This window comes from Anopheles funestus, chromosome 2RL, assembly GCF_943734845.2.
Source record: "Anopheles funestus chromosome 2RL, idAnoFuneDA-416_04, whole genome shotgun sequence".
Classification (NCBI taxonomy): Eukaryota; Metazoa; Arthropoda; class Insecta; order Diptera; family Culicidae; genus Anopheles; species Anopheles funestus.
This window is the reverse complement of record NC_064598.1, coordinates 59751324-59877086: the sequence shown is the minus strand read 5'-3', so window position 1 is coordinate 59877086 and position 125763 is coordinate 59751324. Positions and strand designations below refer to the sequence as shown.

At 41.5% G+C, this 125763-nt stretch overlaps 2 protein-coding genes across 3 annotated transcripts; both read right to left on the bottom strand.

Annotated features, from left to right (window-relative positions):
- Positions 1-35490: 35490 nt before the first annotated feature.
- Positions 35491-41341, bottom strand: LOC125766631 (uncharacterized protein K02A2.6-like). The gene has a single exon (XM_049432835.1). The coding sequence runs from the start codon at positions 41145-41147 to the stop codon at positions 37290-37292; it is 3858 nt and encodes a 1285-aa protein (XP_049288792.1). The 5' UTR covers positions 41148-41341; the 3' UTR covers positions 35491-37289.
- Positions 41342-48281: 6940 nt separating this feature from the next.
- On the bottom strand, positions 48282-115761 carry LOC125766632 (hemicentin-1-like). 2 transcript variants are annotated; one of them, XM_049432836.1, is made up of 10 exons: positions 115649-115761; positions 114243-114659; positions 68532-68721; positions 68196-68456; positions 67895-68091; positions 52533-54677; positions 52092-52460; positions 51586-51957; positions 50880-51455; positions 48282-50775 (listed from the first exon to the last, which is right to left on the bottom strand). In XM_049432836.1, exons 2-9 carry the CDS (start codon positions 114304-114306, stop codon positions 51265-51267), a joined length of 3789 nt encoding a protein of 1262 aa, XP_049288793.1. In that variant the 5' UTR covers positions 114307-114659; positions 115649-115761; the 3' UTR covers positions 48282-50775; positions 50880-51264. The 2 variants fall into 2 exon arrangements, with proteins under 2 accessions (XP_049288793.1, XP_049288794.1); XM_049432837.1 differs by having other exon boundaries at positions 114243-115761.
- Positions 115762-125763: the final 10002 nt, after the last annotated feature.

Below are 125763 nucleotides of genomic sequence, written 5' to 3'. Positions count from 1 at the left end.
GGCTTCGACAAACAATTACACTTATCCAGGGATAGCAGAAATAGAAAAAAAGGTTCGTAGAATACAAGAAACCCTGAAGAAGGTTTCCGGTTGGACAAAGTGGGAAATCTTCGAAAATAGTTTTCTTGGGTCATCATTCTTATGGTTTGTTGTGTTTGCCTACGGTTACTCCGTTTTCTATATTCCAGTGCTATTTTTTCGTTAATTTATTTGACTTTTCGATCCGCGCTCCGAGCTTAACAGATGTAGAATCGATACATTCGTCCATTGATTGAACTTTATAGCCGTGTTTTAAAGCTATCGTTTTTGTTACTTTAAGAGCGGCACATTTGGTTCGAAAAGAAACGTTTAACCAGTTCTAGGCGTTGTGATTTACTTTTTTTCTTTATTTTATTTACCTGTGAGTAGTTCAAAAATTGTTTAAAATTACATTTGGCTCTATTTATGTAAATTATGCTATGATGATAACATGATGATATGAAAAAGGTTAATTATTAATTTTAAATACTCATGGAATTATGCACCTTGAATTCAAAATTTGATTGTTATTGCTCTATCTGCAATAATTATTTGCATTTTTTATTATACAATTCGAATGATTTGATGCGATCTGTGATATATCTCCCCTCACCTACACAAAACACGCGTTTCATATTTCATTCGCAAGCTTAACGTCTTCATTTCCAACCATGTCCAAAACAATATTCTACTTCGCCCATCTTTCACCAAACATGCACGATGAAGTTGACCATCAAAACCAGTTTCTATTTAGCATTCGCATCGGCGTGTAGATTTCCGGAAAGCACGGTTATCGATACGTCTACAATACATAAATTTAGAATCTTTTAGCAAAGCCGCATGCGTCCGATCGGACATTAGAAGTTTCGGTTCAAATTTCTTTCAAAACTTGTTCCACTGACCGCACACCAAGAATCAGACAAAAAAGTTAGCAGCAGCCAAATGCGAACCATATTTGCATAATTAAGACAGAAAAGACATTCGACATATCCATCGCCCACATGCAGTTTGAATAGTGAGCGTGCTTCCTGTATCTGTGAATGAAGACACTACGGAGCAAAACAAGTAGTTTTGGTATCTATAGATAACTAAGATAATTAATTATGATAAACGAATTAATATTGGGAAAACTTTTTCGATAAGAAAGTTTTGTTGGCTTTTTAAATTGACTAATAACTAAATATTCACGTACATTTTCAACCAATCGAGCTCTTGAGTGTTTCCAGACTTTAATATAGTTTTTTTTTCATCTTACACGTTTCCAGAACGTGTGGCAAACGTGAAACGGTCTGAGTAGGATCAGTGTTTTGAACGCACGTCCTACTTTAATATATCAATTGCGGGTCTATTTCTAAAAAAATATTTTAAAAAAAATATTAAAAAAAAGAACCGAAATAATTTAAAGAATGTGTGTTCTGAAAATTTTGCAATGCTTAAGATAGGGGACTTTTCTTAACAAAAGGTTTTTTTTTTGCTCGGTTAGAACGGCCTGGCCGTATCAAAACTTATTTTACCACGTATCAGGATACACAACCGGGCCGCCCCAACAAAAGGTCTTTGATATTTTCTAATATCTGCATATGAAATTTTGTAGTTGCGTCGATTGTCCACAACATCAATTCCGCAGTAAGGCAGACTTTTTTTAGATTCATACATTTTTGAAAATAAATTAGTATGTATTAGTTAGAAATAAAATCATCTTACTTTTTATGCTTCTGTCCTTTTACTACATTATTCAATCGCGGTCTGCTATGCCTAAAGGCTAGTCCTTTGTAATTTTCATTAGCCATAGCCAAGTGATAATTCCTACACTTCAAGTACACGTTCTGGTGCGATTGAAAATAGTTTCGTACTACAAAATTCATTTTTCAATCGATAATAATAGTTGAAATTCATGCATCTTTGATTTGAACAATTCAAATATTTCTGTCCAGTTAATAAATAGACTAATGTCTAAAGCAATTTTAGATAAAAGGCAGTACAGTTATTACAGTACATAATAAAAGTTTTGAAATATTTTCTCAACACAAAATCTTTTGGTTAGTCAATTCTCTATTAGTTCAATCACGTTCATAAGTCCAGAAAAATAAAAGAAACACCCACAACGGGGAAATACCACAAATGGGACACAAATTAATGGTGGAAATTGTGGAATAATCGCTGCCCAGATTCATACTCAACCGTTAGTCTATATTACATTGCTTCGCATTGTACATCCACTGATAAACATTAACAGCATTTTTACAACCAACCTTTCAGTAAGTTCAAACCAATCCACCGGTTAGTATTGTTGGTCTTGCCGTTCTCGTTCCATTTGCCTACGATTTCCGTTCTTAACTCCATTTCTTTCCTGTTCTCCTTCCAAAAGGACTTTTGAAACCGAACAAACTAAGCTAAACTTTCTATCGGATGCCGGTAAGCGTACCGGTCAGAAAGAATCGAATAAACAGAGCAGGGAAGTAGAAGTCAAGTGCGAGTGAGGACGCACTGCAAAAAGCAAGAAAAGTTAGCTAAGCAATAAAACTCCAGCCGAGTTCGCGTGCATTCCGCCGGTTCGTTTCGCTGTTTTCACCATCGTCACCTCGAACCGAAACTGCTGGAGAAGGAAATTAGGGAGGCGAGTAAAAATATGGCCAGTAAAAATTAAGTCAAAGCTAAGTAAAATAAACTTTAGCTCCAGAAGTGCTATTTCTTCGTGCCTATACTTTCCCCACCTAGTCATCATTCTGGCGCGGGGTTTTCTTGTCGAGTGAAATGCTAAACATGAGTTTTGGTTCACAGCGACAAACTGCACCATTCGGCTAGAGGCCTAGTGGGAAGTAAAGCAAAAGCGGAAAAGATTCTATCCCCAGCCCAAATGACCGACCGACGCAGGGAAGCGTCGGTCTGTCCATCTGCATTTCCAAGAACCCGCACAACCAGACCGAATCGGAACGGTGTTAACGCAACTTTCTGCACGTGATTGCTTCACACAATTCTGTTGCCTTCTGTTTGGCTTTTAGCGCTTTTGATTAGCGTAATTTATGGGACTTAGATAAGAGAGTTTATTGCTGGTCGATTAGTCAATTATGCTAATGTAACATTCGGTTTGGGTGGTGTAGTGTATGAAAAAACGCTCAACCAAGGCGTTACCTGTGCGCTCCACAGTGACTTGCTCTTAAATGTACTTCAGAATTCGGTTTGCTGTTTAGAATTTTATTTCAACCGTTACCACTACAGAAACGAAGGTAGTGGTCATCAGAGCCAACCCGAAAATGGCAATTTAGAAGCTACTTAATGCAGAGATTTGAGTACACGCAAGAATAATACGAATATTTGAAAACGAAAACACACACAGATACATAGTGAACATTGACACCCGATGGATACGGATCTAAAACCGACGAATGAGCATAAATAGCAGCTTAAAATTGCCACAAGTGGTCGACACTCGTCCATTTGCAACGAACCGTGCAAAGCGGCCGCTTGGGGGTCAGATCACAACATCGGGCCCGTAATATCCGCGTTACTGAAGCATGCGAAAAGGTGTTTCACAGCGGATAATAACGATTATTTCTCGATGTCATGGAGTCACTTTTCACCCAGTCGTTTGACCGTCCTAAAATGATGCCCCTGTTTTGTTCAATTTCAATGACTGTAAACGGAAGCTTAATTACCGTACTATCCATCGGTGAGATGTCCTATTAATTTTAATTACTTTTATCCATCACTCTGCATCGACCCCTGCTTGGCATACGGCGGGGGAGATTCCATTTACCGGTTACGCACATTCAATCTCATTTAAATCGCTGGCGCAGGTTTGGTTTAACGACTCCCGGGAAAAAAAGCTGCGTAGGATCATGCAGGATTTATGCAGCCAACCAGTCGAGCGGAATTGGACGCACATATATACTGAGAAAATCCCACTACCCTGCCCGGAGAGATTGAAATAAATCGTGGAAAACGTTGGACTTTAAAAAACTATAAATGCTTCCAATCGTTTGCCAAAGGTAGTCACAGCAATTAGTAACTGTTGCGTAGGAACAGAGCCATCGAATCATTAATTTAAAAAAAGAACAAAATAGATCATGCTAAATGCTACTGTGCCGGTAAATTGTACAGTTATGTTTCGAACATTATTTTACGATATTATTCTAATAAGTATCAATTAATTAGCAACGTAACAATGTACGTCTGGTTTGTATTAACTTCTCTGGGATGGTTAAACTATTAAGTAACGCAAAAATTGTGAGTTTTTGATCACCTCCCACGCTATATTAGTGTATAGTGTACGTTACGTTAATTACAAATTGACGATGCCTTTCCCCATCTTCAATCATAAAAAATAAAGAAAGATATTTGGAATTAAATTTACTTCTTCAATAATCCCTTTAATTGTATTAAAATTATCAAAAATTAAGGATATTGCCATGCCACGGGCACTACCAGACTGGGGTACATCGCACATCGGTAATTTGAATTCTGTTATCATTTACAATGTTTGTCTCATTGGTTTCAGATTCCTCTTCAGAGCAAATTGATCCTCGATAGTTACTTGCGACGATTCTCTCTGAGAAAATAGTGGTCTTGATGTCCTTGATAGGCTACATTCTCGTCAAAACCATAGGAAAAAAAAATTTTTAAAATTTGCTCCAATATTTCTCTTCATACACTATTGCTCGTTCCTTTCAACGCCGAAATTATTGGAGTAGCTCTTCCCACTAATTTTTATGCCAACCGTATTTTACCAATCTTGAGGATTGTGATCTACGGCACCACTTTAAACTAAAACCAACACTTCTCTTCTTAATTTCTTAATATAATTGACGAATTAAATCTAGACTACGTTCTTGATGACGGATTTTCAAGAAGTTTTGTAACTGGAACAGCAAGACTGATGTAACGCTGAGCTTACTTACTCTACACTTTATTCGTACTTCCAATGTCTAGAGGCTAGAACTGGACTTCTGTTTGACCTTTCTCTATACAAAATCTTTTCAATGTTAAAAAAAAATGCTAGATAAGCAAAAGATGATACACAGTGCATTACGATACCTTCGCTTCTCGAAGTGATACTGATTATTCAAAAAATCATATAAGAGTACTTGTTTGTGTAATAATTGTTACAATTTATATGCATTATAAATCAAGAATTTAAGATGTATCTTTTTATATGTTACGTAACACAAATTTGAGCTCCCTTCGTCCTTTGTAACAAATCGTAACGCTGGCAGTAACCTTCACCCACTACTAGCGTTACGTAATAGTTGAATGACCGCTAATGTATAAAGCAGTGATCCCAATTGAAATTATTTACACATTTATTGATGTCGTTATAGAACAGATAGTGTTTTTTACACTATACACTATGCGTACAATATTTATTTTGTTAAGGAAATTTTAAATGCTTTTTTTAAAGGGAATTTTTAAAGACTTATAAGGTAATCAAATATGCAATGAAGGAGAAACAAAATAAAATGTTACCTTAGTTGAAAACGTAACCCACATTAATTAGAATTAGTTTAGGCTAAATCGGTTTTTGCGGCGGGTCGTTGATGTAGATGGTATCAGCATCGGCCTTACGCGACAAGACCGGATATCAAATCCGATCTGGACCTTATTCCAGTACGTAGAACTGACTATTTCGCTGCGTGTAATTAAAGTCTAGGAAGGGCATGAATCGCATGTCAAGATCTCTTAAGATTGTAGATCCACCAAAAAATTGAAAAGTATGAGAATAGTGCTCAATAGTTGACCGTACCAAACTGCAATGTAAAGCTTTAATATACAATTGATTGTCAATTTATTAGTATATTTTTCTGCATTCTTCCTTCTGCATTATTAACTAAGCTTAATATGTTTTCATAGTGTATGAAAGTGATAATTTCGCTTCAAGAATAGCTTCTTAGCCACTAGGTTTCTGAAACCTCTCCAGTTGGCTTTCGTTTATGAACTTATATCTGTAAGCACTTACATGTAAACATTCAATGATCTACACAAGCAGAAAGTGCCTTAAGGTATTTGAAAAAAAAAACACAGCAATTAAAATAAAAGTAAAAAACCTCCATTTTATAAACGTATGTAATTAAAACAGCTTCTTGCTAAAGAACAATTGTGATGTTATCCTCAAATTGCTTGTAGAACTAATTAAAAAAATCTTTTTAAAAGATAAAATAAATACAAATACTTAACAAATGTCCCTCGCTGCCCAAACATCTTTTCACCTGTGATCACCACACCACTTTCACTAAATCTTATAATTTTAATCAAGTTTTAATTATTGTAAGATGAGTTAACTCCATACTTATCCTACAATGCTTGGGGACACGTATCGTGAATGTATCAGCACTTCGTTTGTTTTTGTTATCATATGCAATGAGCCTGTATTACTTAAGCTTGGATTACATTACATTAGTGCTTCAGTTCTGTAACAGCAATCGAATGTACAATACGTTACATATACTTGATGTTCGCTAATCGAAATGCATCTAATATTTCGTTAGCTTTCGATCAGCGCGTCCTTTGAACGTTGGCATTAACACTGTTTACGCTCTGTCAAGACAATGGTGGGACCGCAAAATGAACCGCTCGGCCTCGAACCACCAAACAACGGCGAAGCTGTTGCTGTATTGGGACACAAACTACGCTCGTAATAACAGATAGCAGTCACAAAAATAACATCATTACACCATCAAACCATCATCACAAGACAATTCCATTTCGCTGCCATGGCTCAAGAAGCAGCTCGTGCGCCTCAAGGTTTGGGATCCATTTGCTGATGTTATGCTTCATGTTTATCGTTCAAGCGAAGCCCATTATCATCGTTCTTTTGCGAGTGGCGTTACATGCATTCTGGAACACCGAGCCGTATAGTGTTAAACGACTTTTTGCTAAAGTGATCGGTAAGATAAAAGCTGTATTGTATACTGGATATTCGAGTTATTTTGGGTTTCGGTTTGAAATTCAAACTGGTACAACAATTTACAATTACAAATTATGTTGAATCGTTATAAATATAATTTACCATTCATACATTTCAAATTGCATTTTTTAATTTGTAGATTCATATTTCAAATTCATATATATAAATAATTTCATAAGCAAAAATAAAATAATCAAAATTCGTAGTGTCACAAATTGATAGCCTCACTTAATTTTTTAATAGAATTTCGGGTAAAAAAGTATGAATTGCTGCGCGAAAAAAAAAAACGAATTAACTCTTAAATACCACAGCTGTTTGCGTAAAGTGTTAAAGGAAATAAATTCCATAAATTCCAGATAAAATGTGATGTGATTCAACCTTCTGAATTTATCAGGTTAATTTGCTCAGTGTTAATAAAAACTTGATTTAAAATTTTAAAAACCCTCTTAGGTTAAAATATAATATCATTTGAGCAACCGTATTTGAGCAGTAGAAAAAACTCCATTACCTCAGATTACTCATGAAACAGATGCAAGAAAGCACTTTTAAAAATTACACTATTTTACTTAATGGGAATCTTGATGATAAATATTGTGCAACTATTCGAAAAGCTGTTTCTAGCTTTTGTCCTGTGCGGTGCTATAGCCGCAAGTATGCATACATGCATCCAACCCATAGAAAGCGCAGAGCGTCATTAGCGCGTATTGATTGCATGCTCGGCGAAAGTAAACAGGTTCTCGCTCAACATCGATTGTTGTTCTAAGCGTTACGTGCATTCACACCACCCATAAAGACATTGTGCGATGGGTATGAAATTTTCATCAGCCCTTTCGATAGCTGCTTCCTTCCATCGCGCATGCAGCGGGAAGGGTCAATCGGTTATGCTCGTTCTAACAAAGGACCAAACGATGGAAACGATCAACTGGAAATAGCGTCGCGTTTTTGGTCATTTGATCGGCCATTTGAGGCACGGTGGTGACCAATTTGATTTAGATGCAAAATGTTACCGTGCCCCTGCACTGCTTTACGATGGTGAAGCATGTAAATTATCAACAACCTGCCCAGTTTGTGGCCCGTTAATTGTCCTCCATAATTGCACGCAAGTGTTGCATTTGGCGTCACTTAAAATTAATTACACAAATTAGACTACCGACACACCGATTGGCATGGCATTGGATAACGGTCAGAGACTTCACTGGACAAACGCAACATGGCACACACACAAAAAAAACCTCAAAAACTCACCGTTCAACAAGTTTGTTGTGAGTTTCAGTTCGTTAGGTGTGCACGCTTTATTATGCTGAACAATTTCATCCAATGCAATTTTCTGCATCGTACAAATATGCACAGCCCTTTACATGTAGAGAAAACGATAGCGATGTATTGGACTATCGAGCCTACATAAATATCCAAACGTCCAAATGAAAATCACTTTCAAGCAACTTTTTTGTATCAAATACTTTCCAATCATCATTAGTTTAAGGTTCGCGCACATGATTTAATGATTTTTTCATTCAACTCTAAACTTATCGATAGCTTACAGCTAACAGCAGCTGGAATAGCGCTGAATTTATTATGCATTACCGTTTCCAAAATTAATTGGGTAAAAACATTCACCACCTTCATCGGCAACGCCATTCACTGTCGCTTACAGTGAACAATAACTAGGAAGCAAAACTCGTTATAACTACATTTTGGTGTGTCTTGCCAAAGCTTGATGAGAATTTTGAGCGTCGATTATTTTGCAAACTGCAGCAGGCTGCTCTAGGATGGAATATATTATTAAATTTAATTACAACTTTCATCAATAGTCGCTGCAATGCATTGGATAGCACAGGACGAAAAGTAGGAAACATTAAATAATAGAATAAATAAGAAATTGGACAAGAAGCAGTATATATCTTTATATGTGAAACCCTTGTTAAGTAATTGCATGGAAACATATTTCAATTTATAATTTTAAAAGATTTTTTCAACAAAATTGTTATTTGAAAGTATTTGAATCAGTTTACAACTGCATCAATAAATTCACTCATTAATTCAGGTTTATACACTATGCTGTGCTTTTAAACCAGCAGCAATATCGAGAGAAGGTTGTTGCATAAACAATTACAAACGGTTTGGCAATTATGTTTTTTAACACAATATTTCTCATCCGATTCCACCCGGATCCCAGCCCTGATGTAAAAATGCAGAAGAAAATAATCAGTTATTTTCTGCTCTCAACTCTTCTAGAATGCGATATAAAGATGTAAGTAATTTAATTAAGCTCTAATTAGATCCATATTACGATATATGCATAGGAAAATTGCACGTTATGCACTTCAGCGATTACCATGCACTACCACCATATCGATCTGTTGTTGTCTGTTTCTGACATCTTTTTTTTGACACCACATTTTAGAAATATGAGATATGGTTTGAGTGAACCAATAACCGCTACATATGTAAATTAAAATTAAAGTGAACTCAATAACTATTTTGAAATTCACGAAAAGATTAGCACTATTTGCGAATTGCTTTAGGCGAACTTGTACATTCAGCTTCTGAATTGCAACGGAATCTCTTTATGCTTTACTTGTTTGAGTGGATGTATGATTTTACTATAAAATTCTAGCTTTGAGTTCGTTTACGCATACTTAGTTAAATATTTAGCAAGCACATTTAGGAAAAGACTACGTTTTGTAGAATACGTTGCTATCTGCATTCAATTATTATATGATTAAATGGCTCACAGTGTTGTAAACCAAGTTAAGACTAAACTAAACTGATAAACAATAAAATTATTAATTGCACATTACTACTTTTTCTTTGTCCAGTACGCATAACAGTGTTAAATGATATTGGACGATCATTAATGGCGTTATTACGAGGTCTAGTTTTAGGTACAACCGACCGGCTCCATTATGTATAAACCAACAGGCACCTTCCCTTGTCATGTCCTTACCGATCAGACTATTAAAATCATTTGACTAGTTTGGGTATTGCACACATGTATTCCGTTTCAACTCACGTATTTACTCTTTTTGCAACTCGACTCAGCACGGCGACATGTTTACACTCATGAGTGAGTAAGTGAAAAAAGAGTCGCTAAAACTCCTCGTGGTCGAACGCAACTCGTTTAATGCAACGTTTCAACTCATTATCTCACTCTTATTCACTTTGCACATTTCTAATTTTATTACTACGTGTTAAAATTTTTAACCATTGCGTGAATAGCTGGGCGCCTCCATCATGACATGAGAAATGCACCAAGGCATACAGAACTTACAGAATATAAATTGGTTCATCGTCCGATTGTTTGTGTAATTACTTTCTAGTGGTTAGATTTTTTTCTTAAACATATTTATTTATATTATTTTACAGCGATAAAAAAATTAACAACAACCAGGGATGATAGAAACTTAGTCCGGGTCAGCCTTTTAAAATAAATGACAAAATATTTGTAATAATAAATAGTTTAAAGTAAGTGGCTAAAACTTTTCTACTTTCTTCTCTTGCTCTCCATAGACTAGCTTGTCTTCATTCAGGGAAACGTTCATGTCTGTAACATTTACCAGAACTGTTCATTTTCTTCAAAATTGATAAAACTTTCCCCTTTCCTTTTCTAATAATTCATCTTCTTTGCAATGAATTCATTAAATGAATTAATCAATAATAAATTCCGTTGAAAAACAAACGATCCTTCATAATTGTGTCCTACATTGTATTCCAAATGTCTTACTTTTGCAAATGACATATTGAGTGTTTATTGTGCGCTCTCTCGCTCTGCATGGATGCAATTCAATCTTCACACAACTATGGCGGAATTTTCATACCCGCAACGATTCACTTTTCTCACCCTCCACTTTATTATGCATACAAACTGTGTACCCGTTGCCGTTAATCATAAACGCACTAATTATAATGACTGCCGTTTGTTTATTTTTCAATTCATGCTAATCTAAATTACTAAACCGGGAACATTTCGTGTCGCCCAATTACCTAACGAACGCACTTTGTTCGTTGTGGCCATCCTCTGTACGGATATGCACGGCTATGAATGTGTGTCAGTGATGAACCCATACGGGATGATGCGGGTAATTCACTAGTGTAGTTTGCTAGTGGTGTGATATATTGTAGTGGAAAGGAAGCGCTCCCCCGGAGTGGCTTGGCGACTATAGCTCGTGGTTAGGGAATGTTAGGGGAGGAGATTGAAAATTAATAATTAATTCATATTTCGACAGACTATTTGACGTTGCGGTTGTCCGCTTGCACTAACTGATGAAACACATTATAGCTGAGCGGTGTTCATTTTTGATTCGGCTACCGTGTGAGCATGGATTGCCAAATATGTGGTACACTGCCAGCCTCACTTCTCAGCCACAACGACCGTTCCAGCTGCAAATTCAATTCGTTCCGTTTGTAGACCTAACAAAATGCTACAGAATGCATAAATATTGTCGCCTGAATAGCCTCACTTTCATTCACCAGCCGTTTCTAAATATTTCCAAATGCAGCACTATTCCGATCACACGTTTGTGGTCGCTTTTACACCTTAATGTTGGGATTAAACTTTTGGATTGTTTGGTGGATCGATTGGAAATGAAAACCACACAGTACGGTTTTTGTGAGGTTCGATGTATCCATAACTCTAACAGGGTGGATCAATTATTCATCTAAAAGCTCATCTATTACAGCCATAAACAAACTATTGCAGGGCTTCATAAATCAAATTTTTATTAAGCGACTTCTTCTGTAGGTCTCTTTTAAAACACATTTTATCGCCCGCAAACAACTTCTATGTTGCGATAAGAAAAGAAAAAAAAAAAACAACAAACAAATGAAATTTTATTTTACTGCGGTCATAGAAAAACTTTTACATTATTCCCAGAAATATGAGTGATGAAACAAATGGTATCTTCTGTCTATCAACATGAAAGTTGTTTTTTTGGTGTGCTCCCCTTGCTTCTGCCTCTTCTTATCACCGCAATCACGTAACATACGAAATCGTCCCATAAAAATCTACCATTCGAGCAAAAGGACAAACACACAGAAAAAATCATTAAAGAAAATGCAATTAACTTCTCTCGGTCCCTTACTCGGGTGCTCAGTGCTCCGTTTCCCAAAAGTTCCCATGCCTCGAAAGTCATTCAGCAGCAATTCATTCGTTTAGTCCAGAATATACATGGAAGAAAAAATATATATATGTACCATCGCTTGTGTCCACGCGAAACGTAAAGCTCATCGAGCAATCATTCTTTATTTGGCTGTTTATTGACTAACGGGAGTAGCCTAACTTTTTCCTCACCTGTTTCCATGTCCTAGTTCGCGGTGGGTCGCGAACAGCGATAGAGTTTGACGGCGTGCTGCGGCATGAGTTCATTTTTTCCTCGTACAGTACACACCGCACGCTTCCTTGTAGCCTTGTAACGATGCAATAAAGATTATTTCTACTGATTGTATAATTTTTAAATAAGTTTTAATGATCCCTCAGTGCAGCGGCCCCGTTTTCCGTGGGTGGATAGATGTAACCAGTGATGGTAAGGGAAAAGGTGCGATGAGCAAAAAGGTGATCGTGCGGAGGTGGAGATAGAGAGGACACAGTACACTGTACGACCCACTGTACTGTACTGGAGGCAAAGAAACTAAGAGGAAAAATAAATACCATCAGTCTCATGGGCGAGTAATGTGCTGTGAAATACGTTTCATGCTCGTTAACGAAGTTTAATGTCTATTGCATGATATTTCGTTTGTTTTTTTTCTACAATGTTTTTTTTTTGTTACTTTGAGGCCTACTTTTTTGAAGCAATTGCTAGCACAATGTCACACGAGACCATCGTTGGAGCAATTTTTGCATTGCTTGCAGTTTAAATAGGCCATTAAACATCATTTTGCAACAGTTGAACTTTTCGCCGTTCAATCATCTTGTGGATTGCCAAATCTTGAACTGATTTATAATCATACAGTTGATTACGGCGTTTGAAAACGGGAGCTTTCAGCTGAACAGCTAACTAAAATGATTGTAGATCACTATGTAGTGTACTGAAAAAAATGTATAATTTATCTCTACTGGAACAGTTTCATCAAACAATTGTTGAATAGTGAGAAACATTTGAATGACTATGTGCTCATATACATACATATATGTTTCACCACCTTTAATACCTTTAGATCATAAGTACAACTCTTTCTCTTTCTCCATTCCTATCTCTGGCATTTTCTCTCTCTGATATAAAGAGAAGTAAATCTATAAATAACGATGGATATAAAACAATGCATCGAAGCATTTCTTCATTCATGGGTATGATATTGTTACTGTTCAAAGCAACATCACCATGTTTGCTCTAGTTTGTTGTGCAGCATGAGACAATTTTTCTTCTCGTTATACCAAAATCGTATTCTCTAGAAAACAAATCATTGCACAATGTCCTTTTCAAGCATACAAACACACACACTCACGCCTTTCCGATACTCCGAACGCAACAAGAAGAGAACTCATAATTCGTCCTGTTGCTTCATTTTGGCTTCGTTATTGTAAATATCGATGTCAACAGGACTATAAAAGAATCGTTTAGCGTAACACAAAAAAAAAACGGCGAAGAATGGATACGGATTGTGAGCGAAACACATTTCGCCGTTACCGTTGTCACGTTGTTACCGTCGAAAACGTCTTTGGCGCTTTCCATCCTAGCCTTGGCGGGTGCTGTAGTAGGTGTATCGTACGGTACACAAAAGAAAGACGTTAGGAAATAAAATACAAATTATTATTATCCTGAAAATTTCCTGTCTGACATACAAACAGATCGACACTCGTTTTTCGGGTGACGAAATTCGGTAAAGGGTGCAACATGGGAACAGAGTGACAAATGGTACGACCGCGCTTTGAAGGTGTCGACGAACCGTTACTTGCCACATGTCGCAATGAATGCGAACTTTTCAACCAACCGGCTTGTACCGTATCGTTCTACCGTCGGCTTTGTTCGCTGGTGTATGGAAAATTCTCGCTGCGGCGCTCGTCGCTTACCGCCAAGGCGGTGGTTGTACCAACGAGTTGATGTCTATATAGCACATTCAATTACCATACATTGTGCCGTTGCAATGCTGTCGATTGCGTTACAAGTAGGAAACAAAACGAACAAAAAAAAAGAGGAAACGAAAGGTAAAACCCAATCCCTGTCTCCAATCAGTCACCCACCTGCAAAACCTTACGATGGAGGAAAGTTAGCAGGTCGCCCATCCACATTAACAGTTTATTATGCCTGTTTTGCTTCCTCATAATAATTTTGATAAATATTTTACCAGTTCACTAGCAACGCCACTACACGGTTCCCCTCGTTGAAGTCCTAGCGTGGTTCCTTCGCTGCGACATGCTATACCATTGTTCAATCGACTGAAATGTCTGGATTTCTTTTATACGGTCATTATGGCGAGGTTTTTATGAATTTTCATTACCTTCACCGTATCCGCTGTATCCACCATCGTGAAGAAAGGCAACCTACACTACCACACACACGCTTACGTTACTTGCTTCATGTCTACTGTCCTTACAATCTCTGTGACACACGGAAGGAAGTAGTAGTAATACGGGCCAGTTTTTCTAACATGAACGTGTTACGTTTCATGTTAAAGCGAACAGCATATCATTGTCCTTGGTGATTTTTTTTGCCATCACGTCAATCGCGTATAATATTGAATGGAAGACGCTGGTCGGGCAGGGTATAATTTTGCACGCACTCCAACATGGGAACAACTTGACCAGGCGCGGATTGTCCCATAAAATGTGTAGCATGCCGTTGGTCTAGAAACATGTTGTTCGAAAAGTGTGGCTTCATTATCGTCATTGAGAAAATGAGCCGTATTTATATTGTAACTCGCAATCATTCCGCTTGACTGTTTATGGTCGATCCCTTTCCGTTGGATTCCGGTTACACAACCGCAACACTCAGAAATGGTTGGTAAAGCTAATGAACGGATATATCATTTCATTTATATTGTTTGCAAATAAATAATTTACATTGCATTGCATTGACTAGCGTACACTTGTACGTTGCTATTTGATTAATTATTAGCAACACAATGGAATTGAAAATGTCAACTTAATTCATTTGCTAAAGCGTATTTATTTCATTCACTAAAGTACAATCCAAACTCGGTAAAACCATCATAATGGATTGTTGAAAAAACATATTTACAGCTTACAAACACGACTTTGAAATGCATTATTGCATACCATGCTACTAATATGAAAGCTATTTGTAAACAAAAAATCAACCAGGGGGAGAGTAGAAATTAGCTAGAAATTAATGCATACTCCACCAGCTTTGCGGCGGACATTTGTAAATTGAAACTATTATCACAGATTGCATTTCGCTTTTGGTTTTTTTTCTCTCTCTCTCTCTCTCTCACTTTCTCTAATAGTTGTGTTGAAGCTACAGATTTCATTCGCCGTAATTATATACACATTAGGCTACATTCAACCATTAGTTTCATAAGCCACGCGTAAGACAAGCTTAGCCTTTCGGTTCAAATTCACTAGAAACGATATAAGCACAGCTTTACGGGCATCATTATTCATTTGAGTTATGCAGGCGCATAATGCATAGTTACACATCAGGCAAACAAAACAAGCTCTCGTTATTGAATTAACACATTTTCCCGCTTGAATGCACCAACGGAATTGCAAGGTTCAGAGGAAGGAGAATGAATCAAAAATTAATTTCTACAGTAAATTGGCTGATTTTGAAAACGAAGAAGAAGTGATTTTGAAAACTAGTAAAATATTTACTGGTAATATCAAAGTAATTTCCCAAACTCAATCATCGTTTCCATTATTTTGCTCTACCTAATAGTTTTGTTTCAAATAAAAGTCATTTTAAAAACAATAAAATAAAAACAATCCTTAGATAAATGATCCAAAATTGAGAAGCACATAAAAGTTGCGTTTTGTTACATGATTTAAGTGTGATGTAGGCACATTTACGAATAACTGGGCGTCTCCATTCACACCACTACAGCTTTAAAATGCAACACAATAAACATCCATTTTCAACTGTAGCATAACAATACGGTAACAAATCGTTCGATTTAGCTTCATCAATTCTTGCATTCAATAAAAATCACATATAAAATCTACTAAACCTAAAACATGTGTGAGTATTGTTCTACGGAACAAGGATGTGTGAATGTCTACAGAAGTACAAATTGGTTCCGCCACCTGGAACGCTAACATCGAGATTATACCAAACCAAGGTGGAACGAACAAACTGTAAACAAATAAAGTTCAAAATTATACGATCATCATAAAATTTACCATTTCCTAGTACGCCTTTCCAATGAGCCAAACGAGACGATCAATGTCACCACCATCCTAGACGGTCGGTACCATGTACTGACGACGACGGCAGCCCGACTATCGCCTACTACTGCGAAACGCGCTGAAGGAAGTCATTTGATATAGTAATGGGTGTTATGTGGCAACCCGTCAACAGCGTCAACGATTTTTCACATGGGTGCCCGATTCGCTCGTGGGGTGAAATTTGATGTACCCCCTACCGGTGGTGTACAATTTTCCACCCAGCCACCCGACTTTATGAAGCTGGTGATGTAAGAAAATGCAATAGCACGGTTCGCTATCCATGCACAATTTAACGGTTGAATGACTTGTTCGGTTTTGCCCACGGGAAACCCCCGCTAGCGACGGTTTGACGGTTCATCGTTGCGTTCCGGTTTGGGTTGGCACAGCGCATCGTTGTACTGCAATAAAAACCGTTGTTAAACCCATGAAAAATTGGCATAATTTCGTGTACCTGCTCAATCTAATAGTTCATTGGATAGTCGGCATCGAAAGTGATATTAACCGAAGCAGCCTTCACCCGCAAATGGATGTATCGATTTTGTTTTGGGAGCTTTTGTTTTTTGCGCCGCAAACCAATGTACAAACACGCTGGCGCCAGAGCCCGTGTTTTGTTGTGTTGTTTGCATGTAGCAAGATCATAATTACAGCTTACCCGCCGGGTCACCTCGGGTCCCGAAACAAGCCAAAGAAAAATGTCTCGCCCGTCAACTGGCGGCCCCTGTACACGTGGGTACGTACAAATTAACGATCGACGGTTGGTGGTTGGGCCGCATCACGAGATGCATATTAAGCTTTCTGCCTAGTAACGAGTCCTCTCGTTTTATCCCACCCGACAGGGAATACGCGATGGAAAGGCCTTTCCAAGAAGTTTGGTCACCAAGGCGTCTCCCGTGAGACGTGTGGAGAAAATGTAAAGTTTACGTGACTACAATAATAAACCGGTCCATATTTCATGGTACTTTCAGCCGAACCGATTCCACCTGTGTGCAATGCTTGTGGTTCGTTGGAGTTCGCAAGAAAACTGCACGAATGCAGCGGGAAAACCATTCGATTATAACCATTGACATGTTTTAAAACATTGCAGCACTAAAAGATGGCCGAACGTACTTCAAAGCGCTGGGTACTTCGGGGGTAATATAAATTGTCCATTATTATTCAAAGCAAGGTAGCAACCACCGTGCGCCGCAACGGTCCTACATCGTTCCGCTTAAGCTACATCCGAAAACAATCCCGAACCTGTCACGACATTCAGCCCGTAATGGCCACGGAACGGATGGCCAAATTACGGTACAAGCTAATTCGCAACAGGTAATTTGACCCTTTGTCCATGGGTAGTGCACGCCAAAAGCTATTCCCGAACAAAGAGCGTAATAACATTGACCTCATAAACGGCGTCCGTGTTTTTTTTCCTATTCCTTCACTGCTTCACACACTCACTGACTGAGTTTGTTTTACTCGTTTCTGCCAACACTTAACTCTCTTGGGGTACTTTGGCCATTGTTTTGACGGTGATATTCCTGACGACACATAACGTTTTCGCAGTTTCTATTCAGCTGCAATAGTCTCATAATTTCACCTTCCAGGACATTTTGAGCAGCTTCCTTGAGCACAGTCGACCCAGTCGATGACGGGCCTCACTTTACAGCTTGCACAGCACCTTGCAGAACGGTGCGAACAATCAGACGAACGTGCAAAAACGGTTGAAAATAATTGGAAAAATTCAATTATACACCAACGATAATTTTAATTAATTTTTTCGATCCCATTTTAATTGAACTTAAATCAGCACAACCTCAAAGTTAAATCACCGCGCAACGCTGGTAATCATAAAATTGTCCCCTACCGATTGAATTGGATGGCGAACCGATGAATGGACCTGATGAACCCTTCAGACGTAACGTTTACAGATGTGCATCATCTGAAGCTGGAACTTTCCCTGTTATTCTGAATGAAGTACACTCGCACGAAACAAATAGTGAAAGCTAATTACTTTCCGACTTCAATCGATGCTGTAGTAAAAGCGCCATTTCCAGTTGTTGACAGAAAAATAAACATTTCTTCGACAGTAGAGCAGAGTTGATTTGTTTGCTATTTATTTCAAGCCTTTAATGTTTAGGCCCGTTTCCATTTCATTCGTTTTTTTAATACAGTTCGGAGCTACAATCAGTAGTTTGTCAAGATTTCTCGCATTGAAGAAGTATGAAATGTTTATCGGAAAGTTGCAAAGGATTAACATTTGTAGTATATTATGTACAAACAAATCAATAAACCCTTCGCTTTTGACCTTTGCGAATTATTCATAGAAGACGAACTGTGGCAGACGATTGGGATCCTTGCTTGTTTTGCTTTATTTTCACCTCGGTCTAGTTTGACCTCTCTCATCTCCGATTTTCGACCAGCATCTTGCAAAAGGAGCAAAAAAAAAGTTGATGTAAATGTAATAAAAATAAATGTCTGTTGTAGCTGTGTGGTTTGATTTTTAGTTACTAAGCTTCGGTTTGTGTAACCTGACGTCTGATAAAGAGACACAATAAAAAACATAACTAAAAGTCTAGAGCGAAATAAATTAATATGTTTGCATCAAAACTAAATCTACCAACTCATGGTCAGATAAATTATTGTTTGGTTATCCGATGTATTTGATGAATATAAAGGGAAAATATTAAGATTTGTAGTAGCATTATTTATTTTCAAATAAATCTACTGTAGCACATTAAATTTAGCCAAACAAAACAGAACTAGGTATTTATTTTGTTTGCAAAGTGGTGTTTTGTTATTTACACACTTTAAATGAAAATGTATCTGAACGCAACAAATTTGATTTAATGCATCTGTTCAGCTTAACATAAAAACATTGAGGTTTCTTGTCTAATGCTAACACAATTACTGTCGGTACCCGTAAAGCTTATGTCATGCGGTTTGCCTAAGAAAAGGCGCATATTATAACTCGTTCAATTTCAACCATTTTTTTATAGATTTTTTTACATTTTCAGACATATTAAAAATAACTACCACAAACAGAAACCTATTCGATATGTATAGCAAAATAAATAAATAAAAAACAAACAAATTGGGTTAATAAATCAGCGTTCCATCACACAACGAGGGGATTATTGCAGTCAGGCTCCAATCAAAATCAAATTTAACGAACCAATTGCTTTGACGGTGCACAAGAACACAATATATCGAAAACTAGCTACGATTGTTCAGTAAATGCATCCCGTCGAGCTTATCGGGCAGTATTAACTCGATTAGACCATTTTTATAGTGACAGATTGGTGACAAATTATCGACACTCACCGGTACAGGAAGCAATTGCGTCACGTTTACCACGTCATCCGGAAGATGGCACGCACCGAACGGACAGCTCTTATTTTCCAACCAGCATCCCTCCCTTCGTCCCGCACAAAGTCCATCATTTCCGGTTTTATTTCACCGCAATAACCTACTGCACATCGCGCGATCTAGATGGATGGATGGATGGATGCGTGGAGTGTTCCGAGAATTGCCAATTACAATTGGGCCACCGTTGGGTGGTTGTGTTCGGTGTGTGTCAGCTTTCACGGGCAAGATTCTTAGGCTTCCGGTCCTATCTAATATCGTAAAACACGTCATCGTATGATTAAATCTGATCCATGGGATCATAAATTTACCGTCGGCCCTTACGACGGTTACCCCGGTACGGAGATGCTCCCAACGGCGCACTGAAGGCATTCACGCACGAGCGGGCACTGTTGCCGTTTGCGTGTCCATGCGTGTACGCATTTCGGAACCATCTTGCAGTGGTGCGCCGTCTCCCGGGAACTATGCAGGAAAGAAATCTAATCAACACCGACCCGCAAAAACCCGCTGACAAAAGTGAGATCGTTTCTGCTAGAGAGTGGAAAGTTATTTCTCCTGGGCTATGTGGAAAGTGCGTTACTGTCTCCCGATTGCTCCGGTTTTGCTGCCAGCTATTTTCGCGTCCTTACTCTGCGAACATAAAATCTACTTGCTGCACATTGTTCTGCAGCTCTTTGTTATACGGCTTCTTGAGATTTCTAGAATCAAGAGCAGGAGGAGTGTGCCGTTAGGAATTCTACACAATTACAATCTTCATTCATGCAGTGTAACAGTGGCGAGTTATTGTAAAGGTTTCTTTTCCAGTTTGCTGCACTTATACCATCCTTGCTATCCTCGATTCTACACACTCAATTAGTGCTATTAGCAAATAAGAAATTAGCATATATTTTACAATTTTGTAAAGGATTTATAGTATTGTGGTGTAAAGTTAAAAAAGGACTACACCTTTAGTGGATTGATATCACAAAAATTTAAATACCTTTCGAAATACATTTGCCACACTATTCAAAATTATCCACCAGTTTGGCCATCGTATTTTTTGGAGGAAATGAAGCTCTCTACACCACACTCATTTGTGCCGGAAAACGTGAAAATCAAGCAAACGCTACACAGTGTTGCACATTTCACATTTCGTGCACCGATTTTCCATTCCCTCCGTAGCGCCCCTGAATTACGCCCCGTGTCTTCACGTCACACCGTACAACTTCGAAGTCACCAGCTCTTCAACGTTCCACTTCGATTGCGGTACGAGTGAAGAGGCTCCATGGCTTACCAGTTTGTCCATTGCTCTATCATCAACATGCTGCTAAAATGACGTTTCCATCCGAAAGGCCCGCTGTGAAAGAATGCCACTACTCCTGACGGCACGTTTCCATTCCTGTTTTCCAGTTTTCCACTTTATACGGCAACGGTTAAGCAATTCGCTCGAAGCCATCCAGGAGATGTTGATGCTGGTGCTCTACTACGGGGACACACTGTAATTTACACTCATGCAGCCTTCTGTGCGCAACGCCACCGTGCCTCCCTACGGTATTTGCCTCTTACCGGCTCGTCATCGCTCTTGCACTTTTCCACTTCCGAGTTCACTTCACAGATTCACACGCCACGCTAGATGGACAGCTTTTGCTATTCCTATGTTGTTGTTTTTTTTTTGTTTTTGCAGTTCCTTTGCATCCGATGATGGGACGGAAGCGTAACACCGGGCACCCGTCCTTTTTTTGTGTTGGCCTCCCGGTGTAGTGCAAATTTTTCGTCAAAAACTCTATTGTTTCTGTCCCTGTTTTCATTTCCTGCTACATATTTTCATTATATTTCACATTTCACGTCATTTTCCCATTCCCAGGAGTGGTTGGAATGTTTGGAAAATGGTACACCGAGTGCCGTACGCCGGTCTATATTGTCCGCTCAGGGCGCAACAACGACGTTGGCTGTCAGTGGGGTTCGCTAAAGCGTTGCTGCGTCTTGCTGCTACTATGCCCACCATTTGCAAAGCCTTGCATTCTGTTCGGGCAGGATGCATTCATCGTGGCACAGAGTTTGTTCAAGTGACACCGGAACTCTGATTTTGAGCTAAAGATAGCGTCCCAGCCGTTCCATTATCCATTATGTTTTTAAGTTCCTGAGGCTCTGCGCTGCCTCAAGTGATCCAGCAAAATCTGGTAGGAAGGCAAAAGAGGAGAGTTGGAGAGCAAAAGCACAGTTCTTGAAGAAATTGAAACACATTGGAGGGTATTAACAAACTGTTTTTGAAACATTTTCCAACAATCCTCCATGCAGTGGACTAATCACAAATTTTATGTTAAAAATGAGAAAGAAAAAACTAAGATCTACAAAACTATTATTCAAAATAGTAGTTCCAAATTCTGAATAAATGCATTTGCTGCAAAACCACTGTCGTGCAACGACTTTTGGGCTTTTTCCATTTCATAAACAACGCGCATTAAAACGGTGAAAGCAATTCTCGCAAAGAGACAACTCACCCGAAAAATCAACCAACCGAAACAAGCGTAAATGCAACATGCGAAATTCTTTGCTGGTAAAGATCCCGCTGGTTTCCTGCTGTGTTTCCAACCGGGATTGGCCCGTGTGCATTTTCCCTTTCCTTTTTTCCCATTGCATTCAATGCTAAAGTTGATGCACTCCACAGGTTGTTAAAGGGCGTCTACCGAGCGTCCCGCATTCGCTTTGCCTTGCCAAAAGTTTCCCTCATAGTGCCCTCATTTTAAGCTCTTAGATAAGCACTATCCTTGCCTTCGCGTTCACTCGTTCGTTCATCCGTTTGGCTCCTCCGAAAAGAATCTCGATAAGAGAAGGTGGCATCGTTTTCGGGTGTTTTTGTTCTTGTGATATGTTGAGTGAGATAGGACGGTGGGAGTAACTACGCGATGGAGCTGGTTTTTTTCCTTCAAAGAACATTCTTTCAAGATAGTATTTCGCTTCGTTTCAGGCCTTTCACGTGTAATGCGATGCGATTCTTTGGAAATGCGGTGAATGCATGTATCTTTTTTACAAATTCTGTCAAACAGCTTGCTCGGTTCTTGTTGCATGCGGCAGAATGTAAAGCAGTTCCGAAAGGAGATATTCACCACTCCTACGTAAAACGGTTTACCCGCAGATTGTCGAATGAAGGTACCGTTTCTTCTTCGTTCTAAAGGAACTCACCACCAAAAAACGGATCGCTTCTTATCCTACACGCAACATCAGGGCCAACTAACCGTAAACAGCACTCATGTTGGCTTCGCTACCTCATAAAAGATGATTCGTTGCACCGTATAAAGCTCGGTGCTGCTATTATACGTTTCATAATTTCATTCCTCGACTAAAAGTAGAGCTTTGCGTACCAAAGAGGTTTCATTTCAATCCATTTTTTCATTTTGACTTGCCATTTGTGGCTAAAGCCATTAAAATTTGCTTTCTTACAATTTATGATTCACCTGCAATATGGAATGTTAGCGAGAAGGTTGCAAAACCATGGTTTTCGGATTTATATAAAGCATTTTTTTCTTTTCAATGATGTACACCATTTTAAGAAAATCGGTCAGAAGATCAAAAGCAGTTTATTAATGATTTTTTGCCATAAGAAATATTTATATACTTAGTTGTCGGTGAATTTATACTTTGTGGATCGAACATTTGTGAGACTAGATGCAATAATTTGTGTTACGAAATTAACTTTACATTTTATCCATGGACTAAACTTTTCGAATAGTTTTATCCACAAAACATTATCTAACATCGTTTACATTTGCTCATTTGGCCGTTTAACTTGAGATGGCCCCTTTACATCCAAACCTTCTATACTTACTTAAAATGTAGCTTGGACCATTTACCCATTGTCTTATTGGTCAGCAGGGCTCGAATGATTCGGGAAATGGCAAAACCTGTTGACGATATCTTAATCGACCTAGTGGTATCTTAATCGACCTTATAATCCACTACGGATTGCACATATGTCAAACTATTGGATATTTAGCCTTCCTCAATTAGGTTCCACAACTGTTTTATAGATCGAATGCACACTTAAGCAAGCCTAGATTTAACCTCTGCAAGATTCTCAAGGTTCTCTAGATATTGCTCTTCAGATTCAAAAATTCTCTTTTTATGTTTTAGATACTTGGACCACGAAGAACTACCGGACGAGTGGAAACCGGCTGTATGATACCCAGCGTATAAAAGTGGGACAGGGTGGACTGTGCTAACTTCCGAGTCATCACAGTCCTGAATATTGCCTACAAGAACCTGTCCCGAATACTCTTCTGCAGACTTGCGCCCCTTGCCACAGATTTACACCCGACTGCAACGCGAGGCCGATAGAATTGGATTGAGGATCATTGCGATGAATACATAGTACTTGCTTGCCGGAGGCTCTGACCGTGATAGAGCCCGACTCGGAAACACAGTATTAGTAGACGGTGGCGATCTCGAGGTAGGAGAGGAGTTTTACTACCTAGGTACGACAGTAACTTCGGACAAACAACAAGAGCAGCGGAATTCGGAGGCGCATTGTTCAGGGTAATCGTGCCTACTACAGAGTTCTCCGTAACTCCGTAGGACTCACAAGCTCATGCGATGCAGAAGACTACAGTAATTCACGAAAAGCACGATAAATCGCACACCAATACGTCCGATAGTTCTTTACGAGTACGAGTCCTGGACTATGCTAACGGAGAACGTCAATGCACTCGCTATTTTCGAACGGCGGGTGTTAAGGACTGTCTTTGGCGGTGTGTGTGCGAGCAGGGCGTGTGGAGAACGAGAATGAACTTCGAGTCAAAGCCGGAAGGATATGATGGCTGGGGCACGTGATGAGGATGCCGGACTCATACCCAACACCTTCCTGGTTGGTCGCTCATCAGCGACCCTTTGGACACGAGACGAGATGACCACAGAGAGCTCGTTGGTTGAATGTCAGGTGGAGTTGAACCTGTCGGAGATCGGATACAGCCGTGGATGGATGACTACAGCCGTAGACCGAGTTTCCTAGAAACAGATTGGCGATCTGGCCAGGTTGTTTTCTTCTTCTTCTTCTTCTTCTTCCTCTTTTTTTTTCTTCTTTTTCTTCTTCTTGGCGTAACGACCTTTGAGGTCATACCGGCCATTTCTAGCTTACGAGACTTATTTTACCACGTAGTTGGATAGTCAGTCCTTGCTACGGGGAGACGGTTCCGGATGGGATTTGATCCCCGGTCCTGCCGTGTGGACCGGCGCCGTTTATCATATACACTACTTTGCACCCCACCAACTTTCGTTGTCAAATTTATGTTATGTGTAACAATTGAAATAAACAAAACTAAACCAAGTAAAACCAAACAAATCTTATTTCATTTAACTAGATTTCAACAAGTATTGTCAACCATAACGTCAGCTCGTGTTGTCTTGACCGACCGTCAACGGTCATTCGGAAATATTTTCGATATCGAACACTTACTTGCGTACGATCGAGTAGAAGAGAGAGGGTACGTGAGAGAAACTAGGCAACAAAAGGAGAGGATCGTTGGTTGCATTCACTAAACTAACGCTAAGGTAAAGTATTTTAGTGTTCTCTATAAGTTCGAAAAAAAGAAGAAATTCAACTTTTACATTGTGAACAAGTATGTTTCATGAATATCATTCCCACGTATTTTTAATGTCATTTAGCATATGGGTAATTTGTAAACATGTACATGTAAACTTTCTAATAAATTATTTATACTCGCACTCGGTTGCCAATTGCAATCGGTTAAATCATAACCGTTTACATCATATTAAATTGAATCCAAATTGAAATCGAAACGGCTTCAAACATGAAATATCTATCGTTATTAATTCATCCGTAGTGCAATCATCTTTGCAAATGGTGTAATCCTTGCACACACACCCATAACATGCTGTTATGTGTCTAACATAAAAAGACAACATCCTCACCGCTACGGAATGATTCGAAACGATAGCTTAACTTTCATTTCCATCCTCGAACGACTCGGCTCGAATAATGTGTTGCTGCTTGTAAAGCAATTAAGAACTCTCCGATGAGTTTTCCCAGCATTTCCAAAGTTTCCTAATTGTACAAAGTTTACCTTGCCTTGTGTTGCCGCAAAACATGGCCTAGTAGTACGAGCCAGCGCTGGACAAACGTAACCTCGAAACCAATCTTGACATGACAATGAATAAATCAGCACCGGCACGAACCACAATGGACTTCACCAGTAATGGAAGTCACCGATGTTTTTTGAGGTCCATTGCAGTTTTACTACATCTTCCGGGCATGATCGATGGTTCGAGGACCAGAAAAACCGAGCATGTAAATTCGTTCTAACCAGCATGGGTCGTTGAAGTGCAAAAGAAATTCCCCCCAGATACCTGGCACCCACCCGCTTTGGCAACGATTCCACTCAAGAAACTGTCCATCTATGAGGCGAAATTTCGTCAATCAATTATGCAATGGCCGATCCATCCGGTTGACAACTACAACGAGTGTTTGGCCGTACTGATTTCCTTCAGCACTTTCCGGGCTGCCCAAACAGGGAGGCGTGCAGAATGCAATCACATGTAAAGTGAAGTGAAGCAAGAGTGCTAGTACAATTTGCATATGTGCCATCAAATGTGGACCCCGGTTCAATCTCCTCAAAAGACTGCGCGGTAGTTACAAAGAAGACAAAAGTGGTTTACATAGCTGCAACCCGTCTGGCAAGATGAGCATATCCCGTGTTTCCGAGTTTCAACTGTTAGTGAAAAATAATTTTCTTCCAATGTCCCATACATTGGTTACAGCCTTCCCTCAAAAGAATCAACCCCACAGAATGAACAGATCGCTTACAATGGAGACACATCGGAGAGATCCGTTCGTGGAGGAAAGTATACAAATAAAAAAAAATCTCAATCATAGGTACATCCAATCCAGCACGCCAGAACGATCCGACCATATGGCATGGGAAAGAGCCATGCCGAAAGAAAGTTGGTGACACTGCTTTCGGGCAAACAGAAACTGGCTTACCAGAAAACATGCAAATGGTTTCCGCACACAACTCAGCGTAATTGAAGCAATGTGTTTGACTGCTGAGCAAAATTGAACCCATGGCTTCTTCTTATGTCCGATCAGGTGCCTTTGAGCATGATGGCTACCAACAGTTCACCAGCCACAAGAGACAGATGAACCAATTCCGGCGAGTGTGTGAGAGAGAGAGAGAGAGATGGAGAGAATATTTCAAAGCAACAGCAACAAAAAAAAAATCTAAAAAGTAAGTGTAATGCGTAATGGAGAGCTCTTAAGACTAGGTTTACCTGGGGTGTGTCTCCGGGATCCCTCATGATATGCGCACCAAAACCCCAAAGTGCATCGATCCGACTGCTACACATAGCCCGGAGCTGATTGATTTCCTTGTCGATACGAATGCCTACAGGTGTTCGATACTCAACCCGGACACAGGCCCTTCGTTTCGCTCACTCGGCCACCATCCCCGAAACAGGCAAGCCGCACGACAAGGACACACAAAGTCGTGATTTGATTTCAATTTCCTTCTGGATTTCACCGGACATCATGCTGTCGGAAGCAGACCAGCCAACACTTCCCACCCCAGTCCAGTCTCGAAACCATTTTTACTGCGCTGTGCTATTTTGTGAACTTTCTTTACTACCAGTGTACCAGTGCTTCCACAAGGAGTGGAGCTTACTGGCGAAAAAAAAGGTTAGCCAATATGGAGGCTGCCAGGATGTTGATGCCGTACCAACATGGCAAACCAGTCATACAGACGGCAGAGAACCGGTGCAGCAATACCGCGGGTGGGCGTTGTTTGGAAAACGAATCCATTACAGACACCATCCAGCATCGGAAGCTTTTGGAAGCTGCCTTCTTTCCATTCTGGTGCGAGTACATCATCGGCAGTGTAGAATGCAACATCGATAAATGCTTTTAGACATGTGTACCCGGTCTAGCAAATTGTTCGGCCAACAAAACGAAACGGTCAGAGGGCCGTTTGCATGGGAGAGTACAAGAACATTTTTGAGAGCACAAGCTACAAGCCGACACTAGACCTTCAAGTACCGTCGAGAGGGATTTAATTCAGAACGTACGGAATGGATTGTAAATATGCGTACGGTAATCGTATCTGCAGCGCAAAACAAGTTTTTAATTCACTCCATTCATGGGTGTAGAACAGAGTTTCAATAAACATCAGTTAGATGGATTTTTTTAAAAACAAATTAATGTACTACTTTAACATAGGTACCGCAATGATACTATTATTTGACGTACTTATGCCCCTAACTGTACTCATTATAAAATCTGACGCCACTTGTCGTTTTGCTCAATTGATGTATTTCCGCAGTGATTGCAAGCGAAACATTATTCAATATATCGGCAACGACAACAATGTGTTTAATGAGACAATTAGAGCTCAGTACACAGCTTGAAATGCAAGGACGGATACTCTTCATCCTAAACAAAAGCAACCCTGACAAGCAAACCACTCACAAAGGTCCACTAGCAATACTAAGCATAGCCTCAAAAGGCTGGCCTCTCCTGGCTACTGTTCCACTTCCACAGTACTATACGTCTACTTTTCCAACTAAAGGGACGCATATTATCGGTGCTACAACAGCACAACGAAGCAAATCGAGACAACGAACGGAAAGCACAATCACAGGATGGCGCTCATTGGGCCTCCGTTTTGCTCTTTGCGGTATGGAAAACAACAGTCAGGACATTTGCCAACGACTTTCGCATAATGTCACAGTTTTTCCGATCACGGGTCGTGAGTTATTTGTCGACGGCCTACCCTACCCTCGTGGCAGGCCCATTTGTTAGGTTTGGCCTCTCACTACAACCGTGCTGCAGCGCAAACATCAATCAAAAACCCAAAGCTTTCGCACGGAAAGAAACGGAACGAGCCGACGAGCCGATATGGCGAAGCAACGTCTCTATGGTAGGCAGCACAAGAAACGTTCCGATGCTCGACAGACCATTCCTACACAAACGGTTTACGTGATTAGCTTGATTTGGCTCATGAATTCCTCAATGTCAACGCACAAACTTTCGATTCGGAGCATATTAAATGTATCACTAATGCGTGTCGTATATCATTTTCACCTGACAAAACCATCTCCGTGAGCGTATCAAGCAAATGGAACATTCGAAGCAATATTTGGCCCTTTGGTTGGTGTAGGTTTCGTACGACTCGGTTCAAACAACCTACACAAAATGCCAGCGAAGGTGTTTTTATGTGCGTGTACCAGTGCGGCATGCAAGAAATGGCAACACACGACGGAAACATGTTAATCAATTAGTACTTTCGTCGTTCTTTATTGTTCTTTGAACGCTTTTGTGCATGAAAGCATGTGGGATAGCATGTATGTACAATGGCAAAATAAAGAATACGCATTCTTAGAAGATATTTCGTTTGCTTAAGGAACATTTTTTCAATACCATTCTTTTGAAAGGCATAACAAGAAAAGTTAAAAAGAAAAGTTAAAAGAGCTAAAAAGAAAAGAAAAGAAAAAGAAAAAAAAAATAATACATCATACAACATAACTGTACTCACTGACATGAAATTCAGACATGTTTTATAAACACTGCTACGAACATGATTCATAGAAATAAATTTGACATAGAATAAAACAGATAAAATAGAGATGAACTTGTTACAAAACTCAAACTAATTGTTAAAAGAAACTATTTATTCTCAATTCTCTTTGAAGTCTTCATTTTCTGACATCTCTGGGGTGAGATCGTATGTTCATTCGAATGACTTAGGTCTCACCGAGTGACCATATCCAGCGTGTAAAACAAGTGCCATCGACTGTTTCTACTATTTGTAACATCTTAAATGATCCTGCTGGAAGTATAGGAAGTTCTCATAACACTTCGAGTCTCAAACTGTTAGAGGATTCTGATACAGCCTACCTCCGGGTGATCAGGTGCCTACTAACAAATAAAACTGCCAAGATTGACCCAACAGGACGACACACAGCCTAACAACATTATCGATTGGAACAATAGCTAGAAAAAAGAACTCTCTGTTGAATGATACATTAAACCGCGGCAAGTCGACCTAATTGACGGCCGTGGCCAAGTACACCAGTGGTATGGTTTGGCGAAGCGAATGTTTCTCAACTAATGTGAATTGCACAATGATCAATAAATGATCTTAAGATGAATACGTGAACTTAAGAGCGGACCGGTGGTTCCATACAACAGGACCAGGTATCAAATCCCATCCGAACCGTACCCCCGGACTCTTCAGGTACGTCGTAAAAATATGTCTAGTAAGCCAGAATTGTAAAGGTCGTTAAGTAAAGAAAATAGATATATATATATATATATAGAGAGAGAGAGAGAGAGAGAGAGAGAAAGAAAGAGAATTTTAAATCATAAAGCCAAACTGATTTTGATAAAATTAAACACAAAATTATAAAGATTTTTAGCACAAAAAACTATTAATTCGCACTCCCTTAGACACCGATTTCAACTTTAGCTCCAATTTTTAAAGATTTGATTTTGGGTTCGGTCTCCTCCTGTTCGATATGTCTGGATTTGTGCTCATACAAGAGAATTGTCCAATTTCTGTCAATCAACTGCATTAGGAAATTTGAAATTAGTGTTTTTACTATCTTCTGTTAATATATTTTCCGATAATTTCAAAATCTCAACGATATCCAATAACTTTCATTCGTCTCTCCACTTAGCACTATCGCCTTCAACTTGCTGTCAATCTCGAATAGTGTGCCATTTATTAAACGCGTTTCATCAACCGCTCCTCTTGCTTGCTATGGATGGCTTGCCTAACTGCAATAGTAATCCCTCTTATCGCTGAGCGTCCTTTTCTCGTGTAGAAGAAAGCAGCCCCTTCATGGCCATATGGCCAGTTTGCTATGTCACACCCAACGAGAAAGAAGTATCGCTTTTAAAGTCACTCCACACTGTGTGTCGCTTGGGTAATGTTTGAACCTGTTCCCGTTATCAATCAAAGCCAATATTGAATGAAAAACACCTCCTCGATGACACGTGCACGGCACACGTCCGTATCTGCGGCTGGTGATAGTGTCATTGGGCAATCTGTGTGCCATTACCCAGTACCGGGTCGATCCCTCGGGCGTCGAACGAACGTCGCACCGACGAAGCTGGTTGAGATTGTGTTGCCGAGCTGCGACCGAAAAAGGAACCGGTATGTTTGTCTGTTTGTTTTCGGTGGCCACCCCTACGTCAAGCGCGTTCGGTCAGCGATAAATCAGTGAGCGATCTGTTGCCTTCTTGAGCAACCAGAAAGAAGCCAGCATGGATATCGCCTGCAGCACCACAATCACCACAGTGCCACTATACGGACTTTTCGACTACAGACAGCGGATCAACAAAGTCACACTTCTCCAAGTCAGTGGACGCGGTCACGTCGACGCTTGATGACATTAGGCATTGGCTTTTAGGCTGCGTTTGCTCAATTTCGCGGATTAGCATGCTGTTCCGGTGCCCGGTTCCCGGCCGGTGTGCGACACATTCGAACCGCACGCCGGGAAGGGATTTATCGAATAAATTACCATTATTGACGGCATTCGCAAACAGAGGCGGAACTAAAGTGCGCCCGGTGGCCAAACAAACAGCGCACAAGCGCACAATAAAAATATTGATACCAAACATTACTCACCTTAATTAGCTTGTTTTTCATGCGAAGGGTACCCAACCCCATATTCGAGCAATTCGATTGTGTGAGGAAGAAAACGCTGCTTTAACTAAAGCCAGGGACACGTGCACGAAGATAATGCATTCGCATTACGGTTTTTCTACAAATATCAACACAAGAAACTGCCGCACTACTATTTTCTTAACCTCGATTTCAAAGCATTAGGGATAACGAAACACGGTCAACCCTGCTGCCTTGGCTTTTGTTGTTACACTTGATCAAAATTGAAGCATTAACCAAACTGATTTTCTGTGAAACAATCCTAACCTGGGGCGATAAGCAGCAGAACATTATGGAGAAACCTCTTTTGCTATTTTTCGGTCCATGAGGAGGGCGTCCCACTCGCCTACAGCCGGACAATCGTATAATTTTATTTATGCTGCCAAACTGCGTCAACAATCCGTTCAATTCGCGATTATGAAAGGATGAAAAAATATTTGCACAACGCTCCTGTGCAATGCAGACACTTTTTGGGAATATGAACATGTTGTTTTTTTTTTCAAACCTTATTCCTTCCATCATCGGAACGACCGTAAAAAGGGTTTGCATCCGATTGGCTCGAGGGGTGGTTACATACGTCCCTTGCTTATTGACTCAGCTTTTAGCAGCACAAAAATTGTTCGTTTTGAACATTACTTAACTAGTCCTGCATGTACAACCTTCGGTCCAATCAATAGTTCAACCGGAATGCTTTAAAATGAAGTTCCGATTATGGACCTTTACAAACAGCCAGCAATGAGCAATGTTGTATGATATAAGGAAGAAAATGGGAAAAATAGATATTTTAAATATATAATAAATAATAAATGGATTCTATTTTCGACCTATTAGTGGAATTACTTTAACAACTTTTGCATTTTTTACATTTTTTATAACTGGACTACAAAGTAAGGTAAGGTTCAAATGTTCAAACAAATGTAATGACGGATATTAACAGAAATGGTGAAGCTAAGTAAATTTTAGAAAATTGAGAATGTCGACCAGAGAGTTGTAATTTCAAATATTACCTGAATTAAAATGATCTTAATTCTAAAAATACGGCTGTTGCTTGTCTTAGATGTATGATTTTGTAGTATGCAGGTTGCGCACTTATTTGGACTTATTTCAATCAAAAATGGAAGGAAACAGATGCTTCACGATCAATGAAATTAACATAAGAAAAATGTGCAGAAAACTTTTATTAGCTATACATCTTAACTTTAAAAAAGACTTCGAAAAAGACCATAACCATGAAAGGAAACCTTACAATTCGTTTAACCAATATTATTGTTGTTAAAATCAATTAAATTATCTACCATTTTTTTCTTTTCTAATCAATTCCATGCAAACAATCAAATATTCTTCTTCTTCATTTTTGACACTAAAACCTCATGAGGCAGGCCAAGGCTGGCTTTCTTTGACTTTATTTACCCGTATCATGGTAGTCTGTTCTGTGTACGGGTTTTCTGGCACGGGTGGGACTTGAATCCTGGTCCTGTCGTGTTGAGACCAGCGCTGCTACCATTTCTACCACCGCCTTAATATACGGAAAAGTATTTTTGGATCTTTTTTGGAATCTATAAACCATTCAAATCTTTGATCTCCTGGATCTAAAAGTAAATAGGTGTACTAATATTTAACCTTGAACTAGAAGTGTTGTTGAGTATACTATTACCAACCAAAATAATTTGTCAATTGTTATCGATATTTTCCTAATTTTTTGGTATTTACTACCATTATAAAATAATTTCTGCTGTTTTTATACCAATAAAGTGTTTCTTGGGGGCGGCCCGGTGGTACATGTGAAAAACGGCGCCCGTCCACACGGCAGGGACCGGGTTCAAATCCCATCCGGACCGTCTCCCCGTAACATGGACTGACTATCCTGCTACGTGGTAAAATAAGTCTTGATACGGTCAGGCCGTTCTAACCGAGCAAAAAAAAAAGTATTTCTTAAGCGAACATAGACAAACAACGGTCTTTAAGACAAACATTTTAAAATTTTATATCAACAAACATGTAACAGTTCCCGGGATACAAAAATTCCCCTTATTAGTACAGTTTCATTCATTCAGTTGCTTCTTTTTAAGATCAACCCCGAAAAAAAGACAGTTGTACATTAAATTTTAAAACTCCTCTCAATTGCCGACTTGTAACAGAGCACGCATCCATGACATGACTCCACTTCTAACTGAGTAATGAATAATGCATGGTATGAACTTCATCCTACCCGACCGCTTTAATGAATTGCTTCTACACTTTACGCACACACACACACAAACAGTTGCCAATACGGTTTGCTTATATTTCCTTCATTTTAAAATCCTTCTCCAACACCACAACTACTCCACGGTACAAACATTTTCTTCCTCCGTCCATCGTACCTTAGTTACCTACGGTAATCCCAATGATCACGAAAAGATTTTCCCGGATAATGCTATCCACCTTGCATTATCCGTTTCATCGTTTGGCAAACGTGATCCGTGGCTAGTAAACCACCAACCCGTTGAAATAATGAAACACCACCAGGCACTCGTAAGCTCGAACACAGCTTCCAGTTCAGTCCGGCTACGGAGGCTTACGGGTCAACTGTTTGAAATGCTTCTACAACCTTCCGGCGGCTGGTCCGGTGGTAAGGATAATCATTAGAACTATCCCGCCCTATCCCTAGTACGCCTGCCGACGAACAGGCGAAAGGAGTAAAATCAACTCGAAACCAATGGCAAATGCTACAATTTTTATTTCTACTCTTGAAATAGGCCCCAACCCTGGACTTTATCTCCAATTTGCCCTTTTTTTTGCTTTCACCGCATTGTCCTAACGTCTTTCGTTGGAGTTATTTTTTATACCCGCGGCATTCTTATTCCTCCCGGATCTGGTACAAGCCAGAAGTAATCAAATTGAATTTGTACCAAGGAAGAATATTCTCCATGTTCCTCCTCCTGGTTATTCGTGTTCTCCGCGCCCCCACCACCATCCGCCTTAAACCTTAAACACAACCATTCCATTTGACCAATCTTTCCAACAACGGTACGAACTTGTTGAAGATATTTAATTAGTTTCCACCCAGCAAGCAAAAAAGGAAACAATAGAAAATGTGCTGACCAAAAGCCAAAAGCAGCGCTCAACAGCACTGCTGGAAAGAGAAATAAAAAAAAATATCATTAATTATTGGTTTGCTGCAAATCTCGCTGTTTCTCTAGCATCCCATTTCTCATCTACGTCTGAACTAATTTGCCTTCTTTTATTCAATCTGTGACCAACCGAGCGATGGTTTCACTAAAAAAAGTGTCCATAAGCATTCTACGAATATACACGCCTATTAAACATTTCCTCCCATGGCATGGCCATGGTCAGAATGGTCAAGTGAGCAGTTTTTATGCATCCATGCGCACCGAACGACTATGTGCTCAAGCATTTCTCTTATTAAAATCGATAAATGTAAAATAATAGTCCTGTTTTTTTTTTCTTCACACCAATTGTTACACGTGTTTGGAAAATAGTTTCAATTAAATAAAATGTCACTTCTCGTTTCTGCGCTTTTCATAGTCAATTATAAATGGGAATATGGGCACTGTAAAACGTATGTAAAAAAAAAAACGGCAACAGCTAGCTTATTTCAGCGTTTCACAAGGATTGCCTTTGCCGTACGTGGTGAAGTGTAGCAATTATGGAACAGCTAGGTTTAATTAAAATATCGGGAACAATCATCTATTTCGAACTTGTTAGGTCAACATAAAAATGGTAAACCATTTTCAGCAAAATGGCCGTTCACTACCGCACTGTTCCGACAACTAAACAAAAGCATATTTTTACCCACGATCACTTTGTCATACTTCAATTAAATTTAATTACTTTATCAAAAAATGAAAGGTTGGAAAATAGTTTTTTACTGTACAGTTTACTTAATCAATAGTGCAATTTTATCCTACATTAGATAGCATGTTACGTTGTATTCCTTCATAAGCAGTTTAGATTACCATGTCGATGCAAAACCTTCCATTAGCTCGTTCATTAAAATGCAAAACTGCATCACCTTTGCGATGGAAATGACAGGTTCTCTGTGTGTCAAATGTGTACCCCCTATGCGGGATGTAGGAGTGTGTTTTCCGATGACAATCAATTTTTCTCCCTTCGCACTGCAGCGCCTTAACTCGATTGACGCTAATGATAAGCTCGCTATCACCGACGTCACTCGTTTCCATTTTAACCCCTATTGCCACTCAATCAAACGTACCATTCCCCCCCCCCCCCCCCCCCCCCCCAATTGACCGGCAGACCATTAGCTCCGGAAAGATGTAATGGGATACAGTTTCCTGTTACATTTTTTTTTGCTTTGGTTTTTGGCCTATTCCACACCGACTGGCACGAAGAACATCAACGCACGAAAATCTGTAGCTATTACACTTTTTTTTCTCTTACTCCTGTCTAACCTGCCTGTGACCTTAGTAACGACAATGAAGAGCCTGTGCACAGTTGTGCCTTTATACTGTCCCACTGCAATCTTTCCCTGGTATATGGTTCATGCTAAGTGTTCAACGAGCAACATACCCGACTGCCTGGTTGGTCAATAGATTAATAGCGCACGATAAGGATGAGTCCCTTACGAGCGACAGCCCGATTTTGGTAGGATTAAGTAATTTTCCCCCGAAACACCCCGAGCAACACACGGCCATCGATTCGGACATGACAATGTGCCATGGGTCATTGTTGAGCTCAAGCCACAAGTTAACTTCCATCGCACGGTGCGTCTTTCACGCTGGATGTATTGGTAAGAAAAATCTGTCCCATTTCACCCCAGGATCGTAGCGAAACGTCAATCCATTTTTGGTACGATTATCCGATAACATTATCGAGAGCAACGTGAGGAATTATTGACGCATTAATTTCCCTGCTGGAAATGATACCAACTGCTTGATGCATTAGGCGGTGAAGTTTTTATCACGGGCAAAGAAGCTTGGGCGATAATATGTTTTTTTCTTTCTTTGCCTTTAAATACATTGTATGGAGGGCTCAAATTACAGCTTGTCTGTAATATTCCGTGCATGGATGTTTAGTTTATACGGGGAAGAAATTATCTCGCTGCGGAATGTAAACGGAAACTATTATTCGATCTTTAGATTCTGGACATTTGTTATAAGGTTATCCGATTGTAAGCTAATGTAGGTTATAAAAAGCTAATGCGCTACAAACAATTCGATACAAAACAGTTAATATATGATAGCAGTAAGTTCTATTTGCGCACTTATTCCACTAAGAATACTGAATAATACTTCAGTAAATATTTTTTTCGTAAGAGACGCAATGTCCTCCTCGCTAGAGTGTCCAAGTATGCTACCCGTCAATCTAAATCTCAACTATGCTGACAGAGCTTTAATTTTCCTGCAATTACGATATGGTGAACTTTTGATAATTTCCGCAGTATAAAGAGACCAAAATATCAGTCCTGTAAGATTCCTGTAAGGGGTGGCTGGATGTCCTGCCATCCTACAGGACTTTAAACAGCTAGAGTGCGTAGAGCCTCCGTCGAGGCCTTGTAAGCCACCCCCAATACAACCGCAACGGAAAGTAACCATCGATAACGAGTTTACCATACAACTAGATATATCTCCCAATGTCCATGGCTCAGAGTGCTCTTACTGAGACTATACAAGTTTTATACAATCTCTGCTTTAACAATCGCAACAGCTACTGCTAGTGGAGAAGGTTTATTAGGCTGCAGAAACATTTATTAACAACCGGCACCTGTACATCTATTTCAACATCGTTACTGACTTTTGTACAAAAGTAGATGCCGTTTAGGAGAACTACAAAGGTATCTTTCTCTTATGAGTGCTTCACTATTAATAAGTGTTGTGTTCTTGATTAACGGTGTTAACTGCTTGACTACTCTTATGCGACTGTTTATTACAATTACAACATTACAACAAATACTTACATCTACCTATGATACATATACTCTTATAACTACTTATTCACTAATACTATTTACAACTCTACATTCTCCCCCTTAAACGAAGTTTCTATATATTCTATACACTTCTCCCCCTTAAGCAACATTTGCTTACTTTGGGTATTTAAAACGCGGTTGTCCTTCTAATCTTTTTGATCTTCTCATGGGTGGTGGACTAGACTCGCTTCTTTTTCTTTTATACGACCAGTTCTTTGCTATCGGTAGTCTACTTACTATATACTTATCATGTATTGGTTTTCTTCTTAATTGATTTTTGTGTACCATACGAATTATCCCGTTTATGCTTATTAGATACACTAATTCACTTATTCGTTTCTTTACTACCGCTGGAATCCATCTAATTATTTCCTTGAAATGATTCCTGTAATATACCTCTTCCCCTTCAAGTATTGATTCTTCCACATTTTTGTTTGTACTATTCTTTCTCTGTTCCTTGCATTCATTTTGCATATCTGTTTTGTGTGCTGCGGTAGGGTTAAGTTTTGTGATTAAAGTATGTGGTACAAAACAGAACACTCTTTCGTTTGGTGTAACTTTCGTTACTGTACATGGGTTATTCCTATAGCTTATCAAAAATTGGTTGATCTTTCTCTGCAGATTTAATACTTTGAATCTTGCTTCTAACAAATACTTTCTTAAGGAATCTTTAACGGTTCTCACCGCCCTTTCTGCTAATCCATTAGATTGTGGATGATATGGTGGTGATTTACTGACCTTAATGCCTTTTGACTTTAAAAAAAGGATAAATTTTTCTGATTTGAAAGGAGGCCCATTGTCTGACACTATTTCTTCTGGCACTCCGAAACAAGCGAAAAATGTTTCTAAAACTTCTACCACACACTCTGCTCTTATACTTTTCATGATTTTCACTTCTATGAATTTCGAGAAACTATCTACAATTATCATCAACGTGTTATTTTCAAAATAACAAAAATCTATGTGTATTCTCTCAAATGGGCGTAAACTTTTTGGCCATTTTGTTGTAACTACTTCTTTCGGTATGATCTGTCTCGACTGACAGATTTGACAAAACGTAATAAACTTGTAAAAATCCTTATCCATGTTCTTCCACCATACTAATTTCCTTGCTGCCATTTTCATCCTTACTAGACCATCATGATTTCCATGAAACAATTTGACTATTTCCTCTTTCAGTTTCTCTGGTACTATCACTCTATCATTGAATAGCAGTGTTCCATTTTCGATTCCCAAATTACTTTTGACTTTAGCATAATCTTTTAACTGACTTGATTCCTTTTTTGACCATCCATTTTTTACGTTTTTGTAGACTTGTTGCAATATTATATCGTTCTTCTGATATTTCCTTATCATTCCAATATCTATAATTTCATTTGAAGATAGTGTGTTCAATGAAACTTCCGCTTCTTCTATAATCGACTCTTCTGCCAATGGTAACCTGCTCATTGCATCTACGTGCCCCATATTTTTTCCAGGTCTATGTTCAATAACATACTCGTAATTAGCTAATATTAATGCCCAACGGCTTAATCTAGCCACCGCGATTGAAGATGTTGCTCTTGATGGCTTAAAAATTTCCTTTACTCCTGCATTGTCCGTTACTAGTTTAAACTTCACACCGTAAATATATTTGTGGAATTTTTGTACTCCGTAAATTACCGCTAGTGCTTCCTTTTGGACTTGTGCATAGTTTTTTTGTGCTTGTGTTAGAGTCGCTGACGCAAAATAAATTGGTTTCTCTTGTCCTCTTATTTCATGCGATAATACCGCACCCACCCCATAAGGGCTAGCATCTACCGTTAATATTATCGGTTTTTTTGAATCGTAAGGTTCTAACATGTGATTTGCCTTTAGCAGTGATTTCGTCTTTTCGAAAGAAGCCTGACATTCTTTTGACCACATAAATTTAACATCTTTTCGTAACAATTTGTGTAATGGGCTTAATACATTTGCTAAATCTGGCAGGAACCTTCCATAATAATTTAACATTCCCAAATATGCTTGTAGTTGCATTACGTTTTCTGGTGCTGGTGCATTATCTATAGCTTTAACTTTATCTACGTTTGGCGTGATTCCGTTTTCCGTTATAACGTAACCAAGGTATTCTATTTTTGTTTTGAAAAATTCTGATTTCTTTTCGTTTATCTTTACTTTGTGTTTTTCAAGCCTCTTCAACACTTCCATCAGATTCTCCCTGCATTCTTTTTCCGTTTTTCCTCCTACCAAAATATCAACCATGTATGCAATACCTGGTGTTCGTATAAGTATTTGATCTATTATTGATTGGAATATGGCTGGTGCTGATTGCACTCCGAATGGCATCCTAGTATACCTATACAACCCTTTATGTGTGTTTATCGTACAAATCTCTTGCGCATTTTTTGATAATTTCACTTGTAAATATGCTCCGGTAAGATCTACCTTACAAAATATTTTCCAGTTTGCAATCTTAGCCAATATATCATCTATTTTTGGCAATGGATAATGTTCAACAGAAAGGTATCGGTTTATTGTCGCTTTCCCATCAATACAAATACGCACTGAACCATCACTCTTTTCCACCACTACTATCGGACTTGCCCAAGCTGATGATCTGGTTGGTATCAATATTCCATCTTCCACTAATTTTTCTATGTTTTGTTCTACTTTTGCCACAAGTGCATACGGCACCGAATATGCTTTATGAAATATTGGACTATAGTTTGGTTTTAGTATCAAATTAGCTTCAAAATCTTCAATCGTTTCTTTATGATTCCCATCGATTAAACTAGGAAATTTCTCTCTTATTTCATCATCCCAATTGGTTTCAATTTGGTTTAACTTAAACGTTTTTCTCCATTCTGGGAACAACACATCCAATCCATCTCGACCTAATAACGCACTTCCTTTCTCTCCGTTTGGAATTATGACGATTTGTAACTTAAACGTTTTATTTTTTCGTGTCGCATCTACGAACATTTTACCCAAAGGTATTAACCTTTGCCCTGACGCCGTTATGAAACGTAATTGTGTTGGTTCCAACTTGACACTACTGAATTTTTTAAGGTAAATGTTCTCTGGTAATACTGTATTACACGCTCCGCAATCAATTTCGAATTTTACATCTATACCGTTAACCTTTAACACACACTCTTCTGGTTCACTTAAACTATTCTCGTTCGATATGTGTGCAAGAGATAGTTCTCTCTCTTCCGTTTTCAAGGTTTGCACTCTCATATTTCTGCAACACGACGACACATGTCCGATCATCTTACATGTAAAACACTGCCACGATCGTGCTGGACATGTTTGTGGATTGTGTAGTCTCCCACACCGGTAACACTTTCTCTCGTTTGCATGCTCGTTCCTCTGCTTGTGTGGGTGGTAACTACTCCCTCCCTGGTTGTAGTGCTGCTTACTGACGCTACTCTTTGGCGCGTTTTTAATTGCCGCCATTTCTCTAGGCTTCACTTTTCCCACGAAAGCCTCGTTCTGCTCATCCGCAGCTTCCCACGTTCTCGCGATGCTTTCGGCTTGCTCGAACGTTAGCTCTGACTCTCTTAACAGGCGCTTCCTCAGACCCTCGTCCCGTACACCGGTCACCAATTGATCCCGTAACATTTCCGATAGAAACGATTGGAATTTACACGTTTGTGCGATAGACTTCAATTCCATAATGTATTCGGTTATGGAATGCTCCTTCTGCATACAGTGACGGAAATTGTATCGCTCTGCCACCACATTCACCTTTTGCTCCAACTGGTCTTTTAGTTTCACACACAGCTTTTCATAATTGCACAGTTTGGGCTCTTCCGGTGATACCATCTTCGATACAAAACTGTACAGTGATGCTCCTCCTAGCGTTAGCAACATCACAGTCTTTTTAGCCGCCTCGATTTCATTCACTTGAAAGAATATGTCCATTCTTTCCAAGTATTCACGAATACTTTCCCCCATGACGAAGGGTTCAATTTCACCAATTAATGACATCCTGGACTATTTTATTTTCTGACACACGGACCGAATTTCCTCGTGGCCAACTGTTGTGTTCTTGATTAACGGTGTTAACTGCTTGACTACTCTTATGCGACTGTTTATTACAATTACAACATTACAACAAATACTTACATCTACCTATGATACATATACTCTTATAACTACTTATTCACTAATACTATTTACAACTCTACAATAAGCATCAGCTAACCAGTGCAGTTGGTGATGTCCACCTACGCCATCTAGATATATGACAGGAACTGGATAAACGATACAAAGTGTAATCGTAGTCTGAGAAATAAAATAAACTAATCAAGAACGGAAAGTTACTGTATGAAACATTTATCAAAGTAAATTAGTAGTTGTGCGCGAATGTCAGATGTCCACAGCACTGGAATGTACTGAATTCCATAAAAGCCTTACTACCGTTAGCATTCCAAACTACGTTATCGACATCCCACATCTCGCCGCGGTAGAATGTAAATGTCAAACGTAACGGCCAGGTCATAAGCAATCGTTCCCCGCACGAACCGTGTCAAACTGCATTAGATTCATCCAAATGCATTAAGCATAGATAGGAAACGAACAGCTAAAACCTTAAATGTTTTCATTAGGCATGCCACAAGTTGTAAGGGTAGGAACTCTAGCGAAAAATTCAACGCTACTGTTATTGCAATTCAAACCACTTAGGCCAACATAAGTGAAGTTCTTGAGCACTGCAAATATCCAAGCCAACAGTGTAGTGCCGCATAAAATCGACGCTGGTTTGATGTAGTTCTTCCCTGTTGTTTGTCTTTAATACTCCATGACAAAGGCTTTTAGGCACACACCCAATGAGCGGCGAAGTTAAAATAGCTTCATCGTCAGTGACCCGTATACACTCACTCCACTGTTAGTGGACATTCCAATGACTCAATTTTATTGCAACGAACTATTTTCCTTCCATCGATCTTAGGGTTAACTTTCCTTTTCTCCTTCCAGTGCGTGCACCATTTATTATCGTCCTGCTTTCTATAGCGACGCGTAACGGGGCATATAGTTACACCTTAAAAATGTGGCTCCCTTTCAAGAATGGTCAACGGTGCAAACTTTCACAGGACAATTCAAGATGCGTTCCGACGAATGGCAAATGGCTGACCCTTCTCAGACCAGCACACGGAGGAAATTGCTTTAATGGCAATTTTATTGACGCACACAAGAGCATCCCTCCACTAATGGTACCGTGCGCGGCATGATTTGTAACCACCACCGACCTTAACAGTTCCTGCTGTTCCATGAATTGGATGTTGTTTTCAGCAAAATTTCATCATATCCATGAATCATTTGTTTAGTCAACCACTTTAGGCCGGGTGCACTTATTTCGGCAAAGCTGGGCAGAACGTCGCCAGTCGGTGCTGTACCGTGCTCTGGTACCACACGTCCTGTACCATGTTGTAAATGTGCATGAATTGAGATTAATAGCAGCATAACGTGTCCCTTCAGGCGCCGAAATTCCACACGCATACGAAATGAAGAAGAGATCTGTTAACGCTCACCCGCTCGGCCCGGCAAACAAACGGATCACGATGCCATTATTTCCGTCAAGATTCTCTCTGCTCACCCTCATGCTATTAGCAAACTGCCTAAAGTTACTTATCAATTAAATTACATCCCCTTCCTCTCGCACTTTCTAGGAATTCCGGGTACTACGGTGCTATCGCACACCCATCCCAAAAGCAAACCCCGTGGACGGTCGAAACCGAGCGAAATCTTTCCAATACCATGGGAAACTTCTTGTGCGGTTTGTATGTTTGCTATGCTTTTCAGGAGTCCGTACCTTGCGCGCGGACAACGCTCTTAGCCACTCGAACACATCATCAACAACAACGAAATTCCAACTATTCGCTGTGCGCGATCTGCATTAATGCAGTGGCTGATGCTTGGAAAGCCCTCAGTTAGCGTTAATTAAACCAAAACCATCCATCAGGCCCTGTTCTGGCCTTTAACATGTGAAGTAAATTCGTCGTTAGTATCCTGCGTGGCAACGTGGCTACCGAAATGCAATTAAACTTTCCCACTCCGGAACTCTGATGTTGAATACCAAAAAGCAACGAAATGTTTGCTCTACAACCTGCCGAAATGGTCGTTTAGTTTAAGTAAACTCCTATCTTTTTTTTTATTCAAACAAAAATGTTTACCTCAATTGCTGAAATGTGTACGAAAAGGTTGTAAAAATTATTCATTATCGAATGAAGTACTTTTGATTATTGCTTGGAGTTGGAAAAACTTATGATAAGAAATAACGAAATTAATATAATTGTAAACCAAAACACGAAATTCATGTTGCAAAAAAAAATTGCCAATATTCCACTTTCAATGGCAACATTGATCCTGCCATACGGCAGTAAGATCTAATGCACAACTTTTGAACTTCATTGCCTTTGTATTATTTGGCCTGCAACGAAGGGAAACGAATTTTCCTTAGTAAATGCGGCTCGTTCCCTTTCATCTAGTCAGTACAACATCCTTCCTTCAATCACCACTCTTAAATTGGATAGATAGTGCACGGCGAAAGGCCAAATTCTTTCGTTGGCTGTGTTTTCAATTCAATGCAGAATATTCACTCAAGACCAGAACCCCGAGGCAATCCGGCAAATGTATCAAGCAAAGGAAGGCAACATATTTATCTGTCTGTCGTTGTTCCCGTGCAGAACATACACACGCCCGCAGAACGATGCACGGCCAACCTCATAGGGCTCAAACTGAAAAGGAATATATAAAATATGTTCCCCTTGCGGCGATGCAACGAGTCAGTTTTCCATAGTACTGGAGAAAAATGCGACCACTTCTCCTTCATCATCACGCGGGTCCTGGTGGTAGCGTGGATGAAGATTTACTGGAAGCTATCCGAACGGGAAAGCAACCGGCTGACGTGTCCTCGCGGAACGTTTCCCCTCCTCGGGCTATTAGGGAAAAGGAGCAGAAAACCGTTGACTGATTCGTTGCCTTTAACATTATAATAACTGAATTAGATTTCCCTTAGCATACGCGACCAAACCATTCCGTGGTGCTGCAAAACATTAATCCGACTGTGAAAAATGAACCACATCACATTGTACCACCGTAAACGCGGACTGGCAAACGGTGGGGTCTTGTGCACAAAGATAGTGTGTTGATGGCTATTTATCAATTTCATGCCAGTTTACGTTTTGAGTTGAAGTTGTTGTCTTACTTCGTTGCTTTTGGTTTAAGAGCATACGATCACTTATACTTCAATACATCTTAAAGGTTCGGAGTAAAACACTAAACCATTTCGAAAAAAGGCACAGCAACAATATTAATATATAATGCTTCAACGCCTTTCATTTGATGTAAAGGATGATTGCAATATGTACGGCTCTTCTAGGGTTGGCTTTTAGATGGCTAGTAACTGTTTACGGTACAACAGGTAAAGATAAGATTCAGCTTTAATTTAAGTATATAATTGTAAAGGTCTATGCATTATCATAGCTGTGATTTGTGTAAATAAATATTTAAGTAATGTAAGGGATTGTTTCTCAATATATTCACAATTGTTTTCGTGCCAGAGACATTACAAAAATAATAAAAAAAAATATTCAAGAACGTGTTAAACCAACCTTTCGAATATACAGTCTCCTGGGGGGATAATTCTATAGTTTTTATGTGGGAACAAACACCATTGAATATTCGAATCAAATTCGTTAGTAGATGGAGAGACATGATCGAACAAAATGGAGGATTGAAGTTTTTGCACTTTTGGGGAGACACCAGGCGCTTAATTCTGCTGTCACTATGCCCTTCAGATGCAATTTTATCCTTAACAAATAAAAAAAAATATCATTAAAACATAATCTCCAATAATAATCAATAAGTTTATATTATTAATAACTGATTTAAATTGAAACCTATTTGATTTTTTTGTGATCTTCTTGTCCTTCTCCAGAAATATCAGACCGGGTATAATCGGTGGACACAAAGTACCTCACAACAGAGAGGGAACATGGAGGGTTATAAACTCATGGCTGTCAGGAACTGACCTATCAATTGCTTCTAGTAAAAATCGTACTCCCGATATTGCTGATTGAATGTGGTTAACTTACCCCGGGTGAACTTAATGCGGAAGACAATACTGCTTCTTCGCGGCCCCTTTGCTTTTACACATTGGCATTTTTCTTTCACTTACACATTTCAGTGCGCTTTGGCACATTTAAATCACCACGCTCGCCTATAATGGCAACATTTTTTAATACACGAATTCATGCACAAATAATACAAAACTCGTTTGCACTGCACAATACAAATGCAAATCAGTTGCAAGCTTCTGCGCGTCGTACACGCACCAATTGCAAATTTCCTTAGTACACGTACCTTCTGGCGTTAGTAAGGACAGCAAAAAGCGCTGACCAGAATGATGACTTCAATGCTGATGATTTAACGTATGCACGAGATATAAAAAAAAATTCATCGGTTAAACACGACGGTGATATGTAGTTAAACACTTTAAAGGAGCATTGGTTTGATCATGCCGCAATACATAACTAAGAAAAGGGACCCCATACCATCGTGTTGGCGATCCTACTCCGTCTGCCTTTAGATCCACTACTGCCTGAAGGTCACATGGGATCTTCTAAATAACTTATATTTCGCCAGAGTTGTGCAGAGTGCAGTTCAGGTAACTAGCCTACCTATCAGAGGGAATTCTGAAACGGAAATTCAACTACTGACTAGATGGGCAGAATGCGGCAAATCTTGGAAAAGATTTCGGAGTAACAGTTCCACTCATTCCATTTCACCCCGGTTTAGCCAGGGTTTAACTCTACAACGCAATGAGCAATTACCTGTAGGAATGACAATGACGAACGTAAGATGCCAGGTGATGGTGAATGGAAAACTCTTCGGATCCTTTGCTACCACCAAGGGTCTTCGCCAAGGCGATGGACTAGCTGGTGTGCTCTTCAACCTGGCGCTAGAGAGGGCCACCCGCAACTCAGAGAAGGGAACTTCGGGGACCATCTTCTATACGTCTTCTAAGTCAATCCAGATTCTGGTATACGCTAATGACATAGACATAATTGGTTCAAGGGTCCCGTGCTTAACAGGCGCCTACCATAGCTTCGAGCAGGCGGGAGAAATCCTCGGGTTGGATGTTGACGAGGCAAAAAACCAAATTGATCATGGCACCACCAGAAATCGTGTAAAACTTCACCTATCTAGGGTCAAAGATCAGGCCATGGACTCTGCCCATAACTGACGCAACCCTTTTTCGAGAGGAAGGTGCTCGGAAGGTTTTTGGACCTGTTCTTGCCAGGATGGACGATGGAGGAGCCACTACAATGGTGAGTTCTATGAGTTGTACAATGAACTCACTATACATTTGTATTATTGAAATCCGAACTATTCCGATATAAATAAATCATGTCACATTCTTAATATGGCCTGGCCGTTCAAACCAAGCAAAAAAAATATCTTGCCACATACAACAGGACATTAGCAGGACAATGTTCTACAATTGAACCATAGTTTTTAGACAGTTAAATTTAGTGCTAAACAAACACAACTATGGAAATAACAAAAATTAATGTAAAAAATACCTAACGAAATAGCGTCATCACTCGTCCAAAACCTTTGAAAATAGAGCGTTTCAAATTCTACAACAATTAACCAAATTTCTATAAAATGGCATGTTATATTACGCGTCTATCCTATCATACTATTTTTCTTCCCTTCGCCCAACAATCGTCCACTGTCGTAACATGACCGCAGGCTACTCAACTACCCCTCCGACAGGCTAAAATCGACTAACCATGACCACCGAAATCGAAAACAGTCGCCTGTGCAGGGGAATCGTCTGTTAAATTTTTCTTTCAAACTCTAGTCTGGATTTACAATAGGGGGATTTCACCCAACGATTTCATCTTTTTGCTCTTACCGAGAATAAATTAACAAAATTTATTTTTACATTTTGCCAACGGCTAACACACGTACCGTCGTCTTGCAGTAACACTAGCAGCGCCTTCTAATACAAACGGCTATCGGGATGATTCCTTACCCCGGATGTTTGTAGCGCACCGGAAAACAGGAAAATTCCCTTCCGGAAAATGACGTACCGAAAGTTTAAGATCGTTGGAATGCAAATATTTTTCAATCGTCCTTCTCCTCCCTCTCATGTAAAGCGAGCGGTAACCGGACCTAGACACGCAGATTGGAACGCGCACCGACGTGCAACCATACGGAAACGACACTCGTGGCTCACTTGCGCTCTAGTATCGCACCCCAGGACCGTTTTCCTACCCATGGCCCTCATTTCCACAGGACTGTGAGACTGTTTCTCGCTGGAGCGATACAAAAATCCTTCACCATTTCTGCTTGTGTTTGATCGGTACAGTATTGGATGATAGGCAATTTGCCCAAACTGGAAGCACGTTGCTCTCGCAGCGTGAGTCTAATTTGAATTATTAATTAAATTTATAGAAGTAGATAAATGCTCAACGGCACGCGGGAAGGCAGTACCAGGCAGCCCCGCCTGGTTTAAAATCGATTGCGATTTACGCTCAAAGTCGGTTCAAATAGCCTCTTTTTTCAGGACACTTGACTTAGCGTCCACCCATTCGATGCTAATGGATTGAAAAACCGTTTTAATACCAGGGCTTTTCCGCGGTGGCAGAGCAACGGGAAACCGGCGAGACACCCAAAAGACACAGGAATTAGGCATTGAAATTACTTCCGAAACAGATTTTCATTTTATTTGAAATCTCTTCCATTCGGCCATAAATTTCAATAAGCGAAGCAATTTGATTTCCCAGACTAACAAACATTACCAAACACACCAGGCAAGGTAAGCAATAAAGGACGATCTGTGCGATTTTGTGTGTGTTTTTGCTCCGAGTGGTGATACGATCCGTGTCCTATCATTTAGAGTTCGTGCCTACATTAGGCATGATTAAACGACTGCCGTTGAAACAGATGAATAAAATCATCAAGCACCGAGCAGCTCTTAAATCATGGAAAATTTATTAACTAACCTAGAGCCAACTAATTCCATACCTTAAAGGCACACCGAACACGTAAGCGCCCAATTTAATGTGATATTCACCTCTCGGTTGCTATATTTGCTGTGTTGCGACCTGGTTAAAATATAAAATAAAATATTTATTTTTCGTCATGAAAGAAGCTTACACGCTAGCTAACCTGTAACAAAACTACGAAGAATTGCTTCTCGGGCTTACACGTAAAAAAAATTACACGTTACTTTAGAAAAGTCCCTCAATCGTGTAAATACTTCTACAATTTCTCAGTCAATATTTACAACAATTTTGAAACTCTCGGTGGACGGAACAAGCATGCAAAATACGCTATCGATTATTATTTGCCATAGAGTATCGACAAAAAAGGATGAAGGAAGGCCCGGACCAAAGCAAACCGGACACTTACGATGGCCAAAAGAGAAAAATCCTTAACTGCTCACACTCTTTCACTCTATTGCTTTATATCTCGTCTCGTCTTTTAGCTGCCACTAACAACACGGGGGCGGTCCCGGTCGAGAGCCAGGAGTGGACTTTCATTTTCCTCCTCCTGCTCTCATCTTGTGCGCATTGTTCGCAAGTGTCGTTGCTGTTTGTAACACGAAAACAAATTTCCTCATCACTTAACACTAATGTCGTAGCGCTTCAACACGACAGTCAAACTTGTAAACGCCAAACTGTTGCCGCGGATAAAAAAAAGAAAAGTGTGGAAAAGCGGAAAAGCATATTTATCGTCAATCACTGCTTCGAATGCGATTTTTTATCCTAATCGCAAGACGTTGGTAGTCGGTAAAACTGTTGTGTCCTACTCGTTCTCATCATGCAATAAGCTGTACACTAGAGCACGTGCTTTGTCACTTACGGAAAGCAGTTTTTTGTGTGTTTTGCTTTAAACGTTTTTGCAATGTACTATAATGTTTTCTGCTTCTCAGCTTATGCTTTTGCCGATAAATTCAGTCTCTTTTTCTTCATCCGTTATCATCTGCCTCAAGCAAATGCGACCATCTCACTATGCTAAGCAAAAGGATACTCTCTCCTTCTTCTGTTATATGAGCTGGCGATCGCTGAAAGCTCCGTTAGAGCGTTTCATTCGAAGAAAGGCTAGCGTAAATTAAGAAACTTCATCCATTTTGATGCAGCTTTCCCTGTGTTGTCTAACTACTTTTTGTTTACGTTTAAGTTGACGGTGTGATTTATCCTCACGTTTTAACCACTGCTGCCGGCGGGGACTGCCAGGGGTAAATAAAAACGATCTGATGCTTATTAAATCCGCTCGCTAGCAGGTTGTTGCAGTTTCTTTACAATAATAAACACACTTCCGAACAACTTCCTAGCGCATACATATTTTAATACATAATTTCTGCTTACGTACGATTGCTGTTTTTTTTTTCTTTCGCTTGTTCTTAAACAACCGAATCAGGACTTTTAACTTCTTTGTGCTTAAACAATGTGCACTTTTCGTATCTTTTTGCACGCATACTACTATGTACACTGTTGAGGAGCATGGCCGGTCCGATTATTATTTTACTGTTCTGTTGCTTCAGTGCTCATTGTCCATTTGTGTTTCACGTTAAGCATTGTAAACCACAACTTTTAGGCCGGAACAAACCAAAAAAAGAAGTCGTTCAAACGAAAGCTTTGTCCAATGTGTCACCGAAAGAAGTAAAATGGACGGCCAAGGCACGGCACAACTCGGCCCTCGATTAATTATACTTTAAACACCATATTCCCAAAACCTTCGCTGCTCTACCATCAACCAAGGTTTGCACCACACCACGTCGGTATGGCGTAGTGTTTCCTCCATTATTGTATGTGTGCAGCTTTTTTTTTGTTGGCATTAGTACGTTTCTTTAAAACACCACATGGAATGCATCATTTGCTTCTTGCACTGCTACTCTAGAAGGAAGACTTGGCACGAAACGATCTAACAATGGCACCGCCAGACGGACACACTAAAAGATATATAGTTCCGTGTTGAGATGATGAAGTCACTCGAACTCCCTTGTAGGGTCAATCCCATTTTTCGAGCCTCACGAAACCAACGCACGACGCACGAGGAGTAGCAAATTGTTGCGGCTCTTCCTAGCTAATTGTGCAGCCGTTTGTTTTTGGGGAGGTCCACTGCTGACACAACGTCACGGCGAATCGGGCTTGCTGGAAAAGAACTATTGGCAGGAATACCTACTATAAGCTAATGGCACATTCGGTTCTTAACCTCCGATTCAGTGACGCGGCTGCTGCATAGGCGCCATTCATTACAGAGTGGTCATGTTTCGTGATAACTTAATCCAAGCGCTTACTGTAATAAGTTTTGCTTAATTTCTAATGCCGCTGTACGTATACAGCTCGCCACTTGTTTAAAGAGGAGCATTACGTTAGCCGATTAAGATTCTGTTTCGAGGATCAATTCCGAAATACGAAATTCGATTGTTGCATATACTACACTATCTAGAAACAAATGCACATTCGTTCGAATTGTGCTTACCGACAATTATATGCTTTTTGTCATAGCACTATCTCGCTCGACGTATTACAGTTATCTATATATACAATCACAGTTTTAAGTTGCAACAGCATCATCCTACGGAAACTTTTCTCGTCTGAAAATAGGAAAAGGGAAGAAAATGGAAAAACGTTATTATTTGGGGGATTTATGATATTTATGATTTAATTTTACTAAAACAGCGTGAATTAATGTACATACCAATACACCAAGGAGCTATATTTTGAGATCAACATATTTCACTCCTTGCAGTTATGACACAGTGTTACAATCCGTTCCTGTATCCGTCGATGGTCGTTGTGCAACAATTTGAATGTTTTGATTAAAACAAATAATTTAGAAGAGAAGGTAAATTAATTTGAACTACGGTGTGACCAGCGCATCTAGCATTGCATCATTTTTAGCTTCTTTGCTATTGTCGTCCGTTTTACGTATGCTTTCGCGGAGATGGCTGTGTCCCGTGGTTTTGATTCGTTCGATTCCGTCTGGTTGTAGCTTTTTTTCCATCATGTCGATTCGTTGTCGTTGTTCTAGACTCGTTGTTTCGATGCACCGAAGGCAGATTGGGCTAACGCGCCTAAGTTGCCTACACCACAATCTCGTGAATGACACGACGATTGCGGGAGTTTGGTGTCGAGTAACCGCTTTCCATGGCTAGCGCATCATCGTAGCTCATCGAGAGATGCTGATTCTGCACGGGAGACTTTGCTTCCTCCTGCTCCATATACGGATCCGGCAGCCCACTCACATCGTGGTACGGCGATTCAGCGACAAAGTCTACACGATACGCGGTTGTTTGAGGAGAGAAAATCGGATTAAAATCGGAACAAGCATCACCAACAAAACTAGCCTAGCGGATAGAATATGATGGTGAGCGAAGCACCATCATTCGGTTACAGCCACTCACCCATATGCTGATCCATGCGTTTCTTGGGCTTGTGAACGGACGCGTACGGATCGCTGCAGTAGTCCTGACGCGATGGATTCTGGCTGTTGCGCATGTTGTGGTGATAGTCATCACCACCGTGCTGACTGGCAGTAGTCATCAGATGTGGGTAGGGAGCGTAATCGTCAACGGCACCGTATCCCCCGTGGGTCATTGGGTCATATCCATAGTTTTGTTGCATCTGCTGCTCCATGTAGTTGTGCTGCGGGATCATGTTGGCCGAGTTTGAAGCTGCGGCTGACATTTTTAACTGCCAGATAGAGTCCTGCGAGTTGACACTTCCCCCGTTGTTGGAGTTGGAGTACGAGTTCTCTACGTAGCCCATGTTTGACCCTGATTCATGGGAAGGTAATAAAATGATACAAAACAAACATTTTCGGTTAGATACCAATTTCAAAACGTAACCCAAGTAAATGCAAACCCATCATACAGCTGCGTACAACGGGAGCATACTTTCGGAAACTTACAATCATTTTGCGGTACTTGCGGAATCATTGCATTCTGTTGGTGGTAACCGTACGTTGGCTGCTGGCTTGCATACAAGGCCGTATTTTGATCCATGGCCAAATCCATCGAATGCTCGAGGGCTTTGTTTTCTAAGCTACTGGCGGAATAGTATGGTGGCGGGGCCTGGTTTTGTTGAGCCACAATCGAAGGATGGATCGAATCGATATCATACTCCTTTGACTTTACCGATTCTTTCATTTGATTCCGCTTGCAGCGACAGAACATAATCACCAGCACGGCGAATAGACCAGCAACGACACACGACACCACTATCGCTATCAATGTCGGTAGCTCTACAAAAGAGGCCTCCTGTATGAGAGATTGTCCAACTGAAAAATGAAGAGAACGTTTCATTACTTATTCGAACAATCTGCACCTAATCGTCCATTTACGATACTCACTATCAGCCTCTAGGTATTCTCCGCAGTACTCATGATTGATTTTAAGACACAGCTTCACGCGTACCCTTGGATTCAGCTCGTCCTCGATCGGGATAGGAATGTCATCCAGTGTGTTGCCCAGCGAACGGCCATTGTTGCGACGATTCGCTACAAAGTGCTTAATTTCATGCTCGCGGTACGTCGGATCGTGTCCGTTCACCTGCAAATCTACTTTCTCGATAATGTGCCACGCTGCCATCGGTGTATCGCCGTACATGACCGATTCAACGATCGCCACCATCGACAGACAGGTTGCACCGATGTTTAAACCCAGTATTTTCGTTTCCGGATCGAAATTGGCTAGCAGTGGAATGGGAATCTTTTCCACCTTAGTCGTCGCCGTGATTTCATTCGAATGCTCCGAAACGCCCTTCGTGTTTAGTGCCTTTACCTTAAACACATAACTCTGATGATGGTCCAGTGGGCTGATGGTGCAAGGAACTTCACGCTGACAGTCAAACTCCATCCACTCAGCACCGCTAGCCGCCACAGCAGCACACTCCTCCGTCATAAGACTCTCGTTCGGGATCACTATTTTTCGGTAAAATACAAAATACTTGGTGCTGGCAAGACCTCCATCAAATCCTGGATTCCACGAAAGAATCACATAGTTCGAGCCAAGTTCAACCGCCTTCAGTTTGTTCGGTTTCTCTGGCGGACCCTTCGGTTGCAATCGAATCGGCACCTGAATGTGATTCAACGAATTGGACACTCGGCAATGATAGTCACCATAATCCTGGTGGCGCACGTTGCTGATCTTCAGAATACTGGTGTACACGTCATTACCGTCCGAGTTAGTGATGATTTCGTAATGCCCACCCGTATTCAACAATGTCGTCCCAAAGTGCCACAGGAACTCTGGTTTCGGGTAAGACTGGACTTTGCACAACACCTCCGCTGTTTCCTTGATATCGTTTGCCACCTTGTTGTACTGATGCAGTACGATCGGCTCGTGTTCGATCTTCAGATGCATCGTTGAGTTTGCGTTATTTACTGCGTTTTCGTACAAACATGTGTACTGACCACGATCGGTAGAGATCAGATCATTTCCATTCGGACGCGCTTTTCCGGTAAACTTGAGCATGCTCTGTACCGTCACCATACCGTTAGGTCCCTTGTCCACGTTCGTCTTCACCTCATACCGATGCAGTTCCGGAGTGATTTCCACATCGTCCTTCAGCCAGGTGATCGATGGTTCCGGTTTTCCTTTCGCGCTACAGGTTACGAAAAAATCAAGCTCTCCAGCGCGTTTGATCATGTTTGATTGCAGTTTGGCCAAAAATTGTGGTGGCTGATGAATTTCAAGCGTTGCGCTTGCCATTCCACCATTGCCGAGTTCGTTGCTTGCATGACAGTGATATTTTCCTTCGCTCGAAAGTCCCGCCTTCGGTATCAGATATTGTGCACCTTGGGCGATCACCGTGGTGGAGATCTCACCGCCCACATCCCGGTACCAACGGTACTGTGGATCCGGATAGCCCGGAGGATCGGCTTTGCACATCAAGCTGACACTATTGCCAACGTGTACGACCGGTTTTTCCGGCGTAATTACAGCCTGCCCGGGGCGGTGTCGCACCAGCAACGCTACCGAGGCGTTACCTTCACGCTCCAGCGTCTTACCACCGTACGGCTTCATCATATTAATACCTCGACAAATGTACGTACCGGCATCTTCCGCCCGTACGTCTCGCAGCACAAGCGTATCCCCATTCCGCCGGAAATCAATATCACCTTCCTTCAGCCACTCGATGGTAACTGGCGGTGGGTTAGCCGTAACGTTGCACTTAATGTGAACCGTTTCCTTCTCCTCTGCCGTCTTGGCCTTGGATTCGATTTGCACAATCGGTGGGTAGAGGACGTTCAGTGTGATTTCCTGTTCGCCAATCTTACCCAACCCGTTATCAGCCGAGCAGGTGTAACGGCCGGCATCCTGTAGTGACACACGATGGATTGTGTGTGTTGGGTGCGACGAAATGAAACGTCCATTGCGGGTCCACTTCACCTGTTCGGCTTTCGGTTTGGCATCGATATTACACTCCAGCTTTGCTGTCTGATCGCGCTCTACACTCAGCGGATTTTCTGGTCCAATTTCCACGCGTGGATAATCTGTAAAAAGGTACAATTTTTTTTATTAATGTTGAGAGTATAGTTTACGTCAAAAAATGTAAAGCTAATAACAACAGCTGGCCGATAAGCTAGAGGAGTTAACAAAACGATCATATTCGTTCAATCGAAACTAAATACATTGCTTTACATCATGTGGCATTCGGCGATCAGAAATACTACTTCTTGGGTGGCAATAACAAAAAAGACTTTTTCTCAAAATGTCCCAAATCTGAAGATGAAACTGTTTCCACATGTTTTATACCTTTACGATCAATTTTCAAATTCGACTATTGGCAAGGTTTTGGTTTTATGTTTCTCATTTTTTTACTTCTTCACAACAACACGCGACAAAAAAAACCTCAGCAGAGAACACACAAGAACAGCAAACAAGAGTGTCAACCGTGTATAGCAAAGCAAACATTTCCATCCATCCCAGATGGTTATTAAAGATTGTTACTTAATTCCGGACCTTATTTGGTAGATGGAAAAAGGACACAGCTGAAATTTTATAGCAGCTCATTTGCCAGTTAGTTTCCAGCTTCAACCGGTGGCTAATTTTTTTCCGTACCAAAAAAAACACACAAAAGCTTAAACACGATACTTTCCCGAAACTTGATCAGGAAATCTAATCTAAACTAACCATTTTTTCTTGGTAGCACTAGCAGAGAAACATTTATCCAAAGCTACGATCATACAGCAACAGCGCTATCGATAATGGTGTTGAATATTATCATTTACTTCATCTTTTACCATCATTATAAACTGCACAGATGATGCCATGGAGTGTTTATTTTCTTTCCAACTGTCATAAGCATCCAATCGTTTCATGACACGACAGACACCGGGCATGTTGCAAACCGGGCAGAGGCAGATACTTTTTTAAAGGACAAATCTGTCTTCTACATGGCAACGCAGAAAAGGATTGTACATCAGATTGAGGAAGGTGCGGCAGAGCTCTACGGTACTTTATCAACCGCTAGAGAAGGCGATAGAATGAAAGAAAATACAACAGTCCACACTCTCCGCACTGTGACTGACAAACAAGATGGAACCGTCCGCACCTTGGGCCACACAAACTACACAACCAAAAAGGGGGAATACGAACGAATCTGACACACCTGTAGCCTTGGTTCGCTGACGGCAGCAAGCTGCAGGCAGCTTTGTCCGCGTGTTACTTTTCGTAACGTATTTTTTTTTTCCCTGTGTATGTGTGTATTTTGTCTGCGATCGTTTGCTTTCGTCCCTTTTCGTCGCACGGTACGAATAAAGTTTGCGTTGTGACCGGGTCCGGTGGTCGGGGAGATGACTACGGTTTCCAAAATGATAATGAACATCTGCCGCGAGAGAGTGTGCACCGTCGGACGATCCCGGGACAGGTTTTTCAAGTTCGAAACAAACATGGAAAATAATAAGCAAAAAAGCATCACCATAGCGAACAAAATAACAACCTGCTGCTGCTTGCTGGCAAGAAGGAAAGCGATTGCCTAAGATTCAAGAAGGTACACCGGAGCAGCGACAGAAACCAGCTTCCAAAGTACTGAAAAATTCGTTGGTCCATCGTCGTCATCGTCGCCAACGTGGCGCACAGCGGTCAATCGAACCGTCATCATCATCTTCTTGACTTTAACAGCAGCATGAATTTTAAATCACCCTTTTTCGTTTTTCGGACCAAAACAACCACCCAGAGGTAGAAGCTAACGATGGTGGTGATGCTGCTGACGTCGTATCTTATGAATGTAGCAAAATTCATGCTGATGATAGCACTCGAACGAAAACAGGGTCAGGGGGGATTGTTTCCTATCCGTTCCATTTCACTCCATCGTAGGCAACGGCAAGTTTCCAAGGTGCCGGATACTGGAACATATCCTCACCTTTCCATAGGTTTCGATCGGCTCCACTCAAGAACACAATCGTAATTTCGAATAATCTATCCCTGTATAATTAATTGAAATCAATGAAGATCGGATTTCCTCATTAAATTGAAAAGAAGGGGTTCTTAGGTAAATGAAACGTATCTCATAATGCGATGCTGAGCACCAGACATTCTTCTTTGGCATAGCGTGTTTGGCGGCGTGTTGGTTGGAGTAGAGAGAAGAAAAGCACGGGAGAACCAAAAAATAGAGATCAAGTTGCAGTCTTCTACATTTGGATTACATTTTCAATAATAAAAAAAAACCCCTTCGACATTTCTAGCTACCTAGAACCGTCCATTATTATTTTCTTTGTTCTGTTCTAAATATCCCAATTTTTATCCCTTTTTCTGTTGAAGAACATCATCATTTAAAATACAAGTGTTTGATATTCGTGTCGGGCATCAAATTGATGCTGAATATTTCATAATGCATTCGACACTGAATAATCATACAGCAACCGGCCAATTGGCTGAACGGATGATAAGCGATCGCTTATAAAAAGCTGAACTCGCTCTCACAGCATTTATCGATTGGACAGTGGACACGGTCAAGTTCAGCTGTCAGAGTACCGTGCTATTATTTCAAAGGACATATTTGTCCCCTCCGCGAGGTGCAAGGTTTAATGTGTATTGTTTCGACAGCAGGAGTGAAAAAAAACAACATTACATTTAACTTTTCCATTTCACTAATGGGACAACAGCAATCCCTTTCGGCAGCAATCCCCTGCCAGTAAATGGACAGATGAATGCGTAACGACACTACTCCACACAAGCCGCACTGCTGCACCTGCCATCGTAATGATGTTGCACTTTCCACCGGTTTTTACCAATGCCCGGAGTATTGGCCACGGTTTTCGTTGACTCATTGTTTCTCTATTTTCCTTATTTCACATCGAAGGGACAAAAAAACATAATGCTCGTGTCGATACGATTGCTGGTCAAGCTTCATGTTCGGTATGCACCACGAACAGAACAGCCAGGAGGAGTGCCATAATGCAACGATGTCATCGTCGGACATCAATTGGAAAATAACACATGCTCCCATCATGTTTTTATGCTCCATTCATTGTTAACCGATAACGACCATTTCCATCTCATCCGTCCCCAGAGACAATCGAGTTCGGTCGTTAAACTGCTTAATGAAATGGCAACACTTACGAACGACAGCAGTCAACAATTATGGAAACATGTGAAATTAATAAAGGTAAATATGATCCAAACGAATCTGGATGGTACATCTACGGGATTTCTGGTTTTGCTTTGTTTCATTCAATACATACAGCGTAGTAAAACTTGAGTTCAAAACTACTTAAATATAAGGATAATAAAATCATCAAAGTTCTCGAACAACATTCACACTCCCGAACATAGTAAAGCGTTGTGAAGCTTTTTAACCGAAGAAAGAAAAGTTTTTAGATCAATTTCAACACATTCGTTACATTTTTGCCGCATTATCTCGGAACTATGCTTTTGAAAAGAATTGCTTTTCGATCGAACTCAAAATAAGCCTTCAACTAAAGTCAATACTACTTTCGCAGACGGGGAAAGCTTCAACAAGGACGGAACTTTTCGCACCTTAGCATCTTCCCATGCACCGTGTTTCAGTGCATCCGCGCATCGCCATCGACACTTCCTCGCCTTACTTCCGGCGTGCGGCAGAACGAATAAAACGGAGTGTATTATGCTTGGACGGTTAGCATGAATTTTATAACTTCTGCAAAAATAACTTTCTTCATCGCGAACGATGAAAACACTAAGGATTCACGGCGTTTAGCCACATCTGCGCCATTCGATGAGGCGCGCCACAAGGCACAAGTTGGGACAAAAACAAGTTGGGCACGAGCTCTACAGTACAAGGATGCAAGATTGCGCGATAGATTTGAGCATGAACAAAAAAAAACTACCCCAAAGATTCTTTGCTGTCCTGGCCCCCGGGGGCGGGAAAAGTGGCAGCACCGAGTGTTTTTCTTGCTTTTCCGAAACTCACCAACCCCCAAACACCGAATCGCATCTCAAGTTTCTCTACCGGTTACGGGCACGGTACGTACTGCATTCTTCCTGCAAACCGCAAATGTGCACGATAAAAACTCGCGGATAAAAACTTTCCTCCACACCACATCAAGCGAACCCACCAGTACAACAACTCGCAGGGTCTTAGTTTACTCTAGGTACTGGTACTCTCTTTCCTGTAAGCATCCGTATGCCATTGCATGTCCGCGCATTCTCTCTGTCTGTGTGTGTGTATGTGTGTGTGTGTGTGTGTGTGTGTGTGTGTGTGTGCTTCATTTTTTCCACTTTCTTAAATTTGCCTCAACGGTCTGCATAAGAGGGACGAGAAAAAAATGTTTAAAACTAACGAGGAAGAACAGGAATTTCCCTACAGCAATTGCAGCGACAACGGTTCCTTGTCCATCGACCAAGGGATAAGGAGCCGGGAGCATATTGGAGCGACCCGGGTGAAAAAGAAAAACAACAAAGATACGAAACGTACTTTTATTTCACCAGTTGTTTCGCAGAAACTTGCCACGACGACTAACCACCATCAGGCATGGGGGGGGGCAGGATGGAAAAAAATGGCATTTTTCCTTCTCGAGCCCCTCGGGAGGATCCAGGCCATCAATTTTTCTTCTCGGAGTCTTTCCCCGGTGTGCTGTCACCATCACTATCTTCCATCCTTTCCATACCCGTGTTTCAATCCCTCTTCACTTCCGATTGTACAAGCACTATAACGTTTGGAACGGTTGTCAAAAATCTTGAACAGGCCATTCATTTTTACTTCCTCCAAACTAAAGTGATCCAGAAAAAACGAACGGATCCTTCTTTCTTACTACTGCTATCAGTTCTTTTCGTTCCTTACTTCTACCCTTATAGATTGGTATCGCTTTTCTCCCCTACACACACAGACACACTGAACAGACGTTGAAACGGGTCAACGTAAATGGACGGAAAGCAAACGGTCGCACAACAGCGCGGAAGATCCGCCAATTCAAACCCCAACCGTGGTTCAAACTTCCGGCCCAGCATACTACGGAACTGACCGGGAAGAAACAAAACACTACCGCCTACAAAAGAACTTTTCTGGAGCAAACAAAAAAAAACCACTACGAACCATCGGCAACCACAATCACACCAGAACAAGTCACACGGCTAGTGTGTGTTGTCCAGCGGTCCTGGAATGTTGACCAATAAATTTCCATCGAACCACTAACGAGGTAAACATTTTATTGTGTGCCCCAAAAACAGAAAAGGTCCTTTCGGTAAGATTGCTGTCACCCGCGTCTTTGGAACTTGGTAGAAATTTGCCACTTTAAACTAACAATGTTCATGTTCAGAGTACTGTACGACGCAAGAGTTGGTTCGATTTTTTTATAATAATGGTGGAGGTAGATAAAATTAAATAAAAATCATTAATTTGCTTATGGTATCACACAGGGCAATCTTTTTGTGCATGCCCGAACACTGTCTCTACTAAAGAAAATTAATTCAAGGAAATCCTAAAAGAACAGACACCCCGAGGTTATGAAGGATCAAGAGGACCATTACAACTCAACTCATCAGTCTTTTTAAGTGTTGCGATTAAAAGAAAAACTCAATTTTTTCTGCAAGATGATACACATTTCGTAACACCTTATCTAGCTCTAAGGACTAGAAATGGAAAACCTCAAACGATTGCATTATCAAAACGAACAAATCTCAAACTGCCCGCGCCTTGATGTGTTCGTAACGATAAACCTAGTCTTGGACATGTACTACTTGCGTTGGGTTAGCTTGTTATTCTTCATCCACAAATTCTGCATACCTCTCGCGGTTTATTTATAGACTGAATTGGACAAACAGACTAACCAACACAATCGGACCAAACTGCTGGGGTGGTCTCGTTCAACAACTGAAACTGCAAACGGTAAGAAAGAACCTAAAATGTACGCATTCTTAAGTCTCCACAGCATGAAGCGGATAGGATGTAACGTGGCAACTGAAGTTATAAGCGAATAAAAAAAATCCCAGATCAAGATTTGTTCGTTAAGCCACCTGCTAAAAGTGAAGTTGCTGGTCGAAGAATTGCGCCCAAAGCAAAAGCGCAAATAAAAAGAAATGCACCACTTGCATCGTATCACCAACATTCTGCTGCTTTTGCAACACAAAAACCGGCAGACTTTCTTGCAATATACGGAACAGTATCAATGTGGCTAGTTCTGCAATTGCCTCACGTTGCAATGCACTAGCTGCAAGTCTGAGTACGAGGCAAGATATACATAAATTAGAGCTCCGCACTAACTCGTACCTACGACTAGTTTTTCACCTGACGATTTTCAACCTCGCAACAAAATGGGCAACGAAATTCAATAAATTATCTTTATCTTTACCATCGGAGGAAAGACCGGTTGTAACGCCGTTACTGTTAGCATTTCTCTTCGGTTGAGTTTAGGACAATTAATTTAGCTTCATGCAAGTAACCTGACGATAGCAGTGAGGTAGGTTTCTTCTCCAACAACCCGTGGAACCAGAACAAGTCTATTCGTTTGATCGTTTTCCGCGAACGCTGTGACGCTAATGTGTAGTACCCGGTTGGATGGTGCAGCGAATCGGATCGGGTTCTGATTTCACCGCTATTAGAGCTTTTATGTGGTCTAGTTCTTTTTCAACCGCCTTCCAAGCGGAATCATAACATCAAACTGTAGGTTCCATTTCAACGCAACATCTAACGCAAAAAAGCACACATACACAGCTGGCCATCCTTCAGGCGCTTTGATACAGAATTAATTGCCATTGCTGGCGGAAAAGGCAGTCGAAAGCAAGCAATTCTATCACACAGGCCCCAAACTGTAACTATCAAGAACACCCGTGGCAAACACGGCCAGCATAATTTATGCCAATGCGGGCAAATTTTTCACTGTCTTCAAACTATTTTTCTAACCCCGCACCAATCTTGTATCGTCGGTTCATGCATCCGTCGCAGGAAACATGATCCTTAAGATACTTCGGCGTACGAACAACACTGTCCTGTGCCGGTTCCCGAAGGCCAGGAAACACTACCCACCCCTATCGTCTTCAACGTTTTGCACTTTCTTCCTTGTCCCACATTAGGATTCCTTCACCGATCAGGACACCCACACTGTGTCTGTTCGCGCCACCGGTAAAGGTAAATTAAATGAGCAACATATTTTACGACTCTGACGCAACGCTCACCAGACATCACCTCGCTTCCTTTATCACGATAGTAAATGTTTTGCTGATGACCAACAGGGTCCAACAGGGAATAAATCTTGTTCAAAGCAAAAAAAATGTCCAGCACTAACTTACATAACAACGGATCGTAGAAAATGTCACCTTTTATCACTGACTTATCACACGTTAAATGTGTCTCCATAAGTCACTCAGTGTGTTGGAAAAAAAACGTTGAACGGATGACAAAGTCAACCTTTTCAACTGCAGTCCAGATAAAATGAAGTCAGTATTTTTATAACGCCAGCACATCATGCCACAATTTGCGATGTACACTTAATTTATCGCATTATTGTTTTTAATTGTCTAATAAAGTGTTCCCAATTTTTCTTCGTCTATACGTTAAAGTTTGTGCTACCATTACTTTATCCTTAAAATGCCACGAAAATTGTACATAAATTAACGCTTTGTTAATGTTTATTGCCAATAGTTCCATTGGGACACGACTGTCCCAGTTGCTTTAAAATGGTCGTCGTTGCCGCATGTACAATAATAGCCTCCAAAGAGTCTACGAATCCGATCTTCCATTAGATTAGTTTCCAAGGAACAAAACACCAAGCATTCAGAGCTGTTATACGCGAAACGACCGCCAAACAAAATTCGAGCCAGAAGAAACACGCACCGGTTACCGTTGGTGATGTCTTGAGTGAGACACCTTGTACGATCATTTAAAGCATCATTTTTCATTCGTAATGACAGCAAATTGCCCCCTTCAAAATTACGGCAACGGAAAGGAAAATCCAACGAGCAAGAATCGCTCAGTTCAAATTCTTGTTGTCATTCACGAGACACTACCAACCAAATATTACAATATAACGCTTTTTCAGCCCATTTGTTCCATCCACCTTACAATGAAGAACGTTGTCAATCTTGTTGTCCCTTGTTGCTCCCCAGCATCCTGGGTCGTTAATGTAAAATCCATTTACAAATTCTTCATTCCAGCTTCCGGAGGACATAATTTCATCGACTGATGGTGATTATTTTAGCTCCATGCCGTGCTGATGATGACACTTAGAGAGTAAGTAATGTAGTGCTCGAGAAACTGTGTAAGATCTTGCCAACCCGAGCTTTAAAGAACCCTGCGGATCGCTGCTTCCAAACGGAGATTAAATGACTCACGGAAATGCTACACGAACAACTAAACCCATGGTGCGTAACGTTTAAGACCCTGAAAAGAACCTCTCCGCGTGCTCTACATTACTTCGTTCGTATACTGCTGAAAACCCTCCACAATTCATTAATCTCTCGCACGCCCTCGTCTACACGCAGCAACAAATCCTCAAACGCAACCGGTACCGGCAGCGAAAGCGAAACAGTATGTATGAGATCACCATATCGAGGGAAAGAGAAACAAACCCGTCACTGGCAGCTGCCAAATTCCAATGGAATGATTTTTCATCTTCAGGGCATTCAGAGCATAGCCCAGCTACCGAAGGGCATTCCGTCAATCAACACGCGGCAATTTTTCCTAACGCTCCTAGTGCGGAAGGTTATCAACCCGTGAAACGTATTTTGGAATCGTTTCCTAAACCGTAACGGTTAACTTTGCCCATGCACGGATTTTCCTCTTTCTTGCAACCAACTGTCGTCGGTTAGAAACTACAATCTACAATTAGGACTCGAGATATGACCAGGGCAACCGGGCCACACTGCTTCCTAATCTTTTGACTCCATTTTTAACCAACTGTTGGAAGTTGGCCAACTGGCCAACTGGCGTAATGCTGCTTCCACATTCCGGCATTCTTATCACTGATTTCGTTTCATCACGAGCAAACCTTAAGATAGTAACGTTGCTTCGCGTGATGGTAACTAAGTGGGATTGCCTCATACGAATGTTGTCCACTAATCTACTCGCTATAAAAAAAAAAAAAAAACAAAACAAAACCTTTTCGTTTATATCGCACAATGTTGACAGGGAAAGGAATGAGAGTAGCCCTAATTAAGCAAGCTTAACTAATCAATTTTACGAGCACTAATTGTCCAACCAAAGCGTGCGTATATATTGCTAGCGATGTGCGGAATCCAAAAAGAAAACTCTACCGACACCACTCCTACAATGTGTGTTGGATGAAAGTGAAAAAATGAATCCCATTTATCACTATTGTACAGCTGGGTGATGGACCAAGTTTTTAACTGGGAGGAGAGAAATCCAGTCGGCAGAGTTACGATACTTCAAAAGTTATTACGATTGGAACAATAACGAGCAACTTGATTACGTGCGCTATAGTATAGCAGTTCAGCTTCGTCTCTATAGTTTATCCACTATAGCAAAGCATCCCATGTCCACCTGGAAGTCCACCTCTCACTTCTGCACGTTTTAGTATGAAGCAAACTTCTAATAATCGCTTCAGTCTACTTAGAGTTGGCGGCAAATTTTCACGTATTGAACTTCTTGCTCAAGATGAAACATTCAAGTGTACAGAGGAAACGCACAACTGCTTCTCATCCGACATGGATCGTTTTACTGTTATGCTTTCTGACTGACGTTGCGGAAGCTTTCGCGACATCATACGACTTTTGTCCATCCTTGACTTTCTTTGGCATTTCTTATCAATGAGTTCGGCTGAAAGTAGGAAGGAAACTTGAAGATGTACTCGTAGCCGTTGCAAAACGATCTTGTTGCGCTGTTCTATAAACGTTTGCAATCAGCAGCTGATACGGATGCATCCCGATGGTAACCAACAACTACGGCCAAGACAACGACGACAACGGCTACGTACAAAATTGGCAAACTTTCTAAATTACGAAAATTCCGGCATTCATGGCTGGGTAATTTATTTAAATACATTAAACATTCGTCGGAAGCGAGTCTCCTCTTCGAAGGCCATGAATGCGCCTTTTGCTTCTAAACCCGTGCACGAGTAAAGTGGAATCCGCATCCCGTATGAGGAATGAGACTCGGCTACCAATAGCAACTTTTTAATATATTGTACCATTCTGTAAACTACAAAACTATTTACGTTCCTGTCAGCAGCACTGGCAACAGCTTGGTGATAGTGCCCAAGTTTCACTTTAATACTAACCATTTGTTTGAACGGAGCCAAAATAGTTTATGTTTTGTTGTGGCTAAGGCAATACACGTACGTCCCGGAGAAGCTTTTCGATATAGTAATCGCTTTTAAATCATGCTTTAGCCAATTCTTATAGCCAGAGAAGATAAGTTTAAAGAGAAGCCAACAAAGTAAAACATGCTATTCACTTTAATGTAGGTGTATACTTGTGCTTTAAAGTAAAAATGTCAAATTTCATCCATTGACTCTAATTAATCAAACCAAAACAATCTTCCTTGGTGATCACCTAAAGTGTAATCATATCCAAAAAAAAAAATGTCTGAACGACCCCATGATAAGGGTTTGACATTTCTACCCACTTCGATACGAATAACGACGAAGATGGCGATAAAATCAGATTTCACAATTGCCCACCGTAACCAGGCCGTACCACAAACAAGCATTAAATCAGATGAAAAATAATTAGCATACCCTTCCAAGAGCGGACAAAAGCGAGAACAGTTAAAAAAGAACGCAAGCATAAAACAAGCACGAAACGTACTGCAGGACAGTTTCTACTCGGCTCGATGTTGCATTACGCGCCAAAGAAAACATCTGTGCTCTTCGGTGTTACCTCTGTAGGCTCTTTTCCTTCGAGTCCAAAGTCCAATTTCACCAGTCCTTGAGCAAATCCAAACAACGCACAAATCGTAATTTCAATTTTCGCTACGAAACACCAAGAACGTTCCGCTAGAAGTGCTCACGGAAAAACAAAGCACAGTAAATGAGCGGCCAAGCTACATTGGAGAAAAAAACCCCAAAAAAACAGAAATAAGAGAAAACATACAGCAGAATGGCAAGTAAAACAACAACAGACCACTCCCCGTTCGGTGTGCTCCTGAACCCACGACCCACGGCGGGTGCAAATGAAGAACTTGGAGGCTAATTAACGGAAAACAAAATTTCACTGCCACCAACACCGGCAGCAGCTACGACAGGGCACCGGCGTTCGTCGTTGTTCTTGCAATGCCAAACCATCCACACCATCCTCACCCTCGCCGACCGAAACCTTACTTATCAACGACTTTCTAAAGGTTCTGCCTCCCACTGTGGAGCACACAGAGCGCTATGGCGCTAATGATGCCCATTAACTTTTTTTTCTCCCTCACGATTTGATTCGGTTATTAAGAGCGGTCAGTGAGCCTGGTTGTCCGGTCGAGAAGAACCTAACCGTACGCCTCGGGGACAAAACAACCAAAAGAGAAGCATTGATACAACGCACACCTCCCCCAGCGTAGTACTACCACAAACTTCCCGCTGATTTGCAAATGACACAAATGACAGAAACCGGCCCAAGAATTATCTCACTCTAAATGGTCCATCCCAAAATAATCAGAAAAAGTTGACCGAAAACCAGGAAATATAGTAAAAACCATGAAGAAGTGCAATGTTAATGAAACTGTAGCAACAGTTTTTACTTGAAATTATATCCCTACTTTCCCTCTCTTTCTTGTACCACTACTTGACTGTTATTTGTAGTAAATAAGTCAGAGGACTATAGAGCGTGATCAAGAATGCAGTCACATGGAGGCGCTTAGTGTATGTATTGTATTCCTCATGTCATCGTGGTATATAACATCGTCCGAAAGCAGATTTTCTTTGTATATTTTTTCTATTAAAAAGTAGAAAAATATCTTAGTACTTACAACTGCAAATAAAAAATAACTCTATAGTGTCACAGTTTATCCACCAACTGAGTAAAATCGTACCGGCAAAGCAAATGTGTTCATTCGTACCAATCACTTCCAAACCAGTGGTACTGACAACTGACAACAAGTTCACTTCTAGCAGAATATGACAACGTTGCCTTCGTTGTTGTACGCATTTCGCACCGGAACACATAAAAAATGCATTGAAAATCTTGCAAAACCAACGAATAATATCTCACTACCCACGAAAAACAGAAAATCTGGCGATGGCTTTAACAGAAACAAATCAAAATAATAATCAAACAACGGAACCTTTAACAGCGTACGCAGTTGTGCTGCCCTTCTAACATAAATCCTACCGACTGGATTCTTCCCCGAAAGATGCAACAGTTTGTACTTCGATTATCTTCCACCTTGAAGTTTCTTATTCGCCCAAAATCGCATCATCCTTGTCAGTGTTGCCATTGCTTGAGGGGAGGATTGGCAGAGAGCTGTGAATAACTCTGGGCGCCATATTCAAATCATTTCCTGGAACACAGTCCAATGGATCTTATGGCTGAAGATAGCTGCCATAGCGTAAAGCAATGCCTGGATGTTGAAGGTCGAAAAGAAACAGCCCGAAATGGGTGAGGTGAGCGGAGACAAAAAAAAGAAAGCAGAATCCAACGGACCATCAAACGGCACACGGAATTGAACCGAAGGAAGCGGAATAAAACAAAACAAAAAAAGGAAAGTTTGCCACTCAGCCGGAAAGAGCCTTGACTATGCCAAAGCACACGTGCACAGTGGCACGCGAATTTGTCTGATTAATATTTTACGTGTCGCACTTCCAGCAAAGATGAAGAATGATGGGCTGCACGCGTTTTTTAACATAACCCTATTCTTCCATTTTTGATACCTATCCAAACGAAAACGGAATTTTGTCATGGACAACTAGCTAGGCGTTGGATGAAGAATGAATCAACTCAGCTACGACAAAAAATGAGGTCAACCAGATTCACTGATGTATGATGAGATGCTGATTTGCGTACGCACCCGTTACGAGATCGAGGGATTTTCCCCACAAAGCAAAGGTACACAATCCATACTTGTCTGAGGCTGTGTCCGTATCTGAAGGTGTAGTTGAATCATCTCGTGTCTCATGCACGATTGAGACGAAATGAAGCAAACGAGTGAATGTGTGACTGACTAATGTCCCACTTCCTGGAAGTGTTCGATTAGATGTCCCAAACGTAGCTCGTCGATCATCTTCACTGATCACGGATGCTGGTGTGTGCAATATTTAGGTTTAATTGCAGGAAGGCGAACAGAGCGCAACAAACGAAACGATTGGGAAAAATACATTTAATATTAAACTGTAGGGAACTCTGGCCTTGTACTTACAGTTCACCGACAGAGTCGTAACCGTTTCCAGTCGCTGACTCTCCGGCATAGCCCGGTTCCACACGACGCACGTAAACTTTGCGCCATCATCTTCTCGGCGTGGGATAATGGTCAGTGTGCTGGTCGTCTGCATGTCACGCGATCCACCGTAGATCAGATTGGCTGCCAGAGGTGTTGTACTTCCTTCGCGATACCAGCTACAAATCGTTCGCGGATCGACAATTTGGGAAGGAAAGCAACCATTGTGTTATCATCATTAGTGACGCACGCAGCTAGATTGGTTTCTTGTTCGAATACTTACGAAATAGTTGGATCGGGTGAACCACCCACACTGCTACACGTGAGTTCCTGTTTTTTATCCTCCGTGGCTGTTGTTTCGCTTCCGGGGAAAATCAGCGGTGGCTGGGGTGGCGTTAGAACTGTCAGGTTGTAGTAATCCTCATAGATCGCATTATCGCTACCGATCTGCTTAATGCGACACTCAAACCGTCCATTGTCGCGGGCATACGATACGTTAAAGATTTGCAAATCGTATATTCCTTGGTTGGGTCGGTAGTCAATCCTTGAAATAGCAACAAACGATTACGATTTTTAACATGCTCGTCGATATTTACGCGTAACATTGTGCAATACTCACTTGTAGTTAGGGTTGAAGGTATCCCCCTTGATCGCAACATTATCGTACTTGTTCGGTGACTGTTGGGCCCAATAGTAGGAGTACTCCCGGTCGGAATAGTGCTCGTTGAAGCGGCACTTCAGTATGACATCTTCACCTTCCCGCGTGTCCATCGTTTTGTTAGCCATCGCCAAACCGATCAGCAGTAAAACTGTAGAATAGAAAAACAAACATTACATTAGCATGCGAATGGGAACAGAAGGCAACAACGACCAAAAACAGCTACAGACGGTAAACATTTTAAGCAACACGCTAAATATTGATCATCAGCCGGATTGTTTGGATTTCGGGCCCTGCTCAAAAGGATATATATCTTGCATGTTTCGCATGTTTCGGAATCTTCGCATAAGATCGCAGTGCACCGTTTCGTATCAAATGTTCACCTGCAAGAAGGGAACGTCGTCATAATGCAAAACCTTCACACAGAGAGGCAAACAGTTGTGAAAGGTAAATATTGTCGCTTCAATAAATGGTCCATTTGAAAAATATTTACATTAAGGTAACTTACGCTTGGTTTGATGAATTTCTCCTCTAGTTGTAGGTCAAACAAATGAGAAAAACGGTGTCTGAATAAAACGTTCGACAAATTGCCATCATATTGATTATTGTGCTGACTCAAACTGTTAACTGACTAAACGATTAGTACATCAATACTGAACATTAAATTAACCTAGCGGTATTAACAGCGAAACTTGTGAAAAGCTTTGCAACTACATTCTCATCGACTTGTTCCACTTGTTGTCGCCTTCCCAAGTCTGTGCTAAGGCACTGCTTACTTCTCAGCACATCCGATCATGTGGACTGGATCTCCCACAGCTCCTACAGCTTTGTTTGCAATAAAACAATTACATTTCCACACTGTAAGACATTCTCAGGCCACTTTTTCTGCTTGTCCCAAAACTCAGGTGCACGACACCTTGCAGAGGATGCTCTATTGTCTACACACTCTGAAGACTACGATCAAACTTGATGTTGGTGCTACTGTTGCTACTGCCTTTGCTGCTATTGTTATCAAGCCATATATCGGCCAACAGTCGGTCGGTGACTTTTCACCCACGATTTTTCCATCCTATATGTCTCACGCACGACATCACACGCGTGATGTGAAGTACAGTGTCCACGGAATCGAAAACATGCTCCGGGTGTATGGGTGTATGGGTTATTCATTTTCTTAACCTGTTGTTCTTTGCCCCAGTAGTGCCGGTGATTTACCTCCCTTCTTCCCACCCACCTAGCGTTGCCTATTGTTAGAAGGCCACAACCCACAGTTAGTTTACTTGGCCATGTTTGCTTTATTGTCCGGATTTTTTGTTTCTTCGCTCTCTCAGCGTTCCACCTTTCATTTGATCTATACACACTACGGTCACAACGCCATTGCTTTGTAGGGGCTCTGCTCGGCACATTCATAAAGTATGAAACAGTTAAGAATCGTGTGATCATTATCAAACATAATTACATTATGCTGCATTGTTTATAAGACTCTTTCATACCATTCTTCGGAAACGGTTTCCTGCTTCTCAACACAAACACAGACACACGGTGGGTAACGGAAACCGTGGAGGTAGATACGTTGGCATACAGGGAGGTCGGGTTCAATCTGTACGATGAACAGTCCCACGGGCGTCGTCAGCGAACGAACCAATCAGTCAACCGTATTACACAAGGCACAAGTCACAAGTCAACACGGCCCAACTCCTTCAACTCCTTACAAATCAAACCTAATTCGCTAATGACGGTGCAGGAAAAATATCTTGCGAAACGCCATCCGCAAATTTGTGACTTCCGATGAAAGCTTTTCTCGCCACCCATCATCATCAACATCATCCACCGGTTGCTGTATTTCGCACAGTAATACAAGCTGATGAAAAAGCATTCCATCATATCAACAAAACATTCCTACACTTCATAATAACTGGAAGCTATTGATACAAGAAAACCCCCTCAATGATTACTATTGGTTTAACCATTTCGAAATTGGCCTCCCGCACAGGTACCGCACATGTGATGCAAAACAATTTGATTTAAATAAAGTAATTATATGAACCTTGCTGCACTACTTGCTGAACCACGCCATACCGTACATTTAGCCTGCAAGAGTCAGAGCCCGCTTACTAAGGAATTCACTTCATTTGCCTTTGGCATCCGGCCTTTCACACAAATTCACTCTACTTTACTGAACGGAGGAGCATACAGCATCTTCGCATGACAGCAAAAACATGCGTAGCTAAGACTTTCATTTTCTTCAAGATTGCCTGTCAATGCCACTCTCGGGGAATGGAATTTTACAGCAATTAATATTTTACTCAACCAAACAAAACCCACCACCACCGACATAACACATATCCAGGCATCGTGCAATGTGAAATTCTTGAAAATCAATCAACTAATCGGAAAAAAGAGCACTGTTCGTATGCATTAGTAATGCTCTTCCTTAACACCTTTGCTTCTTACCAGCTTTGGCTTTGGGTGCAAAAACAAGATATATCAGCAGCAGCAACAATAACAACGAAAAGTTAAGCCGATTAACTGAAAACTGGCTCGTGTATTTCTATCGAATTTGCTTGGTTTTACTTTTTTTACATTATCCTGTTCGGTACAGAAGAGCATCGAAAATCGTACATTGAATCCCAGTCGGTTGGAAGGCATCCATCATCAGCACACGCGAGCAACGTATGATTCAGTAGATGTCTAGCTATTCGGTTTCAGTTCCACTTTCAACGTTTCCCCTCTTTCTCATCATTGAGATATTCAGATTTATGCCTCTCTTTTTTTTTGCTTGCGCTTATGAAGCTTTAATTTCCATCACCAAACGCTTGCAGCAATTCGGTTTGGTTTCTCTCCCACACTCACCTACAGAGAGATTGCTACAGAGATTGCTCAAAGCTTTAGGCGCGGTAAAGGTTTGAATGAAGATGCGCGTTCGGCATGGTTATGAATTTCAGTTCTCTTTTAACACAGGTTGGCATAACTAATTCACACCTAAAAGTGAAAATCATGAATTAAACAGCGATGCAATCGAACAATATTGTTTATCGGATTTAAAGTATGCATGGTATTTTAGTAACAATAGCACAATCTGCATTGTTTGCTAACTACAACAATCAACAAACAGTTTATAATTGTTCCCACAGCTACTGTCAGAGAACAGAATTAGGTGAAGCTGCATGCTTCAGCAAACTATAAAATTCCAATCGATTTAATGGTACGATCCTTTCGGAAAAATTGCACCGCTTTAGGAACTGAGAACATTTGCCGATCCATCACAGCTAAGTAACGAGAGAAACTGGGATGAGAAATAAATTTTCCATTTCTATATTTCGATCCCAATCATTCACGGTACAAAACCCTGCAGTCTATTTCGACACAGATTCCTTTCCTTTTTATCAAACATAAATAGTAATATCCTCTGCACCTCCAACAGTGAATTGAACGCTCGTGAAAACCCTGGAATTCATCGCCTGAAGTGTTATTAAGCTACGATCGAAAACATATCTTCCGTTTTCGTCCGCTATCACTCACTCGCCGCCAATGCCTTCTATTTATTTCGCCAAAAAAAAACTCGCCAGCGGGAACATTCATGTTCACACATTTTTAACATTTTCAACCAAATTCTAGCCATCTCTTCGTTCAATCGTTCGTGTCCATTTTTATTAGTGGCTTGATTTGTTGTTCTCTTCGGCTGGAAATTTTGCTTCAATGGTTTTGCATTTCTAACTCTCTTTCTAAAGCTTGACCAAAGCTGGTGGAGAATGATTTTGGCAGCAAAAAAGCACACGAATACGACCAGCCACATCTAGTATTCTAGCCATTTAGTTTTTCTGCCATCTCTTGCGTGTGCTGTTGCTTTGAACACATTTGCCTCGTTTCTTTCCTACACAACATCGCTCCTGTTTCTTAGGGCCGGAGTCTTTCCAGGGATGGTTTCCCGTAGCTCGAGGATAAAATTAATTAAATCGTCTCGAAGTTGAAAATTAATCTGCGAAATCGGAAACTTTCCTGCAGTCCGTCCCGTCAAACATGCCAAACAGTGTGATGCCGGTCACCCGGGCGTTAGGCTAAGATGAACGATCGTCAGCATATTGAAATGATAGCCTCGATTAAAGGGCGCGAAACGTGAGAGGTGGTGCTGTGAGTTGAGGTGAAGGTAAGAAGCTTCTTTTCACCCGAAATGTTCCTACTAATCGTGATCGGAATATTCGCCGACTCCGCCAGCGGCATTGGTAAATGCGTACTTTTGCACCGAAAACACCGAAACGGGAATGGCCGCGATGTAATTGATTGTGTAATTAGTTGAACGTTTCTCTCCACCAAAACTTCAAAGCCTACGGACATGTGGCTGCAAAACGGAAGACCTGCGGAAGCGTTGTGTGCGCTGCTGTCGATACCGTCCTAACTAAATATTCAACACTAGGATTTCTGTGCACCTGAGTCTTGGCGAACCCCGCGCTTATCCAAGGGACGTGCAATGCATAGCTTTCTCCATGCTTCTTAAAGCACCATTGCTAAACCCAATCAATCAAACACCCCCTGCTGACCGACATTAAAGTGGTACTAAATTTCAAATTGGCACAACCAAGGAACTGGGGCCTTCCAATGGCCGGAAATTATGCCGACCAACGTGCGGCGGGACAACTTGCCGGACTCGGTGGGTTCGCTTAGGGTGCAATTTTTCAAATTCCGGGTACCATGTCCCCATACCAACCTATACTCAAACAATAAGATAAATGATGCTTATGTCAAGTGTACTGCAAGTGTACCCAATGGCTCACTCTTTCGCTCCCATTTTTCGTGATCGGTTCCTTTCAGTTTTGAAAGTAGCAAGTGTTGCGTTCAAGAAAACCACCAGTTGAACAACTTCTCGTCATTCATCATAAAACGTAAATGATTTCGAAATGATCTATAGCGGAAATCGTTTTATGTTGTTATACGAGTGACAGCAAAGATTTAAAAAAAAAGTTTTGTTGAAGTAGTAATAATTATTATACCATATTCAACAACAAATTTAAAATTTTATATTTTAATTTTATTATTTTTTTTAAAGTTATGGAAGTTTTAAAAATTTGCAAACAAAAAGCAATTAATTATCATAAGTTGTACTTTAAACTACAAATAAAACAAAAGTACTTCAAAGTACAAATAAAACAAAACGTTTGAGAAAAAATGAACCACGAACAAATTCCTATTTCTGCATGCATTGCTCTCAATTAGATCAATGGTATGATTCTACTTGCTTCAAACAAGCTTTTTACGCTTGATCGCGCTTAGAACTTGAGTGAATAAGCTGCTAATTAATTACCTTTCAATTTCACGGTTGTGATTGAGAAATTTTACGAAGGCATAAAAGGATAAGCTCAAAAGCATTATTTTCAAGCAACGCAATAATAGAAGCAGAAGACGTTCGTGTGCACATATTCACACAGCCACTAAACAAACACAACATCGACCGTGGGGCCGAGGTGAAGAAAAATAGCCATGCTTTCAAGATCCGGTGTCTGATTGGATAGAGTGGTTGGTTTTCCACTATTGCGCTACCCATCATAAACACACACAGCCGGACGCGAAGAGAACGTAAACGAACTGCCACCATCAACCGCGGCACACGAGCACAAGGACAAGTAAGCCATCAATTATCCTCACACGAAAAATAACCGCTAATAATCGTAATGGTTTTGACCACTCAAAGCACTTCTTCCTGCATCCCGAAAGTGAACCGCAGGGTTCAAGCTGGTCGAAAGACGCGAAAGACCATTTGCCTGCCGGCATCAAAACGGTACCATATCGGTTGGGCTGAGCTGAAGTGCAGGTTCGCTTGATATTGATTATGCTAATCAACTTTGATTAATCAGCTGTCGATGGAACCAGCCGTCAGCCAACCAAATGGACCACGCACACTATTTTCCATACGAAAAACGAGGTACAAAGACACGCAACTTGGGCGCTCACATCGATGTCCTTCTAAATCCGTCAAAAAAGGAAAAAAAAACCTGTCCCGTAAGAGCCGGATGGAAAGCGAGAGAACCGTTGGTTTTTGTTTTGCTGCTGCTGATAGAGAAAGCATTTATGGTATACCATTCTTCCTATTCGTCACATTCAGCACCCGTAGTGGAGTGTTGCTGATGCACTTTTATGAACGAGTTTGTGAAGCGTATCATTAGTGTTCGGTTTGCGGCAATCAAATCACCACATTATTCATTGCGCATCGTTCACCTTTTAAAAAAAATATTAGTTTTTCATACAGTTTTTGCACCATGAATTGATAGCAAATACTAATTCTAGACACGTTTTAGATTGTAGAAAACAAAGTGATCGTTTTTCTACACTTTTTTTTGCTGATAATAATATTATTATTGCGGCAATCCTATCTCCGTCCGTATAACGCGATCATAAAACATTGTTGCATGACACAGCCATTTCATTGAAAGCAACAACAAAACTAAATGTAATTAAATCACTCCAAATGCATTATGAAAGTTCAGAAGTGTTAATCTAACACGTTTCACTCGTTAATTTAATCGTTCTTTATTACCCGAAACAATAAAATCACTCCACAACAGGCCATTCATTATCGATTTGCTCCGGTGACGGTATATTCGCGGGTCACAGCCCAAAATGTGTCACTTGATCTTTTAAAATACACAAACAAAATCCCTGCGAGTTAGCAGCACGACAATGACATCATGCAACAGTGACGAATGAATTGCTCTTTGTCTCAAGTATTGCGTGAAGCGGTTGGCCGTTAAATATCCTCAGCCTCAGCTTAGGCTTCCCCACAGTACCGATGCATTAATTTGCCGTATGCTGGTTGCAAGGGATTTCTCGACTCCACACCGACATAATCCACCGCCCCCTTGTTCATGTCATTTAGCTTCAACTGCAATGATTTTGAGCGAAACAAATCTCTTAACTAAGCGTATTTATGAAGTGTACCCGCCCAAGGGTTGAAAAATCCGAAAGGAGTTGCCCAACCGGCATTTTAGTTCATTTTCCATCAATAGACTTTAGCGAAAGAGAGAAGGAGAGACCGAGAAACAGAAAAAATGCGCTATGCTATGCGACGTAAATGTGCGTCTCTTGCGTTCGTGCAGCGGCGTGCGGTGCGCGCAATCCAATCCGATCCAATTTTCTTCGCTCCAGGCCACCCATTTTTGTTTCACGACGACGTTTTTTTTTCTTCTCCCGCATACATTCGATCCGAGCACGATCTCTTGTGCCGGCGGACACGTCCGTCCGCGTTCTCCGTTCAAAATGGGCCATTTGTGGTGTTCCACGATCGTGTGCATTGGAAGCAAATAGAGTAACCGCAACATAACACGATTTAATCACCGAGCCACACCTCGAAATACGTCCTTGGAATTGGAACCGTTTTCTAGTGCGAGAAGCATAAGGGACCGGGCAAAAAAACGCCTCAACCCAACTAATCTCAATTGGTGGACAACCATTCTAGAGCACACGTCTAACGAGAGGCTCCACAAACCGAGTGTCGGGTCTGTATGGTTGCCTGCTAAAAGAGAATCAACCGGGATACAGTTAGATGTCCTTCTTGTTGCACCCCGACAAATTTTCTTTCCTTTTCCAGGGCTGGTTTATGTGAAAACGTTGCTAACTTGTGGGTGAAATGGAAGAAAACCCGCATGACCCACCGACAGATAGGAAACTTTGGACCACGCTTCGTAGATTCGTTATACTTATTCAAAACGAGCATTCACTGTGCATCAGAAATGAAAACCACCGCATTGAAAAAAGATGCATCAAAAAGAAAGCATGAACTAAAGACGCGAGAGAGAGGCAGAGAGAAAAAGAGAGGCACAAACGAAATCGGTCTAGAGAGTGATCGTGACGTCGCATTTCGTGAAGAATGGTGACACGCGGAACAGGAAATAAACTGATGAGGTAGAAGAAAAAAATGTTCCAACTATTCAGCTCGAAGGGCAGATGGAACGAATGACACGGTACTGTCGGACGAAGGCGAGATTAAACCCCATCCCCAAAGGTCCGGTGTGCACACCACTCTGCCCCATCCACGAGCGACGTATTTTCCTCATTTCTACATCAGTTAAAACACGGAGAAAAATGCGAAGGCACAAAAAAAGGGAAATAGACATGAAACCGAACCAAATACGCCACCGAGCATTAAAAAAAGTCCACTCTCGCGTGGTCGCGATTCCTCTGCCATTGAGCGGTCTCTGGCCTAACATTGGAGAAAACAAGTCACGCGCAAGCAACCACCGTCTACTGACACTAGCGCAGCTGCCCGAGTAGCAACCGCGAGGAGAAAGTATGAAATCGAAATTAATTTTGAACGGAAGCTTCAAATCCGATTCAAATCCAGCTCCAGAGCTTTAACCATGCACTGCTGCACAGTTAAAAGCGCTTCCGCCGAGACTTCGAACAAGGGATAAGATCCAGCGAGGTCACATAGTGTGACAAAAAGGGTTGTTCGTCCGGCTGCTCGCACATATACCAATGTCTGCGTATCAAACGTCTTGCTTCTCGTCGAGGTCACGCGCCCGAAAGCTCTGCTGGTGGAGTTCCAATTATCCGAAAGGTTGTACGGAATAATCAGATTTATTCGTCTCTTGCTTCGTACATGGTTGTCCTACTACCAGCCATATACCGGCAACAGCACTCAACTTTAAGTGGCACTAGTGACAAAACGAAAACGAGAACAAAACTGTAACTCTAGCAGGATGCTTTCTCGATTGCGCGAGACGGGCAAGGTACATTGAGCATGGCATGGATTGACATGAGCACGCGGATGCCAAATCCGTTCCCAGCAATCTGTCACCGGTTATGAACCGATGAAACTGTGCCATTTGTTCCATTCTGTCACTTTCTCTCTCTCTTTGCCTCTCTGATAGTCTTTCTATGTCCATATTGGAACGTGTCTAAGCACAATGCACAAGCTATACATGTCCAGGGAATATGCCTTCGAACGAAGAGAAAAGAGCTGGATTTTCTTTAAGTATAATCGATGATTTAAATCACCATTCGGGAAGCTGTCATACTAAGACGCATCGCAGACGAGAGCTACTTACTGTGCAACATCCTCATCAAACGAGTGCCTCACAACATGCATTTGACAAATATGGAGCGTATTCCATCGATAAGGTACATACGCGGCAAACGGTGGTACGGGAGTGATTTGTGGAATGTCTATTCGTACGCAGCACATACAAACGACAATGACAAACATTCCCGACATCACGGTTTGTTCAAGTTCTGCCTTCACAGGCTCCGGCATCCTGATTGAGCCATAATTTATGCATTGCCTCGAAGAGCCTCGGAAAATAAGGACTCTGCACGGCATGGCACAAACAGGAGCAGGATGAGCAAGACATTGATCTTTCAGGCGCCCTCTATCGTCGCCGTGATGGATAGCCTGATCTCCTGACGATGTTTAATTGTTCCCATTTCCCCGGAAGTACCCAAGGCACAGGAGGAAAACAAATTTCACTATCCGAAAATTCTAACTAATCCCCGTACTGCTCTTCTCCACCGGTACATACATAGAATACTTTTGCCGCAGGCAGGCCGGTTCTGTGCATGAATTTGCTACAACAAAAACACACATTTGACCGAACAGCCTAGGTGAGAGATTGGATTAGTACGATAACATGAATCCTCTATCAAATTTGGGCAAATTTTCCTAGCAAAAAGTACTACAAACAAAGGTACAGAATCATCCAGGAGCATTTATTGGGATTGAAACACCTACACTATTCGGTTTCGTTTATTTGGTTTCATCTAGAAAAAAAACTACACAGCACAGTTCCAAGAATTTGGATACAGAAACATCCCGAAAGTTCATTAACTAATCCACCAGAGCATGAAGTAACTGGTTAAGAAAATTGTGCAGCATTTGTTATTTTTCTTGCTCCACTGCATTCTGTTCCAATCCTGTCAAATAAACCAGTTCTTTACTTTTCACTGCTCTCAGTACCTTCAACGAGCGGTTCTGTTTAAAACTGAACAGCTACAAGTAATCTCATGCCAGAACAAACAGGTGATCAACAGTGCCCATAGTCCGACAGATAGCATCGCACCACACGGTCACAATCCTTTTCTCTTGCAGCTTCGAAAACGAGTTCTCGTTGGCACATGCCAAAACACGGCACACAACAGAACCACCAACACCGTCGAGCTTGGAAAAAACACTACTCCGCTACGGAAGAACTAAATTGATTGCTTAAGATTATAATCAATCTATCTCGGGAGCTCTCATCTCGGCTGCATCTCGATGCCACCAAGGGAGCCTGTATCCATGTTTGGATGCTTGCCCGTCGCAGCCTCCAACCATTGCCAATGCCTTCGGCATTGCCCCGGAACGCTAGAATGCCTTCTAGATTCTCGACACGAATAGTCAAACTACTCGTGCATGTTGGTATTTGCATGTTTGCTTGTTATGGCACGATCGAACCCACCCCAAACTGTTCGTGGTTGTTTCGAGATAAAATAGAAAAAAGCGTAAGCAGATTGAACGTTCCACCCCTTCACGGCAGAGCCTCATCTTTTCGAAACCAGGGTGCCCCCTTCAATCGCAAACGAAAGACGAATTTCGGTTCGGAGAATGCATGATGCAGAGTATTTATGTCGATACTTTTCACTTCCACTTCAACGCGGCCAAACTCATGCTAGTACTCAAGCTCAAGCCGAGGGTTTTTTTTTTGTTTTTTTTTTTTTGGCAGCCCGCAACACATAGTAAATACACACAGGGACCCATGTGTGGGCTCGTTCGCGCTCGAAAGGAAGCGATGGAAACCAATATGTTCCGTAAAAGACATAAATGTACTCTTGGGATTTAATGCCAAACGAAAGCCGACAACGACGTCGACTTCGACGACGACAACTGCATCGATATACCATGACCCGGAAAAACGATTTTCGCTGATGCCCGGCTTGAACGCCCTCGAGAAGGTGGTAACGACACATCTGTAATTAATCATGATTTGAATGCTACTACTTCAACTCAATTCCCGAGCGTGTATGAAGTTTATTCCTCTCCACTGAGAGAAGAAACCGTTGAAGGACGGTTTGAGATTTTGAGTGGAGAAATTCTTTCTTTCTCCGTATCGTATTCCTTTTTTCGCCCTTTTTGTTTTCCCCCTCGTTACTCGACGATTAGTAGCAAAAGGAAAGAAAACCACATGACAGTAGCTGTTTACGAAACCGCTTAACAGAAAAACGCGAAACATAACTCCTGTACTTACAGATACCTTTGTAGCCCTGTTACCTGTACTTTGGAATTTATGTGCTGCTATCTTCACATTCTTCCCTCTGGGCGGGCGCATCCATTATCCAGTGCCAAGGAATTGTATGCTTACTTCTTGAGGGGCACAGTCTACCCTTCACAGAGCGGTAGATGAAAGCTACAAGCAGTCACACCACAAACACCACAAGATATTATGATACCATGTTTTTGTTTGAAATAGTTCAACACCTTCCATCACACTGCTGTAGCCACGGAGATCAAAACCATTTTGCCAGCGCCGCTAGCCCGATAAGAGTTTGGCATTGAAGAGCACCGATCATCCGATGGATTTAATTATTAGCCTGAAGCGAAATTCCACTACAAGACAATTCCCAAAAAGCCGAACGTTTGGCCATCGTCTTTCACACCCATCATCACACCGTTGCGTTCCCATGCGATGGCGATCATCATGATTGATTGTCTCTGCGACCTTCTGCTGGTGCGGGCGTTTGCCAAAAACGCGCTCATCATTAGAGCGACGCAAAATTCGATCCATAGCCCGTGGCCTTTGAGCAAACGCTCAATCCCTTTGGCACCGAGCTGACGCGATAAACTCCACCATTAGCAGTGTCTATTTATCCGTACTGCAAAATAAACCTGTGATGGATTTTCTAATCAAACCCGCCCTTTCCGTCCCTTTCGCAGTGCGAAACATTTCCATACGCAACGAAGATCCGGTACAACGGTAACTCCGATCCTTCAGGGTGCATGCAGCACAAAAGGGCACAGCCGAAAACGGCCGGCGCGAATTTTGAAACTTTCTCATACCCCATCCTTTCACCCTTGTCCAACCGAACAGCTACGTGGGAATGGAAGGGCTGGCCCAGCACATGTTGTGAGCTGTTGAGCGGTTTTGATCAGTCAACTGCAAAAATAGCTTATTTAAGAAACGAAACATTAATTAGAATTCGCACGAACTACGCAACATTAGCAGTGTGGTCGGGGTGAACGAAGCTCCATTCGTCGTCGCTTAGGCACTGTCTACGGGAAAGAATAATCTTTCGTTCGCAGGCATCAGGAGGCTTCCAGCGTCGTTAAGCCGATACAATCCTACTTCAGATACGAGAAAAGGACTTTCGTTTGGTTCGCTGGTGCGTTGACTGCTGGAAGGATTTGGCCGGGCAACGATAAGATGCGCTCCCGGATCGAATAATCTTCCACTCCCGGAATGGTGTTGTCGATTATTACGCCACGATTCACCCACTTACCGATTTTGTTCATTCATGCCGTGCTTCAACAAAACGACATTATTTCTACTACCGGTTCGGTTTGCTATTGGAAAATGATAGAATTACACAAAGCTGCCTTTACACTGAACGGTGCTTCAAAAAATTGCCACCGATTGCCGGCATTGTGCGCGTGTTGCACTTGACCCAAGCAGCATCCAACTCTAAATATGATCCCTTCGCCAATGGCCTTTTGCCCTGCCCCTTACTCGCTCATCTTTTCACCCATACTCTGGGGCTATTTTGATTGTGGCTTACTTTTCCAGTAGTGCAAGAAAATGGCCAAGAAACTACGATTCCCGAGATCCACCATACATTTCCCCACTTTGTCCAATCACGCAACCAACACTTCTCGTAACTCGGTGCAACGGAATAGTGCATCTGCTACCCAGCAATACGCCGCCCTGGGGAATCGACGATGCGATCGTATACATGTTTGGGTGTGTCGGTGTGTGTTTCCGGTTCGAAACGGAAAGCGTGCAAGTAGTTGAAAGTACGAAACTGTAACAAATTTTCTCGAGCGTCAAGTGCTTCACGAACAATTGAAAACTTGTTTTCGTATGTGAAGGAAGCACTTGAGCTATCTTTTGCTCCATCCGATGTGCGACGAGTCGGAAGGACGGAAGGACCAAATTCGATCACACTATGGTCGCCTCGGGCCAGAACACAAGACTCCACACCATTTCGTTCGGGAAGCGTTTGGAGTGTTCAGCGGAATCAAACCGTTGTCAGTGTGACCCAAGAAAACACCGAAACCGAAGAAATATCACCACCAACACCTTCACATGACGGGAATCGGTTCACAACACGTCCGTTCCATGCGAACGAATCACATAAGTGCAAATAGATGGATAAATAGATATGCTCGTCGTCGGTACGAGACCAACGTCCACCTGCATCGCCGTGTTGGGACAAATGTTTCTCTACGCCACACACTATCAGCACGTTATTTTTGCCTTACTTTAATTTAATTTTGCAACCCTTGCTTGCATTACTTTCCATCTCGCTCCACCAACAAGCGCACTCCACAGCATTTTCCCACAAGCGACAAACACTTGGTAGTACAGTACACAGTGGCGAATCAAATATCTTGAAATGCTTCGGTGGTAACACAACCTGCAGCAAAGGTACCCGGGACCGAGATATCGCCTCATTGCCGATCAACGATAACGGTGATGATAATGGTGCAGAAGTAGTTATAGAATGGAGAACAACTAACTGATTCAAGCAAAACGACGCAATGAAGATGTTCACTGCAAACGATTCAAATAGAAGCTAAACCATCAAAATCAGACTGAATGATGTACTAATTTTGTAAAACTTTACTTTTTGTTTAGTTCGAATAAAGGAGTTATAGAAAGAATTTTCCCTTATTACAAGTTCCAGCAGTTAATCAAACTTCACCGAAAAATTGGGGTAAAAATAAATGAAAATTTGTAACTGAAATACTAATTAATTCAAAAACCAATGTTTCTTTGCCCTTTTAAAACATCCTGTGTGTGTAGGTGCATATGTATCTTTTCCAACTTTCACGCTTCTGTGCCCTTTGGTATGGGCTCAGCCTGATGTAAGTACGTGCGTTTTGGGTGTGCGCACTTGTGTGTGTACGACGGAAGGGCAACTTTATCGATGAGTTGATTCTCCTTCAGCCTGGCCTGAGTCTGCCGCATATACCAGCCATTTTCATTTGGGGACCAGAGTGCGTAAACATAAAGCGGAAATTGAATGCAAACAGGTAGTCACGGTTGAGAAGTGAAGAAAATGCTGACGTCACCTGGAGAAGGAAGAAACGGCTGAAATCGCTCAACCGTAGGACCGTTAAAGACGAAGACAAAGGCAAACATGTGCATGGTGCCTGCATACTCACCACAGCATGCAGATATACACACACACGCACCAACACAACGATCCGGGGTCGGAAAGCTTTAAACTCCACCACCCGCAATCAGCCAGAACGAACGAACGAACGAGATCTTCGCGCACCCAAAGGAAAAGTGTAAGGGAAAATAAAATTAAAATGTTAATTTTTATTTTAACACAAACGAGGTGTTTGCTGAGCGTGAGAATTTTCTTCGCTCGTTTCCCAGCATTCTCGGGGCCGGGTCGGGAAGCTTTTCCAGGCGAGGGATGTTTTTTTTCTTTTTTGGATGGACCTCTGCACAAGAACAGATCTGCTTGAGGTGAGGGTGAAACATCCGTCCTCGTTCGGGGTGTCTTTTTTGTGTCCTTCGAGTTTTATTTCGACTTTAGTACCGCCGGCCGCTCGACTGCAGGTTAGCCTTTTGTCTTAGGTGGGTAATTTTTCACCAGGTTTTTTTTTTTCTTTTTAATGTTATGTTTTTGCTTCCCTTTGGTGAGAAAAAGGCATCGCCATAAAAACTGCACCTTCAAAGAGTTTCCACCCAAGGCACGAGAAGGAACAAAAAAAATGTATCCATCAAATCTACCATCGTCTATGGTCCGGTCAGGATAGGGTAACCCGTCCGAATCAGGGGCACCGCGTAGAAACCGCGAAACAATGGACCCTTTGCGTCTAGATTGAATGACGCAGATTAGCTCCCACTGCCACCCTTTTTACCCACCACCACTACCACCAAGACCCAATCGGGTGGGGATGATGCCAGGTGATAGCAAAAGCGTGGTGGTTTTGCCTTTGGGGAGTGATAAAATTAATTCACTTTTATTGTTCTAACTGTCTTCCGCCAGCGGGTGGATTTCTTTCGCTTTGGTTTTGTCTTTGCCGGCCAGGTTGTTAGTAATTTGGCAGCTCACAATTCTTTTTTCCCGGGTCGTTTCCGGATACCGTGTGGGAGAGAGGAGCTAGTGCCACGATGGATGCTTATTATGCGATGGGAGAAGTTTGCTGAAACCCACTTGTGCACTGGTCTCATACGAAATAATGATTGAATAATTTATTTGTTTCAATTAACGAAACGGAACTGGAGGTGAGTGATGAATCTTAAGAAACGGCAAGACAAAACCATCTAAGAAGTTTGTCATAAAAAAAAACTGCACAACCACACAAACACATATACTTAAGGTCCATTGTATGGTTTTGTGAACCGGCAAGATTGATTGTGGAGTCGTAAAATAAGCAACAAGCAATAAGTATGACATTAGAATGAATTCTACGTATCTTACAGTTTGCTTAAGACAGATTTATCGCTGTTCTTTTGAATATTCATTTCAACTCTGTGTAGATTAAGTTCTTGTCTCAAAATGGGTACCATTGTAACGAACGTACCAACGACCGAAAATAGTTTATTGGTTTGACTTAATTCTGGTACACACTCCATCATAGACATAACTGAAACTGTCAATCAGCCCGTGAGACTGCATCTAATTATTCGTTCTTATGTTGCCTTATAGAATTTTCTATTCGTGTTAAAGCAAATATCCCCAATATGTATATGTATGTGCTGATAACGGGTAATCACACGACAGTGAACATTTCTTAATGCAACGATATCTTATTACCTTGATATTGTTACTATCTGCGTAAAGCTCTTCACGATTGTGACAACCGTACGGTAGCTGTTAATCCTTTCCAACAATTTCCTTACAGAAATAATCGTTGAGAAAGAGAAGAAAGTCAAACACCGGCAAATTATCTAAGCCTGACCAGACAGCCCAAGAGCAGTTGCTTGTTGCTTTTCACTATAAGCCCATCGCATCCGACAATCTTGAATGTTGGAAAAATAATCAGAGAAAAAAATCGACCACCGAAACGTCGGGATTCGTTGCCTGCAACGAAGCTGTGGGTCTAAGCCGCTTACATCTCGGTTTTATCTAATCTTCCAGTAGAACTAATAAATTTGTTGCGCTGTTGCGTCTGCAGCGGCTGATCGGCTTCCTTCTTTACTAATCTGCTGGCAATGAGCCCTGGCCGCAGAGAATGCCAAGGAAGGGGTGAATCACGTATTGGAGATGTATTAACATTCTCTAAATGTGAACAGACTTCTCTCGTTCGTGCAACGCGATCTTCGGAAGCTTCACTTTCGGGGTTGAGAAAAGCGTGCCTAGCGTGCCTAAACAAACCTTCCAATTTTCGGTGATTACAGCCAAACCCACGTATGCCTGTGTGTCTAAAGCGGCTTAATTACACGCGGTTCCCAGCACCGAAACGTTAGCACATGAAACTGTTAGTGCAGTTTCTTGGTCAGATTTAAGATGAAACATTCGAAACGAATTTTTGATGGAATTCAATTTGTCCTCAGCACGACCGCCTGCAGATATAAAATTGTTCCCCGTTTTTAAAACGTTGGAACAATTCTTGATCAAGCTTTAGCCCTACGGGCCACCAAATTGTTCCGGTGCTTTCCACTCTCACGTATGAGTGTGCGTCTGACTATGACCTCGTTCATGCAATTTCTCACCCTGACGTGATGACCGTGGAAACCCACGACGAAGGAAACGCCATCATGCTTGGCGAAAAATTGTCGGCAAATTATCGCACACGCATCAAAACATTATTAAAGCTTTAATAACGTTCCATGCACTTGCGATGCTGCGCCCAACGAGCATATAACCGTTGCTGGCTGTGATCAACGATTGACCGTAATCGTTTCTTTCCGAAAGTGTTCAACAAATACCCTCACAAATACACACACAGACACACAAACGTTGATCAGAAATTGTCCAAGACAAAGGTACCCCGTTTAAAGCCCTGCCAGCAATATGTCACCACCAACTGCACATAGCATTCAGGTGCAGGCATCGCTGTGGTTGTCCAGCACAATTCCATCGCATGAATAGTTGTCGTTTCCTTCGCGTTCCGAAACGGACAAACATTTCGCATACAGACTTTTCAGCTACGTTACACAAACATGTACGGGTACCGGCGCTCACCATGCAAGGGAAAATTGTTCAACCTGACTGACTGCACACAATTATGATTATTATTTTCATTTATTATTGTCATTGCAAACACATTGTGGTGTGTTGGTGACTATCACTGCCGCCAGGGTGGAACATTTTCCCACAGCTTAGTAGCGCCCCCGTGTGCAGAGTGCGTTCGGATATTCAACCCGCATCTCGTTACCCCCCGGCAGAACTGACGCAGTTCTCACCAGCGGCGAACATGAAGAGACATTCATTCATTCTTCAAGCCCACTTCGGTTTGGCATACCGAACTGACCAGGTATTCTAGAGAGCAAACTTCTTGCAGACTACGATGACACACTGGAGGGAAGGTTAATATATCTCCTTTTCGTTGCCAGAAACAAACGTTCGAATACTTCGAATGTTTTGCACAAATCCCAATGCACACATACGAGAAACACAACAGAAAATATTTTCCATTCCACTGTAATGGAGTTTTTAATAGCTCATGAAGAGATAGAAGCTTAAGGAAAGATTTCTATCATGAGTTGCATTCTTTTCATATTCTCAAGGATTGATGCTGATGCTAAACTTCAAGCGTTCCACTAGCTGTATTTATTTTTAATTGTAGGTTCTACTACATACGCCATGATTCTTCGCCAGATCTTAGCCATGTTTATCACAATAATTACTGCATGATGGACGATTCGCACAAATCGATGCACCGAGAAGAAAGTGGATTTTCCCTTCCACATTAGTGCAACCTAAATAATATCACAACATTCATGCGACATGCGGACATGTTGACTACGATGGCCTACTTCAACTACAACGCATTGAGGGAAACCTTTAAATGCGAGGGGACATCTATAATGGCAATAATTGCAGCAATTAAAACCAACCCCAACACGGACACGAAACACCAAAAAGACCCCATCGAGCGTAATTTGATTTGGCTTGATTTGTTTTGATTTAATTATGACTGAACATTTTGCTCACCCTAATTCACTCATTATCGATGGCTTATTATTTTAAAGACTGCATAAACACACTACCACCCAACCAGCTGATGCGCAATTAGCATAAACACAGTCCAATACACCTGGATTGGGAAACGAGAAAGAAAAATATATTTCCTATCTGGAGGCATCGTTTAAGACACGATTTAATTCATGCTCCGTTTTCAATCGAACGTAACAGATCGTACACACGTCCAATGGTCATTTGTCGCAGACATGCTCGCGGCCACGCCAAACCTTCAACACACAAAACCACACATAGTTGTTGCTCATTTCTTCTTCCGCTTGCAAATAGCCGCAAGCCAGACCTTTGATAATGAACCGTTACTTTCGCTGCCTTTCTCTGCCACATCTCGGATGGTCACGCATGGAGAATGGGGCGATACGACCCCCCTCCCTCCTCCCCACCCAAACACACACATACACATTATTGATAAAAGGGAGAGAAAGAAAAAACTACTTGTTTCAGTCTTTCAGTTCATGAAAGGGGATAAAGCAGAAAAAAGCCCCTCCATTCGCGGGATGGGAGAAAATTAAAAAGTGTCAGCTCAACTTCATCAACACTAACACACTGGCATCGTACGCATATTGGTGTCACGTTGAGACCTCGTCGAACGCATGATAACGTCGCATCGTGGAATCACCGCGGGAAATCACAGCCACCTCGCGGGAGAAGGGAAACTTTCTTTTTGCAACCGAACTAACGAACGACACTGTCAATGCGTCGCATCGTATCGACCGAAACCGATGAATCCGTCAAATACCAAAACGGTGAAGCTGTGACAGTGATAGTGGTGTCGATCGAACAGCATCATCACGAACAGCATGATCACCAGTCAAAAGTTCCCCCGGTAGGAATAGACGAAGCCAAAGAAATGTGGACATCACATTAGACGAACTATTGGAGGGTTACGGAAAACATGTCTACGTAGTTCCGCCCATCTATGCACACATAAATAACATTGATAATTATGGCCGAGAAGGGGGGAAAGCTGGCTATCCGACGCCAGCAGGATGATTCCGGGAATGGACGAATGAATGATCGGAGAAAGGTCCCAAATTTAAAGGGTTAAAAATTTATTCAAAACTCTGCACTCTGTGCCGCCGTTTGTATGTCCGCCCCGGGCCAGCCATAGCCACCGGGCAAATTGGATGGAAGTAGCGCTTTATGCATTGCACGAGGACTTCATTTCCTCCAAAAACGGGAAGAGCCCAGGCAGCCTCATTTCCAACGGGGACACAGGTCCACAACAACCCGTGGAGAAGAACGCCATGGTTGTCGATAAATTATGATCGTGAGGCTCGTGCTATCCTCTCGCGTTTCTTCAGCAACAGCATGTTCTCTTGCTTTCTCCAATCGTTTTTCTCTTTCCAATGGCTATCGATTGATTCGCTGTTGAATATCTGGTCCGCTCCAAACGAGCATCTTAACCCCATGTGTTGCCACGACATCTCGAAGCAACGTCACCATTTCGAGGGTGACTATATTTTTTCCATTTTTTCCGTGATTCCTTTTTTTCTCGCTGCTTTGTCTCTTCTATGGCTGCTGACACTTTTTTTTGCTTCTCTTCATCGTCCATGTTTCGAAGACTTTTTTCTGTATCTTCGTGTACATAATGGCCTACATGATGACCAACCATTGCCAACATCATTAGCGTCCTCAAACACGGAACTCGAAGCGAGTGAAGCGGACAAGACAAGAACAACCTCTACAGAACCGTATGAGGGAAAAAAGGGTTGCCGTCGCCGTGGCACTTCATCTCGAACCCGTCCGCCATGGCACTCTACTCACAACATCATCGATGGTTATTTTTACGGTCTTGACCGGGAATATGTATGTCAACCACTTCCCGCCCGCCATACTTCGAGGACCAGTTTCACTGGCGGCAAACACAGGAATCGACTACAAGAAGCAATGGAATGGGTTCCTTTTTTTATGGAGCTTTTATCCAAATGAAAAGTCGCAGAAGTGCCTACGGCAGAAAACGGAATGATCGACGAACTCCGATGACCGCAAGGGCTACGGACACACACCTGGGTGCTGCGTGTTCCTTTCTTCCCCACACATACACATACATGGGATTTGACGACTTCTTGCTTCTTCGACTCGGCTTCCTTGTTGTCAATCTCATCAATGCGGGATAATAAAATTCGATTAGCTCGAGACGAATGCGTTTTTCTACTAGATCGCGGTACCATTATTCCTGGAAGGGCCATCACCAATGGGGAGTTGGCTTGGAGAGCAGATCATTTTCATCGGGTTTCTTTCGAATGACTCGACCATCCAGAGGCATCCGGCATTGTTGGGCATCAAACAAGTGACAAAAAAGGGTGCTGGTAGGAAGAACAATCGACCTTGATTTTGCGTTGACTTGCCCGCTAACCGATCCTGCCGAATGGAGGAAATTTGTGAAAGTCCCACTATAGCACTACGGCTCTGCGACATGGAAGGGCCTAAAGTAGCCCACACCTCCAACGCCTATTCGTTGCGACGGTGAGACACGCCTTAGATTACGCGTACGGAACAACTATCCCTCCGATCGAGACTCACGAGCCTTGCGTGGAGGCAAAACTGACTGAAACACTCCTAATACCGCCCTGCTATGATCGATTGATGGGTCACACCTTGTTGGAATCGGCTAGAAAGAAACTTAGGGGCGCACCCAACTTGACGGGTTCAAAAGGGCAACCCCAAAGAAAGCAATTAACGCACTTATTTTCCAAACCAACCTCAACCAAACATTCCGCATCCGCTGAGCATACGAGACGCACCCTCTTATCTGCCCGTGCAACAGCCAATCGTCCAAAGCAAATGAAGCACGTGAGCCTGAAACATTCTTCCAGCCAGAACTCAATCACGGATCAAAGAGGATCATTAATTTTGATCATCACTGGCGCGACGAGTGTTTGCGTATCTTTTTCTCTCTGCTATCGTTCGCCCGTCATCATCATCTCAACTCTGGTCTATGCTGTAAAGCGATAGGGTATACAACAAAAAATAATGATCCCTTTCCTCATCTTGCGTTCTTTACGTACGGCTTCTTTGCGTGAAGTGCGAAAGAACACCGAAAAAACTCACCATTTTTCTTGATACGTTTCTCAAATAAAAATAATGAGGCAATAAAGGAATCACGAGCCAGGTGAAACCCTAACTTTACATTATTGTCGGCTGTCTTAGAATCACAGTGTAGTAGTTTGAATAATTACTATCCTGTTGCATGATGAGCATTGATTGTTCTTGCTTAACGTTTGCTCATACGCTTCACTTGCACGTTAGGACAAAAGTTACAGCGCTTCCCTTGCACTCGATAATAGAAAATCAAACAATATAAAGAAAATAAAGGACGGGGTGATCAAAGCTTTCTATGCTGCATGATCATTCAAATCTCTGTTCGCTTGTAAGCGTGAAAGCATATCCTTAAGACAGCCACCAATTATCAACTAAACCTATAAAGCTACTTGAATGCGCCTACCGCCACAACCTAAGAAATACTTAAACAAACACTTGTTTTAATGATTTCTAAATAGTGTCCAGATTCAAACAAGTTTCGAAGCATTTATTAATTATTATTCAAACAAAACATCTTGTTGCTTTCGTTGCGTATGACGATCTTTGGGAAAACACATGAAATACATGATACAAAGAAGTTGGGGGCGGCCCGGTGGTGCATGTGATAAACGGCGCCAGTCCACACGGCCGGAGCGGGTTCAAATCCCATCCGGACCGTCCCCCCGTAGCAAGGACTGACTATCCGGCTACGTGGTAAAAATAAGTCTAGTAAGCCAGAAATGGCCGGAGTGACCTGTAAGGTCGTTAAAAGCCAAGAAGAAGAAAGAAGTTCAAATATGACTGGTTGACTAACGAATATCAAATCCCATCTGTACAGTACCATCATATGCATGACTGACTATCCTGCTAGCGGTAAATAAAGTCAAGGAATGCTACAAATGTTTAACCCAAACCTCTCTTGAGCTTGTATTGTCATATAGGAATAATTTCCCTGCTTCAATTATGCATTTTTCGGGATTTGGATAAAATCAATATTTTTCTCCAGTAAAGACGCTTCTTATGTATTACATCTATCATATAACATACAAACCCGGTCTGGTACTAAATCAACTCAATTTTTTAAGTTTACTGCGTATTGCACGCGTTCCAAACCACATATGGTATATGCCGGGAAAGAAATTTTTCCATGAATCCTTACCTGAAAGTGTAAAAGGAAAGAAAAGAGATTAAAAAATACGATCATAAATCATTCTTCTTGGTGATTATAACCACCCGATACAAAGAAAACAAAATCAGACCGAACGATCACATATTTCCAGCAACACTTCATGTAAACATAGCTTTCATCTTCAGATTTCTTCAAGAACAGATGATAAGAAAACCCATATAACACAAAAACCCTTGTACACATGTTTGATCGCTCGATCGGTCGTTGTAGATAGTGCGCATAGGGTTCATCTTCAAACTATTTGGACTAAATTTCATCTTAAGATAAACTTACCAGTTACTGTGCCTGTATAAAAAGCAGCATTTTTTGTTAACCTATGCACAAAAGCATGTAAAAGGTTCATGCTTTTTGCCATTTCTTAATTTGAAAAAAGTTCTGCTACGCCTCTGAACATCACTACTCTGTATTTCGTGATACTAAACATTCCAATCCGGAATATGCGTGAGTCCCGAATCAAACTTCGATTCTTTGTTTCCTTTTCAAAAAAAAGGTTGTCTTTACAAACTTAACATAGTTTGGAAAATTGTCACAAAATAATGTTCATTATTCTAAAGATTTATTATTCATTCAAAAATATTACGTGACAATTCGATGCATAGCATTCCTTAAAACCTGGAGCCTCTCAAAAGAGCGAAGATCGTAGGGAAAAGATCTAAAACCGAAACATACACGGGACAGGATACTGCTCAGGTAGAAAATATTTCTTTTTGTTACCTTACCATTCGTACCGTAGAAAACACTCGTGCAAACATACCACACTTCAAGTATTTTACGAATGGAATGCCTTGAAACACATACGTCTACGGGGGAAAACTTTATTACAAACCGTCTTAGCTTAAATAAAGAACGCACACCATACAAAAAAGAATATCCTTTTTTTCAATATCTTTTCAAAAAAACTTCCTGGAATCAATAGGTAACTCTAAAAACGATAGCAAATAACGAATCAAATGTAAAGGAAACACTCCGAACTATTGAAACACATTTTTACCTCCAGCTGACCTTAGTCACATCGGTGAGAACCAAACCATCAATCGTCCCCGTAGGGATCATTTCGTGCTCTAAGGAACTGTTTCTACCTACCTGCAGGGGTTAAAACAAATGACACCCTTGCAAAGGTTTACTCGTGGTTTCCAAACCATGCTAAGGAGGTGTTTCCAACGTGAGGTGAAAAGAAACCTAGGTTATGTTTCATCCCAGACAAAGTTCACCATATCATTTCCGTTCGTACATCCTTCAAGCAGCCCCGCTTTTCTTCGTAGAACAGACGGCACCTACGTGCACGGTGAGAACAGAGATGTCCACCGGAAGATGCCATTTATGCCGTAAGTTTCCTTCTCGCATTGGAATTGTAATATCCGATTCAGTTTCGCATAACTGTTATGACCGCTACCTCGTTGCCCCGTAGCGTAAAATACAGAGTGCGTGGTTTTGTTCGGTTCCCATACTAGTCTGCAAAATCGAAGACTGAAACTTGTAACTATCCATGATACCTCTAACCAGCACCCAGCATCGTTTGTTTGTGCGGAAGGGCTTCTATCCAGCACGCCCATAAGGATAAGTATTCAATTACATGCAGAAATGTGATCCTACCTCGATCGAACGGATCAATTCGCTCTGAACCGAAAACCACCCATACCCCTTCCGGTTTTGGTTAAAACTAAATGAACAATCTATGGGAAAGTTCTTCAAACGATATGATTTGCACACATTTAGAAGAATTGCTTATATGTCCCCCTTTACTTTCCAGTGCCATAGTCCTTGGTTTATCCTTTTAGAGTTAACACTACAAGGCATCAAGTAATCAAGCGATGCATTTCTTTCATCAATCATTGAGCTATAAACGGAACCAAAACCTTTAATGGCATTGGACCTTGCTGAAAGCCACACAACCGTTGATAACAATTTTACGATTGACAAGAAGACAAGAAAATATCTGTGCAGTATCGTATGCACAAAGGTCGATTGCATCATCACTCGACCATCGGCAGCGAAGCGAAACCCCCACTGTCATTGATAGAAAAGGGATTCCACCACCACCACCACCATTCATGTAAAAATGTAATTACTCCGTACTGAACCCATGACGGAGTTACCGTGAAGCAGGAAAGAAAACCTTTGCGCAACATTCCACATTCCTCAGCATTCTACGAATGGAGCAAATGTCTTGGACAGTGAGCTGCTGATTTAAGTCATGAATAACCATAAAATCCAATGACACAAAGGTTTCTCCCAACAACCGGACAACCATCATTAACCAACGCATTCACACGCGTTTCAACAGCTATGTGTGGCGTAGAGTGTGGTAGTGATTTCTTGAAAAGGGAATATTATGGCAACCTTATGTATGTTATCGTTATTGCCATTTTGTACGAGATTAATAACAACCTTTAAACTTATTTCTATATTACATTTCACTACCTTTTACATTCTTCTTGGTATTTTCTTTGGAGTTTGGTAAAACAATTAATTTTTATCAAGCTGAGAATGTTCCTTACTCACAATTCTTGCTGTATAGCTTTTCCATTGCTAGTTGAGTTGCGAAGAAAATAATAAGTTCATCTACAAACGCTAAATATCAAACTGAAATCAACTACTTCCCACAATATTGCTGTGGAATAAGAAAAACCTTAAAGCATCTCTTTCAACTCTTCCCACCGTTTAGTATTCTAGCTCTGGCTACTTCTCCCCGTTGGTGGCTACGAGACTATGGTGGCTGAACTTTATTCGCCGACGGTCTGTCCTCACCGCAGTTACATAAAAGTGGTAACAATTTGCATCTTCTTGAGATAACAAGGCAACAGCAACAAAACCGGGAAACAGATGCTGCTGCTATCGTTGCACACTCACACACACACACAGGATGAATCAACTTAGAAAGATAAATCCAACGTTCAACCACAGACGTACCCAGCCCAGAAGGCGGGGATGAGTTCTGCCGCGGGGATAATAAAGCGAATCTGTATGAAATACACGCTTTACACAACTGCAAAGATAAAAGTGATTAGCAAACTACAGTAAAGCTCCACCGACACAACAGTGTCCCGTCGGCTGACCAGTACAGGTACTGACCGATCCTGGCGATTGTGCACCGCAACTTTTCTGCCCACTTCCAACCGGGGGCCATTTCACTACTGGCTGGTGGCCGAATGTTCCGAAGATTCCAACCGAAACATGGACAGTCGGTTGCCAGCAGCAGCACCAGCACCAGCAACACGATGCTGGGTTTGGGGCTTCGAAGCCAGTGGCTGTGCTTGGTTTGGGGCTTGTCGGTACTGACCAAAGTTCATTCGGTTGGCTAAGAAAACGTTCTGCCATACACGCACCGAATATAATTTATAGAACAACACACCGTTGAACAAGTGCAGTCAAACACTCACAAACACGAATCGATGGAAAGAGCCAGCACACTGACCGGCACATCGAGTTGGTGCACAACTTTTCTTCTACATAAGATATGATCCTGGGTATGATTGCAAAAACGCCGAATAACTAGCTGAAGGTTTTAGCTCAAGCATCCGGTTACAAGCCGGGCACAAATGTATGCACAATTTCCGTGCGCAACAACCGGCTGTAGATACGTGCCGTTTTATATCTCATCTAGCTGCTATCTTTTCCATTACTATTTCTCTGAAAACTTAGACACAAAACAATCTTGGCTTTTAGTTGCAAACATTATAGAGAATACTTTTTGTCCATCAAGCTGTTTAATGAATAAAGCCAATCAGCACAGTTAATGATTGAAAACATACAAAACATCATCTTCGATATCCTTAACTTAAGATACTAGAGATAACTTAAGACTGCACTCTGGAGCATTTGATAAGTTTAAACGTTGATCCTTCGTAGCTAAATCAAAGATATAACACTTTCGCCAGTAATTCAATACCTCTTTCCCATACAACTTTTCGAAGTGTTTTGCATTGACAACCTTTCAACACACACTCACCCAGTGCCACACGATGCTAGAGAGAAGGGACAATTTCCAACCGTAACTGGAACCATTCATTACCCTCTTGAGAAGACACCCAGAACACTGTCTGTGTCGGCTGCTACACACCGATTGTTCTTCATACTCAGTGGTAGTTTGCACACCGCAAAGAGACTAAATGGCGTGTTCGGTACCAAACCATTGATAAAAGACAAACATGCATGAGCAATAATATTTATGTATTTATCTTTCCATTTCGATAGTCACCCCTAAACCCCAACGACTGACACTTCTTCGCATCCACCGAGTGCATTATGAGCATGCTCTAAACCCACGTGCGGGAAACGAACTTGTCGTCGAACGGAGTGCCACTCTGCATTTGACACCTCGTCTTCTATTCTACCCTTCTTCTTTCAACGCCACACACTAAGTCGGTAGCGGATGAAAATGAAACCAGCCAAGCCTTCGAGCAATTCCAACACATGGGGACTCATGTACTCATCCATCCAGCATCCAGCACACAAGACAAACCAGAGAAGAGATTTGATTTCAAGCCTGAAGTGTAAGACATCGATAATGGTTATATAATTGTGTTGCGCCAAGAAACATCATCATTCAAGATCGTCTAGCATGAGCATGGATGCAGTTCATCCTTTACTTTAGTCTGTGAGTACAATGCTTCATGTATGGTTCCATACCACAAACAGTAGACCTCCCAGTATGCCTATATCGTACTGTTGAGCTCTCGAATATTTTGTATTGTTGTTTCCGTGCGAAAGAAAAATGTAAATAATTTCTCCACCAACACTGCAACTGTCGGGTGTTGAGCAAAACATAATGAATAGACCTCTCGTCCAATTCCATTCCTCGATGCAAATGTTTTACAGAACGGCAACAAATACATTGACCCCTAACACTATGGTCTGATTCTTGACCAGTTCCAACCGTACACATTTCGTTCGGGCAACCCGTTACACCCACCCGACACTTCACTTTCTCGAGCGATATTTCTTTTGCTTTGGAATGAAAATTATTGTGTAGTACCTCTTCTAGTTCCCTCCTGCACGAAAACGACTTCACGCACAGTTGATCAGAGGAATTCACAAGACAGCGTATACACACGTGTATGACCCATGGTCCAACGTGTAAAGTCGAGCGCTTGTCTTGTCTAACCTCCTTCTCGCTGGCCGCTAAAATGGACTCAAAAGCAAAATAAAGGAAAATTATAAATTTATAGACCTTCTTTGCGTGTATGGCGAAATTAGAAATGAAACAGCTATCCCCGTTATATGCTGGCACCTTTCGAACTAGCACCTCTCGATCGTTTCCCGTTCGCCACCCTGTGGTCCCTATGAGTGTTTTTTTATTGTGCTAGACAAGAAGGAGAGGAAACTAAAAATCAATGAGCACTCTGAGGCCGCGCATAAGATAAGAAACTAGTTGGGTAACACAAATCAGAACCATTAAATCGAATGACACGCTGAAGCCAACGTAGAAGCGCTCAAAGAAGCAACCCATTCACATCCGCCCGAATTGGTCTGATTAAGAATTTATGCTGTTTTTCGAACTCGATAATAGTTGTCACGATTAAAAAGAGATTTGTATTTGCTGTTGGTTGACGAAGAAGATGAATATTTTTTTTGCTACTTAAGAATGGCGAGGCCGTTTCAAGACTTATTTTACCACGTCTGATTAAGAATTTATGCTGTTTTTCGAACTCGATAATAGTTGTCACGATTAAAAAGAGATTTGTATTTGCTGTTGGTTGACGAAGAAGATGAATATTTTTTTTGCTACTTAAGAATGGCGAGGCCGTTTCAAGACTTATTTTACCACGTTGCAGGATTGTCAGTCATTACTATGGGGGTACGGTCCGGATGGTATTTGATACTCGGTCCTGTCGTGTGGAACTGGTTCCGTTTATCACATACACCACCGTGCCTCACCCCTGGTGCACACTTCTTATCCAATCAAAATTGCATAAAAATTTATATGGCATGCAAGGTTTCGACAACTGCGACAACCAACAATGAGTGTACCACTTGTACAACGAAATACAAAAGGATCTTAAGCAACAGCAGCTTGTACTTTCCTCTAGCTACTAGTTTAACACACAACAAGTAGCTATGATGTGGGACAGCAAAAAGGGCAAACCGGTGCTGCTTATCGCCATCAGGAACGGGCATCGAAAGGGTTCTCCCTCAAGATGGTGCTCATAAAAATATGCACCATCGTACAACACAAAACAAAAGAAGCTCGCAAAATGGCCATCTTGCCCTCCCATTGCGTCTTATGGGCTCTCTGCTTTCTCCACATATGAACCCCACCATTTACATCCGTACGTTCTTTTCGTTGCCCTTTTCATTTGGGCTCACGCAAGCAGACAACCATAAGATAGCTTGCGCAGCCATCCATCGACCAGTGAAGCGTCCATAATAGCAATGATGATTACACCAACGATAATAATACCTTTGCTAACCTCCACCCCGATTGTTCAACGAATCCAAGAGATGGTGGAGCCGGGGGGGGGGGGGGGGGGTGGGGGAGAGAAAACGAAACTGGCCAAAAAACCAGAATCATTTTTGTTTTGTTTTTCTGTTCCCTATTCCCTCTTCTTCAGCATTCAAGGTGGCTCAAGTTCTGACCGCTCAGCTTGGAGAGGATGGCTTCCAATTACGCCTTCGTCCTATCGAAAACCTTTCTGCAGCATAAAAAAAACGCGATTCATCAGGCGAAGAGACGAGAGGTTTTACAAAAAACTGCTGCTACTCCTTCTACTTTCTTGCAATGATGATCACTTATCATTCCACCACTTCTTGCCAATCCCGAAAGCAGCTGAATGTCCGCATTTCGGAGATAAGTAAGGGCAAGAAGCCGTTTACCTTTTTGTCTTTGGTCCTTCTTGGCGAAAGCTTTGCAGTGCGATGCCCGAGAGTGAACGAATCAGAATATTCATCAAACTGCATGGACTGAGGTGCATACAGTGAACATGACAACTCCTTTTGCACACGCTAAGAAGGCAGACCGAAACGTAGAGAACAAGAAGCAGTGTTTAGTAACAGCACGAGTAGCTTCCTACGATAGTCAACACGACTTTTTCGTTTCTACTACTCTCACTCAACTCAACAAACACAAACTCCTCAGCATCTTCGTACGCTTCAGGTTTTGGGTTGGACAAACGCGCCAAAACTATGCTGGAATCGGACAAAAGAGCGGGTCTGCACTGAGCAACCCCGTTATCGGCTATAGTTGTAGTTCGCTCCTTTCCCGATCTCTCTGTGCCTTCCTGCAAACCAGTTTGACCTGTCGAACACCCTTTCCTGATATGCTCGATACCCTCAGCACAATGTTCTCCCCAGCAAAACCCCGTAGAAACCGGTTTTTAACTGCCGTCTATCCCGCTCTACCGGCCGGCTGTTTCAAACGTGGCTGTTTCGTTGTTCTGACACGGCCAACACCAACATGGCCGCCATGATGCAGCCTCCGGCCTGCGTTTGTTGTGCTGGCGTTTGAACTGGCGAACATGACGATGAACCTCCACCTGGTACCCCTTGCTCCCCACTAAACCTCTGCTACGATGTTTTGTCTTGTTGTCCTGAATTTACGGCTTTAAAGGCAAAATAAGAAAATGGAATGGTAGCGACCGTTCGGTTAGTATAGAAGTACACCGATGGAGAAGCCAACGATCCAAAGTGAAAGAAATGAATAAAAATTAACTTTTGTACACCTTTCAACCGTAAATTTTACATCACAAGCACTTCAAAACACACCTGCACACATACGGAGCATACACGTTTTGGAAGTAGTGGTCAGCACTGAGCAGTTAACTGCATCGTATACATTCAATCATATTCAAGGAAGACAGCAGTCAATTCTGACCATACATAACCACACATACAAGCTGCCGTTCTCCTGCTTTTAAACTATGCTTCAATATACATTCAACGAACAGCTTTTCAACCTTCAAATTGTTCCTCTGTCCTTAACCCGTCCCTAAATGATACAATCTACCACCACTAGCAGACCGTGCAGCAATTGCAGCTTGACAACCCGAAACCCGAAAATATGATGATATGTGGGGAGATAATTTATGTGCGCAGTGTAGTGTCTGCGGTCACCATGCGGACACCCTGCAGCTCCGTACCCTAGTGATCACAATCGGTGTATCAATCTACGCGCCATACGTTTGAGGAGCATGTGGATAACAAAATGAACAGCTGCACCGAGAGGTGCACACGCGTGTGTCACACTACAGGCTACATATTTGTGCAACTGTTTGTACCAGCCATCCTTTTTCAACCTCGATACGTCTACCAGCTTCTGTTTCTTTTCTATATACTCCAACCGAAGCAAGATGGAACACCTTTTGTCACGAGTGTTGATTCCTGCCACTACCAGAGCATAAACGGGAGGCGCGAACTAGCTGCACGATTTGAGGTCACGATGAATGGGCAAACACCTTCGAAGAACACCTACTGAATAACTTTATACACACATATCAATGTAAAATCTTGGATAAATATTCAGGTTTCTGATGTGTCATTGTTTTAGGGACATCTCCATATTTTTCAGTTTAAAGTACAGCTTACCAACATTTTGGTACGTTTAAGAGAATGTTGAAACTCCATAATAGTTCCAACAAAAAATACGACAAAATATATCAATTAAAAGACTGATCTTTCGTACTAGCAATTGGACTTTTTGATCAATGAATCTGATTATCTCCCGGTACAGCGAGTTTCTTAAACAACCATCATCAAATCTTAGTCGTTTGTCTCTGTTTTACATCGCTAGATCAGCCATTGAAGAATCTACATTTCTGCTAAGCTGACATTACCATAAAACTTAAAACGAATTGATTTTATCTCATGACGAATCTATCGAATTCCCAGAATCGCTTTCCAGGCACCACGCAGCTAAGAGTAAAACCTTTTATCGTTACATTTAACCAGAGGGCCTGCGGAAGGTTAAGCCCAAAACTTTGGGACATATTCTTCTATTCATCCTACCGTTAAAAGAAAGGTGATAACCAAATCAAACCAATAAAAAACCAATCAATCCTAAATCGATCCATCAGCACGCTTTGTGGTAGGCTTTAGACGGCGAAGTTCTTTAAAAACTTCAATAACTGCCGCAGTACTTAAAGCAAACACTTCTCCGCGCTACCGATAAGGTTTAATTGGTTGGCGTTTTTCCAAGGAATCAACCGTCCGTCCTGATCACTGTCAGCTTGACTGGTGCACGAAAACCGGCAAGACAAATTGATGCCGGCTTTGTAACGCTGCAATTGTAGATTCTATTAAAACTACTTCTCCACGCATGGCTATCAGAAATTGTTTGTCTTCAAGTGGGTTCCTCCAGTTTAGCGCATAACAAAAACTTTGTCCCTCGCCGCTTTTGCTGGGTAACCAGCCGATTCTCTGTAAAGGAGCTAGTCGGGCCTCGGAACCGAAAGGAAGCTGCAAACGAAAAACCGGCTTTCGATTGCCAATCTTTCCGCTTTCTTTATTGCTTTCTCCGGGAATTCGTTCTGCGTTATACCTTTCCCTTACAGTCAATAGTGATTTTCGTTTTACCCATTTTATTTCTCTGACATTCACACACGCACGCACACCGTAAAAATGTTTCTTTCTTTCTTTGGTAAACGAGGACATCAGCATATACAAACACTGCGCCACGGACGGATCTCCACTACCGCTCTGTTGCCAGATTGCAGTATAGTGTCACCATGTCACCAAACTGGGGAAAAAAAAACTTCTTCCTCATTGCTGTCGTTTCTCGGCACCAACGCTGACTATCTGCTTACGGTCATCTGAAAGAAGGCACCCATACGGACAGTGGACCCGCGTTGTGGGATGACTCTCGAACCAAACGCCCGACAATCTGAAGAACACCTCAAAATCAAGTTGTCGTACATACGTGGCGAGGCCAGTTCTACCAATCCTACGTAGATCGCGCGGAGCTCGTTATCCGGCAACCATTATAGTCAGCGGGAGGGTGAAGATAGAAGCGTTCAGATTTTGGACTCCAGTGCTCCGAAAGGGATCATTTTATAATATGTTTTATCCATCCATCCCCGCTTTACTTCGTTAATCTGCGTTGTATCGAAACTCGCAGCATTTGCTCGTTAGCCGAACCGAATGTCTATTCCTGATAATCAATTTTATTGTTATTTTAGGCAAATTAGTTAGCTTTATGGCTTTGTCTTGGTATTTGGGAAATCGAAAAAAACTTCGGGAACGAAAAAATAGACAGAGGATTTCATAGACCGAAAAATAACCCGCAATAGCATTACTAAGAAGGTGCTACTTTTGTGATTAATCGAAACACATCAAGGAAAAGTTTAAAGAAATGCATAAGTTTTATTTTGAGAAAAATTAGTGGCGAATGTCACACATTACTCAAGGGCTAGAGTTTAGCATCATAATATCCATTCAACGGATAAAAGGGATAAAAATGTTCAAACATGAAGACGGTAGAATATAAGAACCGATTCTACAATAAAGGAAATTCTATTTAAATAGTCATCAGCACAAAAGGGACTACCAACAATGCAATGCACGATCACGAACATACGTTTCACTTTTCTTCCAAATTGCCTTTTAATAGTAGCATCTTGAAGATTACCTCAAAGCAGCAACCATCATCGGCATTTTCCTTCAAAACTCTCTGCCGCACAGCACAATTCAACCAATAATTGCTCCACAACCCTTCATTATTGGAGCTTCTTTTCTTGTGCGCTGAAACTATACGCGGTAGCGCGCATCTGCACTTTCTGTTTCGAACTCCCGAACACGGAACGATCTTCCCTTACAGTAAAAAAGCATCACCTGACAAGCGCTTGGGATTGCACCTTCGCAAACCTCCGTATAATTAAGAGCACGATGGAGTGCGGTGAAAAGGAAGGAGGCGCTCGACATGCTTTTGCACCTTTCATTCCCCCCAAACAGGTCAACCCTAGAAAAAGGTTCTTTTCACTACCGCATGTTAACACAAAATGGCCAAAGCTTCGAGTGGAGACGGTAGACAACAGGTGTGATTTGAAATCCGTGTATGACTGTTCGTAGTGCGATTGGCGATCGAAAACAAAACGAAACAGCAAACGTTTAAATTAAACCAGACCAAACCAACACCACAAAACCACTAAAACTTCTTTTCAGAAAACGATACTCATCACCATATGGCGATCAGCAAATGGACTGATTCTTATCAAGGATCCAAAATGAAAACAAAACAAAATTAACGAGCAGCAACTTCGGAGAATCGTTTCATCCCTGAAGTATGCCGTCATTTGGGGATCTCCTTCAGGATGCTACAGGGTGGAGTTTTGCACGGTTTCAACAAACAACCTATAGTAATAAGAAGATTGTTTGCACAAAAAAAACATTCCAAGGACAGGCACTTCCTGCCGTCAGCTGCTATTCAGGTTCCAATTTAACACTCTAAACTGCTTCCTATATTGCTACACAAATCTGGAACAGAAAGAATCATTCTGCCAAACCTCGACACCCATTTCAAGGCTCGTGTGTTTGATGATTATTTTCAAAATCATCAACATCATTATTCGACAGACAAAGCTTCGTTGACTGGTACGATGATAGACGTTCAAACCACTATTCACTTCCGAACCGCTGAACGTTCGCAACACGATCATATCTTTTACAAAATATACACTGTGCAAAACAAAAATCCCCTCAGCCCTTGTTGCACGTAAGTTCTGCTTCAGAAGGCTGCTTCAACGACCGAAAGGGGAGTTTCCTGGGACATATAATTTTCGTTCCTATCTTTCCGTATTTGGTCAGCTCTTAGTTGGGTTCTTTTTTGGGTTACCTTTTCGTCAGTTAGTAAATGCACTGTGATCACTAGCAACATATTGCATTCCGCAAAATGTTACACAGACACACTATAAGGCACCAATTAATTGTATCGAGTAGAAAAAAATTAAAAAAATAATTCCAGTACACAATTTTCGACACAATTGGTACAACAGAACAACATAACCTCCAACCATTACCTGAAAGTATATTTTGACAAATCTTGCCCTATACGAGGGTTATATAAAACACACTGGAGCGCAGAAAATTTTGGTTTACATTTTTAAATTTCAACAAACGCATACGTATCCACTATGCTGACGATGTAGTTTCAAATCCAAATATAAATCCTTTTTTATATACGTCCGTAAAGCGATGAAGGTGATGTTGAACAACTCATTCATAACGATTCCCACGTTGACGTTGTCAACAACAATGTTCCAATCATTTTCGAAGCTGATGCATAAACCTTCTCACGTAAATCTACCAACCACCTTCCTTTATACGGTTATTGAAGTTGATGAATGAAATTAATAGATGTTGAATGGGCAGTTTTATTTGAATGTTTAAATATTTTTATTTACAGACTGATTTTTAGGAATGGAAAACAGCAAACAACAAACATGCCATTTCATTCATGGCGTATCAGAATTAGTATGATTGGAATGTTATATTGGTTGACTGGTGCTACTTAAACGTAGCCATTTAATCCACTGAACACATAGGTTTTTGCAAATAACTCAAAATTCCATCGTTCAGTTCAACCAACAACCAGAGAAACCGAAAAATGGATCGAAATTTCTTTCGTCGCGTTCCAATTGAACTTGGCAAAATTGTCGCTAAAGTCAACCCCAAACTGCATGCAATCTTTGTATTCCTAATTTAAGGCCTTACATGACTACCGGTTGACTAATTCGTGTAATAGCTTCATCATACGACGCTAAAAACGAAAGCTAGTTCTTCTCACAAGCTCCTCAACGTTGCCGCTTTCCCTTGAAATTTTCCACTTCAGTCGCAGTGAGTACAAAAAAACCCATATGCACTGACATGTAGCTACCGGTATCATATAAAAGACACTTTCACCACACAAAGAGTACTGTCTCGCCCCGTGTGTAGCTCTCCGTACGGTTGTACGACCGTGAATAAAAACTTCTGGAACGGAAAAACTTTTTCCATCATCCAAACCACACATCCGACCAGTTATAGGCAGACAGGCCAACCGTGATTGATCAGTTATGACGCTGCTGATGATGATGATCGCGCAGTCGATGTGACGAGTTTTGCCGCTGGAGACACATTTTTTGGATACTTTCCGTGTTCCTCTTCCGTTCCGAGTACATGCTTACATGCGAAACATCCGACGACGGGTTAGTGTTCCGACGAGGAAAGGTTCATAAATCCTACACCCAACCGTCGATTATTGGTGTTTCAACTTTCACCCAGCCATTATGAAGGTAGCCATTTTTGCTTTAACTTTTTGTTCATCACACCTAGTAAGAGCTCAGAAACCAAAAAACATCAAACCCGACCAAGCTTTCATCAGCTTGCGATCAACTATGGGACAAGGTGAAGTTGCGTTTATGAACAATCATAATTAAACGTCCACAACGAACTCCCAACCGAGTGCCGATAAGCGAAGCAGGGAGTCGCTCTGGGTACTTCGCTAAAAGACGCAGGGAGATGACAAAATATCATTTTCAGCTATCATTAAGCACTTGAAAAAGCGTGGGACCGGGAAGATAGAATTTTCCATTCATTATTTATAAGAGTGCCCGGCCGAATTAATGCGCCTCGACAAAGCCATTTTAAATCATCTTCACGAATCGCATCCTTTTGATCCTGCCTCCATATTTACCCGGACAAGGGAAGACAGTTCACTTATAAGAACTTTGCGACTTCCACATCATAACTTCCATCCCTGCTGCAGAAGCTTTCGCCGTAGAACAGCGAGCTTGAGGACAAACAAACTCGAGAAGCACTCAAACGTATAAATGAAATTCATCCCCAAAAATGTCACCCAACTCCGCATTTGACCCAGTCACCTTCCAACGATTACTATGGGCACCGAGAGTTTAGGAAGCAAAGAGCCACAAATCCTCGCTGGTACATAACCCTTGAGTGAAATTTCTCACAATCCGCTCCACGAACACCAGTAAACCTTCCGCCATAATGTCGGTTCGGCGGCTATGGGTACATTGATACTCGCTGCTCCTACGACTTTAGTCATAAAACGTCGAGAAATATGTTTCCAGCAGAAAGGATTGGCTAACCGGTAAAATGTACTTATAAGCCGCTTTCAATATCCAGCTTAGGATGCAGCCGTGCACTCACCCAAATGAACGAACACGAGATATGCGCGCCAAGCAATGCCAACCGTCATTGGGGCAAGACGACATTCGCTAAATGACACTTCAAACCCTCCCGCTCGGTACCACATTCCAAGTGCGTCGCATAAACCCCAAGCTGATGGTGCAAATCCGATTCTCTCTTCCCTTCCTGCAATTGCACTGGGACAAAGCGCAGTCACCATGCAAACCGCACTGGTCGTGGAGTCAGGAGTCTGCGAGCTGAAACCGGTTGTCCCACCCAGCGTCCCTGGTACATTCGAATGCGAGACCGTCATATTTAATACTGCTGTGTGTATGCGTGTGCAAGTACGTACTACCAGCGAATGTCTCGTTTCTTGGACGAGAAGAAAAACGGTCCCTGAGGGAAAATCAGTCTCAATGCACTGACGACTGCAGCTCTAATCTCTACACCAACGAAAGAACTGGAGAGAAAGAGGAATCCGACTTACGAGATGAATACGACAAGACAGCTCACCATCAGCTACATTTGCATTAGTATTAAAATCCGTTTATTAATAAATTTGCAATATGCAAATGGTTGCACCCTTCCGTTTTTGCCGCACTCTTCATTACACAAGCCCAAACCCAAACTGAGGAGCGGAAACGATGGCATAGAAAAGCCCAATCAGGGCTTTTACAAATATGAAAATTTATTGATCACCATATCACTTCCAATTCTTGCCATACGATGCGATGCGCCCGTCCACATACACTATCAGTACCATATCACACACTTCGAAATGGATCATATTGTAGAGGGTGTTGTTGTGCTTCCCTATGCTCGCGCGCAATCCTGCATTGCTGGCGCCCCCGAATCCAACACTGAGCTAATAATAATGCTAAAAGCAAGCACACTGGTAAGGGGATTGATTGTTCACTTGCTGTGTCCACAAATGGGGCCCACATCAACAACGTCGACGACGACGACGACGGCGAAACGAGAACCGTTCCGTTCTCCTTCGATTGATTTAGTCGAACACTGCACGAAAGAGAGCGGGATCACCGTTTGCAGACCACTGTTCTGCACAGTCGGTTTGAAGGCGGGAGTTGTGATGGCATTGATCTAAAAATTCAATAGAGAATTAGCGCGATGCTTTGAAAACAAGAGCCACACAGAGATTGTGCTCATTATTAATGCTGTGCAGCGTCGCCGTTTCTGTGTGGAGAAGAAGAACCAACCGAGGATGGAGATGGGCATTCGGGAGGGTTTTTAATTAGGAACAATGACAATCATTTTACCCTTTCGTACGTGTTTTTATTTTTGCAAAGAGTAGCGTGTCTTTCTACTTTTCAGATAAAATCAATACATTTATTTCATTTTACATATTGCGGTATGCAAAATAGTTAATTCACTATATCGTCTGAAATTTGATCAATTTGTTACGTTTATCTCACACGTTCGTAACGTTCATGGGTATTCATGGATGTATAGCAATAAGCCAAACAATACTTCCTTCGTGATTGCTCATCGGTTTCGCTGTTTAACTGAAGCACACTTACCAAACCACACACACACGCATGCACATACATAACCGGTCTACCAACCGCGTTCATTATTCCAATGATGGTGTTGCAATTTCAAAAGCCACAAACAGCTGCGCATTGAAGCAAAACAGGCGCAGCAGTAAATGCCTATCGTTTCGGTTTGGAGCAATACAAACAAGCCCATCGATTGGCATGATCATCAACATAAACCACAGCACAGACACATACACACACACATCGATTGCACATTATTGACAATCAGGCAAACGATCGCGACTCGAATGGCAACATCGTTTGCTAATTGTCTGGCAAAGGAAACTGTTTTCCTGGAGCAGAGGAATCGAGTGCAAGTTTGCCTTCTATCAGCCCATCCATCATCAGAGCCGTTCATCGATATGTCACCCCAGTACGGTACACCATTTGACCCGAACTCGAAGGTAAAGCTCATGTGAGTCATTTGATAGCAATGCCAACAGAACGCGTACATACGCGACAAGGAATTCTAGGCGAATTCACGCAAACAGTTCAATTCAATGCTAGTTGCTGGACTGGAACACAAATCAACCGCTAGCTTCGGGTGTTTGGCAGTAACTGCAAGTTTAAAGACGGTTTGTGTTTACACGAGTCATGAAGATATGCTCACAACGCTAATGGGCAGCATCCTTGCTTGCGTGTAGCTTTTCTAAGGACCGAAATGGAATCTTGAGCTGGGAATAATCACCAGTTTTCTCGGAACGATGCAATTCAAAAGTATGTCTAGGTACTGTCAACCATATTCTTGTTAGTTTCGAGTTTAATTTCGATGCTTTTGAGAATTGTCCAGAAACCCCAATGAGAAGTATCAGTACAAGTTGACTCATTTTTTTAACATTGTCGTCTACCATGCATCAATCTCTTTGCTTCACTCACTTCAGTAAGATGTCGTTCAAACGAAAACTAAGATCCCTAGACTATACACATACAAAGAACTGGAGGAGGCTTAGAGATAGCAAGTAGTAAACGATAATGATCCACTTCAAACCAAGAAGCTATAAGGATGATATTGAGTGATTCGAACCGCCTTATTTATTGTTTAAAGTATTCGAGCCTACAAGAAAAATTGTTTGAACTTTCCTCTGATATTTCTACAGACAACAATTCTCAACTTTTGGTGAAGAACTCCTTTCAATTCTCCATTCTCAAATTAGTCCAAAACATTGAATAATATGGTACAGGAACAGAGGTGGTGATGACTTTATTAATTAATTCCTCATTTGTATCTTCTCGAACATAATTATAAAATAGTATTCTAAAATCAAATAAGGACTTCACATCAACATATTAAGTTATAAAAAAGGAAATGTTTAGCCATCGACCATTGTAAACCATCTTGCTGAAAGAGTATGTACACAAATATCATTGTCTGATAAGTACACAACTCATCGCATAACAGACTTCCATTGCAGGATTTAAAAAAAAGATAAATTTTCAATATTCTCACGTAGTGTAGCAGCACCACCCTTGTGGCTGGATGTATATGAATGCTACTTACAATAATCAACAGTTGTAGCTCGTGCGCACAGAATGAAACGATGTGTTTCATGTAGAGTCATTATTTTCCCAAAAAGTATGAAATGGGGACTGAACCAATTTTACTCCATTATTAAATGTTATTATGAGTTTTTTTACAGCTCTGCGTAGGTACCTAGTATCTACTACATATTACCGCTCCACACTCTTATGCTTTTCGTGCCTTTGAAAACCTTCATCAAAGAAACATATTTGCAATGTTTGTCTGTATTATTTTATGCATTATCATTCCTTCGCTCGGATCACAAGCAGCAGAAGCATTCAAACAAAACAAAAGGTACGGCAGAAACGATAATTACCTTCGCCAGCCACCGACCAAGAATGGTTTCTCAAAGATCGAACCGAAGCGCACTAAAAGCCATTTGAAAGACAGTTCGGGTCAGGTCAGTGGGCATCATTCCTCTCCATTTTTACCTGACTGATTTTGTGTCTTTTCTCGCACCGCACATACATACATTCCATCCTATCTTCCAGTCCGAGCGGATCCCCGGTAAGTGTGTTTGATTCATCATATCATCTTCGAAAACGTGCACTTTTTCCCATTTTCTGTTGCAGTGAAGCACATGCATCGTTTTGTTATGAACTTGCTTTTTTGCCCGATTCACTGTCTACGTCCTGCGTATTCGAATTACCGAAGAAAATCCCATTTTTGCACCTTTTCCGGTAGGATCCGGAGCCTGGAACGAATATCGACAGCTATAATCGTTGTGAGTGAAGCGAACGCATTTAAAAAAGAAGGAGCAGGAAGATACATGCATACAAACCTCCGAAACCGAAAACAACAGTTGTTGAATGCGCTTTTGTTCCATGTTCGTGCACAGAACTGTCTGAGAAGAAGGTGTGCATGTTTCGAATCATTCCAATTCCGATACAGTGCAATGATGCCTGGGAAGAACGCCATCCCGTTAGAGGTAGCAACAACAAAAAACCCCAACCACCTCTACCACACTTTCGACGGGATGCAGCGGATGCGCTTTACAATTCCTTCGTTAGCTATACGAAGGGAAACTGAAGACCGAACCGTTTAATTTTCCAATCTCGAATCCGGGAGAGTAAACCTCGGAGCAGAGCCCTGCAACATCAATTACACCAAAGCCATTTACGGAGCGAACACCGTAGGACAGAACGTTGCTGCAAGTGCTTCCTTCGGAACGCGCGATTATACTACTCGAGCAACAAAGGATACTTTAAAATTTAATTACAAACATTTTGTTTCATTTCATTCCGTGCCAACCGGCTGTCATCGTAAACTGTAGCTGCAGTCAGCAGTCTCATAAATCACAACACAAGTGTAAGTTGTATGAACCTCAACTCGAATACACCTTTTTTGAGCCTTTTCTATAGGAATCTGTTCAATCCAAAAGATGTGCACTTTACTCAATATTACGAGCAAACTGTGGGATATCACAAAACGCAAGCAGAGTTTCTGGTTCTTCTCAAACGTTAAAACTATGCTGCAACATCTACCTTGTTTCCGTGTTTCAGCGATCCTTGGGCCTCTCCATTACACGTCCTTTACTTTTAAATTTAATTAAATAAAGAAGGAAACTTCACACGATCGCACTACCTTTGCGCTGCGGAGCCGTGTGCATGCATGCCAATTTAATTGCTCTCGAGAGGACACCGAGATGCAACAAAGAGCGAACTGAAAGCGAACTCAAATTTATGAACACGCTGGCTTTACGAACGTGCACACTCTATTGTGATGAGCCCTTTTGACCCCCGGTGCGGCAGGACAAAAGCTGAACCGACGAGTGGGAAGGTAAGCGTTATTTCTCTAGTATCAAATTTCTTACCCACATTGAATGTTTGAATAAATACAAGGGAAAAAAAATCCCCATCTCTGCTATTGTGCCTTGAAGAGTTAGCAACAAGCGTCATCGAAGCATTTCTTAGTTTATTTGAACAGCTTTTTTTCCTTTGTTCCTGTTGGTGTCTTCCCTCTCTACATACATCAATCCTACAGACATCGGGCGGTTATCATCACAAAGAAGTATGTTAGCAAAAAGTGCGTTATTCTGAATGATTTTAAGCGATATCATGAAGGAAGTTCTCCAAGGTTTGCCAATTTTGTCTATTCTTTAACATATTTTCAAACGCCAACTTCTCCGCCCAGCAAATCATTGCCTCGACAGGGCAGCAGCACGTGAACCTGTAGCTTCACGGACATCCACGCTTAACAAAAATTCAACGAAATAAAAAATATACCTTTACCACCGTAAAACTCGTGAAATATCGCACCGATCGGTTGAAAAATGCGTGAACAACTCGATCAATTGACCGATCACCAGTTAGTGTGAAGAGAGTTGCTTCAAGATTTCAAACCTCCACAACATCCTACTACACTGCTATAGCCTGCGCCATCTTTATTTTCCATTCCTGTCTTTTGCATGCTGCCTCGTGTGTGTGTTTAGTTGCCTTTAAGATTCTGCTCATTAGAGTACGCCTCAATGGCAACCCGGTGTGCGAGTAGTCCAACGGTGGTGAAGCCGATCAAACCGGTTACACGACGCAAGGAATGCGTAAAATTAATGTCTTGGCACGATAGGATCGTGAAACCGGTCCTCCCTTTCCCTGTCTCTCAAGCTTTGTACGGTTGCGAAGATCAAGTTCCATCGACTGCCTACTCATTCTTCTTCATTTAACCCTAGCCAGAGTACTACGGGCTATGACACAGGCTAGCGGATAGCGAAAATTATCATACTAATGACCGGACAATATTTTGGAGCTTCAACGAGTTACAGTCGAAACGGACTTAAACCAACCAGTCAAAGGAATTCGAATGTTGTTCAGCTAATTATACGCTTCTTCTTCGACGATCATCCTCCAACGCCTAGGTCAGGATGTTAGGGATTTTCTAATTTCAGCACCCAATTGTCAATGATCGACGCCACATAAACATGGCTCTCGGGTCGAAAACAATCAATGGTTCGAAGAAGCTAGAAAAGGTGGGACTGTATTTTATGTGGGCTATAACAGCTGGTAAGCCGATTCTAATGGGGATTTATTTTGCGGAGGATACAAAAAAATGTACGAAAATAAACGTAAGACATACACAGCCAGGCGAAGAGATGACATCGTAAATAGACAGCTTTACATATTGCTGTCCAGAACATTAGTAGACAAATCGTATTATACACGCATCTTCTTCTAGTGGCAATATTTCGATTTACTCCACCACAGGCCCCATTTTGGAGCCTTGTCTCGGAGTCTGTTTAAAAAATATCCTTCGCATAAATCAACAATTTTAGGTAATTTACAGTAGTACTGCAACATTGGATAATGCTTAATATGTTTTCCAATTTTAACTTTCAACACCATCGCAGGTAAAGCTTGCCAATTGTGACTTCTATCCTCAAAATGGTTGTTAGTGCCAGTGGAACAACTGTTATACCGGGCACCATCAAGGTAGCAGAAACTTTCCCCACATCAAACAAACGGCACACGGCAAGGTTCCGTCGTCGTGTTACGACCTTCACAAAACACCCTGCCCTGACCCTGCCTGATGGATGGTATGTTGGTGCACAAGAAACCATTTTCTACCACCAGGTAAACGAACATTAGTGCAACACATATGTCACATTCCCCTGGCAAGGTACCATCATCTATGAAACCTGCAGAAGCAGCGCACTGCTTCTTACATAAACATATCTTGTGCTAATCATTCGCTATGCATTTATTTATAAGTTATTGACAATTTCCCTTGTTGCTGTTGTGGGTGGGTGGGTTTTACCCGTCCTGAGGAACGCATTATCGAAACGGACCGACAGCCCAATCGCCCAACCCCGTTGGCAAGTGAATATCCGTGGGTTGAAGATTCGTTTACAGTTTACGCTTTGATGAACCGTCCACCGGGCACCGGTCCGCCTAATGTTTTCGACCCACAGATATCACTCCGACCCCGCGCAGACCATTAAATAATGCTTGATAACTTGCGGCTATAGTACAAATTTTTATACTGCAAGCAAGCTACATTTATCCATCATGATGAACTCGGGGGTTTAATATTTATAAGGTAGCTCACCCGCCCGTCCGGTGGAACTTGTTGCAACGGACGAAGCTGCGCTCTCGCAACAACACACCAACATGGGGCCAAACCCTTCTGTGTAACACAGAGATTGTACAGCCGTGTCATGGAGTTCTGCTTGTGTCGACGATTTATATCTAGGTTTTGTGGTCAGCCAGTGGGTATTTTTGTTACACATGTTCTGTTCGTAGTATTACTTGGTGCTTCTTTTCGTTGATGCATCTGTCCTTTTTGGGTTGGTTTTTAGTTAGCGTATTTTTCCACCGCCTTTCTGCCTAATATCGGACGATATAACATGTCTTACGATAATGTTTAGTTTTTATTCTATCTGCAGAGATAGCATTCCTTTTCTTGCGGCAACAAATGTACATCCATAAGAATGTTATTAACGATCATAAATACCATTTATGTCACCCTTTAGGTATTATTAACGTAAATAAAAATTAGCTTTTGGTCAATAAAATCAAATAGCTGTCGAGAGCTGCGCAATTCCATCGTCATACGTCTTGCAAACTGGATTTTTCGTCATAAAATAAACTCATTAGGCATCAGCTACCAAATTGAGCTACCAAAATGGATCCGTTCGGAAGCAATCACTGCACTTAAGCCGACGTAACCGACCAGTACCAGGTTCAAAAACGAAATAATACTCCTACCATTTTAGAGTGTTCTTTTCCTTCAACTTAACTACGATTGAAAGGCACTTTAGGCACAATAAAAATAGCCATTGCCACTCTTGACCACCCTATAACTAGCTCAACAAGTTTCGCTATGTGAGCAAGTTTCCATACCGCAAGCCAGCACCACGCAGCCGAGTTTTAAACGAAACATAAAAAGCACCCAAACAAATACGAACCACCGAAACCGCTTTCCGACCCCAACTGTACAACCACCCTACCCGTGGGGTATGTTTCACCCTTTCTGGTCGGTTTTTTTGCATTGCTAGCATACGATGGTGCGTTCCAAAATCGGTCGACATCCACCGGTGGAAGAAATGTGGGGAACTAACATCGTAGGAAATGGAGTAACGCGATCACCGCAAGATCTTGGATCGTGCCACCACACGAAGCAAAGCGCGCACGGTAACGAAACAAAGGCTACTATGTTCCAAACCATGCGCTCGCGTGTTTGGATTGTATGTGTCTGTATCGCTGTAGGTATAGTTTTCGACTCAGCAAGTAAAATAAACCGTTTGGCAAAATCAGCTGTTGGAGGGGTTGTTTTCATCTTTTTTTTTTCTTTTCTTTACGCCATTCATATTCAACCCCCTCCAACCCCCCCGAAAAGGCGTTTTCTACTGACCGTTAAAACTCGTGACCATGGGGCATTGTTGCGGGCACGAAATACCATTTTTGTCCCTTTTCTAAGTAATAGTTCCTATACAGGTTCATTAGATTGAGCAATAGTATTTTCAGTCACGAGCATGAATCATGTGTTTTATCTGAAGTTCGTTATTTGAGCTGTGCTTATATTTTTTGTATTTATACAAAGTTAAATAATTATAAATATTCGTTTTTTGTTCTTCTGAAACACGCACAACGAACGAACAACATGAATTAAACATATTCCTATGGGTTGGTCATGTCATAAGAATGCTACCAGACAACCTAACCTAGCAAGGCCATAAATATAATAAATAAAAAATGAAATGATTTTGGAATGATTTTAACGAATGATCCTCAACGGCGAACGTTTAGCAGCAGTAAGCAGTAGATATAATTCTTCTTCTTGGCTTAACGACCTTAGAGGTCATGACGATCATTTCTGGCTTATTAGACATATTTTTACCAAAATGGAGGATAGTCAGTCCATAGTATGGGGGGACGGTCCGGCCGGGATTTGATACCCGGTGCTGTCATGTGGAACCGGCGGTGTTTCTCACGTAGACCACTAGGCCACCCCTCAAACCACTATATCTAGAACATTTGACAACGAGTTTTACATACCTGTAAGCGTTCTGTAGACATTCATCGTTCGCTTTGTTCCTGGTAAATCCATCCTTGGAGCCATTTCTCAAAAACGGCTCAACGTTCGAGCCGTGTGTCAATCAGCAGCAGGGTTCAATTCAAACAAACGGAATAATCGATCTCCAATTGAAACGTTTCTGAGTCAGCAACTTATATCACACCGTATCGTAAACACCTTCGCCTAAAACACCTTCAGTGCTGACGCAGTAATAGCGTCATGATTGCGCACCGTTCGAACACACACAGTAAAGCTTTTCTGTCTCGCTAACGTTTTGCACTAAACGATACACCTCAACAGCAATTCGATCTTGGACCGGCAGCAGTGTCGTTGCACAATATCATCACCACACACAACCAAACGGCTAAAACTTGAGAACCACCACCTGTTTTGGGAAGCTGTTGGGAGTAGTAATTGAACACTTTTAACCACGAAAAAGAGCTAGATACAAACCGTTACCTCACACACTGACGCATTGAATCAAACGATCGTGCTCGGCACATGGATTTTACTTTTCAATTGAACAAACAAAACACTTTGCATGTTTCTTTTCTTTTTTCTTTCGCTGTATTTCTTCTGTCGTGTTGTTTGTATTTCGTTTCACACATTTAACATACCTCGGTAGATAAAAGATATGTTTTGGTTTTTAGCTTTGCGTTTAAAAACGAACGATCATATGACCATCACCACACGAAATCGTCGATCTTTAGCGGATCACCAGGATCGTGGATAATCTTTTACCACCTTACGTATGCCATCTTGGCATATGGGCGATGAAGCTGCTTCATTCAAGCCTAACCATTTTGCATCAACTCTCGTGCTCGATGGGGCCGTTTGCTCGTTGCCGTACTGCCTTGAATCACTTCACTGCCACCAAAGATTTGATCACCGCTTTTTTTCTATTCCTCTGCACGCTTCATCCAGTGCTCGCATCGCATATGATGCCGCGAGTGCCGATGTAGTTTGTTGTGTTTTTCACTGATTAATTACCACCGGTGCAGATAATTAAATAACCGTGCATCGACCAATTAGCATACACAACTCTTTCCATTTCCCGCTACCGTCGGTAAGATTGTGAGTTGGTTTTATCTTCACTTTATACCTCGTTTGCTTGCCTTTTCGATACACTTAATTCGTTGTTTTCACTGCTCTAGTAACCCGGAAAGTAATCAAAATTGTTTCACTCTGTTCCACCGATCGGCACAGCACCACCACACATCGCACACATTCGCACAACGCGATAACGGAATTAGCCAGAAATCTGATCACTCATCCCCGGGGGCGATGGATATTCGCTTTTTCGATCAAATAAATGGCTAATCCTAGAAGCTACAGCGTCCCATACGCTGCGAATCACTTGAATTTCTGCTTGGGTTTTTACACACACCTTTATCCCAGGTTGCTAGGGTAACACACGTCTATGGCAAAAACTGTTGAGCAGCAGCGACACACAGGCGACGTCGTTTCTCCGAAGCCCACTCTTGCAAACAACACGCGCGTTCCAGCAAACCCAACGCATCTGCCGCCGTCGTAAGTCGCTTTCCGTTGATTCGCTCACGCACACTCTTGCAATGTCATAGTTACCCGGTTGGAGAAAAAGAGGTAGATAGAGAAATACGAACCTGTGCTACACTGTTCACGCATCCGCGACGGTGTGTTCGATATATCCAGGGGAGATCAAACACATACCCGCACACACACAACAACAGTCTGTGCGAAGTAAATGCGGCAACAGTGCAACCGGTACGCTAGCACGATCCTGCAACCGATTTATCTTAAACGTTCACGCACACCAGCATAGGCCCGAGAACGCGCACCTTTAAGGTGCGCATCGATTAGGCAAAGGTGCAACATGCTGCAGCAGCCGTCAATTGAACACCTTTTACGCACACTACCAAGCAAAACGACGCTGTACACCGAACTATTGAAATCTTTCGTTGGATCAAATAGGAATTACGATCGGTAAAATGAGGAAAAGGTATCGCCTTCAGCACGCAGATATGTGCTACTGTGCGAGGGTTCTTCAATTTCTTTTTCCTTGACGTTGAGTGAGGTCGTTTAATATGCGATGCAAACATTTCTTAAACTGTTGATTTAATGTTTAAACAGAACCTATTATTAAAACATTGCGCCGTACATAGTAGGTTGTTTAAAATTCATAAAATAAAATTATTAATAAAATCGTTATATTTTATAATTTATTATTATCAGCGATGAAATTGTAATTTGTTCGTTGCGAAATTGTAAATAATTTATGTGTGTGTTTAAATAACATTTTCATACTTTTGTGAGCACAATAGATTAGTTTGCCTTGTAAACTTCAATATTTCAGTTCATCGATATCATTTGTATTACTATTTTTGCACTACTAAAATATTAGATACGGATTATGTGATGAGACATTTCAACTCTTTTCACTCATTTTAGTTCATATAGGAAAAATTTGATCGATTCTACCTACTCGGCATATGAAATAATAATTTGGGAAATTTTTTGTTAAAATGTCATCTGCTTCAAGCAACTTTTTGTTAAACACGATCTTTGAAGCAATAAAACAAAAATGTGTGAATTTAGTAAAGTATTGCAAATTAATGCTTGATTCAGTCATAAGCTAATTTCAGTTCGTTTCAAATTAACAACTTTTGCCAAATACGTATTTTGAACAAAGACTCCTCTGTGCCAATAAGCCAATAACAACAATCGACACACGGTTTAATGCGCATTGCCGTAGAAGCAAAAGTAGCACAGGATCTTTCGCAAAACGGGAATTTTATTTCAACGTCAAGGGAAGAGATAGTTGCAAAACTCGAAATGGCCACTCTGCAGAAAATCCTGTTTTTTTTTGCTATGCGTATGCATACACCAACGCCAATGACGGTGATCGATCGAGAGTGTGCATGTGTGAGCGTCAACATCACGAATGACCGCGAGAGCAATGAACGGGAAAATGCAATCACCTTCCTGTCCACGAGCACTACCATTAGTGGTTCGTAGCGTTTACCGTCGAAAGCTAAGCTGCATGCGCATGTGTGACATTCTCCGCACACATTCCACACTTCCCTTCGCCTGCTCTGTCGACGATCTCGATCGTCGAATGTTCTTTTCTCTTCAGTTCGCAAAGTATCCAAAGAGTCTGCATGAAGAAAGCTTGCTTAATGCAACGATTGCAGCGCTGTAAACACAGCCCAAGAAGCTTTAAACCGGTATAAGAACGGCCGGCTGGTCGTACACATCGAATTGGAACGGGGGAAAGAGTCGGATCGGACTTTAGCGTAAGATCGGACTTGATTACCGTTTTCTGACCACCCTAGCTAGTTCTGCTGTAGTACGGGAAAGTGAAGAACCCGTTTCCAGTAGCCTCCCGTTCTACCCCATTTCGGTCGTCACCATTTCATCCGGTAGGCCCAGCCGTAGCATATCTGTCTAGCTGTCGCGTTGCACCACGGATGTCGAAAAGGATGGGACTCATGGTTGAACCGTCATTCTTCCTGCCAACCCAATTTCCACGGCATTCTTTGCACAATGCGGCCACCAACCCGATACAACCACATAAGCGTACCGTAATTAGAATGTTCATCGCACATGCTATTAGCATGAAATTAAGACAAGTCTCGGCTGCCAGTTCAGGTTCAGGTAGCGTAGGTAGGTGTGCATTGGCCCAGCAAAGATTACCTTACGACATTAGCCACCCGGCTGCGCTTGACTGATGCGCAAATGATAGCAACTTACACGTTCGTGCTACATTCTTCGGCTGTCCGGATGCAAATTCTCATACCATCAACGGCTTCTTGCATTCGGCTTCTGGTTGCTGTTACATTGACGAACGGCATTAATCAACCCTGCACATTGATTGTACCGGTACGTGCTGCCGCTGCGGAAGTGCAACTGAGCGGAAACTAGGACCTGACTGTGTACGCATTTCATACGCAGCATAATAACCTCCGCTGATCATCATTGGTCTGATATGAGGAGTTAATCTAGGTGATGCAGTTATCAATTATTGCACCCCGAGCTAACATCGAACGGGAATTTTTATGGTTCCCAAACTATTATTCTTGGTATAAATAGTATTTTTATCATTATTCAGCATCATAATATGTTGCAAGCAAAAGAACTGCGATCCACCAATTACTCTTTTTTTGTAATATAAAAAAAGTCATTTGTTTAAATCAACAATTAATTATATAGCTTTTATAGTATTCGAATTACTATATACCATTGCATAAAATATTCGATTATAACTTACTGTATTAAAGAAACAGTATCAAACATTATTCTTTGAACTATTGTAAATTTTAACGCTCCTATAAATTCTTTACTTTTATAATTAAACATGAACTATCAGATTGCAATTTTCTATATATTTTCTCATCAAGTTCCTAATTAGTCAATTTGTTTAATTATTCTTTTGTTCATTTATTTATTTATTTATATATTGATTTACATGTTCATTATTTTGATTATTATTTTAATATTGATCTATGAATAGCAAAAGTCATGGAAAAATGAGCATTTGTTACTTTAGTTTGGGATGACACTGTTTTAAACTTCAATCTGACTTTTAGAATTCTCATCTATCGCAAGCAAACTAAAATCGTGTTGAGAAACGATTTAATTTTGTAAATCGACAGTTGGGTCGTATTTTTTTCCTGCCAACTTTGACATGCTGTGAACGGATCTCTATCAGTCGACTCCAAATTAAACAGTTGATAAACTAATTATCGATAGTGCGGCAGTCTTCAGTCCTTCAGTTCAACATATTCCGCTCTACGCATGCAAACCCACGGGTGCCAAGTGAGAATGCTGTGATGAAAAAATGAAAGAAAAAAAACTGAACCGAAAAAAAGTCACCACCGACCGTAAATGGGAGCAACATTAACACCAGCTGATAAACGTACCATCGCGCTTCGTTTATTCTAGCGATAGTTGTTTTTCTTTTCGTGCTTCTCCCACCCACTACACGTGTGCTCCTCTTATTTTGGCCATGTCGTACAGCCCTCCTGTTTCAAGACAAATTGGAGGTCGTATGCTGCAGTGCGTCGTTTTCACGTTAGCTATGTTCCAGTCTGCGCACCCACAAGCACCCTGGGATGTCCATGTTTCCCGTAGGTTGTAGAAAAAGTATCATTTTTCTAGCTGACATCGTTTTGAAGTCGTCCATACGACGGCGCGCTACGGGATCCGGCCCCGGATCGGAAGTATCGCTCGCACGCAACATAACGATTCTTCTGCTCGCGATGGTATTTTTTTTTCGGTTAGCATTGTTTTGTTTTTGGGACCTATGATTAACGATGCGCCGAAGTCGCTCAACAAACCTTAGTGGCAACGAAGGAACGGATGCGGCAATGGGACGGACATATTAATTCTACCGATAAAAATAGCTGTAAATTATGATACTGGCTGCCCAATATTGAATTTCCTCCGAAATCGTACAAAATTTATTCGAGTATCGCCGCTAATCGCTTCGGTAAAGGGATGGGATTAATGAAAAGGCGCACCATTTGGGGATTTTGGAAGATGCGCTGGCAGGATGATAGCAACGGCAGCGGATGGCAAGCGTGTAGATAAACAGCCGGGTCAGATTGCCGAACAGGTAGAAATGGAACCCTATTCCATTCCTTCATTACTCATATGGACGTGATCAGCCAAAGATTATAGCCGGTCGTATCGAAGAAAGTGGCCGATATGCTTCGAATCCCTTTTCTAGCACTCGAAGGGAAAGCGTGAACGAGGCGTTGAATAAATGGCTTCATTTGGGACGATAACATGGCCAATGGGGGTACAGGGATGTGTGGTTTTTTGAAGAAACTACTGATGAACCGTGTTGGACAACTATTTGACCTATAAATTGTTGGTTTTATTGGTATCATCATTTTTGTACGTTAATCCACATCCATTGACTGGCATTTTTTAAAAGCTGCAAAAAAAGGGGAAAATTTTACAAATCAAATTAGGTACATCATTCTGTGTGCTTTTGTATTTAAAATAGATTTTGAGGGAAAATGATTAGCAAATCTAGTCACCTTCAAGTCATCGAGTGTAAATTCATAGCGTCGAGCAATGCATTCGTAAAGAAGTATTGAATTATGATAAAAATCTTCCTGTAAAATTATATTTCATCGTCAAAGAACAAACAAACAAATACTCGAAACGTACATTTCAGCTGCAATTCATTTCCACCGTCGTGTCTCCAGCCTCCCGCATTTAAGTCAATCGAATGTATAAGCACTCGATCATTGGCGCAAAAAGACGCAGGCCCAAGAACACCGCGTAAGAAACGACAACGAATGTTACTGAAACGGGTTGTTGTGTTCTACGATACTCAATCGTAAAGCGCAGAAGAAGTATGATCATTTGCCAGAGGGTGTCGAGAGGAAGCAAAACCCGCAATACAGCCAAGCCCGTATTTGCTTTAAAAACATAAAACGAAGACTAATGGACCTGTGTACCGAAGAAGGGAACGAACATGGTAAGGAAGGGGGAGAGCGGAAAATAATAAGACACTTCGAAAGACACCGTGACGCAAAGGAGACGGATTGACGGAAGACAAAAGGCAACGAGACAAACAACACGAAAGATAGAAAATGAAAAGCTCACAAACGATCAACAAGCTTCTTGTGTCGCGAACGAGCAAGCGAAAGAAAAGACACAAAACGGGCTGCAGCATAAGCTCGCGCTACTAAACAACAGTCTTTCATCAACACCACCGAAACGGAGACCGGGGATCGTGTGTGCGTACGCACACAGCTACATCGTGACCGAGCGCAGGTATAGGGGTGGAATGCCAGGTAAGCGGCAAGCACGCGATCGTGCGCCAACTGCCTAAGTGATCAAGATGGCTGACGGTTCTTGGAGTTGGGCTTTTAAATTTTTACATAAATGAATATTTATCGGGCTCTCCCTTTGCGCGCTGTTGCCAAGTTCAGTGGTCCAGCATCTTCGCGATCTGCTCCAAAGGGGCAGAAACGAATTGAACGAAGAACGAACTGAGAAAGAGCAGGAAAACGATCTGAGTTTAAGGGTCCCGAAAAAAAGCGCGCGATTACGGAGAAAGCGATGGGCGCTGGGGGATGTAGGTGGGGTGAAGTGGCTTCTGGAAATGGTTCTGAGACTTTTCCCCTCTTCTTCGAAGACCTTCCAACTGGTGGTAAAGATGAGGATGATGATGTGCCAAAACGCGATGACGAGCATGATCGTAACGGTTGGAACATTGACGGAAACGCTCCGGGAGATGGGTTTCACCTCTTTTGCCAAGCTCATTATCACCCGTTCCGACACGGGGCCCTTAGTATGGCCGTGCGCGCGTGCTTCTCTTCACCCTTCAAATAGGCTTACTAGCCGGAACAGGTACGGGCAGCAAACTCCCCGGAGATGGTCGGTTTCCGACAAATTACTAGCACCATTGCTCTTCCACCATAAAACTTTTGTTCGATTCGTTCTAAATCAGACTGTCACTGCCAGCAAATTGCTTGCATTTGTACGTTTAATTTCTTTTTCCGGACCCCGGATCAGATACATCCGACGTAACATGCAGCTACCATGTGAAGGAGGCGAGGATTGGACAGAAGTGTCATTGTAAAAGCTAACAGATCACAGCGAGTAGCCAGTAGCGTAAGGTTGATAATACAGATTCTGTTCTAGCATCTCAATAAAACTCATTTCCTCAAGTATATTAACAATACGAGCATTTCAAACACGGATCAAATCGGTAACGTCGTCCAGAAATAGCTTGTCACAGTAATTATACACATTATGGCTACCATAAAAATGATCCTCCATAGCAACGTGGCATTTTAATACTGAAATCCATAAACAGACGATCTTCATCTTTAACAACCGGATAATGATCGAGATTTAAATTAAATGTCGTTATGCATTGCTCAAACGAAGAAGCATTGGGTCATAATTTGCAACACTGTCATTTTAGAATGTGCTGTTCAATCCATTGTAAAGAAAAAAACAATATAAACTTATATTAAAACGTTTAACACTACACGTGAACTCCTAACATTCTCAAACAAAAGTATTGAACAACGGAGCACCTGACGTTATGGACCTAGTTTTGTCATATTAATTATTTCAAATTGATTCTGTGCAATTTAACTTCAGTGTTTGTTCATTAGATACTTCGAGGATTTAATTACTAAATTTCACAATAGATGTGCTCGTTGTAGGATCCAAAGGACGTTTTAAAAAGAACGTAAAATATTGCTTTCCTATAGAATTATAAAGTTGTTCGTGATACTTTCTTTCATTGTAATTAAAGTCCAGAAGATAAGATACGAAGTCGTTGAAAAAATAAAATAATAAATATTACAAAAACTCACTGTACACTGTTTTTTTACTTTTCTCAATAAATTTGAGGAAATAAGAAACCATTCAATTGAACCCAACAAAATATGTTTTGAAAGTTGACGGATAGATGGCGTTGCTGTTGTCTACCAGTACGGAGTTTCGTTTGCGTTAGGAAGCATGCGTGATCTTCGGTTAATAGTGAAATAAAACCAATGCTAACAACAAATGTTCGTCTATTTTAACTTAGCATACTTAATCCTAAGGCTGTGGGTAATAAATTCGTTTTAGTAAAAAAAAATCAAAGATGTCCGCCTAAAGTTAAGTATATTTAATTTTTGGTAAGCATTCTAATCCCAGAATCAATGTAATTTATAAGTGAAAAACAAGTTCAAATAATAAGTAAAGAACTAACTTTCCGCATGTATGTATTTCACAAATTAAAATATTATAGCGCAAATGGACATTGTACAACATTCAAGCTCGCTCGTCACAGTACGCATACAGTTTATGGTGTTCCTCGAAAACAGCGTTCATGAGACGAAAACGGAAAGACCACTTGCCTAATAAAGTACATGCCAACAAACGACATTACAGTGGTTCATTGGTTGTTGGTTTGTATTTTTTCGACAAAATCAATTATCAAGCCACAGATTTTTGTTTTTCGTGCACCATAGGATAAAACTCCAAAAACGCAATTTGACATGAGGTACGTGCTCCCAAGGGTATGGTGCAAAAAACCAAAAACGGCGCATTCGTTCAAGAACTCTTGAGCTATGCAACGCGCTGGGTAAATGCGTTTTCTCTTTTCTTAGCGCATTATTAGGATGAAAACATCCACCAGACACTGAACGGAACATCCATCATAACTGAAACTAAAAGCTGCTGGCTAAAGTACTTCCGTAATAAGACGATTCAAAGTCAAGAAGTTTTTCTCGTCATTTTCCTCTCGAGCGCTTCGAGGGCTCGTCTTCTTGAAAAATTGAAAACCAAATTATGCGACTCCAAAGAGCGAGCCCCAATCCGCAACCAGACGGGAGAAGCGGAAATGGAAGTGATAGAAAAACTGCATCCAACTACTTTTTGGAGAAGTTAGGTTTCACCGTGATTCGTTGATTGGTTCATACCATCCATCCGTGACCCGGTAGAGGCACTGGTGCAATCGACTCAGAATGCTCCGAATATGATCATTCTTTCACGCCGGATGCTCATGTGCCAATGGCATGCAATCGCCCCAAAGTCAACCCGCTCTGATCACGCTGATGACGGCAGCTTGTCCTTCTCGGTGGTAACGACTTGAACTGGAACTTTTTGGACGAAAACTTTCGACCAGATAACGGTTTAGCTGTTTTGCTTCTATTTTATGAAGTTTACTCACGAAACTTACCGGACAACCGGCCCCAAAACCTGCTCTGACCGTCATCAATTTCCACGTCTCCCTTATATGCAATGCCCTTTACCACACTCGTGTGTACAAGAGCTTCCCATGTCCTCTCTCTTCTACTTTGCGAATTCCTGTGCCCATTTGGTTCGGGTGTGCTGGGATCTTTTGCGACAACCCCGTGCGCTTTGTGACAATTCCGTCGTCCCGCAAAACATGATTGTGGATGATTATTTTAGTGCTTCTCTAATTAAGATGTAATTATGTTGATAAAAACAAGTTTTTTCGGGCAATTTGCTGCGACTGTTTTGAGTGCATTCGCGATTCGTTCACCAAAAAAGGTTGAGTGGGTATTGGCAAAAATAGGCAGAAGGGTAATACGATTATGGCGTGCATTTTCGATACTCTGCAAAAGGTATGGAAAAAATCACAGAAATTCCACAATCACATAGAAGGGCTTCACGATTGCCATGTATGCGACAAGATCACGATGCAAAATCCTTTTCACTTTTAAAGTATTCAATATTAAAATAAAAACTATCATTACGCGTGTGCAATTCTGAAACAGCGCTGCTTTTATTTTTTTGTATTCTAGTTTCTTATCTCCTTACAATCCCTAAGCAATACATCTACACAAATTCACAAATTGATCGGACAAATTTTTGCTCCAATTTTTTTGTACCTCCCGTATCAATAGCACCCGGACGAATTGCTGTAACTTTACCCAGCAGTGTTTGTGGTGAAGGCACGACCCAAAAAATCACCATCAGGTCAATTATTGATATCGATCGACTCTCTACATAGCAAAGGAGCAAGTTTTCAACACGCGTTTGAGCAACAGCTTCCTAAAGCGAAAACCATGCGAAACACATTCGGCAGCTCCGGTGCTGCTTTTTCAACGAAACAAACCGAACCAGAACGGATCGAGGCCGGAAAACTTCATGCACAGTCACACTTTGGGGTTTTAAGCGGGTGCCGAAGAATTTACTGAAGTAGGAAATGGATAAAGTTTTCTTCTTTCACCATACCCCGGTGTCGCCTACGGTGGCTGATCAATATTCAGAAATCGTCCCGTTTAACGTAAAGTGTGCACATAATGGGAACACTTTCAATCACTTTTGCCGGAAAAGAAAAACACCAACTTTAAAAATAATAATCTAGCCCAGGCATGAGCAACCTGCGGCCCGCGGGCCGCATGCGGCCCTCGAAGTGGTTTTATGCGGCCCGCGAAGCAAATTTTATAGCAAATGTTATTAAGAATTAAAAGTGCAAATTACCCGGTTAATGCAACACGCAAAACTAAAAAAAATGATTTTTAATCCTAATTCATTTTTAAAAAATACAACAATGCATCTAGTCCGAAAAAGTCCGGATAAAAGCAGCTTTACTACATTCATTATTATATCAATGCATCCTGCAATGTGGCCCGCCAACCAGTTTTTGATTTTGAATGTGGCCCGAAGCTCCAAAAGGTTGCTCATCCCTGATCTAGCCGAAATAGAATCACCAAGTTCGGTCCAAGTACTGGTGAAAGCTTTATTTATTTCTGTGAAGCTTACGTAGCGCACGTGTGGGACTAATGTTTATCATGCTTTATGATTCGGTTATAGATTTAGCATAAATTGAAAAACACAAACGATGCGCCAGTTTTGTTTTTAAATGCTCTATATCCATGTTTCCAGAATAAATTCCATGATCCTATCAGTTTTAACCCAATTATATTGTGGAAACCTAATTGTCATGCAAGGTAGAAAATAGATTCTCTTATCACCCGAAAACACAGTACATGAAAGAAAACGAGACAAAGTGATGCTAAAAAAAAATAAAAT

Bases quoted from the DNA above. Each gene is read 5' to 3' on its own strand.
- LOC125766632 (XM_049432837.1), bottom strand. From the start codon at position 114,306: ATGGCTCCAAGGATGGATTTACCAGGAACAAAGCGAACGATGAATGTC. The intron at 51,958-52,091 runs GTAAGTTTCCGA...CCCATGAATCAG, and splicing joins GCAAGTACCGCAAAATGATT to GGTCAAACATGGGCTACGTA. The intron at 51,456-51,585 runs GTGAGTGGCTGT...CGTATCGTGTAG, and splicing joins ACGCATGGATCAGCATATGG to ACTTTGTCGCTGAATCGCCG.
- LOC125766631 (XM_049432835.1), bottom strand. From the start codon at position 41,147: ATGTCATTAATTGGTGAAATTGAACCCTTCGTCATGGGGGAAAGTATT.